Here is a 140,359-nt window from a genome sequence, read left to right as displayed (position 1 = left end):
TGTCCCCTACTTGAGTATATGCTGCGTGGACCACCAGAAGTGAGGTCGTTGAGGCCCTCAGAGGTCACAGGGTTGTTAGAATTGCCCATGTGGATGTTCAAGTCTCGAGAGATGGTGACGGTGTCAGGATGGAGAGAGACGCAGTGAGCCAAGCTCACGTGTGCCCAGCGGGGACACAGCAGCCCAGGAGGTTGGGAGAGGACCGCAGTGACAAGGCAGGAGGGCCGAGGCCAGATTCAAGGGGGCTGGGAGCAGACCTGTCCTGACTCCAGGCCTGAGGTGTGCAGTGAGAGAGCACGAGCAGCCCTGTCTCAGGAGGTGGAGGAAGAGAACCAGACTTCAGGTAAGAGCAGGCAAGAAGGGCTGGGGGCCTCTGGGCAGCCAAGAGGAGCGGGGAGGCTGCAGCGTGGTTGGGGCTGGGTCAGGTCTGGGTTCGCACAGCTCAGGTGGAGACAAGCGTCCTGGTGGTGGTGGGTGCCATGCGAGACTTGCATATAAAAGCTGCTTTACTCAACCTAAACTGTGCCTGACACCACTGGGCCAGCACTGATACCAGAACACCAGAAACAGAACTTTGGAGACAATCTACATCAAACCCTTCAATGACAAAAAAAAAGGAAACCTAGGCCTTAAGAGGACTGTGCAGATACAAAAGGACAGAACCAGAATTCAGATCTCTTGTCGTCCAAATTCCTGGTTCACTTGACAGACTTCTGGGGGCTCAAAACCCCACCCCCTCTCCCATGCCCATCCCACAAACACACCTGCTTCTGCATACTTGGGGCCTCTGGTCCAGCCTTGTGGAGCGCTCTGGGTCCTGCAGACATGAGCCAATCTCCTAAGTCAACTCGATCATTCATTCCGAGGTCTCAGCAGAGAACTTCTGTGCCCTTTCTCCTCCAAATCAACCAAAACAAGTGGAAGTGTCCGGCCAGCCTCTCTGGATGTAGTGATGTCTAAACTCCACTCAACTGGCCCACCTCTTGGGAGTTAAGGGTCTTTGAGGTTTCTTGGTCATACGTTTTGCAACAAGGCTCTGCTAAAAATTTTCAAACAAACTGACAGGGTTCAGATATTTTTTGTTTCTCTGGGCTCTTTAATCCCTTTGATCAGGACAAAACCTCCATGAAGCAAGTTTCCCAGCATAATCTCAGGGGGACCGGCATGGTTTTATAAAGAAGATGATGCTTCTGTGGTCAAAGATTTTACAGCCTAAAAGAGGAATTTTCGGAAAATAATGTTATTTTTCAGTCACAATCCTAAGAAAAGTTCTCCCCTTGGGTTACCAATATGTAAATGTAGTAAGTAGGAAATATGCTTGAAATGAATTCAATTACTTTAGAAAGAGATATTTATTCAACTAATGGCTTTGAAGAATTCACAGTCCAGTGAGAAACCCCACGCAAATAAACAATTAAAATGGCAAAATTAATATCATGGGATTATGCACAAAGTGCATGACTGGTGATTGCAAACAACCTCATGAGAGAAATCGTGAAGTGTTTAATAATTAGTGTTTGCTGCATGCCGGGGACTGTTCTAAGGACTTCACGTGTATTAACTCACCCATCCCTACGATTTATGGCAAGAAGTACTATTATTATTCTCACTTTACGGATCATGTAGCTGAAGTATGAAGATGTCAAGTAACTTGCGCAAGGTCATAGGGCTGGGAGAGGCAGATCTGGGAATTAAACCCAAGTTGCTGCATAGGGGATTCTCTAGTAAGCTTGACAATTTAAAATTTATGTATAATTCTGCTACGTGTGTGCTCAGGATCTTAAATGTACAAAGTGAGGAGTCTGTTAAATATCCAGTGCAAACTGTACTTCCCCCCATCGCTCCTCCTGCTTCTCTGGATAGCCACCTGCCTTCATTTAAGCTGGGTGATTATAATCTACAGTCCATAGCTCCTGTAGCTCCCTGAACATGCTGGGCTCCTCATCCTTTGATAAACTCCTAACCATCCTTCAAGTCTCAGTCCAAATGCCGTCTCCTCTTTGGAGCCTTCCCTGACTTACCCAGGTAGACTTGGGCTCTCTGGATATACAGTCCCGACCCACCTATTTTCCAGTGACCTCCTTGTCCCTTTTCCTTAGGGGACACAATTCACACATACTTCATCAAGGACATGGAACACAGGGGATGAGAACTCTGAATCTAAGTTGCCTGAGAGTTCTAACCCCTAATACAATAACCTTGGTAGAACAGGAGGCAGAGATTTTTCAGAAAGAAATGGGATATGGTGGCAAGAGACAGGACCTACTTTCATGCAGGCTTGGCACTCTTTTGAACCCTTCTTAGGTTCATTACTGCCTGTTACAATCATTGCCTTTCTAGGGTATCTACTCACAGAGAAACTATTCCTCACCTTACACTCTTATGTTTCCCACAGAAATGGAAATCCCACTTTCTGTTTACCTTCCTGAGTTTCATTCAGTAAATGTGTTTTAAGCACCTATGATGTGTCAGGAATTGTGACAGCCACTGGGATACAAAGATAAATAAGACCTGGTCCCTGCCTGAGATGCTGAGGGAGGCAAGGAGGCTTGGAACAGTGTGAAATACAGAGTGACACATGAAACTTGAGGCTGAGGCAGGGGTGTCAGGAAAAGGGCTGGAGGGAGAGGCAGGGGCCAGGTCAGAGCCAGGGGGCTGTGTGGGTTCAAGTTCTCTCAGGTACAAGTAACAGAAACTCAACTCACACTAGCTCAAGCAAAAGGAGGGATTTGGTGAAGGAAAATGGAAGAACTCATGAACTCCAAGGTCAGGGAGACAGCAGAGTCTCAGAAAGGAGGGGGAGAACAAGAGCAGGACTGGAAAATCAGGTGGCCCTTTCACTCTCCTCTCCTCTAGATGAGCTTCATCTGGAAATTGTTGAACAGCTCTGCAGAGTGGGAAGTGAGTGACGCTGTCCACACACTAAGGACTGACCTCTCGATGTGGCCTCCTTCAGTAGGGCCACACAGCACCCCAAGCTGACACAGCGGGCTGGGGAGGAGCATTCACATCGTTCTGTCCGATCACCTTACAGTTAATAAACTTTTGAGGTTCCTGGATTGTCTTGAATGCTGACAAATGGATGCCCACGAGTTCCTGAATTTGGAAAACCAAATGCAGGCTGAGTAATAGTCTTCCAGTTCTGCAATCTCCCTCTGTTTTGCTTAGAAATTTTATCCAAGAAAACCCACAACTGTCAAAGACTCCTTTTCACGTCTCTTGGCCTCAATAGCCACAAGATATTACTTGTTTATAGGCCATTAGCCATTGAAAACTGTTCAGATCATCAGGGAGGCCGAACTGCTGCCTCTGGGATCCACCTCTACTCTTAGTACGAAGATGTAATTGAGGAGAAAAGTACTCTTTAAATAACCATCTACATGGCAAACAAATAAGATTGAAAGATTGCAACTTCAATAAAGGCTTTGCTTTTTTTCTTTTCTTTTTTTTTTTATGTTCTGTAATTGAAAAATACTGAGCTTAACTTTATCCCTGCCATTCCTCTTATACTAACTGGGCCCACAGGCAATAAGCTGCCCAAGTAAGCAAATACTATACTCGGCTTGGCAGCTGACACTTTCATATAAAAAATACAATTCCAGCTGAATAGCTCCTTTCTGAGACTCCTCTAGTTTCACACTTGGTTGAGGTGAGCAGGGTGTATTCAGGTTAATGGCAAATCGGAATCTGGGTTCTCAACAAAAAGCCTTTACATGACTGCCCAGGGCACAGAAACTGCAAGGCTCTGGAAGCCATGGAAACTGTGCAAACATCGAAACAAGACCCGAAATCAATGTAATTGTTGTTGGTCTGACATCCCCAAGGCATCTGTAAACCTGTATCTGGATATTATGATATCGATTTTTTTTTTCAATTATCCTAATACTCTACAAGTTCTTGAAATCATAGTGAAAGGGAGTTTCTTTTCAATCTCAGTAGGGGGGTTGTGTGGCATTTTAAAGCTAAAGAGGGAACAGGGACAAGCTGAAGGTTACAAACCGCTGTGGAAATGACTGTCTAAGATACGCACCAAGCAAAATAAATGAGCAGACGCAGTTTTCTAAATGGCAAAGTGGCAGTGTAATTTGGTTTTCTCCTAAGAGAATACCCTCATTGAACAGGGGACAGGGCAGTGTGGAAACTCCAGGGGATCTTTCCAGCTCCTCTGACCTAAATGCAAGGCCTGGAACACCCACATGCCTGCTCTTACCTACAGAGAGAAGGCATTCTCCTAAAGTGGAAAACCAACCTTTTCATCCTGGAGTCACTCTAATCCTGGACAGTTAGCAGAGATCTCTGGAAACAAAATGCCAGTGGAGCCATGGCAGCCTCAGCGGAGAGCTGCCCACAGGGGAGCTGGCAAGATGCTGGCAAGGCCACAGGCTTGTTCGTGAGCAGATCTGGGGCATCCGACAGAGACCCTTCCCCCACCTCCGCCCAGATACTCGGTCCTGCAGTTTATCAGGAAGGACCAGCCAACACCCCTGGGGAATTATCCTGACAGGCCTTCATTTGCACTCAGGCTGAGGAGGCTTAGAGAAATTCGGTGACGAGGTTAAAATCAATCCTAGACATCAGTTATGCAGTCCCAATGTTCCATGAAAGGTGCTAGAAGTTCTGTGTGTCACTGAAAACATACAAAACTCTATTTTCTACTCTGCAGCCTCAAATCCAAGACCCTGGGAGACTGGACTGTTACTTGAAGTCCTAAGTTGCCTTTTGCCTTCGTGTCCCTTTTCGTATTTCTCTGATCATTATGTAGGCAATTACACACCAGCTCAGATGATGTTAGTCCATCTGCTCACAGGTTCTTAAACACAGATTAAGTGGCAGGTACCTATACATGCCCCAGGCAGCTGAGTGGGCAGTGTGGAGCCTCCCTCAAACTTTTCCTTTTAAAGAGAAGGTATTTGGTTAATGAACTGTTTTGATTTCAGGAGATTCTGGACATTTATTAAAACTAAGTATTTAAGAAACAAGTGGCTCTAAGAAATTTTCTCTAACCAAACTCTACATCTGGGGATGATCTCCTTAGGTAAAAGGCAGTAGGAGAAGGGCTGTGCCAGGCACCCTGGCGACCTTGCACACCTCCACACACGCACCGTGGGCCACGCTCAGGTCCGGCCACCCCACGTCTGGTTGTGATGCCCTCAGACCACCTCATGAATATAGCAAGGTGGGTAGTTTGTGAGGAGCTGTCACAGCCACTCTGTCCACCTCTCCATCATGTAGGAGGTGTTCACAAAACATTCTTTTCAGTCAAGGACTATCCACCTTAGGGTGCAGCTGCAGCCTGTAAAGTGAATTCACTGCCCCCTGGAATTGGTGGTGGTGGTTTAGTTGCTAAGTCGTGTCCAGCTGTTTGTGACCCCATTGACTGTAGCCTGCCAGGCTCCTCTGCCCACGAGATTTCCCAGGCAAGAATACTGGAGTGGGTTGCCATGCCCTTCTCTAGTGAATCTTCCCGATCCAGGAATCAAATCCACGTCTCCTGCACTGCAGGTGGTTTCTTTACCACTGAGCCACCAGGAGTTCCCCCGCAACGACTCATGTTGCCTGTCATCCGGGCCCTTTTGCTCTGATCCTGTCCTTGGGACAAGGGGGCTGACTGTGGAGTAAACCAACCTAATCCACTTGGGTCCTTTGTGTCCTTACCTGCCAAACCTATTGCCCCCTGGTCATGGCAGTGACCCCTGTTGCTTGGGGACCGCCTGGCCACTTTACAGCATCTGCTTTTCCCCGATGCCTTGGGAAGCCCTCCCTACCATAACTCTGACTCCCACGAGATTTCTGAATGCCCCTCATCTCACACATCCACAGCAATGCTGAGTCCTAACCCTGTCACCTGTCCCAGCTGCAATGACCTGCCAGGGACTGGGGAACTCTTCATTAAGGAGCAAAGAGCAGAACAAAGAATCTCCTCTTTGGACCTATGCCACACCTGCACTGGTGCCCTGGCAGCCTTTGGGCTGGGACAGTGCATAGGTGTTGCCTGGGCAGATCAGGTAGGAGTCACTACCTGAAGAAGCCTGTGCAGAAAAAGCCTGCGGTCAAGGACATTAGAGTAAGCAATACTAAAACTGATTCTTGCTGTGTGTCACGGGAGAGAAATGGGGCAGTATTGGCTACCACAGCTGGGGTAAACCCCTCTCTGTGGTTGAAGGAGCAAGCCTGCACATTGACAAAGCATGCTTGGGGAACTGAAAGGGAGCTTTCTTAACTTTTCCTCCTGAATATAGCTTTGCCTATAAATTCTCTTCAGTAAATCTATTTTCTGGAAAAAATTAGGAATGGAGAAAGTTAGTTTTACTTTAGTTTGACTCCTTTTCTAAGGAGGTTTCTAAATAAATCACCTGGAAACATTCAGATTATGAAGGTTTCTAAAAACAAGAGGTCTTTGTAATGTGTTGCTTTTGGTTACCAAGTCCAGAACTCTCCACAGTGAAGTTTTCCCCTGTGGGCCAGGCCCTATTTGCAGCTGCCTGAGGTTGGCAGGGTGGGAATGAGGAGGAAGGGAGTGGAGAAGCTGGCTTTCCTGAGGGTCTTTCATGTGCCTGGCACTATCTCTGAGGGACTTAATTGGAATAATAGATGTAAAGGCACCATTTTCAGAGGGAAAAATAGAGACTCAGAGATGCGACTTGTCCCAGAGTCACACATCTGGATAAATGGCAGGTTTAAATCCAAGTTTTCTCATTAAAAAAAAAATGATTTAAGTAAATAGAGTAGGATTTCAGTAAATGCAATAAAATTATGCAGCAATATTTTGGGGGAAACAACAAATCATTTAAGGTTTGCTCCTCATAGAAGAAAACAGAACTAAGCCAGGGAATAAATTTAAGTGAAGCTATGAACTAAAGAAGCAAGCAAAGTGCAAAAGAGAATAAACCGTGCTACCTCTCATGTAAGGAAAGAAGAGTGTGGAAAAAAAGAGAAAACTGTATGGAACAGAGTTCATGACTTACTCGTCTTTTTACATTCCGAGTACTTGCCAGTGACAATTTTGATCATCTGCTTGATGGCGCTGTTTTTAGAAGCTAAATGATTAAATATTGATTTGACTGAAAAACATTACCTCATTGGCTTGGGATATTCGTCATGACCTTAGATTCCTGAATTATACTGCCTTTATTGAACATCTGAAACTTATTTTATATAAATGTTCTTCATAAATTTTCTTCAAATGTCAGGATTAAGAGAATAGACATACTTGTTCCTGAATGTCTATCCTATTCACTGATGATCAGTTTAGATTCTCTGTTCAAGCAAGAATAAACACAGCAAATGGTCTATTTCTCCCCATCCCCCCAAAAAAGTGAACCTATGAAGAAGGTTCAAATTTATAAATTCTGAATAACGGGGGTTGAAAATGGAAGAAGGATATGTAAATTGTGAAGCTGCAAGTATAGAATTAGTTAAAGCAGTACTGTTTTAGAATTTTCAAATACAATATATATGTAAACTTTTCAAATGACTAGTTCAAAACAACTTTCCTGGGAAAACAAAGAAATCCTGTGCTTTTTCCTCACAGAAGAACACATTGGGTCTCACTTGATTTTGGAAACTGATTATTAGCACATAGGAGTACAGATATTTTCTCATTACTCAGAGATCTCTCTTCTCATTTTTCCTGGGTGTGAGGTGGTGTTGCAAGTCCCCTCCTTTACCCATTTGGGCAGGAGTTTGTCTGGAGAATCAGCCAGAAGAGCTTTCCTTTTATTCATCTTCTCAAGAAAATCAGCTGTTTCCACCATTGGCTTTCTCTTGTGTTTTTCTGCTTTATATTTTATTGATTTTTGCTCTTATTTTTATCATTCCCTTTGTTCTTCTTTGGGTTTACTTTACTTTCTTTGTGTTATTTCTTAAAGTGAAAGCTGAGCTCATCGAATTGAGAGCTTTCTTCTTTCCCCATACAGGAGTTCAGTGCTATAAAAACTTCCCTTTAAGCACTCTTTAGTTGCATCCTACAAATTTTGGTAGGTTTTCATTTTCATTCAGTTCAAAATATTTTTTCCCCAATATTTTAAAATAGACTTTATTTTTTAGAGAAGTTTCAGGTTCACAACAAAATTGAACAAAAAGTACAAAGATTTCCTATCTATCCCTAGTCTCCCCTCCACGAACACAGAGTCCCCCACCAACATCCCCCACCAGAGTGGTACATTTATTAAAATAGATACACCTATACTAACACATCCTTATTACGCAAAGCTCATAGTTTACATTAAGTTTCACTCTTGGTATTCTACATTCTGTGGGTTTTGACAAATGTACAGCAGGTATCTACCATTACAATATCATACAAATAGTTTCACTGTCATAAAAATCCTCTGTGCTGTGCTTATTCATCCCTCCCTTCACCCCAGTTCCTAGAAACCACTGATCATGTTATGGTCTCTAGAGTTTCTGAAAATATACAGTATACAGTCTTTGCAGATTGGCTTCTTTCACCTAGTAATATGAATTTAAGTTTCCACCAGGTCTTTTCATGACTTGACAACTCGTTTCTTTTTTTAGTGCTGAATAATATTCCATTGTCTGGATGTATCACAGTTTTTTTTAATCCATCTACCTACTGAAACACATAGGTTGGTTGCTTCCACGTTTTTGGCAATTGTGAATAAAGTTTCTACAAACATCCTTGTGTAGGTTTTTGTGTGATTATAAGCTTTCAACTCAGTTGGGTAAATACCAAGGAGCATGATTGCTGGATTACATGCTAAGAGTAAGTTTAGTTTTGTAAGAAACTGCCAAACTGTCTTCCAAAGTGGCTGCACCATTCACATTCTCCCCAGCAATAAATGAATGTTCTTGTTGTTCCACACCCTTGCCAGTCTAAATACTTTTCAATTTTCCTTTTACCCTTTGGTTATTTAGACGTGTTATTCAGTTTTCAAATACTTGGGAATTTTCCAGACATCTTTCTTTTATTGGCTGCTAATTTAATTTCACTGTAGTCTATGAACATACTTTGTGTGATTTGAATCCTTTAAAATTTATTGAGACATGTTTTATGGTCCAGAGTATGATCTATCTTGGTAAATATTCTTGGCCCTTGGGGAAAAAGTATATTCTGTTCTTGTTGGATGGAATGTTCTGTAAGTGTCAACTAGGTCAAGGTGGTTGGTAGTGTTACCGCTCCTCTATATCTTGATTAATTTTCTATCTCCTTGTTCTATCAATTACTGAGAGAGGAGTGTTGAAATCACCAACCAAACTTGTAGATTTGTCTATTCTTCCCTTCTTTCTATCAGATTTTTCTCCATTTATTTTGAAGCTTTTTTATTAGGGACATAAACTTTCAGGAATTGTGTTCTCTTGATAAATGACTTCTTAATCATTGTGAAATGAACTTTTTATCCCTGATAATATTATTTTCCTAGAAATCTATTTTGTCTGATTTAGTCACTGAAGATTTCTTTTGGCACTGAATATCTTCTTCTATCCTTTTAATACTACTTTTAACCTATTTGAGTCTTTTTATTTAAAGTGGATATCTTGTATGCAGCAGATGACAGATATCTATGACAGATATCTTGTATCTGTCAATCTTGTCTTTAATTATGGCATTTAGACCATTTACATTTAATAGTCTACATTTAAAGTGATTACTTCCACAGGTGGGATTAAATCTACCATCTGGTTACTTGTTTTCTATGTGTCATATCTGTCCTTTGTACCCTTTCCCCTTCTTCTGTCTTCTTTTGGATTAAGTGAATATTTATTGTCTATTGTTTCCTTTATCGGTTTATTAGCTATGTCTTTTTTAAGTGGTTGCTTCAGGTTCAACAGTATACATCTATAATTTATCACAGCGTATCTTCAAGTAATATTATGCTACTTCACATACAGTACCATAACTTTAAGGAAGTATATTTGTATTTACCCTCTTCCAGTCTGTGTGTTATTGTTCTCATAAATTTTACTTATATATTTATTTTACAACCCCCTGTATATTTTTTGTTTTAAACTGCAATTATCATTTAAGATGATTTAAAAAGAAGTAATTTTTTTCTATTATCATCTGGTATCAATTTCCTTCTGCCTGAGTACTTGCTTTAATATATCCAAATAGTCATGAATACTTCTGGCTCTTGTAAGTCTGCTTTTGAAACATAATTTTACTGGGTATAGAATTTCAAGTTGATAGGATCTTTTTCTTTTCAGTATGTTAAAGATGTTCCACTGTGTTCTGACATATCAGTATAGTCAGAACATTAAATTGTCCTTGTTTACTAATTCTATCTTTTGTGTGAATTCTGGGTCATTTCCAATATATTAAATTTTCTCTTCATTTTGGGTTGTGTTTTCCTATTACTTTGCATACCTGATCACTGGATCCCAAATATTACTTTGTTGAGTGTTAGATATTCTTATATATTTAAATATTAATAGGTATACAAATATATATATACACACGCATTTACTTACATACATGTATGAACTATGTTCTGAGCCACAGTTACTTGAAAATGATTTGATCCTTTCCTGTCTTACTTTTGAACTTTAAGGCAGAAACAAAACAACTTTTAGCCTAGGGCTGTTTTTCCACAGTAATGAAGCAACAATAACCTTCAGAGTCCTACTGCCTCAAATTTTATGATATATTTCCACTATACCAGGTGGAAACATGAGCTATTCCTGACCCTATCCCCAACATCAGATAATAATCTAATAAGAGGATTATTCTGTCTATATCTTTTGGGTGACTCCTCAGCCTCTGACCTGTTCCTCACATGCTTATACTTACCAACACTTGGCTGAAGACTTGGGGAGGACCAGGTGATATCTCCAGGGCTCTCCTGTAGTACTTCACCTTGCAAACTCTACCTGCCTTGGACTTGCAGAACTCTCAACTCTGTCTTTTCAACTCAGAGACGTCGAGGCTCTACCTGGACTGCCCAACTGCATCATGGACACCCTGTCTAGGTAGTAAGCTGGGGCAACAATCTGTTTTCCTCTCTCTCAAGGACTGCTGTCTTGTGCTATTGTTCAATACCTGAAGACTGTTAACGTTGTTTTCTCTATTTTTAAAAGTTGTGTAAATCTGGTCTCTGTTACTCTATCTTGGCCAGAAGCATGATTTGGTCTAATTTTAAAGAGCAAAGGAAGTCCACTTTTTATATCAGAAGGTTATAAAGTTTTAGGTACTTTTCAAATTGGTTGGCTCAAAGTATTTATGAGTAAAGATGTTTATTTTCCAAGGCATTTCTTAAGTTGTTTTTCTTTCTTTCTTTCTTTTTTTTTTTTTAGCATCTTCAGGAAAATAATCTCTTCTACAGGATAAAAGATAATCCTTTGGGGTAGAAAGAATGTAAGTCACACATCAAACTTAAACACAACCTTAGGGACAACCTCAAGGCTATATCTAAGCTGACAAATTTCTTCAAGATTTGTGTGAAAGGAAGTCTACTTACCAGGCTTTGATGCTTGATCACTCTTCATGGAGTGAGTGAATTCAAAGCAGGGAATGGACAGAGCAGGGAAGATTAGATTGACTGAGACATCCTAGCTCAGTTCAGTCGCTCAGTTGCATCCAACTCTTTGTGACCCCTTGGGCTGCAGCACGCCAGGCTTCCCTGTCCATCACCAACTCCCAGATGTTGCTCAAACTCATGTCCATCGAGTCAGTAGTGCCATCCAACCACCTCATCCTCTGTTGTCCCTTTCTCCTCCTGCCTTCAATCTTTCCCAGCACAAGGGTCTTTTCCAATGAGTCAGGTCTCCACATCAGGTGACCAAAGTATTGGAGTTTCAGCTTCAGCATCAGTCCTTCCAATGAATATTCAGGATTGATTTCCTTTAGGATTGACTGGGTTGAGCTCCTTGCTGTCCAAGGGACTCTCAAGAGTCTTCTCCAACACCACAGTTCAAAAGCATCAATTCTTTGGTTTTCAGCTTTCTTCATGGTCCAACTCTCACATCCAAACATGACTCCTGGAAAAACCACAGTTTTGACCAGATGGGCCTTTGTCGGCAAAGTAATGTCTCTGTTTTTTTTCTTTAATATGCTTTCTAGGTTGGTCATAACTTTTCTTCCAAGGAGCAAGCGTCTTTTAATTTCATGGCTGCAATCACCACCTGCAGTAATTTGTCCCCCCCACCCCACCAAAAGTCTCTGTTTCCATTGTTTCCCTACCTATTTGCTATGAAGTGATGGGACCAGATGCCATGATCTTAGTTTTCTGAGTGCTGAGTTTTAAGCTAGCTTTTTCACTATCCTCTTTCACTTTCATCAAGGGGCTCTTCAGTCCCTCTTCACTTTCTATCATGAGGGCGGTGTCATCTGCATATCTGAGGTTATTGGTATTTCTCCTGGCAATCTTGATTCCAGCTTGTGCTTCATACAGCCCAGCATTTCTCATGATGTACTCTGCATATAAATTAAATAAGCAGGGTGACAATATACAGCCTTGACGTACTCCTTTTCCTATTTGGAACCAGTCTGTTGTTCCATGTCCAGTTCTAACTGTTGCTTAATGATCTGCATACAGATTTCTCAGGAGGCAGGTCAGGTGGTCTGGTATTCCCATCTCTTGAAGAATTTTCCACAGTTTGTTGTGATCTACACAAAGGCTTTAATGTAGTCAATGAAGCGGATGTTTTTCTGGAATTCTCTTGCTTTTTTGATGATCTGACAGATGTTGGCAATTTGATCTCTGCTTCCTCTTTTTTAAATCCAGCTTGAACATCTGGAAGTTCATGGTTCACATATTGTTGAAGCCTGGCTTGAAGAATTTTGAGCATTACTTTGCTAGCATGTGAGATGAATGTAATTGTGTGGTAAGTTTGAACATTCTTTGGCATTGCCCTTCCTTGGGATTGGAATGAAAACTGACCTTTTCCAGTCCTGTGGCCACTGCTGAGTTTTCCAGATTTGCTGGAATATCGAGTGCAGCACTTTCACAGCATTATCTTTTAGGATTTGAAATAGCTTAACTGGAATTCTATCACCTCCACTAGCTTTGTTCGTAGTGATGCTCCCTAAGGCCCACTTGACTTCACATTCCAGGATGTCTGGCTCTAGGTGAGTGATCACACCATCATGGTTATCTGGGTCATTAAGCTTTTTTTCCCATAGTTCTTGTGTGTATTCTTGCCACCTCTTCTTAATTTCTTCTGCTTCTGTTAGGTCCATACCATTTCTGTCCTTTATTGTACCTATCTTTGCATGAAATGTTCCCTTGGTGTCTCTAATTTTCTTGAAGAGATCTCTAGTCCTTCCCATTCTATTGTCTTCCTCTATTTCTTTGCATTTATCACTGAGGAAGGCTTATTTCTCCTTGCTATTCTTTGGAACTCTGCATTCAAATGGGTATATCTTTCCTCTTCTCCTTTGCCTTTTGCTTCTCTTTTCTCAGCTATTTGTAAGGCCACATCGGACAACCATTTTGCCTTTTCACATTTATTTTTCTTGGGGGTGGTCTTGATCACTGCCTCCTATACAATGTCACAAACCTCTGTCCCTAATTCTTCAGGCACTCTGTGAGATCTAACCCCTTGAATCTGTTTGTCACTTCCACTGTATAATTATAAGGAATTTGATTTAGGTTATACCTGGATGGTCTAGTGGTTTTCCCTACTTTCTTCAATTTAAGTCTGAATTTGGCAATAAGTAGTTCATGATCTGAGCCACAGTCAGCTCCCGGTCTTGTTTTTGCTGACTGTATAGAGCTTCTCCATCTTTGGCTGCAAAAAATATAATCAATCTGATTTCAATATTGACCATCTGGTGATGTCCATGTGTAGAGTCTTGTCTTGTGTTGTTGACACAGGGTGTTTGCTATGACCAGTGCATTCTCTTGGCAAAACTCTATTAGCCTTTGCCCTGCTTTATTTTGTACTCCAAGGCCAAATTTGCCTTGGTAAAAGATACTCCAGGTATCTCTTGACATCCTATTTTCCCATCCCAGTCCCCTATGATGAAAAGGACATATTTTTTTGTGTGTTAGTTCTAGTAGTCTTATAGGTCTTCATAGAACCATCCAACCTCAGCTTCTTCAGCATCATTGGTTGGGGCATGGACTTGGATTACTGTGATATTGAATGGTTTGCCTTGGAAATGAACAGAGATCATTCTGTCATAGGATGTCATTCTGTGACATCCCCTGAAGGAAACAAATGTCCGATCTGGGAAGTGATTTGAGGCACTGTTTTCAAGAGTCAGGAAATGAGGACTCAGTGTCTACAAATTACATACATCACCTTTCATAATCAGGGTAAGAGAGGAAAGATAAAGGAAAATGCATAATAGAAATGAGTGACCAAGGAGATTTCCTTCTAAGATTATCTAAAGATAATCTTCCAGACAAAGGTTTGTTTTAATCCAACAGCTATTTGAAATTGACTTCTCAGTTGCCATCTCCTACCAGCAAAGCTGAAAATCAACATGCATTAAATGTAGGGAGACAATGTTGTGGCCAGTGGATACATGGGGGAAGTCTGCTAAAGAGACTGCCTCTAGGAAGATTTCCTTTACTATCATAAGCAAAGCCCCAATTAGTACTGCCTTTCCCCCTTTTAGCAAACTTCTTGTCTTGAACTTGGATAACATGACTGGTATTGTGAGAGCCTGAAGCCAAACAATAGATGAAATTACTTTAAGAATTGTAAGGATGTGAGAGCTGAACCATAAAGAAGGCTGAGTGCTGAAGAACTGATAATTTCGAACTGTGGTGCTTGAGAAGACTCTTGAGAGGCCCTTGGACTGCAAGATCAAACCAGTCAATCCTAAAAAAACAAAACAAAACAAAAAGTCAATCCTAAAGGAAATCAACCCTGAATATTCATTGGAAGGACTGACGCTGAAGCTGAAGCTCCAGTACTTTGGCCACCTGATGTGAAGAAGTGACTCACTGGAAAAGACCCTGATGCTGAGAAAGATTGAGGCAGGAGAAGAAGGGGGTGACAGAGGATGAGATGTTTGGATGGCATCATCGACTCAATGGACCTGAGTTTGAACAAACTCTGGCAATAGTGAAGAATAGGGAAGCATGGTGTGCTCCAGTCCATGGGGTTGCAAATAGTCAGACACAACTGAGCAACTGAACAACAACAACTACTCTAAGAATGACAGTAAAGACATAAAAGAGAGCCTGGGTCTTCCTCGACATTGTGAACAGGTATAACCAATGCCAATAACCTCCTTACTCTGCACTTATTATAGGGGAGGAATAACCTCTAATTTTTAGTCAATTATTTATTTGGTTTTCTTAAACACAAAGGCTGTCATCTACAAACTGGTACTTGCCAAGAGTATCTGCCAGTGACTGAACAGCAACAAGAAGGGCATCTGCCTCTGTGGAGGTTGGGCTTCCGAGGTGGCTCAGTGGCAAAGAACCTACCTACAATGCAGGAGACACAGGTTCAATCCCTGAGTCAGGAAGATCCTTTGGCGTAGGAATGGCAACCCACTCCAAAGATTGAATCCTACGCTGCTGCAGCTGTTGACCTTCAACACCCTCTGAGGGAGTTCAGGTGGGAAGGAGGCATTCTGTGCTTCAGGGAATCTGGTGGACCTGGTCTTTATTTTCAGGAACTGATTTCAATTTCCCAATCCTTGCATCTCTTCTGGAAAAAACACTGACTCCCTTCTTGTTGACATCAGCTCCTCATGACTAGCAAAAAACCTTTCGTAAACCTTGATTGCATGGAACTCCCTCTTCATCAAAGTCTTATATATTGATCTTCCCTGACTGCCTCTTTGGAGCAGTCTCTCAGAGCTATCTGAGGTTCTGTCTCCTGGGCTCAGTCCTCATTTTGCCCCAAATAAAACTCAACTTGCAACTATCAAGTTGTGCATCTGTTTTAGTTGACAAGGCTAATTCCAGTCTTTGCCAAAACTGAAAGTAAACAAACAAACGCACTTTTTCTGAATATTGAAAACAAATGGTTCAGTAATAATGACCACACACTCTTGGAATAAGACAGACAAGGTGGCTAGTGTCCATGATCCATTCCAGATTATTCTTTGCCATTTGTTTTAAATATTTGTACCTAAGAAGAGTTCTCAAATTCTTGGTAAGGTTTCTTCAGAACTTGTCCACTGACTATAGTATCAGAAACCAAAGTATCAATACTTTGCAAACTCTTCCATACAGTATGGAAATGAGAGGTTTGGGTAAGGCAATGAGAATCGAGAAAAGCAGGGGAAAAAGAATTGGTGTCCTTACTTTTCAAAGGTAAGGGAAATGGAGAAACAAAGTAACACGCCTCCTCAGTTACTGATTCAGGAGTCTTCAGACAAGAGTCAGAAAATTCTTGATCCACCTTAATTTTCTCTTCCTCGTCCTTCAACTTGCTATGGGGAATTCAGTATGAAAAATGAGTACTTCTTTTGTTTGACCTGTTCACCATTTATAATCATAGAACCCAACAGTGAGCAGGCTATCATCTTCGTTGTAACTTCTGCTTGATTTGAAACTCAGCCTTTCATGTTTCTATACACACACACACACACACACACACACACACACACACACACACACACACATATATATAGGGCAGCTTAACAATTTGTAATTCACAGGGCAACTGACATTGCCCAGTTATGCCCACGCATAACTAATCATCCTAATCCCCAAAGAGTTGGGAAAAAGCTAAGAGATGAACTGAGTCCTCTATACGTCTCCGAAGCACAAAGAGCTATGGGTAGACTTAGGCACAGAGAGACTTCCTTCCACAGCTTTCATAGGACACTGACAACCCATCTGCTTCCAAACCACCAGTCCTCAGACCAGAGATTGCCATGTATCCCACCAGTTCTGGAACACACAATTTTTAGCAGCTGGGTCCTAGGAACAAACAGTAATATACAAGAAGCCAGATTATCAAAGATGGTAAGAAAACCAACAGAATAATCAGAGAAAGTTTTCCATGAAATAGGACTGTGGACAACTTGAAAAAATAATGAGAGTAGATTGTAATGTAAGTAATGTAAAAATAATGTAAGTAGATTCAATGACAACAAACACACACAGGATAGTTCTTAAAACTTAAGAAACAAAAGGAAAGGAAAAAGGGCTTGTGTGAGATGTGCATTAGAGGCCTGAAAGTGGAAAAATCTCTCAAGTCATAGGTCAAAAATAATTCCTTAACCAGAACTTTTACAAAATTACTTCCAGACAAAAAGAGCAAGTGACATATGAAGCAAAAAGATTCTGGCTAGCATCAAACGTCTCAACTGCAACACTAAGAATACGATGTTTTTTTAGGCCACTGGACAAACAGAGCTACAATCCCAAGTACTACACCTAATCAAGACATCACTTACCTATTAGGATGAAAAAAGATCTGTGGCTTATCAGACGTTCAGAGATTAAATTAACCCACCTGAGGAAAACACTAAAAACTAAACAAGATATTCATTAGGACAGAGACTTCAATCTAAAGGGAAATAAAGGAAGCTGAAGGAAATGGGGGTGAACAATAAACCTTAATATGTATGTATACAGCCAAGGACAAAAGACATGAGACAGTCCTACACAATAAAAAAAGGCCTTGGGACCCAAAGATTCCTGTCAAGTTCCATCTGACCTTTAACAGGCAATTTTAGTGGCCTCTTATTTAAACAACTCTAAACTATAGAAAAAGGTGAAAACTCCCCAATTCCTTTTACAAAACAGTGTTATTCTAAAGTATATATAAAAAACACACACATACAAAGAAGTGTACATCTAAGTGTGTGAGATGAGTTTTCAGTCACTAAACAACCCACCATCAACAGGCATCCATAAGCAGAAACAAAACATCGCTGGCGCTCCACAAGTCCCCCCAGACTCCTTTCAGACAGTATCTCCTCTCCTACCTGCCTCCCACTGAGGATGACCACTCTCCTGACTTCTAACAGCATAGGTCAGTTTTGCCGGTTTTTGAACTTTATATGAAGGAAAGAGCATTCTTTTATATCTGGCTTTTTACACTGATCATGACGCTTCTGAGATTCATCCATATGTTGCACATAGTTACAAACTGTTCTCACTGTCTCATATACCATTGTATGAACACACAAAAATGCATTTACCCATTCTATAGGTGGATGATCTTTTACGTAGTTTCAGGTTTGAGGCTACTACTAATAGTGTTGCTATAAACATTCTAAAACATACCTTTGCATGTATGCATTTTATTGGGTGTATGCCTAGAAGGAGAATTACTAGATTCCATGGTAGGAATATTTCCACTTTAGTAGATTCTGCCAAATGGTTTTCTAATAAATTGGAAACTGTATTTGAATAAATTTGAATTCTTACCAGCAGTGGGTGAACCTTCTGATTACTCCCATATTTTGTCAATATACATAATTTTTTACATCTAATAAAATAATCCACTAAAGAAATCTATAGACAATCACACTTATGAATATTCATGCTAAAGTTCTAAAATAAAAGATTAGCAACTAGAATACTGATTTATAAGAAAAGAATACCACATTATGACCAAGCAGGCTTTATTACAAGGAGACAAGAGTGGTTTAATGTCAGCAACTCCACGCATAATCCATCTAGTCAACAGACTGAAAGAAAGTAACACATGATCACATCAAAAGATGCTAAAAAGGCATTAGATAAACTTAGCAGTCATACCTAAGAAAATCTCTTGATAAAACAGGAAAGAATATATTTAAATAAGATAAAAATTATTTCTTATAAGTAGCAACACAAATATTCTAAATAGTTAAATACTCAAACTATTTCAACTAAAGTCAATGACAGAGATATCTGCCTATCACCTGTACCACTCAACATTATGATGGAATTTCTAGACAATAAAGATTCTAGAAAATAATCTGTCAAACATCACAAAAAACAAGTTGTATTATTTTTGTGTCATCATTATATTTCTAAAAATCCAAGAGACTCTAGTGAAAATTGCTGACATTAATGAGAAAATTTCCTAAGTATATATAAGAAATTTGTATTTATATACCATATAAGTACACAGAAAAAAAAAAAAAAAGCTTCTTCTTTATTTATAATGATCCTTTAGAAAGGAAATGGAGAAAAAAATCCATTTACATGACCATTCACAGTAACGACCAAAAGGCTAAGAAACAAGAACATTTAATAAAAATGACACAAGATTTAAATGAAGAGATTTTCAAATCTTACTAAAGATATAGACAAGATCTGAGCAAACAGAAAATGATTAGTACTTAGAAGACAATATCAAATGTCAAATTTCCCAAAATTAATCTGAAAATTTAATGTCATTTCAACTCCTAATTGTTTAAAATGATCACAAACTTCAAGTGGCCAAGAAAAGTAGACAAAGAATAGCAGGCAGAGCATGGGGTGGGGGAATGCTCTGTGTGATCATTTTATAAAACCACTGTTCACCAACAGAATAGAAGCCACTGTAATTGAATCCATATGATATTGCTTTAGTAAAGAGAACTAGAAGTGAAACAGAATAGTATATTGAGAAATAAATCTCATCATATGTGAAAATTTAATATATGACAAAACTGGTGTTTCAATTCATTGGGAAAAGACAGTTTGTTTAAAAACAGGTGCTGGGACAACTGGCAACTCACTTGGAAGAAAGTTTTACCTATAGCTTGCATTCTATACAAAAACAAATTCCAAATGGAGCAAAGACAAACACAAAAAACATTAACAACTAAAACCAAAAAATAAAATGCAGAAGTCATTCCAGGAGACTACACAACCCACCCAGGAGTGAAGACCTTAAACAATACAGAATACTTCAAAATGTTTATAAATATATTCACAAATGCTTATATTTTGAAAACTAAAATAATGTTTTAGATATATACTAATATAAAATCTTGAATGGGAAAAATATTATAAATATGGTCAACAGAAAAATCATAGATCTGCAGAAAATGTGCAAACAAGAGAGTTTATATATAATAAAAGGCATTTACAATTTTTCTAAAAAAGACAATGAAAATATGGGCAAAATGCTAAAGATGAATAAAATGAGTTAAATTGTAAATGTGAATCTAAAAATACAAATACACAATTCACCTTGAGAGTAAAATCCAAATGGCTAAATTTTCTATGGAAAAAAGTACTTTTTAATGTGGTTAACAGACAGCTAATGAGAGTTAGGAAAAAATGTTTGCAACCAATAGGAAGGTTTAATATATGAAAATCTCCTACAAACTAGTTAAATAAAAATACAAACACAATAGAAACATAAGCAAAAATATGAATAAAAATTAAAATGAATATAAAGTTACAAATAAAATATACGTATACGACCTTATGGTAGGCAGAATTCTTAGCTGGTCCCCATGATCTCTGCCCCTGGTATTACTCCTATGATAATGCTACATTTACAGGGCAAAGAGACTTTGCAGATATAACTAAGGATACTAACAAGCTGACCTTACCATACAGAAAGGTCATTTTAACATAGATTTTAAATATATATTTTATATATATATTTTTAATATACATTTTCTGGGTGGACCTAACTTAGTCACATGAGTCCTTTAAAAGAAGAGTCTTCTATGACTGGTAGCAGAAAACAAAGAGAGTCAAAGCAGGAGAAGGATTTGATGAATGCTTGCTAGCTTTGAAGATGGAGGGGACCATGTGCAAGGGCTGGAGCAAAGCTACTAGGAGCTGATACTAACACTTGACCTCCATCCTACACCATACTACAACTCCAAAGAGTGGAATTCCACCAACATGAATGAGCTTGGAAATGAATTCTCCCCCAGAGCCTTTAGTTAAAAGCCCAGCCTGGCACAAGCCTTTATTTCAGCCTTATTGAGAACTAAGTAGTCCAGTCAAAGCCTGCTTTGAAAGAAGTTCGAACCCACAGAAATATGAGTTAATCAGTGGGTGCTGTTTTAAGCTGCTAGATATGTGGTAATTTGTTATGGAACAATAGAAAACTGATATAATAGGTCATTAATTATGAGTGAAATCCAAATGATCAAAGAACATATGGAAAATTGTCCAGATTTACAGTAGTATTGAAAAGGCAAATAAAATAACACTGAGAAATCACTATACCCACCACCAGGCTTTTATTTTTCCTTTCCTTTTTAAAAAATTGCTAATGGGTATAAAGGTTAAGAGTATTTTCATACATTTACTGATGGAAATATAAATTGTCCAGGCATTTTTGGAAACAACCTGTCAATATTTATTTAAACATTTTAAAACTACATATTCCCTTGGCCCAGCAATCCTACTCCAGAGAATCTACTCCATAGAAGTGAAATATCACAGTCATGAATATGCACGCAGGCACAATGACCATAACAGCTAAAATCTGCTCAAAAAGTAAATGCCCGTCAACGTGGAAGAGGTTTAATAATGTCTTCATCATCATACAGTAATACCCAGCATTAAAAAGAATAAGAGCTGCAAGACAGACCTGGAGGGATTTTCATCATCCATTATTGTATGAGAAAAGATGCTGAGGATATACATGATCCCATTTAAAGCAAACTGACACACTAAAAAATCTCATTTATATAAAACTGTGTTATGTATATTAAGGAATTTAAAAGAGATGCATGTATGTCCAGACTTGTAAGGGGCTCACAATACACATCACATTTTAGAAAGCTGCAGAGCAACTGCAAAAAAGACAAAACCCTGTACTATCTGTGTACACATATCTGTGTGAATAAAGAATAAAGACAGATATATCAGGCTGCTACAAGGGAGGAGGGAGTGAAATGATATGGTGGAATATGATTAGTTTCGTCATAATGCATCTTTATTAGTTCATCTATTGCTCATTTGTGATATTCTTTTAATGGTAATATTTTATAGTACTATTGCCTGGAGAATCTCATGGACAGAGGAACCTGGCGGGCTATACAGTTCACAGGGTCACACAATAGACACGACTGAAGTGACTTAACACACGCATAGTACTATTAATCTGCATCACTCTTTTAATTAGAAAAACATCAAATTATTACCCTTCCTCTGTTTTTCCTCAGTAGTTATCACTAATATTCTATGTATTTTACATATATCGTTTCCCCCAACTGTAATGTCAGCTTCATCAGGTAAAGGGTTTTGTCTGTTCAATGCTGAATGTCAGCCCCTAGAACTGTCTGGCACAAAGCAGGCACTCAATTATTGAGGAAAGTGATATTTTATGTCTAACTTCTTTAGGGCTCCTCTTGACGCTCCTTTTAACCTTATTTCTCCTAAAAACTTGGTATTTCAGAAGCTATCAGGAGTGTGACAGAATTATATGGTATCCTACCGGGCTCTTCTGTCCATGGAATTTTCCAGGCAAGAGTACTGGAGTGGGTTGCCATTTCCTTCTCCAGAGGATTTTCCCGATCCAGGGTATTGAACCCAGGTCTCCCACATTACAGTCAGACGATTAACCCTCTGAGCCACCAGGGAAGCCTGAATTACATGGTAAGAAGACTGAAATCAAGGAGTGAATAGCTGTTATTCCTTGGATGCTGATTACTGTCTGACATTTTATCAGGTGTTATCTAAGTAGGCAGATCTATGATACCCATTTCCTAGATGACAAACCAACTCAGATTAGCTTATCTAAAGTTTCACGGACAACAAATATCCTGTGTCCAGGCCAAAATCCTGTTCTTTCCTCTGTGCTATACTGATCGTAAAGGAATCATATTTTAATAACTAAAAAGGATATAATAGTTCTCACATAACATATAGGTTTAATATAATTTTGAAACTCATTTAGTTAAATAAATTCAGTCAAATAATTTACTACTCTTTGATAATTCTGTCAATGATTTGAAAGTCATCTGATTGTTAAATACAAATACTCTACCCTATGCCTAATTAGTTGACTCTTCTATTCCTAAAGCAATTAAGCTGTTCAGCTCAACACCTCAAGCCTCCTGGGCCCTGATGGAGTGGCAGCGACAAATCAAGACAACACAACTATCCCTAGAAGCGGGAATAAACATTTAGATGATTGAAATCAAATCTTCAAGATAAAAACAGCCCTAAGAGCATCCTGAGGGATTTTGTTCTACACTCCCCAGAGGAATGCCTTTCCTGACAACGTTCTGCTAGAGGAAGCTTCCTACCTCTTTGGAGAGAAAAAAAAGACAGGGAGAGTAGGACTATCTGAGGGTCGCGGGGGAAGAGTGGTGCATACAGTCTGGGCCCAAGCCGGTCAAGGCAGGGTCAGCTTCCAGGTTGGAGAGTCCCTTATCAAGGCATCAGAGGCCAGTGGGTTAGTGTTCACAAGGGTAGGGGGACAGAAGGGACACAACAGGGATTATAGAGACCACCTACTCCCCGACATGCTTTTCTCAGGTTCAAAGAAGGCAAAATTGGAACTGGACAGGAGAAGAGGGAGCTGCCTTGGGCATTCCGTTGCCACTTTCCAGGTGAGGTCCAAACTCCTCCCAGGGAGGGTGCAGGCCTAATCTCAGCATCAGCTCCACATACCTAAATACACCCGAGATCACCTAGGGATTGGCACGGACACTTTCCCCCACCCCACCTTTGTCTTTGATGTTCTGGATAGATTTAGAGTTTTAAGAAGTGTTCTCCAGTCACTCAACCAATAAATATTTATTGGTACTTTCTATACGGTGAGGCACCAGGAGAGGTGTTAAAGGGAATATAAGAAAAACAAACATGGTCCCTGCCTCAAGGAGTTTACAGAGACAGCAGCAAACAAAGAGTCATCACCTCCTATTTTTTAGGTGACAAATGAGTAATAACTAATAGGTAAAATCTGAGTTGAGAATGAGTTTAGAATCAAGGCATTCAGAATAAAACTCATCACTGCCTGTTCTCCACGCCTCAAAAAAATCCACAAGATTTTGAAAGAAAATACATTAAAATTAGACTTACTCTATCTTCCTTGCCAATCTTTGTACCCTGAAAACAATTTCTAAAATACACACAAAAATAAAACATGATTATCTGTAGAGGCAAGCTATATGTAACTTGCATACATTGAGGATATAAAACTGCCTAGATCTACAATCTTCAAGTTTGAAAGTAAAATTATTTCTGCCTCCAGAAAGCAATGGTGTTTCTAAAGAGAAAAAAAGGTCTGCTTGCAAGCTTTATTTTCTTAAATTGCAATCAATACATATATATTCCAAGGTATTTTACAACAATGAGAACTAAGTAACTTACTGTCCTGCTTGTTTAAAAGGCTGATCAAAGGAATAAAAGGAACTCTGAATGTTCTAGAGTTGAGAGAAAGCCTCATTTCTTCTGACTCTGAGACACACAAGGAAATTGAGCAGGTACTATTTCATTGAAAAACAAAGTGTCCAGTTAAATGAACTGATTTTGGCTAAACATGCGTATTTTCAAAATCTGTGAATGGCAGGATCTAATCCTGACCTTGTTCACTCTGAAGGGACACGATTAACATTATTTTTGTGCTACACATGCTCTATTTTAATGCTCCATGCATTTTAACACGCTTCAAATGCACAAGGCTCCATGGTTTACCTGCAAGCTATGTATAAAAATACTGCTTTTCCAGTCAGCAAAATGCTGAGATATTTACAACATATGGAAGAATTCCTACATGGCACTTGGGTATTGGTGGGAGTGGGGGTCAGGAGTGTTATCCATAAATGACTGTCAGAAAGACATATGAGACCACTCTATTCTTAACTCATCCTATTAAAATGATTCTACCTTTCCATGAGATTACTACTTGGTCAAATTAGGACATTTCTTAACGTGTCTGGTCTTCCTTCTGACTTATGCAGATGATACAGTGTATCTGGGCCTCTCTTAACATAGCTTCCTACAATATAATAAAAAGTTATGTCATCTGACAGTTTGTTTAACCAGGGAACTCCAGGATATTTTGATGTATTTCCTAAAAATCGTTAATTTATATAACAGGAATCAATGATAAACAAACCAGGACTGGAACCATTCACTTTGAGAGACCAAAATGACCTTAGAGGTCATCTTTCCAGGCCATTAAAAGAGAAAGAAATGGGTGATGGGTTCAGATCAGAGGTTCATCTTCCCCTATGCTCTCACCCAAGTTATCCAACACCCAGAACAAACTTTCTGATGAATTTCTTTTGCTCTAACGTAAGTTAACCTTATTTATTTATGAAAAGCTACTGCCTTCACTCCCTGAATATTCACTGGAAGGACTGAAGCTGAAGCTGAAGCTCCAATACTCTGGCCACCTATTAACGAAGAACTGACTCATTGGAAAAGACCCAATGAGCTTCCAATGCTTGGAAAGACTGAGGGCAAAAGAAGAAAAGGGTGACATAGGATGAGATGGTTGGATGGCATCACCGACTCAACAGACATGAGCCTGAGCAAATTCGAGGAGATGGTGAAGGACAGGGAAATCTGGCATGCTGCAGTCCACGCGGTAGCACAGAGTCGGACACGACTTAGCAACTGAACAACTGCCTTGATTCCCTTTTATAAGGAAAGAGTAGGTGGATGTCAGTATACACTGTTTCAACACTTTATATAAACCACAAGCTGCTTATTTTCTTAACACATGCTTATGCCTAACGTTGAATTTTGCTTTCCATGAATGCATTTTTTTAAAATCAAAGTCCTTCAGTTTGGGAATTCTCATTTGTGAATGATGGTCTTCCCTACCATTACCCTTAATTTGATGGTGCTATTATATGAGGTAATCAAAAAGTATCTTTGGTTTGAGATTATAGATTGGGAACCTGATACACACCCTGGATCTTATGAGGGCATGAAAAACTTTGGCACATGAATTAACAATACTAACTCTAGTACTCTAAGTGCTATTTAACAGATGTTTTGCTGAGAGTGTGTGTGTGTGTGTGTGTGTGTGTGAGAGAGAGAGAGAGACAGCTGCTCAGTCGTGTCTGACTCTTTGCGACCCCATGGACTATAGCCCACCAGATTCCTCTGTGGGCTATACCACAGAGGTAAGAATTCTGCAGGCAAGAATACTGGAGTGGGTTGCCATTCCATTCTCCAGGGTATCTTCCCTCCCTGGCGATCAAACCTAGATCGCCTGCACTGCAGACAGATTCTTCATCGTCTGAGCCACCAAGCTAGCCCACTGGATTAATTACCTCTTTTAAGAGGCACAAGGAAAAGTCAACATCAAGTAAGCATCTAGACCAGTCTTCCTGTAAAGTGACTGGCTAAAGAACCGGGGACAAGAGAATTTTCTATGAAATATACCCTTCTGATGGGAAAGATACTGCAGATTTTATTCCTCCAAGTCTGACCAAAACCACCATTACCTTTAATATAGTATCAGCTAAGGAATAAGAAAGGGCTTAGGGTTTTGTAAGATCTAAGTGAAACAGTAATTAATTTTCTGTTAGGCAGGTTTTGGATTCTGTTTTGTTCTGAAAAGTATACAAAATATACTGAAGTTTGTGTTTCAGAAAATACAGAATCTAATTTTAAGAGTTGCATGCCAGTGCTTCTCCATAGAACTCAAGCATCCCCATCATAAGCAGTAGTTATAACTGAGAAGTAACAAGTGAAATGATGCATTATGGTTACAGTGTTTGAGGTCAAGGTGCTACCAGACTTCCAGGTGTTCCTAGCGGAATACTTTGGTGCCAGGACAACCTAGGATCCCTTGAAATCTTAGTGGTGCCTTTGGGAAACCCAACGCAGGTTAAAATACCACTGCGAACCTGGGCTGACCCCAGTGGGTCCATTAATCCCAACTGAAAAACTTCTGCAGCCATCTTGACCTTCTGAGCTAGATTACTCTATAGTAACTCCGGCAAATCACGTCTCAGTTCTCACTACAAGGGACAAGAGAGACATTTCTGACAATACTGAAATGTGTGTACATACCAAGGAATAGAACACTACAGCAGCATACAAAACACCACAGAACAGTGGATAGTTTCAAGGACACCAGAAGAGGTACTTCTTGGATTCTGTGTAGTATTGTAACTCCAAATTGGAACAAAGAGATTGTCGAGCTCTGGGCAGGGGAAGCCCTTGAAAAATACTGTTGATTTGAAGGAGCCAGGGGCAGAAGGCTTATGCTTGTTTGTTAAGTAGCCAAACAAAAAAATAAGCAAAAGCACATTAAATTTATATGTGTATGTCTGTACAGGATTTTTAAAATTATGTAACTGAATACTTTAGAAAAAAAAAATACGTGTCCCTAAAAATATCATGATCCAATTGTGTGGGGTATTTTAATTTTACTGGTTTTCCAAAGGTCCAGTTTCTATAACAATAAATTTCTCCACCTTCCTTACAATCAATAATTAAGATTGGTTCATCTCTTTGGATTCACATCTACTTTACCTAATACACTTTTGTTTCTCTGCATCCCTTTACTAACCCCCCCCAAACAAAATCAAGTTGTATTAAAGTATTTTAACTGCAAATCCACTAGATTCCAAATCTGACAAATATTTCAATTCATGAGACACCTATAGCACATTATCTATATTTGTACACTTTATTTAAAAACAAATAATACACTCAGAGCCACCAAAAAAGGATGTCTTAATTAGCTTATCCATATCCTGAATTTACAAGAGAAACTTCTTGCACCACAAAAATTAGCATTTGGATTAATTTACATTAATTGATATTATACTTAAATTTTAAAATACCTGAAGATCAAACAATCTGGCTCAGGGCTCACCAGTTAGAGGGGAGAAGGGTATGGAGAAAAGGAGCTGTTTAGGAATCTGAACTGATGCCCTGAGGTCAGCTCTAGTAAACTGAACTTGAGAAACATAAAACAAGCAGTGGATTACAGGATTACAAAGAAGTGGTTCTTCCTAAAAACAAAAAACAGGTGTTAGATTATATAGTTGGGATAGGTATAAAGGATATCTTTTAATCTGGATTGGAAAAAAGTTATGAGGAGAAGGGGGTTGCATTTGTTTCTCACAGGAGGTAAATTTCAGCCAAACAATGAGAACAAAGTAGGGAAGGTGGAATGCGGTAGACTGAAGGCTTTCTGATTGCTGATAATACCAAATCTAGCAGCTCTCTACAAGCCAGCTAAAATATCATCCTCTGAGAAATTTTCAGAGAGGAGCTAACACACAACCAGGGAAAAATCATTCTACATTAACAAGGCACTCACTGGTTCACAGCCTGCTAAAAACCCAGGCAGACATTAGAGATAATCTGAAATAAAATGAACTTTCTAATTTGCATCAGAGGGATGACAGGCATGTGGTCCCAGTTAAATCAAATCTAAAGTTTGACTAGCAAAGATCCAGAAAATTCTGACCCTTAAGCACCACTTCAGGAATACTGCTAGAATAAGTAAGTGGGATCTAGAGATTTCTGTTTGGCTTTATATTTGCTTTTTTTTTTGGATTACAAAAAAAAAAAAAAAAATGCAGTCTGTTTGTGAACAGACTTTGTGAACCTGGTGTCCCTAGGAATGACACTGAGATCCAGCTGGCTGATGGATATACGGCCAATTAAAAAACTTTCAGGAGCAAAAGTCAAATGATTCAAATCATCTACAAAGGACCTGACCCTTGTTTTTAAACATAGATATGTTAGTTTTCTGGACCTTCCTCTAAAATGAATTTAAGGAATTGATACATTTCAGAAAAATATACATATAATTTCTGTCAGCTACTACTTTTGTACAACCTGAATCCCAGTGTTAAACAAAATACTGCAATTATATAAATAACTAAACAAGTAACAAAGTAAGAGAGACAACTTCTGTGTAAATAAAATGAATGATTATGTACTGAATAGCCTTGAAACAGCTTTCAAAGAACAAAGTAAGCTGAAGAAAATTAGAGCTCTTTTCTCATGTAAATCAGTAACAACTTGGCTCTTGGTTGAAAACATCACATAGACATATACTAACCAGAGATTATCTCCAGCTCACTATCAACACGGATGACAAATTTTAAGCAGTTCTTTCAAAAGAAAATCAAAATTAATTCGAAGCCTTTCAATCTGATTTGTGACATCTTTGTTCAATATAACTTAAATGACATAGCCTGAGAAAAGCACCAACACAGATTTTTTAAATTGCATCCAACCATTATTTTCGATGTCATAAAGATCTGCTTGAGTCAAAAATGGCAGCAATGACAAAGAGGTAGATATGAAAGATGCCATTTAAATACTATTCTTAGGTGGAATTTTAACTAGTTCAGGTGTTTAATTTAAAAACAATTTTTACTAGCTAAATCTTCATCATATAAGAATTTCATGACATGCTCTTGTGTAAAGGGGAAATACATGAAGTACTAAAAAAAAAAAATGAGCCTTTAAAAATTACATTTACTTAGCTAACATTAATGAGATCCTGTAATTTTGATGAATCAGTAATTTTTCCTTTTACCTGAACTTGATTTATAATGAAATAATAGTTATTTTATTCTCTACTGAAATTTCTAGGAATTCACATTCATAATTCTTGGAAAGTACTATGGTGCTCAGAAGAGCAAGAAGACAGCGCATGAAATGTCCCCTGAAGTCCTAGAAGTTTTACAGACACATTAAAAAGACACTGATGGTCACAAATCAGGACCTTCATAGATGGGCACTCTTAACAACTTCACACACACACACACACACACACTCACTCACACACTCACACCTCTTCCCCACAAAACAACTCAATCCTCATCCTCACTGTAAGGCTGAATTTGTATTTTTTTTTTTAAAGGCACCTCTCTTTCTCTAGCTATTGCCTTCTTGATGGTATTGGTTTTGTCAAAAATCCTGAATGCTCAATGGAAATAGTTCAGTACTGAGAATGGAACATTTCTCAATTCACATTTGAATAGCCAGGTTTTCTTACATTCAGATTTTAATAAACTAGAATGACAGTCTTTAAAACAAGCATGCTAGCCTATAATGAATATCATATATACAGTAATTTAAACATTTAGAACTATATATTATACTGCAAAAGCAAATAGCACAACACTCATCATACTTGCCATTACCTGCTGTGGACACTACCTCCAAAAATGAAAATACAAAACAGTAAAATGCACCTATGGTTTTATATATATAATATATATATATATATAATATATATAGTCTATATATATATTATATATATCCCTACAATATATATAATATATATTTATAAAATATACACACATTTTAGACATTTTCAAATAAATCATCATTATCTCCAAAAGTAACTTATAGCAAGAACACTGAAGGAATGAAACTCAGATAAACAAAAAATTTCTCACAAAGTTCATTATCAGTGATACAGCTCAATTTCCCCCCTTTTAGTCATAACTAAAATGATTATAAAAGCTAAATACTTTGCATAACTAATTATTCTGTTTAATGGCAAAAATTGCTAAACGTGTTCAATAGAAAAATACTGAAGGTCATTATATCACTTATGTTAAATATCTGTCTATGGTTTGAGTAGCAAATGAGCTCCATATGACAGCTGAGTTTCGAGAAGGGTGCTGCAAGCTCCCAGGGATGTACCCACAGCATATGAAAATAAGGCAGGGACCCACATCATCTGCTGATTTTCATACTCTTCCAATACATTTCATCCAAAATATTTACAAATAAAGCACTATGAAAGCATTTCAATCATTGTTCAAATCTGGGATTTGTTCATTTTGTCAATTTTCATTGAAGTTTTCATAGGCTGAGGGAAAAGTCAGACAAACACACACACATATATATGCTTCTATCTGGCTGGAAGACAGCTTTGGCTCATTTCTAGGCTGAGATCATAACAGTGCTAGTGGAGAAGAAACCCCTGTTTCTGGGTACAACCTCCAAGAGCACAGCATTGGCTTTCTAAGGAACTTGCAACAGTTCCATCACTTGCGCTACAGTCTACATATCTCATGGTTGTTTTCCACTTACTAATAGAAAAATTCCAACCATGAGACCTAAAATGCAGGTGAAGAGAGTGTCTTAGTTTTGAGAATTCCAGTTGACAGAAGTAAAGCAGGCACTGAACACCCTGGAAGGTAATTAAAGCAATAATTGGTAGAACAATAGCTTGTAATCATCCATCACAAACAAGCCAATTAAGAGCACCTGACTGAAATTTTCCAGTATCCTTCTACAAATGTTAGGTCAGTGATATCATTTATTTACTTTGTGAAGAAGCCAAAAAGGAATTCACTAAACACAACGTGGAATTCTATACCCGCACAGGAATATAAACATTTACCTGGTAGCTCATGTCCAGGTCAATTCATTTGAATATACAAAGCAGTCCCTTGAGCCCATTGTTAAGCACATATGAAATGACAAGGTAGCTGTGTCAAAATAAAGCGTATCTGTGTATCAACCAGGAAAATTTAACCAAGGTCCTTAAAGAAAACCTGCCTGTATACTGCAGAATTCTCGAGGCAGATAAGCAGAAATTTTAAAGAAAAATTGTCAATTAATATCCACACTATCATGTTAATACTTCTTCAGGGAGTAGATGTAGGTATAAGAAGTGCCATTGCTATGATAATGGAATATGTGGGCATAGGAATGTAGAAATTACATCTGAGAGCCTATTAAAAGTACATTTTGCTGAAAATTTGGGAATTAGTAACATTTCTCATTTCCAGATTGGTCTCTGCCATATTGGGCAAATAAGAAAGTGCATGAAGAAGACGGGAGACAGCTGCAGGGATAAGGTCTACATACCATGTCCAGACAGTGGGGTCATGTAAATCCCAAGAGCTGACCGTATGTGGGTCATTGGTAAGGTGAGCTCAGAGAACCCTGGGCCTTTAAGACATGGTTTTCCCCAGAAACAATACTGACTCACTGCCCATTAAAACATGCTATGTATTTCCAATGAAACACTGGAGGTGGGGTAGGGCAAGGCAAAGAAAGAGAGAACCCTCTAGCCAATATTATACACCAAACTATTCCATCCAGATTTCCAAGAGGTTTTACTTCTTGGAGATATTAATAACGGAACTTCTGGGGCACAAACATTTGCTTTATTTAGTAATTCTGCAAAGGCAGCTGCCTGAGGGTAACCATACCCTTTGGACTATTAAAACATAATAATTATGAACTATTTTTGGTTAGGTGTCAGATAATTTTAATATCAGAGACAAAGAAGAAAGAGATCATGTGAAGCACGGTTACGTGGGTTCTGGTGAGTAGTTGCAAGTAACTTCCAGCTTTTCAATCACTAAAAGGTATGATTTCATCAATATGAAATAATCACTCTGATACTATAAATATCACATGAATAAAGTGAAATTTAAAATTAACAGAAATCATTATAAAGATATGCCCTGCTTGCCATTAAAAATAAACAGAATCTTAAACCTGAATAAGTTAAATTCTTTAGTAAAAGCAGACTCATATCAACTATTCTTCATAATGGTGAGTATTTTTGACAGCTAAACTTTAGAATGGTACCAAATCTATTTTCAAAAATGTTAATACAATATAGAAATCTGCTTACAAACTAAATATTTGTTTAGCATTTCTGAATAGTAATATATTTAACATATTATTGCATTTTTTTTCCCCTCTAATAAGTAAAATGTTTTGCCAGGTGCTTTATGAGAACAGTTGAAAGGAGAGCTAAATTAAAAACTCATTTTAACACTGTCTGGTCATTATGCACATAGGGGTTAGTACAGTAGATGTGATAAAGATTACCGTTTTAACTATCTAACATGTTTAACAAGATTTCTCAGGGGAGAACTAGGTCTAAATTGCCATTCTTCCTCTACTCATTCCCAGTAATCAAGCTTTTCAATTATCCCTTATAATATGCCCTATTAACTCAACAGGGACAAGCTAAACCTATGTTTGTTCTTCGCTCAGGCCTGCCTAGCGAATTAGAACAACCTCAGAAATAAAAGCTCCTGTTTTGGGAAAAATTTTAAAGTTTTCAGGCTCACAGATTCAGCTGAGCTTGCAGCAACCTGAACAAACCTTAGTTTTAGAAAACAGTGTACGAATTGCAAAACTATACTTTAACAAATGTTCTCTGTGCTCCTTCAGCAGAACATAAGGGCTGGATGGGTTGACTCTTGCCCTGGTCTTCTGTATCTCTTTTGTGCAGTTGATTACTTATAAACAGCTAGAAGGTGAAGATGATGCATTGTGTCATACAAAGACTTTAGCCAGTGCATCCGCCCCAGCACTGGCTATATAGCATTTGGATGGGTGGAAAGCTACATCATGAATTGATTCTTCAAACTTTTTCCGATGAGCTGTGAACTCTTGGATACACGTCTTACTTTCTAGGTTCCATAAACGTATTGAACAGTCATGACCTATATTAAAAGAAAAGAAATTAAGAGAAAAATTACATTAAATGTGAAGACAGTAAGAATAAATAAATAAGTCAAAGCTGTACTTACTGCCAGACATTAAGTACAGGCCATTTGGATCAACTGCTAAACTTGTAACGGCTTCTAGGTGGGCTACCATCGAGTGGATCAGTTTGCCTTTGGAAAAAGAGATTGTTACTCTTTAATAATAGTTTTTTTCATCCTGAATACCAGTCAGCTACCACACTGTACTGGCTCCACCAACCACCCCTCTCTGCATCAAAGACTTTCCCAACTGCTAAAACAATGCATGTCTCCCTCCTTGCTCTAGCCATGGTGATGATGAGAAACAAAAGCTCAACTTTCATATTACATTTTTGTCTTTCACAATATGGAAGTCAGTAACTTGTACACAAATATTCCCTTAAGCCATGTTCATTAACTAAAACTCAGACATTATTAATCACTAACTTTGCATCCTTAAGCTACAAGCAAATTATGGGTTGTGGAAAGAGAAGAAGAGACTGCGACAAAGACAAAGGAACAGAAAATCTGGCCACAGTTTTGCTGGAAAGAGTATATGGAAAGATATTAAAAATACTAAATTATTCATCAATCGCAGCTAAACAAAGTTAACAAAAGTTGACAGCAGATTCTCAAGTAAATATGGCTACTTTTCTCCCAACCAGCTCTTCATGCATTTCCTTTAGACTAGTGAAAAATAACCTAAGAAAAACTGGGAAAGCTTCCATACCCCAATGCAAATCCATCAGGACCAAATAATCAGTATTATAAAATAAAAAAAATCAGTCCATAGAAAAACAAATCGAATGACTCAGGGGTTTTCCATCTGTAACACTAAGGATCTTAAAAAATTAAACAATTTTAAACAAAATATAATGATCATATGCCCATACTTCCAACATGTTTCTACTTTTCCACAATATATTAACATTTTATTGCTATCTGAATGAATTTTTCATTATGTTCTGAGTAATAACCTTGGTCTAGGGCCAAAATATAGCACCTATTTACTATTAAATAAACTAAGATGATCCCATATGCTATCATGAACACTGATTCTTTGCAGAGTTAGATGAAGTAAAAACAAATGATCTGGGAGAGAATCTGTGTTTCAGTGCCTATTCCCTGACCATAAAGCCACCAAAATTAGTTATGATTTTTTTTTCAATAATAATCAATTTAAATACATTCTTACCTGTATTGTTATCATAGAATTTGATGTGCCTGTCTTCATGAGCAGTGATGCTGATGGGAAGAGTGGGGTGACTGATGACTCTATTTATTTGGCAGGAAGAGCTGGCTGCTAAAAAGAAAAAATTAAAGAGCAACACAAATTTTTCAAAGCTATCATTTCTTCACACAAAAAAGAACTGAACATTCACATAAGCGCCTGGAAAAGTAGATGATGGACTTTTAATTTGTCTTTAGTTCATTTATTCTGCAACTGTGTTCATAACTTGTGATGTTGGGAAATGAGACTCGTCTGAGAAACACTCTACTGACAAATCTAGAAGTACTTGGAAATTAGAATTTCCTTTCCACCACCTGCTCTGTAGGGATGCCACTGAGAAATTAGCCCAGAGCCATGGGCATCTCTCACTTGACAGTGGTCTATGATACTTCTGCCACTTTCAGAAAATTCCATCATTATTTCATGTGGATAATTTCCAAATTTAAATCTCAGCTTTGTCTAGGAACAGAGCTCTTTATCACATGGTCATTATCGAAAGATAAACATGACAAAGGGAGATTCTTAACTCTTCAGTCTTCAAAATAGAAATGGTCATCAATTGGTAATCTACCATGTATGGAATCTGAAAACAGCATCCTAACAGTACTCTTTGTACACTATTTAATAATTTTCAAAGAGATCTTAATTATACATGCACACTGAGACAGGCGGGCCAATTGTCATTAGGTCCTTAACCTAGTGAATGAACTGAGGTGCAGAAAACAGCTGTTACAGCCCCCAAAATCATGGTAACAAAGCCAGTACCTATCTCAATGCCTACTCTACCCAAACTAGATGACTCATGCAAATCAGCCAACTGTTAAAAAAAGTACCTACACTATCACAAGTTCCTCCTGAAAGTCTTTAATCAAATGGAAATCAATTATGAAGAACTTATATTTAGTGATTTTTGTTACCATACTTTTGATAAGAAAAAATCTACAAAAAGATAACACTAATTTAAGATACATCAAAGTTAAAATAATTATTATATTAATATCAGGGTCTTGGAAGAAGAAGGAATGTCCTTACAGAGTATATATTGGGGCAACCAGCAAATTTGAGTGTAAATAATAACTCATACAATAGCGTTGTGTCATTGTAAATGCCTTGATTTTGATAATGTAATATGCTGCCAGAGAATGCCCTTGTTCTTAGGAATTACATGCTAAAGGACCTAGGGGTATAGGGATATACTGTCTCTTAAGTGGCTCAGAATTTTAAAGTACACACACATGCACAGAATGACAAAGTAAATGTGACTAACATGGCAAAAGGTTAAAAACTAGTGAATCTGGGTGAAGTGTAACCAGAAGTTCTTATACTATTTTTGAAACTTTTCTTTAAACTTAAAACTTCAAAAATAAAGTGTTCTTAAATTTTTTTAAATCTCAGAATAAGTATCATGAAGTTATACTCATAACAGAAAATACAACTACGTACAGTTAAAAATAGCTCCAATATTAGTCTACTCTACTGGATTTTCATATGGTACCTAGAAACATGACCTCTTAAAAGCTGAAAACAGTCTTTTTTCCAATGCTGACAGCAGGTGGCCACCCAGTCTGTTATCTATGTGCACAATAAAAGTCACCTGACCATGTGGAATGAACAATGGGTTGGCTACACTCATTTTAAATGGTCCTAGAAAAAGAATTTAGATTCAAAATTCATACTATGGATGCTTTTTCCACCAGAAATAACACACCGTTGTGCAATATCCTCTGGAAGGTCTATCAGGAGAATAACAACAACAACAACAACAAAAATACTTTAAGTAAAACAGCCCATATATTTTGAGAGAGAGGTTTCTGAGAAGAGCTTCAATTACTTTGAGATCTAGAAAATGAGTATGATAGAAATCAGGCAAAAGAGAGTTCTTATTTAATAATACTTTTTAAGGAAGTTTCTCCACTTGATGGTAAGTCAGATAAGTAAAAGTCAGCAAACGCAAAGAACACTAGAAATAAAGACCTACCAGCCATTATTCGAACAATGAACCTAAAACAATCCTCCAAATATTTATTTATATTCAGCTTGCGACTGAGAAGTGGACTCACAAATACTCAATTACCTCTTTCAACTACCTTCAACTTAATCAAGCCCAATCACCACTGGCAAGAAGGCAGGTAATTTATTCCGATTCTAAGAACAAACATCTTTCATCCTTCTAAATTATACAAAATTCACTTTTAGCTTAAAACATGTTTGGTGTGAACTTCAATTTAAAAAACACCTACTAAATTCCATAATACAATAACATAGTCAAACATAAACAGCTAAGGGACTACAGTAGTCACAGTAGAGGGCAATAAGTGTGTTTCACCTAACTCTAAAGTAATCAAATTGGTAATTTAGGAAATGTCAGGACGTATCATCATAATCTAAGAGTTATCACTTATTCCATGAATGCTGCCTTTTTTCAAAACGTTCTTGGGAGTCTTCTTCAGAAAATGCTTCTAGTTTCACTCCAATCCCAAAGAAAGGCAATGCCAAAGAATGTTCAAACTATCACACTATTGTACTCATCTCACACACTAGCAAAGTAATGCTCTAAATTCTCCAATCTAGGCTTCAAATGTACATGAACCAAGAACTTCTAGATGTTCAAGCTGGATTTAGAAAAGGCAGAGGAACCAGAGGTCAAACAATCAAATGCTGGATCATAGAAAAAGCAAGAGAATTCCAGAAAAACATCTACTTCTGCTTTATTAACCATGCTAAAGGCTTTGACTGTGTGGATCACAACAAACTGTAGAAAATTCTTAAAGAGATGGGAATACCAGACCACCTTACCTGCCGCCTGAGAAATCTGTATGCAGGTCAAGAAGCAACAGTTAGAACTGGACATGGAACAACGGACTGGTTGGAAATTGGGAAAGGAATATGTCAAGGCAATATGTTGTCACCCTGCTTATTTAACTTATATGCAGAGTACGTCATGCAAAATGCTGGGCTGGATGAAGCACAAGCTGGAATCAAGATTGCTGGGAGAAATAACAATAACCACAGAGATGCAGATGACACCACCCTCAGGGAAGAAAGCGAAGAGGAACTAAAGAGTTCCTTGATAAAAGTGAAAGAGGAGAGTGAAAAAGTTGGCTTAAAGCTCAACATTCAGAAAACTAAGATCATGGCATCCGGTCCCATCACTTCATGGCAAATAGATGGGGCAACAGTGGAAACAGTGGCTGACTTTATTTTTCTGGACTCCAAAATCACTGCAGATGGTGACTACAGCCATGAAATTAAAAGATGCTTGGTCCTTGGAAGAAAAGCTATGACCAACCTAGACAGCATATTAAAAAGCAGAGACATTACTTTGCCAACAAAGGTCCGTCTGGTCAAAGCTATGGTTTTTCCAGTAGTCATGTATGGATGTGAGAGTTGGACCATAAAGAAAGCCGAGTGCCGAAGAATTGATGCTTTTGAATTGTGGTGTTGGAGAAGACTCTTGTGAGTCCCTTGGACTGCAAGGATATCAAACCAGTCAATCCTAAAGGAAATCAGTCCTGTATCTTCACTGGAAGGAATGATACTGAAGCTGAAGCTCCAATACTTTGGCCACCTAATGGGAAGAACTGACTCACTGGAAAAGACCCTAATGCTGGAAAGACTGAAGGTAGTAAGAGAAGGGGACAACAGAGGATGAGATGGTTGGATGCTATCACTGACTTGATGGACATTAGTTTGAGCAAATGGTGATGGACAGGAAAGCCTGGCATGCTACAGTCCATGGGGTTGAAAAGAGTCAGATATGACTGAGTGACTGAACTGAACTGATCAGGCAAAAAAGTCAAATGACTTTACAGTTAAACATCTCGGGGGAAAATGGAATTTCCTACTCAGTGTATTCATCTAACTCACTGGACTTGAAAGTGAAAAAAAGTGAAAGTGAAAGTGTTAGGTCTTTCAGTCCTGTCCTACTCTTTTTGACGTTATGGACTACAGCCTGCCAGGCTCCTGTGTCCATTGAATTCTCCAGGTAAGAATAACAGAGTGGGTCGCCATTTCCTTCTCCAGGAGATCTTCCCAGCTCAGGGATCAAACCTGGTCTCCTGCACTGCAGGCAGATTCTTTATCTGAGCCACCAGGGAAACCCTAGACTTGAGATCTTATTAATTTGTATCAGTCATTAAAATCAACATTTATGCTGAGAACATTCAAAGAATTGATGATGATCTCTGAAGGAAATTTTTTAAATGTTTAAAACCTTCTTAATTTCATACTGGTTTTTCATCTTACTATAGTAGCTTTAAGTCATATATCTAAGCACTATTTTAAATTTACTTAACGTCTAAAATATATTTCTTGGCAAAAAGAAAAAATTTATTTTCCTATTCCATAATCTCAGTTTTTACTTTTTTGTCTCTTTTACATCCAAATAGTTCAAAGCTCCATTCAAACCTACCTCCCTAAATAATTCTTAAAGGATACCAGGAGAAAACAAAGAACAACAGATTGGAAAGAGAAAATGAAGAAAGCCAAAACGGAATGAAGGAATTTTTTGAGAGAAAAAGATAAAAGGGAGAGGAGACAGAGCCACATATATTCACGCACATGAGCACACTCATCATGGTAACCATTTTTAAAGCTAGTTCTCAGATTAAAACAACACTGTACGTGTACGCAGTTTTATCAACTGCAGCCTAAACTTACTGTTTGTTTGAAGCCTAAAGGCAGAAAGTAAAGGTTATAAAAGGCAAAACTCCAAAGGATTCTGCATTATCTTCTTCACAATCTGAGTAATTATTTCCTGGTTTCCTGTATACAGTAAGAAGATTCAGATTTGGGATTCTGAGAGGCACAACTTGATCTGTTTTCTAATCAGTACTGAACTGTGCCATTTATGAAAAGAAGCTGATTTTAAAGATAAAATTATGAGGAGGTAAGGGCAATATAGGAGTAGGGAAGTACAAGGTACAAACTATTAGGTATAAAATAAGCTACAAGGTTATACTGTACAGCACGAGGAATACAACCAATATTTTATAATAATTAAAAGTGGAGAATAACTTTTAAAAATTGTGAATCATGGATAAGGAAGCTGTGGTACATATACACCATGGAATATTACTCAGCCGTTAAAAAGAATTCATTTGAATCAGTCCTAATGAGATGGATGAAACTGGAGCCCATTATACAGAGTGAAGTAAGCCAGAAAGATAAAGAACATTACAGCATACTAACACATATATGTGGAATTTAGAAAGATGGTAACGATAACCCTATATGCAAAACAGAAAAAGAGACACAGAAATACAGAACAGACTTTTGAACTCTGTGGGAGAAGGTGAGGGTGGGATGTTTCAAAAGAACAGCATGATCACTATCTATGGTGAAACAGATCACCAGCCCAGGTGGGATGCATGAGACAAGTGCTCGGGCCTGGTGCACTGGGAAGACCCAGAGGAATCGGGTGGAGAGGGAGGTGGGAGGGGGGACCAGGATGGGGAATACGTGTAAATCTATGGCTGATTCATATCAATGTATGACAAAACCCACTGAAATGTTGTGAAGTAATTAGCCTCCAACTAATAAAAAAAAAAAAAAAAAAGAAGGTAAAGTTAAAAAAAAAAAAGAAAAAAAAAATTGTGAATCACTATACTGTATACCTGTAACATAATTTTGTATAGGAACTATAATTAAAAATATAACTATGAAAAATACATTTATTTTATACAGGCATTGCATATAATATTTTGTTGTGCTTTGCAAATATCATGTTTTTTAACAAATTGAAGGTCTGTGGCAACTCTGTATTTAGCAAGTCTATTGGTTCCATTTTTTCAATAGAAATTTGTTCACTTTGTGTCTATGTCACATTCTGGTAATTCTTACAGTATTTCAAACTTTTATATCTATTATTATTAACAATAATATTAATTGTTATTATTTGTTATGGTGATCTGTGGTTTCTAATCCTTGATATTACTAATAAATTAGACCAATCAATAACCCTACAATGACCAAGTGTTCAAATGAAGGAAGACTTATGCGCCCTTCTCACTTTAAATCAAAAGCCAGAAATGGTTAAGCTTAGTGAGGAAGACAGGTCACAAAGATAGGCTGAAAGCTAGGTCTTGAGCTCCAAACAGTTAGCCAAGTTGTGATTGCAAAGGAAAAAGTTCTTGAAGAAAATTAAAAATGCTACTCCAGTGAAAACATAGATGATAAGAATGCAAAACAATGTGGAGAAAGTTTTAGTGGTCTGGATAAAAGATCAAACCAGCCACATTTCCTTAAGCCAAAGCCTAATCTAGAGCAAGGTCCTAACTCTCTTTAATTCTACAAAGACTGAAAGAGGTGAGAAGCTGCAGAAGAAAAGTTTGAAGCTAGCAGAAGTGGGTTCATGAAGTTTAAGGAAAGAAGCTGTCTCGTAAAGAACAGACTTTTGGACTCTGTGGGAGAAGGCGAGGGTGGGATGATCTGAGAGAATAGCATTGAAACATGTATATTATCAAGTGTGAAACAGATCGCCAGCCCAGGTTGGATTCATGAGACACGTGCTCAGGGCTGGTGCACTGGGAAGACCCAGAGGGAAGGGATGGGGAGGGAGGTGGGAGAGGGGATCAGGATGGGGAACACATGTAAATCCATGGCTGATTCATGTAAATGTATGGCAAAAACCACTACAATATTGTAAAGTAATTAGCCTCCAACTAATAAAAATAAATGGAAAAAAAAAAAAAGAAGAAGCTGTCTCTATCACATAAAAGTGCAAAGTGAAGTAGCAAGTGCTGATATGGAAGCTGCAGCGATCTAGCTGAGATAATGAATAAAGGTGGCTACACTAAATAACAGATCAATGTAGACAAAACAGCCTTCAATTGGAAGAAACTGCCACCTAGGACTTTCATAGCTAGAGGGAAGTCAATACCTGGCTTCAAAGTCTCAACAGGCTGACTCTCTTGTTAGGGGTTAATGTAGCTGGTGACTTAACAGTGAAGCCAATGCTCATTTAACATTCTGAAAATTCTATGATCCTTAAGAATTATAATAATCTACTCTGCCTTTGCTTTATAAAGGGAACAACAAAGCCTGGATGATAGCATATATGCTTACAACATGGTTTACTGAATATTTTAAGCCTACTCTTGAGAACTACTGCTCAGAAAAGAAGATTCCTTTCAAAATATTATCATTCACTGACAATGTCATCCAAGAGCTCTGATAGAGACGTACAAGATTCATGCTTTTTCATGCCTCATAACAAAACGTTCATTCTACAGCCATGGATCAAGAAGTCTTGATACCTTCAAGTCTCATTACCTTGTCTTGATACCCTGATACCTTCAAGTCTCATTATTTAAGGAATACATTTCTTGAGGCTACAGCTGCCATAGATAGTGATTTCTCTGATGGATCTGAGCAAAGTCAACTGAAAACCTTCTGGAAAGGATTTACAATTCCAGATGCCATTAAAAGTATTTGTGATTCATGAGAAGCAGCCAAAATGTCAACACAAACAGGAGTTTGGAAAATGTTAGTTCCAACCCTCATGGATGACTATGAGGGGTTCAAGACTTCAGTGAAGGAAGTTTTGAATATGGTGGAAATAGCAAGAGAACTAGAATTACAAGTGAAGCCTGATCATGTGACTGAATTGCTGCAATCTCATGATAAAACCCATGATGGATTAGGAAATGCTTCTTATGGATGAGCAAACAAAGTGGTTTCTTGAGAAGGAATGTATTCTTGGGGAGGATGCTGTGAAGACTGTTGAAATGACAACAAAGGTCACATAATTATATATATCTTGTTGATCAAGCAGTGGCAGGGTTTGAAAAGACTGACTCCCATTCTGAAAGGAGTTCTATCAAACATCCATGCATGCTATAGAGAAGTTGTTCGTGAAAGGAAGTCAATTGATGCAGCAAACTTCACTGTTGTCTTATTTAAGAAACTGCCACGGTCACCCCAACCACTCTGATCAGTCAGCCATGAGCACTGTGGTGAGACTCTCCCCCAGGCAAAAAGACTGTGACTCACTGAAGGCTCAGATGATAGTTAGCACTTTTCAGCAACAAAATATTTTTAATTTAAGGTATACACTTTAATTTAATTAAGGTATACACTTAACAGTCTCTAGTATAGTGTAAACCTAACTTTAATATGCACTGGAAAAACAAAAGCTTTATGTGACTAACTCTATTGTGATATGTATGTGCTTTATTTCGCAGGTCTGAAACTGAACCTACAATAACTCCAAGATAAGCCTGTATTTAGAATAAATGTTATTTTCTTCAAATAGAACTGAAAACCAAACAATTGGTATAAAATTAAACTTGACTTCTCTTTAGAATAGATCAAATGCTACTTCAACCAGTAAACTTATAAATGTGAATAAACTTAACCTAAAGACTTAAAATCAACTATAAATCATTATATCCTTCACATATAACTGTGTTATATGATCTTGAGGCAGAACACTTTATAATGACAAGTATTTTTCATTGTTGACTCTAGTAATTCTAATTTTGATAACACTAAAAAATTGATCCAAATACATACTACTTTAAATTGGTATACATACTTGAATCTAGGTTGGATTCTAAAGTGAGAATGCGTTGTTGTGTTTCCATGTTAAAGATGCTTGTGTATCCTTTGCTGAATGATGCTACCATATGGCTTGGGTCACTGCTCACCAGATCCACAGAGGCAGGGACTCCCAATTCTATAAGTCAAAACATATTAGAAGAGAATGTCAGTTAGGGTATACTTTACAATATGTTTCAAATACAGCAGAACAAGCAGCCATGTAAGAAGACAACAAAGCTCATTAGCTCTTTTAGTCCTAGTTTGTTTTACTATCCTTACTTGTTTACCACATCTTCTACCAGTCACTCAGTTACTGTATTTATTGAATCCAAGCCTTTATTTAGGAATAAATGGAAAACATATGGACTACAAATTTTTCTACTTCCATCTCAAATCAACCTGAGGTTTAGAGCGGCATCACGAGAATTCTTCATTTTAAAAGCCCATCTAAATTTAGTGAGTTACGAGGAATTCTACTTCACTAAAAATATGGAATTCAAGAAGCAAAATTTCAAATTGCTATTTATTGGTAGAGTCATACAAACATCAAATGCAGGCAACTCATCAAAACCTAGGCACAAGTTATGGCAGCTCACGAATAAAGAAGACAATTTTATTTATCATTTAGAATAAGGGTAAAACTTGGTTAAAATCTGGAACTAATTTGTAAATATTAAAAATGAAATTCTATGTATAATATGATCATAATCTGATTTTTAAAATCTGGTTCAAAATCTAAGTTAAGTAAACTAACAATTCAAAAATGTGTATCTTCCAGAAGAAGATAACATTAATGGACAATGAGCAGACAAAAAAAGTCCTCAAAATAGCCACCAAAGGAATACAACTTAAAAAGACAATGAAATACAGCTGCACACACCCATCAAAATGGCTAAAATTAACTACACTGTCAACAACAAATGTTTGTAATTAAGGATGTGGGGCGCCTGGAATTTTCACACATTGCAATCAGTGGTAAAACATGGCACAACCACTTTCAAAGAAAGTTTGGTGATGCCACATAAAGTTAAATAGTTAAATACATAAATCTACTTCTAGAGCCCCAAAATTCTATTTACAGGTCTTTACCTGCCTGTGATTAAAAAAGAAAATACAAATGTTCATAGGAGTTTTGTTCATAATAGGAAAAATCTAGAAACAAGCCAAATGTTCATCAAGAGGTAAATTATAAACAAAGTGGTTTAAAGAAATACTACAAATAATAAAATTAAATTATTAACATTTATTACCACATGGATAAACAACAAGAACATTACAGTATGAGTAAAATGTCAGATGTAAAAAGAGTATACATTGTACAACTTCATTTACATGAAGTTTCAGAATAGACAAAACTCATTTATAACAAAAGAAACCATAACAGTGGGTACCTCTGGTTGGGAATGAGGGGAGGAGATGACTGTGAATAACACAGAGAAACTTTCGGGCACTGAAGGAAACGTTCTCTATCTTGATAGGAGCAAAACTTTCATGCATTTGTCAAACTCAGGAAAATGTATCCTTAATATTTGTTTTTGACTGTATATAAATTATTTCAATTTTTAAAAATTCAAAACAAATGCCTGCTACTTCACCAAATAGTATGCTTTTTAAAATTATACATACTAAATCGGAAATTCAAGCAAATATATTTTCACTGCTTAAAAAGAAAACCCTTCAAATTAAATTTAGAACAGTAAGTGTCTATAGAATCATCTACTTGTTTCTTTTAGAATAAGACATTTTATAAAAGACTCTGTAAGAAAAAGGAGAAAAAGGCATGTACCTTGATTATCACTAAACACACTCAAGGCCGGAGCAACCTCAGTGGCATTCCACAAACGGAGAGTGCCATCTGCTGAGCAGGACAACAGACGCTGGTGCGCTGCACTGTAGGCCAAGCCCCAGACCGCATCCGTGTGGCCCAAGAGAGGGCCTCTTAAGACAGAAGGATCTGCAAGAACAGCAAGAATGCAGGGCAAAAGCACAAATCATAAAGGTACTGAGAGAGTCCAGTGGAGAGTAAAAGACACAAACGGAAAGTATAAAATATACTTCCTAGTTTCTGTTATTCTTTTGAAATGTAGCAAGAACAGGCCTGGAAACAATGCAAATATAGGGTTTAAAATGTCTAAATTAAAATTTTAAAGTACATATTTTTCTCCTTAAAAAGATCAGCCATTTCTTTCTTCCTCCCTTTTTTTCTTCCCATTTGTCTGATTTTTTTTTTTTTTTTTTTTTTTTAAAGCATGTTAACACAAGCCATTAGGATTTAATCTACTCTCAGAGAAACCACAACTCACATTCCCTGAGGAAGTGAGCAGAGACCCTTTCCCTCCTCTGAGGTCCTTAGCACCTGGCGCACACCCTTAGGGTCACTTGTGCTATGATGGTATGACTACCATCTTACCTCTTGGGAGCAACAGGCTTCTAACATTCTTAATGGACATGAACTGAGACCTACAGAAATCCCCAAATTCTCAAACAAGACGTACAAATGATATGCATGTGGGGGGGGGTGGGGGGGTGGGGAGCCAGGAAAGAGCATTTCATGATAAAAGCCAAATTGGAAATTTTACTTATTAACCCTCACAATGACTCTAGAAGTTGTACTTTCAAGACAGTTCAGAGATGTTAAGTTTAGAATGTCACTGGTGTTATTTGTTCTATATCCTCTTTAGTTATACCATAAAATATTTATTGGAGGTACACTGTGTATTTGGCACTATGCTAGATGCAGGGGTCATGCAGATGATTAGACACAATACCAGCTCTGTCTTCAAAAAGTAATGTGGTTTAAGTACAATAACAGTGGCCGGTACCAGTTACTAAAGAGAGTGACTGGACACTTGGAAAGAATAACACCTAGAGTGTATAGATGTTGGCCTGTCAAAGGGCAGAGGGAAGGCATTCCTGGCAAAGGAGGCAGCTCCTACAAACTCAAAAAAGGAAAAAGAGAATGCTATGTCAGGACATTTATAAGAAATTCAGTATCACTGCACTGTGAAATTTGAGGCAAGAAGTGGGTGAGACGAGAGTGGCCAGTTTATGGTGGGATGCCTATGACATACTTAGTAAATTACCCTAAAAGCAACAGAGAAACACTGAAAGGATTCCCAGAAGCAGCAGTGTGAAGCAGTATTTAATATGGTAACTCTGATTACAATGTAGAAGAGATTGGAAAGAAACAAGATGAAGGCAAGTGGACTGTTTCAGAAGACTGGGAGAGTGAAGATGAAAATCAAAGCGAGGACAGTGATAAAAGGGGCAGAAAAGGAGTAAATTCAAGAAATATTTAGGGGGTATTAACAAAAAGGTATAGTAATTAATAAGTGATAGATAGTAAAATAGTACAAAGAATCAAGGATAACTCTTGGGTTTCTAGTTTGGATAAGTTTGGTAGTGCCACCACCTGATAAAGAATATATAAAGAATATTTGAAAACAGACTTCCCTAATAGTCTAGTGGTTAGGACTTGATGCTCTCACTGCCAGGGCCATGGGTTCGATCCCTGGTTGGGGAGCTAAGATTCCCCCAAGCTGCATGCTATGACCAAAAAAAATTAAGAATATGTGGAAGAAGAAACAGTGCTTGTAGGGATTTATGGACAATGAGACAGCCATTTTGAAATGCTCTGTAGGAAGTCTCAGGCTTAAAAAAGAGATTGATGAGTCAACAGTATATAAAACCACAAAGTGGATTCAGTCTACCAAAGAATATGTATACAACGCAAAAAACGAGTTAGGGTCTAGCCTCAATAAATGTCAATATTTTTAAGGTGAGAAAAATAAAAGGAGTTTATGACGGATAGGGGATAGAAACTGTCATACAGTTGTGTCAAAAAAGCCTATAGTGAAAAGATTTCAAAAAGAATGGAGTGGTCCACAGTTTCAGATAGCCAGTACATCAAGTAAAGTAAGAATTGTAAAATATCCCTTGGATCAGCCAGTTAGATAGTTATTGATACTTCTTTGAATTTAAGTGGCATAGCCACAAACAGAATGAAGAGGGATGATGTACAGTGAAAGAACACAGAATCAGTAACTAATAATTGTGTTTTCTAGACCAAAGAGACACGAGAAGAAAGAGAGGCTAGAAAGATGGTAACGATGATCCCATATGCGAGACAGCAAAAGAGACACAGATGCACAGAACAGTGTTTTGGACTCTGTGGGAGAAAGCAAGGGTGGGATGATTTGAGAGAATAGCACTGAAACATGTATATTATCATATGTGGAACAGATCGCCAGTTCAGGTTTGACGCATGAGGCAGGGTGCTCGGGGCTGGTGCACTGGGATGACCCTGAGGGATGGGATGGGGAGGAAGGTGGGAGGAAGGTTCAGGATGGGGGACACGTGTACACCCCTGGCTGACTCATGTCAGTGTATGGCAAAAACCACCACAATATTGTAAAGTAATTAGCCTCCAATTGAAATAAATAAATTAAGGGAAAAAAAAAAAGAACCAGACAGGGAAATGGAGTCACAAAAGGCTTCTTCTTGCCCAGGATGGGAGAAACTTGAATTTACTACATGCTCAGGGGATGGAAAGAGAGCAAAAAGGGTAAGTCTTCAGATGAGCACAAAAAAGAGAGGCAGCAAAAAAGAAAAGAGAGTGCAGTCTCAAAGGAAACAAGAGAAGGAGGTCAACAGCGAAAGGGAAAGGGTTGGCTTGGGATAGAATGAGGTCAACTGATCTCTGAAAGAGGGATAAGGGAAGTGATAAAAAGTATGAAACAGATAAATCCAGAAGAGAACTGCAGCAGGAGAGAGGGTGTTATCTTTCACAAAATAAATGTTAAATGCTTACTAAATAAATGTTGGGAGAATATTTTGGTTACTGAATTCCTTATCTTTACTTAGGTTTAGTGGTAAAATTAATCTAAAATGATAATAAAAATAAACTATGGTTTTATGACAAATATGACACTCCATATCATTCTAGAATTTATGGAGAATTTAAAGAGAAAATCAAAATAGTTGAAAGAGAATTTATGATAATATCTAGTGATGGATTATACAACTTTTTGATTCATGGTGCTGTTTCCAAATCTAAAGGGTACTTCTTAATTTTTAAAAGTCTTTTAAATATTTTTGTGTTATACACTTTGAAAATCATTAGCCTCTATACTCTGTAAATAATTGATCAAGAAGATGATGCCAACATTCATTTTCCTTCAAAAATATTTGTCAAGAATAGTGACAAAATACAATCATTGATTAATAATAATGTATCAAGTATTGTACACATGCCTACAAATGAAGAAAACAACTGTCAATCAAGCCAGCATTTTCAATCAGTAAGACTTGGGGGTGGGAACTCTTTTCTCAGGAAAAATACATTATTCTCCCTCTTTTTTTTTTAGCATTATATATATATCAAATTGATTCCCAAATACAGAAACCCTTTTTAACAAAATAAATTTATTTTCAAAAACACCTCACTTTATCCATATATGCAACATAAAGTGCACAAAAGGAGGACATTCTACTTTGGGGGAGTCACACACCGTAGGAGTCGTAGGGGTCGACGTTGGGGTTGGCGGTGCTCCAGCTCTGGATCAGGCCGTCAGCGCCCCCACTGTAGCACTGCTCACCACTGCTGCTCATCACCACACAGAGCACTGGGCCTCTGGGAGAAAAAACCAATTTCCATCCTCAAAAATCTATTTGATATTGGAATTAGTTAGAAATAAGAACGCTTAGTTTTTCAAACGGCTTTCTCTTTTTCGATTTTGTACAACAAATAAAATTATCAAAGCACTATTCATTTTTCTTCCTCTGCTAAACCAGTGGTTAGTGATCTATGGCCTATGGATCAAATCCAACCAGTGAACTGTTTTTGTACAATCCTAAAGCACTTACAGTTTCTACCTTTTTAAAATGTTGTAATACAAAACTAAACTAAAACCAAGAATATACATTAAATACGCAGCCTAAAAAGCATTTACTATCTCACCCTTTTTATATATAAAACGTATGCCAACCTCTGTGCTAAAACGAGTGAACAGGTACATTTCTTAAACTTAAATGGAAACAGGAAAAGCATGAAATGTGACCACAATTTTTTAAATGTCTCAGGTATTTTTACCTAGGTTATCTTTAAGGAAAAAAAGATCAGGATTTCTAATAATTAAACTTAACTGCCTCAACTTCATTTTAAGAGAGAGATATATACATCATCTAAACATCATGCAAATAATACCTAATTTCAGCAAGGATCCCTATTTGATAGTGATATACTTGTCGTTAATGTTACATTATCTGCCACTTTCTTTTACATTTACAAAAAAAAAATGCTACCAAATACAAAAAAAACACATACCACATGAAAGAAAATAAAATATACTAATCAGACTGATTTACAATGATGTTGATTTAACACAAAGAAAAAGCACACACTTACTTATGAGCTCTGAATGTATAGATAGGCTCCACATCAAGAGACGTGCTCCTAAATCAGAGAGAAAGGAGGATTTTTTTATCATTCTAAAAGTCAGTAGTAAACAGTATGACTGAATGTATGTCATAAAAATGCCCCTAGAAATATCAGCACTATGGTAATACACCATTCTCAACCCCAGGACACAATAAAGCTTACTTAACACCAATCACATATTTTTGTGACTTCAAGAAACAAATTCTTCTTTAGTAACAATACCCTGTTATAGCACTTTTAGCACTGTCCTAATCTATTTGATTAAAGGGTGAGAGAGCCTCACTCAGGGAGAAAACACATGGGTTTTGAAGAGGTAAATTTCTGGATTTAATTTCCAGTTCTGTATCTAATTGGCTAACTTTAGGCAAATTATTTAGTCTTTTGAAACGTTAGATTCCTCTATGTTTAATATAAAATAGAAAAATAGGCATAACAGCAAATATTTACAAGATTAAATGAGATTCTTCAAGGTAAAACAGCCTAGGACAGAACCATACAGAACAGAATTTCAAAGTTACTTTAATTTCCTTGCCATTTCCATAAAGATTAACATGTCTGTCCTTAATACCTGCAGAAACTGTCCACATTAGATTTGGACATCAGAATAGATTATTCACTACTCAGAACACTGAGTGTATGAGTACTCTACATGGCTAATACTGGCCATAACTGAGAACAGAAACTGGATTTAAAACTGGATTGTACTACAGATTTTTTTTAATAGGTATATGATAGCTCTCCTTGTTTCCAAAGTTTTAAGTTCAAAGGTAAACAAAGGCTATTGTTACTTGCTTGTGAAGGTGTTATTACTAAGTTACGCCAGCAAGAAATTTCAATATGTTTCAAAGTTATAGTCAAGAATATATGATGAGATACTCACATTCTCTCATCTAATATGATGCCCTCTGTGAACCAAAGAACTTGAAGAACAAAAGTCACAGTTTGGAACCACGAAATACCTTTTCTCTGTTAAAGACACCTGATCTACATGAAGATTCACTTGGTTTTAGCAAGATTCAGTTGAGCTGTCTGATGAACGTCTACGTATGACAGCTAGAATGTCACTGATTGCTTTCAAATTGGGCAGGAGATATTCTCTGTCAGTAGTAAAACTTCCATCCTCTCCTCCATTTGATGTTCATTTCTACTCTTTAATAAAAAGAGGTATCTATCACTGTAGAAGGGCCCTTGCTGGTAGATGCTGGGTTCTGGACCATGTAATCCAAGGAAGAAAGAGAAAGCACCAAGTGGGGTCAGGACTAGCTTGGTGACTGATAAAAGGGGTTTATACCAATTCATGTCTGTCCATGCTTACAGAGGAACCAAGGGGGCAAGGCAAGTATTAGCAGGTAAGTGAGAGCAGCAACAGTGCCCTTCAGTCTAGACATTTTGGTCAAGATCAAAAGAAAAGATCAAAGAGAGGTCTCTTGCCCCCACCCGCTCCAGTATCCCCTATCACTTCTCTCCCTTCTGCTCTGTGAGTCCAAACCTAGTAAACAATGGGGAAGGATTGGGGTTGGGATTTGACGATTTTAAACATGACTATGCCTGCTTACAACAGAAACCTCCAGTACAGACAAAGGGTTCCTGAAATGTAACAGTTATTTAAAACACCAAATAAAGATTATAACCAGCATTCACAAACCATTTCTCCCTAAGGGTCAGTTTTTCAACCTAAATTAGCTTATGAGTATGAAGGCGAAAACACCCTAAATTACATGACATGGTAAAGGAAAACAAATGGAAGAGATATTTGGGGAATTTAACAGCAAATAATAAAGTAAGGCTTTCTCTGCTGAAAAAATGTTAATTAAATTATTCAAATACAGTTAAAGTAGAATATTCTCACTTTTTGGCTGGGGCTGTTTTCTGCAAATTCCACATTTTTAACGTGTGATCCTCTGATGCTGTTATCAAAACAGGCTCAGTGGGGTGGAAAGCGAGGGCTCTAATGCCATCAAAGTGACTTCTTAATGTAAACTTGGGGTTCCATGTCTTCCTCAATGCATCTTTATTGTTTGCTATCTATTAAAGAAACAAAAGATACCAATATACTTAGTACAGAATGGGGGAAAAAAACTGTATTTCAGCATTAATTCTTACTGTTTCAGGATTAAACTATCATTATTTTGCAACTTTCAAAGTAATATAATTTTTAAACAGATAATCAAATCAATAGGCAAAATTAGCAATATGTCAACAATGGTTTTCTTTGAAGAAATATGAATGCTATAATAAGAAAACACATAATTCAGTATAGAAGGAGGATCAAATAACTTAGTAACAAAAAAATGATTTCAACCTGAATTATAGAATAGAAAGCAATTTTGGGTAAGAGTTGAAAAACTAAATTATCTTTAAACATGTTATCATTACAGAATATGATACTTTCAAAATTTTCAACGGTTTCAGACAAGAGCTAAATTTTCTTCAAATTGGTAATGAAATTTATACACTGGCAACAAAAGGTTAAAATTGGAAGAGACAATCAGATATTAAAAACATAATAATATATTTATTATGTTCCTTTTCTCCACAGAGGGCTTCCCTGGTAGCTCAGATGATAAAGAATCTGCCTGCAACACGGGAGACCTAGGTTCAATTCCTGGGTTGGGAAGATTCCCTGGAGAAGGGAACAGCAACCTACTCCAGTATGCTTGCCTAGAAAATCCCCACAGACAGAGGAGCCTGGTAGACTATGGTCCACTGGGTCACAAAGAGTCGGACACGACTGAGTGACTTTCACTTTCTCCACAGAATCTCAATCTCAACAACTGAAAAAATAATGCAGTTTTTTTATTCCAACTAATAGAAAAGCTAGAAGATAGTGTTTGACTTTACACAAGCACCGTGAATGAACTTCACACTCCAAGGCTAACAATCATGGTAGATTTAAGCAAGTATTGGAAATATACTGGAGAAATGTTACCATACTCACAGTTACAAAAATTATCAATGATACAACAACTGATATTCTAAGCAGCATTCATTATTTTCTACATTATTCAAAAGACTTAAAAAGCATTAACTCACTTAATCCTCACAACTCTATGATGTAGGAATTAACACTATCCCCACTTTATAGACTAGGCATTTTAGGGAAAGAGAAGTTAAGTGACTTGCCATCTAGTAAATGGCGGAGTCAGGATTCAAAATCAAGCAGTCTGGTTTCAGAGGCTATACTATTAAACTGTAATTTAGAACCCAGAAATTTAAAAATCTGCAGAGAAATCTGGACAGGACATGTCACAACTGGGGCAATGCATGTGTGCTAAGTTGCTCCAGTCGCGTCTGATTATTTGCGACCCTATGAACCATAGCCCATTAGGTTCTCTGTCCATGGGGTTCTCCAGGCAAGAATACTTGAGTGGGTTGCCATGCCCTCCTCCAGGGGATCTTCCGGACCCAGGGATTAAACCCGCGTTTCTTTTGTCTCCTGCACTGGCAGACGGGTTCTTTACCACTAGCGCCACCTGGGAAGCAGTAAGTGAAGACAAAACACATGATGCAAGGAGCTCCTCTAAGAGTGGGGCTGATTATTTTGGGGGCAGGCAGGGCTGGCAGGAAGGTTACAGCGACAAGAGCAACTGAGCTGACCTCTGCTATTCTTATTAAAGAGCTAAAAGGTTTTCATGTGGAAGAGTACTTAAATTCCTTTGATTATCTTGATGTGGTAGGCAGCCACTACGTGCCCAATCGGCCCCACCTATTTTTACCTTTGGGTAGTCCCCTTCTCTGGTAACTCCGACGGTAAAGAACCTCCCTGGAATGTGGGAGACGCAGGTTCATCCCCTGGAAGGAAATGGCTACCCACTCCAGTATACTTGCCCGGAGCATCCCATGGACAGAGAAGCCTGGCAGGCTATACAGTCCATGGGGTCATAAAGAGTTGGACACAACTGAGCAACTAACACTTTCACACTTCCATGTTACAGGGCTGCTCTCTGACCAACAGCATACAGCAGAAGTTGGAACAAATTACTTCCAAAATTAGGTTATAAAACCTTTCAGCTTAAGTGTTTCTTCTATCTTTTCAGGTGCACTCACACTGGGAAAAGCCAGCTGCTCTGTTGAGAAGCCCACAGAGAGGTCCATGTGGTGAGGAACTGGTCCCCAGCCAACAGTCAGCCAGAAACCAAGGCCTTCAAACAACTGCATGAGTGAGCTTGGAAGCAGATTTTCCCCAAGTCAAGTCTAGGCAAAACTGCAGCCCTTGTCAATGTCTTGATTACAACTAAACAAACAGCCAGAGTCACATAATTAAGCTGTCCCCAGACTGCTGACCCATGGAAGATGTGTGAGAGAAATGTTTGTTCTTTTAAGCTGTTAAATGTGGTACAAGTTGTTATGCAGCAATAGATTGCTAATATGCTTAATAAAACTAGGAACTACTTTTAGAAACTGAGACAGACTATGTTTTCTAACAAGTAAGAGTTATGAAAAAAAGGATGAGCTTTCTCCAGAGAGGACTGAATTCCTTTATGTATTAAACAAACTCTTTGCAGGAACAAAAGCACCTAATGGGAATTTCTGCTTCTGGTCATGATGGACTAGATCATTAGGACCAACTGTATACTGAGGACAAGTAGAATAGCAAAGCTAAGAATAAAAAATCTAGAACTAACAAAATGGTGGGAAAAAACCTAGGATCCAGGTGAAGACAGAGGCCTACGGAAGTGAGCCTCATATCTGGAACTGTTATCCCCAGCAAGTGTTTACTGACTGCAGAAGAGATGGCTGCTCTGTGCTTCTGATGACTTTGCAAGGCAGAGAGATATAGATTGATGTCCAGGGCCTGCCAAGAAAGTAGGGTTTAGTAGACCACCTGGCTTTAGGGTTTGATTTCAGAAGGCTGTATCCTACACATAAGAGTGAACTAGAAGAACAAAAGCCCTTAAAAGATTGTAGGTCAGCTTCAGATCACCTCAAAAACTGAAAATGAAGCAGGTGATCCAGATTTCTAGTGGCTGCAGACATCTGAGAGAAGAAAATGAAAATATACTCTTTGTGGAAAGATATAAACTTACGCCTGAAATTATTTCTAGAGACAATTTTTCAAATATAGTTATTTGGACACAGTACAAAATAACCATACCCATATGAGATACAACAGAATAAACGAAAACAAACAGAAACAACACATAATTAGTAACAGAACTACTACTGAGTCTCTGATTCAAAGTTTAAAGTAATCATGCTTATTATGTTCAAGAAGATAAAAGACTGAAAATTCTGGAAGAAATCTGTAAATAATTTTTAAATAGTAACCCTAGAAGCAAAGATATAAGATCTCATTAGATGAGTTTAATTACAGATTACATATAACTGAAGAGAGAATTAGCTAACTGGAAGATGAGTCATTAAAAAAATCTAGACTGAAATACAGAAAAACAAAAGATGAAAAACATAGAAGAAAGGGGATCAGAAACAGAGAATATAGAAAGAAGATCTAACAATATAACAACAGTTCTAGAAGAAGAAAAGAGGGAGGGAGAGAGATGTAAAAGCAGTACCTAAAGAGAATGACTGAGAACATTATAGAACTCAAGGAAACATATTAAGCCAAAAAGGTCTAAGAATTTCATGAAGGCTAAATTAAAGAAAAACGATCAACTAAATCTTTTATGACAATCAAGGCATAGAGAAATAACAGTCACAGGAAAAACTGTCTACTACTTAATAACCAAAAACAGAAATGACAGTTGATTTTAAGAGAGAACAACAAAAAAGAAATATATTTAAAGCACTAAAAAAAAGTATGACAGAAACCAATAAAATTTTTGTAAATATCCTTCAATTAAAAATAAATAAAGGGGGAAAAAAGCACTAAAAATTTTTTGCAAAGTGAAATTCGAAATCAGAAATAATAGCCTACTCAGGCAAAAAAAAGACAAGTAAAGACAATTCAAGAAAATCAGAAACTAAGAGAGTTGGCACCAATAGATCTTCATTAAACAGGTATATTGTATTCTTAGAGTAAAGGAAAAATGAACCCAGATGGGCAGTCAGATATGCAGGGGAGAATGGAAAAGGACAAGACAGTTAATGTGAAACAGCTAATTCTGACTACTGAGTGTACAAAACAGAAGCTGGTAGAAGATTAATGTACAAAGAAGTAAAATATATAACAAGAATGACATATACATTGGGTGGGAGTTTTCTAAATAGAGTGTTCTAAAGATCCTTGCATATAAAATTTTGATAAGAATGTGTGTAGTAATCTGTAATTTAAAAAGTAATGAAAGAGTGCATAAACTTCAAATAATGGAGAGGGGTGAATGATAAAAAAATAATCAATCCCAATTTAGGCAAAAATAGAAAAACACAGAATAGGCAGCACAAAAGATGGCAGGATTAAGTACAAATATTATTAATTATTTTAAAAAGAAATTGACTAAACGCTTTCTAATTTTAAAAGGCTGTCAAAGGTTAAAAAATAAAAGCCAGCAAAATGGTGTTTTTAAAAGACATAAATATAAGGATATAAAAACACTGAAAACATAATTTTTTTTTCCAAATCTCTATCACATATGTGGAGAATGGAGTATAAGGAGCCTGTTTAGATTAGGTTATTGTAGTAGATCCAGGTGAAGAAAAATGGACTAGGAGGGGAAGAAGAAAGATGTATTATATGTATTCAGTTGTTGGAGATAGAACCCAAAAGACTTACTAAAGGACTTAGCATAGAGGGAGAGAGTTTTTGACCTTCGGGAAGAGGAGTGAGTGGTGAGGTTCCTCTTTGGAATACTTCCAAGGCTCACTTAGGGATTCATGCTATATCCTCTATGTGACTGCGGCTACACAGTATTCCCCAATGAAGACGATGAAGTATAAAACTGAAAGGATTTTAATGAAGAGATAAGATAGGCTGTAAATACTTTATGAAATAAAAAACTGTTTTTCTAATACTTGATGACGATGAACAATTATAAAAGAACTGTGTTTGAGATTAACTAAATGGATGTGTGCATAAAGGTATAAAGATTACAATTTTGGTCCAAATCACTGATAGGTCAACCTTAGCATCTGGAAAATATCTTGCATACACCTTGTCTAACAACAGCTAAAACTAGTTCTCAGCTGTTGTATTACTGACAACGTATTAAATAAGCAAGACAAATACTGCCATTAGGCAGGCATGAATTTCAACTAATCACTAGTATCTTAAAACATAAGACAAATCCAATCTTGGTGATAGAAAAAGGAATTCTTTCCCTTATCTAAAACCAATGAATAAGCTCTACTGACTTAACAGATTTAGGTAAAACCTATAATTGTAATCTGTATGATGTGAAAAGTGTTGTTTATTTTTATAATATGCTCTTATTTCCAAAGTTTGTGATTAAAACTGAAACAAATTTCACACTTGTGAAGAAGTCTTAACTATTGTCATCTTTTTCTATAAAATGAACTTTCTATTTTTTAAAAAATAAATTAAAACAACATAAATAAAACTACTACTCACATCATAAGTTAATGAATCTGCTTCATTGGCCACTGTAAGGCCTGCCAATTCTCCAAGTCCCAGTTCACTTTCAAGTGCTTCATCTGCTCCCATGATGAATGACTTCCCAGAAGAAGGAGGAAACGTCAGTGCTTCCACTGAAGGGAGAAGACAAAAGAAACATTAAAAAAAAAACTTCTAAATAGTCAACAATTAATTTCATAAGGGCATATCTACATTTGATTATTTATAAATGCTTTCAAACACAGTAAAATTCAGTATGCGGAAAATCCTGAAGAAGTGCTTGCTTTCTTCCATATTTTAACCATTAAAGGTATCATCTAATTAGAAAAGTACAACATGAAACAAACCCTTTCTTTTTCACTGTAGAAAAAAAATTTATAAATGTATGAAAGAAAGTAGATTTTCCTCATTTGATATTTCATGCTAATTACCCAAGTGATTTCTATCAGTTATTAAAATATGTATAGTAAGTGAGTTAATCTTTTTTAATTAATATATTTTAATTGGAGGATAATTACTTTACAATATTGTGATGATTTTTGCCATACATCGACATAAATTAGCCATGGGTACACATGTGTCCCTCCATTCCAAACCCCCCTCCCAAATCCCTCCCCACCCCATCCCTCTGGGTTGTCCCAGAGCATTGGCTTTGGGTGCCCTGCCTCATGCGTTGAACTTGAACTGGTCATCTATTTTACATATGGTAATGTACATTAAAACACATATAGTGATTCTGAACATTGCTGGCTTCATTCAAAATAAAATTGGTTAGTTTTATAACCTAAATAATATAGAGAAATCTCAAATGAAAATGGTTCATAATTAGATTAGTAAAAAGTGCCTATGTAAGGCAAAGCGACTATGTGTTGTCAGAACTCAAGACTACTTCTGGAGAAGAGGGAAGGGGCAGTGTTTGAAGGCAGCACCATCAGGACTTCTAGGTCCTGGTGACGTTCTGCTTCCTGACCTAGGCAATGGTGAAATGAATGGTTTTGCTTTGAGATAACTCACTGAGCTCATCCCTGTGACTTTAGCCGTTTACTGTAAGTATATTATATTTCATTTAAAAATATTTATTTCAAAGAAGTTTTTTATTAAAGTGTCCACTGGAACACTTTTTATAAATGCAAATCATTCTGACAAGCCATCAGAGATCATTCTTTAAGTAGTTGTCTCAAGGTAGTGACTTTATTGATGACAAACATTTATGAGTTGATTAGATGAATTTAGTAGTTTAACTTTGGCTGCTAAAGAAGTTAGTTAACTTTTTTTTTAAGAAACAAGTCAACTGTACTAATCAATGTATGCAGAGAATAGATTTATGAGATGTTTTTCAGTTTTACATTCAATCATATGATTTTAGATTCAATCATAAATATTGAAGAAATGAAAAGAACAGCTATGAACTTTTAAAAATACTAGTGGCAGGAACTCTACTCAAAATCGTTACAAGAACAAAACAGAGTATAAATTGATAAGACATTTTCAAACCACCATACAATAAAGCTGCAATAGTAAAAATGGGTTTTACCCAAACATACCACGTTATCTTATGAGGAGTTTGAACAACTCTAAACATTTACTAATAAAAAGCAGGAATTGTTTCATTTAGAACAGCAATTTTCATGCCAAAATTTCAACCAAATGATTCACATGAGACTAGGAGGTTAGATCTTCAGCCAGGTGTTCTTTTGTTTGTTTTGTTTTCATGTCTAATATTGCCAGAAAGCTCGGTTCAGATATGAAGTAAAAATGGCTCTCCCCCACCCCCCAAAAAAACTAAGATTTGTGATTTGGTCACTCACATTTCGTGGGCTAATTTAACTAACTGTTCTAGGAATGGCCAAGTCAAATCTGAAAACAAAGGAAGGCAACCAACCACTGCTTCCACAGACACCAGTGGCTAAGCCAGCAGACCTAAGGGCCAAAGAGAGAGAGCTCCGAGGGGCAAACCATTGACTGACTGCTCTCTAAGAGTCCTGAGAGCTTTCGATTAGAGGTCACATTTCTATCAGCAACTAAATACTAAAGGCTCTAATCAGCTTTTACAAAAATAATTTAAATATGCCTCAAGTGCAGCACTGCCTTCTGAATAATTATAATAAAAATATATAATAAAATTACATAGCACACACAAGCTATGGAAACTTCTTCTGATACTGGACTGGAGACTGAAAAGCATCAGTCACAGGCAATTAAATCTACAACGTATTTGTTAAGTGCCTTTTCCACTTGTGAAAATTCTGTACTGTGGGAGCAGATGTAGGACCAATACTACAGATCATAAATTAGACATTCAACACTTTCGTTCTAAAGGTTCTTAAATTTTTTTTTTTAATTAGGGGCATTTTCTGTGGTTTATACATCCTTTTCTGCATATTTGTCATTTAGAACATATTCTGCCTCTATTATTGTAATTGGGTTACATGGCAGAAACCAACATAACACTGCAAACCAATTATCTTTCAATTAAGAAAAATGAATTCTGTAAGATGAAATTTCTGATAAAACTCTTTTGAGATTATTAGAATAAGACAAAAACTAACTTTCCTTCTTATCAGACCTGATCTTAGAATAAAGGAAGTTGATTAAAATTCTGACATCTATAGTATCAGCTGAATGAATCTCCTAGTCAGTAACAAACATACCTGTTGAGGCCCCAAGATTCACAGCTTAATTTAAAAGATACGTATCTACATCAAATAAATTGTTCATCTAGAATGGAAACGTATCATATTTGGCTCTTCATTATTTAATGTATGGAAAATGAATTCCCAGTATACTATAATTAATGCTAATAAATTAGCCATGCAATGATCAAACAATTTATTGAAAAAGTATTCCAAACACAAAAATCTATCGATCGAGGTCCTGTCAATTTACATTTCTCTAAAACACAACCAAATTTAGAACCAAGAAAGAATAATAATACATGTTTCTCTGTGACTTTGGTGGTTTTATTCAATAAATAGTAATTTGAAGAGACATATCCACTGCAAGTAATTATAATATTTAAATTCAAGGCAATTTTTAAAAATAAATTTCAAAATATATTCATTAATCATGAAGATTAATTTTATGTCATTCATGACTTTCAGCTAATGTAAGTACATATTTTAAAATCAATTTCCACATATAAGCATTTTATACATTTATAAATAGGAATATCAGAACTTCTATCTAAGAGATGGAAAACTACATTTATATAACACAAGATTATACTATAAAAAACTGGGAATAATCTAAATATCCAAAAGGGGAAAGGTTAAGTATCAAGTCTAAAATAGAATATTTAATTTAAAATTTTTAATCTTAAAATTATAATTATGAATTTATTGTTTTATATATATAAATACAACTGAATTCTTCTACATGGTGACTATAACTCTGTAAAAAGTATATGCACATAGACAAGGACTGAAAGAGAACAAGGAAATGTGACTAGACTTCCAGGTGCCTTTTTTCTCTTTTTGTCAATGATAAATGCTTAAACATATGAAAACATTTATGTGAGTCTCAAAGTAAACATTTACTAACTATGTATATACTCAGGTTTCTCATTGTTGGAATGGCATTAGAACTACGTGTACTTACATCAACTACATGGCTTCTGTGAAGCTGCAGGGGGATGTTCCAAACTACAATTTAGACTTGGTTTTAAGTTTACGCATCTTTCTTCAAGTCTTAAAGACTATAGTTATAATCAAACCCCCTTGAATATAAGAAGGTCTACAATGTGGAGTACTACATACATAGTTCAAACATTTGTAGAATAAAATTCTTCTCGTAGAGAGCCCTCTCTAATACCTGAATTTAGATAAGTACATCCAAGTGCTTTTTGTGCTCTAGTGTGTCCCAAGTACTTGCCTTCATCTGCCCTATTTATTTCATGTTCAGGAAGCCTGGAGCTGCTGGGTCTGGAAGGTGAACCCACAGATGGCTGCAAGGAGGGAAGTTCATCAACATCTCTCAAATTAGCAAGCATATCTTGTAGTTTTGACCTATTGGGCCCTAGCCCCGAAAAGGGAGGGAGAGAACAAAAAAGAGAAAACAGAATTATTCAACTGCATCAAAATGGTGCCATAAACCTTATTCACATCTGCCAATATTCACCTTTAAAACTACCACACTATATTATATTAAAGAGTAATTTATTTTCTAAGTTTTCAAGATTTTTAAAAAGGTATATTACTCTTGAAAAATTATGTTTTACATATATTTTTAAAATTAAGCTAATGGAATAATGTCATTATTTGCATGAAAAAATGTTCCTGTGCAATTTGGATCATTAAAAATAATATTATTCTATTATTCTAGAATCCCTGTATACAACTCTAAACACAGATACCACAGACTGTGAAGCTGCTGTGTACTAAATTAAACAATCACATTCTTTTATGTTTGTTTAAATTAAGCTGCATTCACTGCTTTCCATCCTGAAAATAAGGTACCCAAGGTGAAGTCTCACACCCTACCAATTACTTACCTGTACTTCGATGCTTCATTCTCCCACATCCCTGTTTTGACTGTTTTATATAGGATAGAGGCTGAAACAGATCTTCGGTTGTTTTTCCTGTTATAAGTTTAATTAAGAATGGGAAAATCTTACCCATAGTCCATTATGGTTTTTTCCTATTTTTAAGCAATTTTAACTACTGCCTAGAAATACATTCTAAAATAGTGTGATCAGAGAACACAATTTGACTGAAAATATTTCTACTAGCCCATGTTATAAAGACATAGCCTCTTCCAATGAGAAACAGCTCAATTTAAAAAGATACCTATGATGCTTTATAAATTAGTGCTTCCTATGTCAATTCAAAGCTTTCCTTCAGTTCTATTTTCATTTTACGTCTTTCAGTTCTGTTTTTATCATGTCTTCTCTCATTCCCAAGCTATCATTTTATCAAGATAACCTAAACTGATGATGATAAAATGTGCTGAACTTCAGTCTTCGGTCTTTCTCTCTTCAGTGAAAAACATTAGCCTTTCTCCTAAAGAATCATTTTTTTCTCACCATACTAAAAAGCTATGTACCATATGCCTGAAACAGTGATCACAATCTTCAGGCTCAGGAAATCCACTAGCTTCTTTTAGCAGGAATACTACTTCAGTCAAACGGTGCAGCTTGAGACCTTAAATGCTTAACTCCAACTACAGCGAAGCCTTGATATTTGATAAGAACCAAATAATAAATAATAGATGAATTCTACATAAGTCCTTGATACCTTTCCAATTAACAGGTCTTTTACATTTTAAGACATTTATTACTGTAGCATGACAAATATATTAACTTTAAGTCAATTTGACAAATAAAATATTCTCCTTGTTTCTTGCATATGAAAAATATTCCTTAAAATTTCAGCTTAAATGGTTGTATCATGGTTATGAAGTCATAACAAACCATGTCTCACTATTGCTTGTTAAAATTAAATTGTATCGGTATTTTTAATAAAAAGTAGAAAATGTACCTATGTTTTAATATTAACCTTTCTCATTGTGATTAACTAATATTGAGAAGGCATTAAATGACATTTTCTCTCAGTTACATAATAGTTGGTACAATACTAATATCAATAAAGGCCACTGACTTTCTATCCATTAAAGTGAAATATTTGTAAATTCTGAGATATTTTAAATAAAGATTTAAATATTTATCAGTAACTACTAGGTTATCAAAGAATGACTGATTTTTTATAATCCTTAGCATCACTACAAAAAGAGAAAAAGAAAAAGCATACCCCTCCAGTCTTTTGCAATTTTAAATACTTTCCTCACTCAAGTTGGATTTTAATCCCACTATATGCTAATATTCCAAAAGATGAAATTCCTATTGCCATAAAAGGGAGACCCATGTCCATATTGTCAATGAGAGTGGTTGCACAAGGAGGTAATTTAACCTTGCTCTCCTAAAAAGGTGGTTAAGATGGTTTTCAGGGATGTGTGAAAGCTTTTGTAATTATATTCTATATACCTAACTAGATCTATTGTTAAACCTTACTAATAACTTGAATAAGATAATGATATGATGCACAGGGCTAGAAATTTCATTTTAGTTTCCATTTTTGATGTGGAACACATTTTGTTGGGAAAAGAAAAACCTAATTGGTAATATTATAAATGACACTGGCCAAAATTTTAAATTAGAAAAATAAGTACTTTAAAAAAGTTGTGTCTGACTCTGTGACCTGTATAACATATAGTGATGAGAGCAAATGAACTGTGTGTTATGAACACATAGGATATTCAGGGGTAGAAATTAACCTTCTTTCTGTGACCAAGACCTAAAATTGTAAACAATTACTTTGGTGGCTTGCCAGAGGGTCACACTAGATGAGATTTCAATTATCAACAGTAAAAAATCATTACTGTAATTAAGCACATATAATTTGAAAAATCAAACTAATACTATGTTTGAAAACACAGTCCCATACACTCATGATGCTCTGGATTTATTATTGGGATACATTATGGTCCCATAATTATATTCACAGCTTTTTTCTTTTTCAAAGTTCATGATCAAATATCTAACCATTTAATTTCCACCCCTGAAGAGCAAGTGAAAAGGAAAGAGGTCAGGAGAAGAAAAAAAAAGAGTAAGTAAGTTTTAGGAAAACATTGGAAAAAAAAATTGGGGGATATGAAAGAGGTAAAAATTTATGATTTACAGATACAATGTTTTCCACTTACTCTTCACCCCCTTTTTCCCCTTTCTCTCCTTTTTGTATTGTTCCTTGAGTTTGGTAATTACTCCCTGGTCCACATTCCAAGCTTCAGGCATGAGACACTGGTCTTCCTTTTCTAAACAGAGTGAAACAAATGAAACAGCCTTTTTCAATACGATATTGAACATTCAAAGTCAATTCACTGTTATGTCAATGAATGACATAACAACCATCTTCCTCATAGTATTACCAATTTTAAAGTTATTATTTATTCATCAGATACATGTCACAAGAAATATAATATCCAAGAAACAGTAGCCAATTCTATTTCCTTGGTAATAATATTAAATTTCCCTTGAAACAGATATAGAAAAAAAAAAACACTGCAACATTTGACCGACTTTTAGTAAATTAAGGCTCAAAAGTCTACAATCAAGAAACCTTCATTTTCAGACTGTGATTAGGATTGACTCACAAAAAAAATTTCTTACTAATATATGTAATGAAAGAAGATTATTAAGCTTTGGTACAAAATAGTCTTCAATGATCTTTTCATTTCAAAAACTGTATTTCTGGCATGTGTTTATCAGCAAATGATCATTTTTATTTTACAGGCTTTATAAATAGCACTTTGCAAACCTGTTAATCAACCTGGCATTCAACAGTTAAAATGATTTAAGTGACCCGTTAATTTATAAATATTTAAAGCTGGAAACTGAGCTTCTAAGAAAAAAGAAATTCCACCATTAATTTCCACCATTTCAGGAGTAGAAAATTTAAAAAGCAAATATTTTATGTATTTTATACTTACTATAAAATAAATTACTATATACATATAACATTATATAAGTGTTAGCTCAGGACTCTCACCTGAAATCAAGACATATATCCACTTGCTTACTCTGTATTTCCATTAGGAACTCTAATCACAAACCAAACACACAAAACCAAACTCCCAATCTTTCCCATCCCATCTCTTCCATCTACAGGGTTTCCCATCTTATTTGAAGGCCCTATCAATAACCTGTGATATGCAGATGACACCACCCTTATGGCAGAAAGTGAAGAACTAAAGACCCTCTTGATGAAAGTGAAAGAGGCGAGTGAAAAATTTGGCTTAAAGCTCAACATTCAGAAAACTAAGATCATGGCATCTGGTCCCATCACTTCATGGCAAATAGATGGGACAACAGTGGAAACAGTGGCTGACCACTTTTTTGGGCTCCAAAATCACTGCAGATGGTGACTGCAGCCATGAAATTAAAAGACGCTTACTCCTTGGAAGGAAAGGTAGGACCAACTTAGACAGCATATTAAAAAGCAGAGACATTACTTTGTCAACAAAGGTCCATCTAGTCAAGGCTATGGTTTTTCCAGTAGTCATGTATGGATGTGAGAGTTGGACTAGAAAGCTGAGCACCGAAGAATTGATGCTTTTGAATTGTGGTGTTGGAGAAGACTCTTGAGAGTCCCTTGGACTACAAGGAGATCCAACCAGTCCATCCTAAAGGAAATCAGTCCTGGGTGTTCTTTGGAAGGACTGATGCTGAAGCTGAAACTCCAATATTTTGGCCACCTGATGCGAAGAGCTTACTCATTTGAAAAGACCCTGATGTTGGGAAAGATTGAAGGCAGGAGTAGAAGGGGACGACAGAGGATGAGATGGTTAGATGGCATCACCAACTCAATGGACATGAGTTTGGGTAAACTCCGGCAGTTGGTGACGTCGTGCTGCGGTTCATAGGGTCGCAAAGAGTCGGACACGACTGAGCGACTGAACTGAACTGAACTACACTTTCATTTGATCAGACCAAAAACCTCCCTTTTTTCCAAATCCCAGAACTATTTCAGGAAATATTGTTTCTCTACCTTTAAAACACATCTAGAATCTGACCACTCCTCAGCATATTCACTACTTCTCTGACCTCTGCTTCTTCCTAGAATTACAGCACATGTTTTCCCCTCTCCTCTTCAAGTCTACTGCCAACACTAATTGCCCTGGGTGGTCTAGTCTCAACACAGCAGCCAAAGTGATGCTTTCAAACAAAAGCTGGATGATGTCACCCTTCTGGCTCAACCGTCCCATGGTCTCCATCTCACCAGTGGTCTACACAGCTCCACTTGATTCGGTCACTTCCCACTACCTTTCCCTCGTTATCATTCTGCTCCAGCCACCCTAGTTTCCTTGAATTCCTCAAACATACCTGGATTACAGCTATCTTAGGGCATATGTTCTAGTTTTCTTCTTCTTGAACACTCTTCCCCTGGATACCATGTGGCTAACTCTCTCATCCATGCTGTCTCTCATTCAAATGTTACCCTCTCAATGCACCTTCCATGATCAATCTATATTATACTGTAACCTATCCACTCCACTCCACCCTGTCCCCAGCTCTCTCCATCTACTTACTCTGTTCTGCTTTTTCTATTTCCCATTGCATTTATCACATTCTGACTTACTGTATCATTTATCATGTTTATCCCTTACTGCCTACATCCTCTTAGTAGAATGTAGACCCACAGGGGTAGGGATCTTCATCTAGAAGACTTGGCACAAAGAAGGCATGTAATCAGTATTTGTTGAATGATTGAAATAAGCCAAAATGAACCAGAATAATCAGAAATCTATTTTAACAAGTTTCAGTCCACAGTTTAAAAAACAGATCACTCAGTCTCTGAACATAAAAACTCAACACTTTTATTCTACTATCAATAGTAGAAAGTCTACTTTTTTCAGAAAAATCTAACAATCAAAAATGTAGATTTTCATCAATTACATCTTAATAATAAATTAAACTAAGTTAGATTTTAGATCCTAGAATGCCTTCAGCTTTTTAAAGTAAAAATTTAGCTATGTCATACTCTTAACACCATACTGATAACAACAGTAACAGAAGATCATAGGAGAACTGTGACAAACCAGAAGATGCCAGAGATGAGATTTCTAAGTTCTTTACAAGGACTTCCCTGGCAGTCCAGTGTTAAGACTTTGTACTTCTACTGCAAGGAACACAGGTTTGATACCTGGTCAGGGAACTAAGATCCCACATGCCATGAGGCATGGCCAAAAAAAAACAAGAAAGAAAAGAAAAAATAATGAGATCTACTACTATGTTCTCATACTCAATTTCCACAAAATCTAGACTTGCAAGTTCTACTGTTGAGGCAGAAACATTCTATAAATTCAAATTATTTTCATACTATACCACTTATGTTAAAAAAAAATGAGGAAGGTAAACAGCTGCACAGCTTTCTTTAAACACGCAGACACACATCCTGGAAAAAAGGTCATGATGGTAAAACGTCCCCAGAATGTCCAACATTTTAATACTGTAAGAGACTTAAAGTGTGCTTCAAGATGCTGCATTCCTAGTAAAATATTAGTTTCGTTCATTTACATAACATCTCTGGTTGGATCCAGGATTCCTCCTTACCCCAGTCTGTCCCATCGCCTGCGCTTCTGGAGTCACTGTCTCCTTCTTCTGATGTAACCAAGAAGTCAAACTCCTTTAGAGCTTCTTTTGTATCCCGATCTTCACTGCTATCGGGCAATACTTTCTTCCTAACAATCTAATGATAAAAGCATGCTCAATTAAAATACTGGAATATATTATGGAATTAACTTAAACAAAGAAGACAATATCCCCTTATCCCTGAATGAGAAAACCCAATTATTATTTTCTTCAGAAAATAGATCTTTGTTGTGTCAAGTAACTGTGATACCTATCCAATTCAGTAGAAAAAACAGATATCATTTTAAGATTTTACATATTATTAAACATTTTAAAGCAGTAATTTAAACTTTGTTCAATGATGGCTTCTTTTAAATAAACAAAAGTAATCACATATTGAAAACATTGACATACAACACATGCATTTATATTACAGAGAGATGAAAAACGTCCCTGACATACTGTATTACGAGAACCACAATCAAATCTTACATTTCTGGGATGCAGTCTGTACAGTGTGCAGATATTCTAATCTAACCAAAGAAAGAAACACTCCATAAAACATTGCAAGAATTTTTCAGAATATAACCATGCTAAATTTTAAGTCTAGTACATCATTCTCTCATAAAACCTAAAATCACAAAAACCACAAACTCAGAAATGCATGCCACAATATTGAGAAGGTATTCCGTTGGAGGGAGTGGGGGAGGGAGAACTCTTCCCATTATTATTTCCACCATCCCAAGCTTTTATCAATTTCCTCTAATAACTGTCTACATATTCAACTTTTTCTTAAAATACAGATCTTTCAGAGATATACATAACTTAGATTTAATAACAAATCTAGCAAGGACCATTAGGTCTCATTTTTATATATTTAGAAATATCTCTGGAATCGTAAGGTGAAAAAGTTAATCATGAGAAAAGAGAAGGAGATAGAAAGGAGGAAAATTAACCAGACTGTAATGCAAAGAACAATCAAACTTCAATACAGGACAAAGAGCCAGAGAGGACAATGAACATATGTGTCTTTTCTAAGAAAATGCACTATTAATAGCCTGAACAAAACCATCAGCTACTAAGAGCTTTGTGCTTCTGTTATTTTATTTTCTTGAATCTATGTAACTCTTTTTAATTAAGGAAATAAAGTGATATTCAAAAAACCTGTTTGTTCTACTAAACATTTTAATAGGGTAATTTTCAGCCATTCTCTCTCTCTCTATAGCACTGCAGTGAATCTTCTAAGTCCTGCTCACACACTGCTACATAGAGTTAGATTTTGTAAGTCTTTTGGAATGGAGTTGTTACACTGCAGCTGTGAAAATTAATGCATCATAAAAATTAGCAAAACTAATACAAAACTATTACAAAGAATCCAATTATTTATTTAGAAATATTTTTCTAAAAGAAAACTAGAAGAATCTTTGGGTCCAACATTTAAACAGAATTAAATATGTTTACATTAGCTGTGCCTTCATGGCTTGGTCACAGAATTACCATGATCAGCACTAACTGGAAGTCAGGATATTTATGAAACTGATTATTTAAAAAGAAATCAGTTTACAGTTAGGAATTTCTATTAAAACCATACTTGACAGGAATAATAAACAGTTTATAGATTTTTTAATATTTAACTAACATAATGACTAACAACAAAACTTAAAGCATCATAGTTATTATTTAACCACTGAGCTACAAGTGCTTTGACAGAAAAATAATATCTCAGTGCAATCATCCCATAGAAATCACAACTCAGCCTAAATTTTCCAAATGTTAAAAAAAAAAATTTTTAAATGTTAGGACAGAGAAAAGTTATCATACAAGTTTCGGCATTTTATTTTACCACAGTCAGTTTAAACACATGTGATTACTACTTGTTTGAATAATAAAAAAAGGGAGTAACTTCTTCAATTTCAAATAACATCCATGGCAGGGCTGTATTAAAGCAAGCACAACACTACCAAATAGTGGCCCGGGGAAACATTAATCTGGAAATAGTAAGTTGAGAGTCTCTGATGGAAGCAGAGGACTTAAATAGAAAAGAGAAGTTACACTTAGAAAGAAAGCACTTTATAGTTAAACATATCATTTTCAAACGTAGTGTCTCATTTATTCCTCACAAAATTCTCTGGGGATAAGATGGGTACTTGTTATAAGCCCGATTTTATAAACTAAAAAACTAAGCCTGAAGGGTTAAAAAGCACTGATAATTAGTGACAGAACTGAGACTTTAGCCCCAGGCCTAGACTCTAGGTCCAGTCTGCTTTATTTATCCTTCCTTCCTTTCCTCCCTCCTCTTCTTAAATAAACGTGAAGGAGGAAATGTGAACACTCTCCTAAAAGCAAAGCATGCCCTCGTCTCTCACTTTAAATAAAGCAGAAGGAGGAGGAGGAAGAAGAAAGAGAAGGAGAAGAGGGAAAGAGAGAGAAGAGAGGAGAGAGGTTAAAAAGGGGGGGAGAGACTGACACGAAAACAGAAATATAGACCAATGGAAGAAGATAGAAAGCCCAGAAATAAACCCATGCACCTATGGGTACCTTATCTTTGACAAAGGAGGCAAGAATATACAATGGGGCAAAGACAGCCTCTTCAATAAATGGTGCTAGGAAAACTGGACGGTTACAAGTAAAAGAAATTAGAACACTCCTAACACTATACACAAAGATAGACTCAAAATGGATTAAAGACCTAGATGTAAGACCAGAAACTATAAAACTCTTAGAGGAAAACATAGGCAGAACACTCAATGACATAAATCAAAGCAAGATCCTTGTATGACCCACCTCCTAGAGTAACAGAAATAAAAACAAAAGTAAACAAGTAGGACCTGATTAAACTTAAAAGCTTTTGCACAGCAAAGGAAGCTATAAGCAAGGTGAAAAGACAACCCTCAGAATGGAAGAAAATAATAGCAAATGAAACAACTGACAAAGGATTAATTTCCAAAATATTCAGGCAGCTCATACAACTCAATATCAGAAAAACAAACAACCCAATCAAAAAGTGGGAAAAAGACCTAAACAGACATTTCTCCAAAGACATACAGATGGCTAACAAACACATGAAAAGATGCTCAACATCACTCATTATTAGAGAAATGCAAATCAAAACTACAATGAGATATCACCTCACACTGGTCATAATGGCCATCATCAAAAAGTCTACAAACAATAAATGCTAGATTGGGTATGGAGAAAAGGGAACACTCTTGCACTGTTGGTGGGAATGTAAATTGATACAGCCACTATGGAAGACAGTGTGGAGATTCCTTAAAAAACTAGGAATAAAACCACCATATGACCCAGCAATCCCACACCTAGGCATCTTCCCGAGGAAACCAAAATTGAAAGAGACACAAGTATCCCATAGCTCACTGCAGCACTACTACAATAGCTAGGACGTGGGAGCAACCGAGATGTCCATCAGCAGGGGCCGGGGTGGGGAGGGCGACGGGAGGGAGGCTCACAAGGGAGGGGGACATGTGCACCTACGGCTGATCCATGCTGAGGTCTGACAGAAAACAGCAAAGTTCTGTAAAGCGATTATCCTTCAAAAAAAATAAATAAATTTTTTAAAAAGGGGGGAGGAGAGAGGTTAAAAAGAAGGGGCAAAATAAAGAAGGGAAGAGAAGGGAGAAGCAACAATCTAGATGTACATCTCATTCCACGACTCTACCAGGGGAAAATCGATCAACTTACAAAAATCAGAACAAAACCACAGAAGAACCCTAAACATGTTTGGAGAAATCTTAATGGGAAAGTTCTGAAAATGTGGAGTCCTTGCCTACCAAAAGCAACCCTGAGATGACAAACAAAAACCGCACCGTTTAGAGCTGATGCCAGTCACCATCAGGCACCATAATGGGCTGTCAGTTCTATTGTCTTATAGCACCAAGAACAATGCATTGTTATAACACACATTTACCATACTCACTAACCCTATAAAAATGTTGAAATCTTTAATGAATTAACAAAAAGCTAAAGAATGAGGGCCTTGAGGAGAAAACTGCTATACTAAAAATATTCTTGAAGTCAAAACAAAAACTTTCAGATGAAATTTCCCCAAATTTATGGAAAAATAAAAGTTAAGGGTTTAAGTTGAAGGATATGGATTTTTAATGTGTAATAGCCCCAAAAATATTTATATCTGAGTTGTTCAACTCACCGTTGAAGTATCAATGATGCTTTTCTCTCTTCCATCAATGTCATCATCTTCATCTTCATCACTGAAATCTGCAGCTGCACTTTCAAGGAATTTAAAATTATCCAGCACGGAGGCAGAATCTGTTAACTCAGATTTTCTGGTTTAAAACATACACATTTTGCTCAGTTAATTTTTTAAACTCAGCGTAAGAATTAATCCATGATATACTGCACTGACTTCTGTTTATATTGAATTATAAGCCTCCCCCCCCCCCCAAATCACACTAGGATCTGCACTGATTCTTATCTATTACATTTCCACGGATTTTAACTGGAAAAGCAATACAGGAAGAAACTGATTACTCTTTTAAAAAAGTACTTTTCAATCGTAACTACTACTTAGATTAATGGCAATTTAATACAAAGAACTCTTCCTTCTGATTTAGTATTATTTTGATTATTAAGCCAAACAATGCATTTCTTTTTGAAATATTTTTATTATCTCTGCCTCTGTTTTTCTCTATCCTTTTTTCTTTCTTCAACTCTTCCTCTTCCATAACTAAGAAAATAACTAGCAAATAGAGAATTTTCTCTGATGCAATCTCGTATTTCTAAACAGCTAAAGAGTTGAAAAAAGCAAATGTGTATATGAAGCTTACTAAAAACAGTATTTTAGTTAAACTAATATACTACTACAAAATGATCCTACTGATGAATAAATCCTTAATCTGGAAATGATTAACTTTTCAAATATGTGAGATTTTAATTTAGCTCTCTCTAAAGAAATTCATCAATTTCCTAACGACCAGAATAGAATCACTGCTCTCCAGTTCATTAGGAAATGTTTTAGATAACAAGACATTTTCCTGAAAAGCGTTTAGCCGTAACTATGAACAAAATTCTCAAAACAGATAAATCTTAAATTTCAAATCTGCTGGGAGCTATGTTTTTGTTCTTTTCTAACCTACTCTCCATCCTTACAGAAGAAAGATTCAGGATAATAACTTTATTAGTTTCAAAAGATAGGTCAAGGCCAAAACATAAGACTAGAGTGGCCTTTCTTAAGCATCTTTATAATAATTTAAACTAATTCATTAGGTGAAATATAATCAGGATTAATGCCCACACTGTCTATGTCTACACAGAGAAACAATCTACATCTTACATTTATGAAAATAAGTTATGTAATCTTAACTATTAATGAGCACATTTAAGAATGCTCCAATGACATTTGTTTACAAGACATGTGTTTAAACTTTTACCTAAACCCCATAATTTTAGTTTATGTCCCAAATAACAGAAACTATGTTCTTACTAGAAAATGTACAGAGCTCAACTAAAACCATTCTTCCAGCCTAAACATGAGTTAAAGTAACATCATATTTAAATTTCAAAGAATCTTTGACTTTTTATAATTTAAGAATTATGCCAATTTTTTTTTCAATAAAGAAGAATCTCCTTATTAAACTCTTCACACTTTCATTTAAAGGAGAATTCAATATAACTGTATGGTATATGGGCTTCCCTGATGGCTCAGACAATAAATAATCTGCTTGCAATGCAGAAGACCTGGGTTTAATCCCTGGGTTGAGAAGATCCTGATCCAAAAAGCAAAATGAAATGTTTCTGCTACTGAATTTTTCACTTATTATATCAACTAGAAAAAAAAAAAAATATATATATATATACACATACACATATATACTTGAAATAGATATTTTTCAAAATGAAGAGGAGTTATAGCATTACTAGATAAATGAAAATGGCTAAGAAAAGGTTTACATCAAAAGAATTAAGTATTTATATGATTTCTGGGTCACCAAGAATGAAATTTCATTCTTACAGACTTGAAATGAATTTCCAAATAAGATCTTTTATGAAGTTATAATAGTAAGAGGTGACTGAGCTTCAATGAATTAAAATTTATATTAAATCCATAAATTTCAAGCAAATAAAAATACCTTAAATAAAAATATTCTTAAAATAGTCATAAATGATAACTCTAATCCCTGTGTATATCTTCTATCAAATAAAATTTTAAACTTTTTATTAGACTTTATCATTAAATTACTTCTGTAGCAGTACCTGGAAGTGCAAGTATCCACACATGTGTCACCCATAAGCCAAAAATATTAATAAGAACTAAAACTACAGCCAAGCCACTTTCCAGATAAAATACTTACCCAATCATTGCTGTCTCTTTAACTTCAGCTTCTGTGCCATTTATAACTGAGTCCTGATTTTTGTCATCTTCCCTGTCAGTGACATCACTTGAAATGCCCAACAAAGCTCGCACTCGTTTGGATTTCACATCTAAAATAGTATCTGTGTAACCCACCTCCTGTAGATACCTGCGTGTGAAGAGGATCTTTACAATTCAGACATATTGGAATCAGTACTCTACTACTGGATATCTAAATAAAAACATTTCTTTAAACTCACTGTCTGCACAAGACTGGATAGCACAGTACTATGCTAGTAAGACTCACTAATAAATAATCTTCCAGCTGCAGATGGAGCTGTCTCCTGCAGTACCAGCCTCTATGGTCACTGAGAAAAACCAGAGAACTATACAATACACCATTCATTTATAGTAAGAAGAAGCTATTCCTTAATGTATCTAATAGCACACTCTTTCTTCTAGGCAGGGCTGGAGTAAGCTCACTCTCAGATGCTACTAAATTACTATTTTATAATAGTAATGAGAATAACCAGTAGTCTTTTTACACTTTTGATGTTACAGTATCACTGGACCAACTGAGATCTATAGAGAATGTTTCTAGCATATATAGCTTCCTGCATGACATACAAAACCGCGGGATATTCCAAACAAGTCACTTCTACAGAAGGGAAGCTCTTATCCCGAGACAACTCTGCAATAAAAATAAACCACAGTTCAACTGTAGGATGTGGGATGAGTGGGTGAACAGGGGTGTGTGTGCTGCAGACAGGAGAAGCACAGAAAAGAAAGAATAGGTTTTGTATGGAGAGTTAAACATGGGTTCAAAGCCCATTTCTTCCACTTTTTTCCTGTGTAGCATTAATTCTTCTGAACTTTAGCTTTCTTTCTCTTAAAGAAACATATCTAGTGTAGTGCCTGGCATACAAAAGGTGCTCAGTATCTATTAACAACAAAAGATGACCAAAAACAACCAAAAGTGGTAGTGGTAGGAACATGAAAAAGGCAAATGTTAATAATAAAGTCATTAATAAATGTAACAGACAATATCAGACATTAAATTATATGTAAGTATCAAGTCTATGAAATGAAAGATAAAACAAAGATCAAAAAGATAAGCAGTCTAAGATCAGTTTGAGATCTGGTATTAAGAGTTATTATTGCCCAAAGAGATATCTCACAAAAAGACATGTGACCAAACATGTCCAGTATCTATAGAAAGGTTTTAATTAAAATTACAATCAGTTGATTCTTACAAATACAAAAGAATTATGTTTTCTATTTTTAACAAGTAATATTTGATACATAACTCACTTTAGGAACAAAATCACATTACAAATACCGTTTCAAAAACTGCTCATTCCATAAATAAACTGGCTTTACTAAATAGCTACTTCCTCATTCATTAATATTTAGGTTGGTGCAAAAGTAATCGCGGTTTTGCATTGTTGAACTTTGCCATTTGATACTGGAATACAGTCTTAAATAAATGTGGCTATGTTATACATTGTTTTAATGTGCATTTCTCACTTTATGTTTTTTTGCTTTAATGACTTAGTACTTGCTGCTTATTTTATATGTATTTTAGACTATGGAAATGATGTTAGACAAAAAGCAAATTCAAGCAATTTTTTTAAGTTCAAAATGGGTTGTAAAGCAGCACAGATAACTCACAACCTCAACAATGCATTTGGCCCAGCAAACTGCTAACAAATGTACAGTGCAATGGTGGTTCAAGAAGTTGTGCAAAGGAGAGGAGATGATGGAGATGAGGAGCATAGTGGCCGGCCATCAGAAGTTAACAACAACCAACTGAGAGCAACCATCAAAGCTGATCCTCGTGCTGGCCTTGGCAGCACATATACTAAAATTGGAATGATACAGAGAAGATTAGCATGGCCCCTGCGCAAGGATGACACACAAATTGGTGAAGCGTTTCATATTTAAAAAAAACAAAAAAAAGCTGATCCTCTTACAACTACAGGAGAAGTTGCCAAAGAACTCAACATTGACCATTCTATGGTCATTTGGCATTTGAAGCAAATTGGAAAGGTGAAAAAGCTTGATAAATGGGTGCCTCAGAACAGAAAAAGAAAAAAACTGTCATTTTGAAGTGTCGTCATCTCTTATTCTATGAAACAACAACAAACCATTGCTTGATCGGATTGTGATGTGTGATGAAAAGTGGATTTTACAGGACAACTGGCCATATTCATCTGACCTCTCGCCAACCAACTACCACTTCTTCAAGCAACTCAGCAACTTTTTGCAGGGGAAATGCTTCCTCAACCAGCAGGAGACAGAAAATGCTTTCCAAGAGTTCATCAAATCTTGAGGCATGGATTTTAATGCTACAGGAATAAATGATCTTATTTTTCATTGGTAAAAATGTGTTAATTTTAATGGTTCCTATTTTTATTAATAAAGATATGTTTGAGTCTAGTTATAATGATTTAAAATTCATGATCTAAGACCACAATTAGGTCTGCATGAAGCTAATAAAATGTCACCTCTGAGAGGCAGGTGAGTCTTTTAAAAATACTTCCTGGATTGCTATCATAACCACTTGTCATTAAAAAAAAAAACAACAACAACAAAATCAGGACTTTAAGAACACTTACTTATTTATAAAAGGAAAAACGCATAAACCACTTTTAAGACTACAGTGAAAGCCCACGTATTAAATACTAATGAAGTCTCATTTTCTTCTAACTTTGAGGAGATAAAAAAATAGATGTAAGGAGAAACTTTAACATCCTCTCCCCATTATCAAAAGAAATGACTGGCATGCAATCCACTTTGGAAACAACAGGTTTAGATTATTCACAAGCCCAAAAGAATAAATCAGGTAGCAAATCTCATTTTATTGACATACAAATCTACCAATTTCAAATGTAACATGCAAGGGTTAGGCATTGAGTTGATGAGCGGGTCTAGCCCCTCTGCTTGACACCTGAATCTCAACCCAGCTTTGGTCCCTCTTTATACTCTCAAATTCAACATTTTATAGGAGAGACTATATGTTAGTATAATATATACAAATTTGGGAAATCCAATAAGTTCTCCTATCTATTTAAAATAGTTTAAAAACATAACAAAGATATCATGAATAGACTAATATTAAAGCATATGTATATTCATGTATAAAAAGTGGAAAGAAAAAAGTAACTTTAAGGGTACAGAATTCTTCAGACCATACATTTAAACATATAATAAATTAGAAGCTCTAAACTGTACTTTTTGATAAAGCTAATCTATGGATAGATAAAGCTAATCTATGGATTATTTGCTATGGAAAGCAGATCTATTCTTGATAATCCTAGTTAATAGTTATTGAAAAATAAATTCCTCCATAGGGGAAAACGTGTTTAATATGAAAAAGGAATAGTAATTCAATGAAGTTTTTTCATAGCAGATACTTTCACGAGATACTTACTGTCTGAGTAGTTGCCGACCTTGCTTCCACATTAACTGGCTGTTTTGTTGTGGCTGCACCTCCGTTTCATTACCTTCATCTGGAAAACATTAAAACATAAAAAAAACTGATGTAATATACATTAGAAGACATCTCAATTCATTAGAAATATCCAATAAAAATTTATAAGACTAAGAACACTGCACTGTAAAGTATGTTTTGCGTGCACGCTGTGCTGTCATTCCAACTCTTTCCAATCCCATGAACTGTAGCCTGCCAGACCCCTCTGTCCATGCAATTTTCCAGGTCCGTTTCAGGACAATTTAAGTTTTAAGTTTAATTTCCATGTGCATGTATGCTAAGCTGCTTCAGTCATGTCTGACTCTCTGCGACCCTATGAACCGCAGACTGCCAGGCTCCTCTGTCCATGAGATTCTCCAGGCAAGAATACTAGAGTGAATTGCCATGCCCTCCTCCAGGGATCTTCCCAACCCAGGGATCGAACCTGTGTCTCTTATGTCTACTGCACTGGTAGGTGGGTTTTTTGGGGGTTTTTCTGTTTGTTTGTTTTTTTAACCACTGGTGCTACCTGGGAAACCCCTTAATTTCTTACGGAAACTCTAAAATAAATTCATTATTGCTACTAGATTTCCCTGAGAGTTTCAGAACTAAAAATAAAGGCCTTTTCCCCAATTTTCAGGTAACCTGAGAATTTTCCTCTAGGACAAATGAAGAATTAAATAAAAGTATTATGAAGCACCACATCAGAATGAGAACTAAATGCCCAGGAATGACTGTTTAGAAGGAAGGGGGGAAAAAAAGCTTGTCTGGTAAAGGATAGATAGATAAAAAATAATCCCAAACCAAACCTATTTCCTTCACTAGTTATTAAATGAAAACCTCAAAAAATGAAAATGTCTTAAGACATTCTTTAGATGGAAACTTCCAGGTCCCATAGAGCTTAAAATTCATCATATGGTAGAAGCCAAATCTTTCAAGAAGATGATAAAATAAAAAGAGCCTTCTCCTTGATGAGTCTGGACTAAAGAATTTCCAAACTACAGGATAGCTCAACTTTAAAAACATAAAAAAAGTTCACACCCTCCATTAGCCCTTGATCAAACTATAAGAAACTGTGGTCTTCATAGGATTTTTATTCAAGTGGAGCTATAAGACAGATCGGGAAATTTTCTTTTATGATATTTGATATAAAACATTTAATGTGTTCCAGATGCTGTGCTAAAAACATATACACTATTCTTTTAATCTTTACAACCTCCAAAGACAGGTATTATTACTATCCCCATTTTAAAGATGAGAGAGATGTTTTGCAGATTAATTCTAAGGTTTCTAAGTTAGAAATACAGCTGCGAGTACTGAAATCATGACTGCGTGACTCCAGAGCTCACATGTTTTTCTCTACATCCTATCATTACAACGGTAAGAAATCAGAGAAACATGTAAATAAAAATAAGAATTAGATCTTGCATTTTCATTATTCTCTTAAAGTAACTAGACCAAGTTCTGTGACATACCAAAGAGAGAGTAGGAAAGTGTGTGTGTGGGGGGGGGGGGGTGTTGGGTGGAGATTAACTCACAAAGGAAGATTACTTTGGGATAACTTCAAAGAGTACTTGAAAAAGAAAAAAGGAAAGAAAAACAATGTCTAAATAGTAAGGAAAAATAATACACTGTTTCCACTGACCCACACATTCAGGAACTGTGCATATAACATAATATGTTCTAATATATCCACTTCTTAGGTCAAGTGAGTAACCTGTACTTGCCAAGTAAGAATATCTACACTGGCATTTCAAAAGACCAAAAATTTCAGATGCAAAAGAACTTTTGAGATCATCTAATTTCCCATCAAAATATGCCTAAATCCTTTCTATACCATCCTCAGATACACTCAACTGCCTTTGTCTACTTTGGTAGCTAGAAAGGTGAATTTTACTGTAAATAAATTATACCTTAATAAAAAATAAAGCCAAATCAAATAATGCATCCTTACCCTCTCTTAAAAACTGTATTCTTATATTGCAATAAAATCTGATCCCTGAGTGGTCATTTTATAATATATTAAAATATCAAACCACTATGTTGTATACCTGAGACTAATATAATTATACTTTAAAGAAAAAAAGGACGGACTGTCTTGTCTCAGTTAACCTAGCTCTATGACAAAAACAGCAAGGTTATGAACTGCTGCTTATTATATCATTACACACTGGATCATGACTAGGCTCCAGATGACTGCAAGGGAACAAATGAAACCTTATATATATAATCACCAGTATATAATATAACCAGTCACAACACTCAGGAGGAATGAAGAGTGTCAAAGACGTACAGAGCCTGAGGAGTCCTTATCTCCTTCGCAATGGATTTGAGGAAACTGCTTACCTTGGTTTTTTTATTAGATTAATGTATGAATTAATGATCTAAGGCCATGTCTGTGATCAAGACCTTAACCAAACAAACATAACACAGGCACTTTACTCAACATTACCAAATCTATTTTCCACTGACGCAGAGAAATAATCAATGGTATAGCTGTCTATAGAGCAACGAGTTTCAATACCTGCAAATAATTATAAAGACAGAAATACTGATTTTGAATACATTTCTCAGAAGTGAATTTTCCTTTCTCTGTTTAAAAAAAAAAACAAAAATACCCCTGACTCTCTGGGTCACATGTGGACTTGATTTTCCCGACACTTCCTTATCCAGGCTGAACATTTAGTTCTCTCAATGATTAGTAAGTACTCATCAACTATCAGATTCACTCTTACCTTATCAAGTTCAAAAAGTGACATTATATAAAAGTGAGGATTTTAAAGTGGGTAGGAATTCAATTTCTGGGTAATATTAAAAGTATTTGACTGGCATTTCCAGTCAAGTTGGAGTAACAGGGACTCAAGTTACCCTTCTGCCTGAAGCAACTATAAAACAAAACAGAGCATACGATGGTTAAGACACTGAACATCAGACAATGAAGATAGCAATTCTGAGAAAAAGGAAGCAAACAGGTGAGCCTTATGATTGTTCCAGTTTATTGCCCTGACAGAGTTTCCTGATCGTAGCATAGGGAGGAGAAACCAAAAGAAAAATGGAAGATATAATGGCTGAGAAGTTCCAAATTTCATGAAAACTATAAACCCATAGATCCAAGAAACCCAACAAGTCCCAAGCACAAGAAACACTGGGGAGAGGAGAGGAGGTAACTATACCAAGGCACATCATGATAAAATCGCTTAAACCCAATGAGAAAGAGATAAATCTTAAAAGCAGTCAGAGAAAAAGGTCACATATACAGAGGAGAAGGGGCAACGAAGGATGAGACGGTTGGATGGCATCACCGACTCAATGGACATGAGTTTGAGCAAATTCTGGGTGACGAGGAAGGACAGGGAAGCCTAGTGTGCTGCAGTTCATGGGGTCGCAAAGAGTCAGACATGACTGAGGGACTGAACAACAACAAATATACAGAGAAATGTATGGATGACAGAAGATACCACATCAGAAACGATAAAAGCAACAACATAGAGACTTTCAGACACACAAAAGCTGAAAGAAGGCATTATCAGTAGCACATGTGTTAAAGTCCTCAAGAGAGAAGGAAAATGATACCAGAAGATATGAATGCACACAAAGGAAAGATGAGCACTGGATATCTTTATATATATTTAAATCTCTTTGAAAGAGAATTGCTGAAACAAAAATCATAATGTAGGGTCAACCTGGGTCAACCCAGGGATTGAACCCATATCTCCTGCATTGGCAAGTGGATTCTTTACACTGAGTCACCTGGGAAGCCAGTGAAAGGTCTAAACATCTCATTAGAAGGCAGAATTTGTTACTTTGGATAAAGGCATTCTATTTTTAATAAGTATTTGGCTTTTAATATTAAGCAGAAGAAACTGACGTGTGAAAGATAAATAGATTTTAACATAAGTTATGAAGTAGAAACGTTAAGGGTTTGCAAGTGGAATAAAATAGAAAAAAAAAAAGAGGAAACTAATATTTGTGGAGAATATTTCAGGAAACATCTGGATTGTCAATTTTAGGGAAATACAGTAAATGGATAAAATAATGAAGAAGGAAAAAATCCCTGCTTCTTTTCTTTAATTTGGATACACCACCTTCTATACTTTCTTCTAGTCACTGTCCTTATCACTTAATTTACAAACCTCTTGGTAATGCTCTAAGTCAGGCTCACATGCTTCCTCTGCAACCAAACTTTTACATCATCTTGAGTGAAGTTAATATTCAAGTGGGTGGTTCACTTCAGCTTCTGCACAACCACCAGCCTCTCTTAGCTGTCATGCCTTAGACCTTGTCACTATGAAGAACTGTCACTGATGCAAACTCACTTTCTGAGCATATCCTTCAGGCTCAATACTTCCAATTCACTAGGCACTTTGACTTTAGGTGGGACCTTAGATCAGGGGTCAGCAAACATTAGCCTGCAGATCAAACCCAGCCTGTTTGGGCTTCGCCGGTGGCTCAGACGGTAAAGCATCTGTGTGCAGTGTGGGAGACCAGGGTTTGATCCCTGGGTTGGGAAGATCCCCTGGAGAAGGCAATGGCAGCCCACTCCAGTACTCTTGCCTGGAAAATCCCATGGACGAAGGAGCCTGGTAGGCTACAGTCCATGGGGTCGCAAAGAGTTAGACATGACTGAGCTACTTCACTTGCACTTTTCAAGCCCAGCCTGCCACACTTAATCATTTATGTGTTGTGGCTGCTTTCAAGTTACAACAGCCAAGTTGAGTAGTTGCAATAGGGAACAAATGGCCTACATACTACTATCTGGTCCTTTACGAAAGAGTTTGCTGACCTGCCCTAGATTGTAGCCTATCCACTTGCTTTGATCCATTAGCTTCCTTCTGTCTTCACTTTCTTTCCTCGCCAGTCTTAGTTCAGGGTCTATCAATCCAATCATTCTTTTGGTAATGTCTCCAATTTTCCTGTCCCTTTATCTCTCCCTGAATCCAAATGTTCACTATTTTCATTCTATTATCTTTTACCTAGGCTGCCAATTGTGCAGAGCAGCACTTCTATATAAACTCTGATTATACAACTCAATTGAACCCTTAGCTGTTCTCAATCCTACTATTCCTTAGTAAGTCTGTCCTCCTGTTCGATATTATTTTAAACCTTCTTCACTTTTCTTAAACCTCTGATGCATTTTTAGCAGGTAATCCTGTCTCATACATAAAGCTATCATGTTAAATAGCCACCACTAGACCAAAACCCAAACCTATACACCCATCACCTAACTTCCGACATTCTCTCTTGGTAACAACAGAAGACATGCATGCTTCTCCTGCTATTCTCCAGCTAAGATCAGAATCCAATCCCTATTATTTCTTCAGATACTTTCATATTTTATGTATCGCTATTCTCTCTCCCTTTTATTAGTTCCTCCTCTAAGAAACATATCACTCACTCACTCACTCACTCACTCACACAGATACAAACACACACACACTCTGTCTCTTCATTGACTCCATTGGTCCCTTCAGCCATTTTCCCTTGATACCTTGCCTTCACGTCCACAACCTCAGCTTCCTAAAAGTTTACCACACTTAGTCTTCACTTTCCACACACAGTCTCCATTTCTGCCCTCAACTCTCTCCTAAGGCTGCTCACAATAAAGTTTCCAGCGACCTGTGTGTCACTAAATCCCAGAGATACTCTTCAGACCCCAAGGCATTAATCTGTAATATTGAAGGACCCTGGAAATCTGGAAATCCTCTCTTCTCTTTATTTCCACTCTCCTGATTTTCCACATCCTAGTAAAATAATCCTCATCAGTTTCCTTTTCAAGTTTCTACTGTTCTACAAGTTTTCTAAATGCCACAAGGCTCCATTTAGGTCCTCCTCTTGCTCTGTGTAAGATCCCTGGCTGAGTTCTTCCATCCCATTGGTGTTGAGTGTCATCAGTACAGCTTTATGCTCTGAAATCTACATATTAAACCCCTATATTTGGCTTGAGCTCCAGACTCACCTGCCCAACTATATACCAGCTATTTTCATTTGATGGCCTAACAAATAAACATGCACCCAGCATCTTCCAAACGCAGTTTTGGTCTAGTTTTTTATACTAGAAGTGTGGGGGTCATCTTTGCATCTCCCTTTTTAAAAAACCCCTCCATCTAAACAAGAACTAATATTCTGCATATTTTACTTCATAAGTATTTCCTGAACACACCCACTTCTCTTCAACTCCATTGTTGGTACATTTGTTAAAGTAACCTTCCTCATTTACTCAGTAGGTTGTAAAATCCCCTAACCAGTCTCCCCATCTCCATTTTTCTCCTCTCTAACCCATCTTCCCAGTAGTCATGTATGGATGTGAGAGTTGAACCATAAAGAAGGCTGAGCACTGAAGAATTGATGCTTTTGAACTGTGGTGTTGGAGAAGACTCTTGAGAGTCCCTCGGACAGCAAAGAGATCCAACCAGTCCATCCTAAAGGAAATCAGTCCTGAATATTCACTGAAAGGACTGATGCTGAAGCTGAAACTCCAATAGTTTGGCCACCTGATGTGAAGAACTGACTCACTGGAAAAGACCGAGGCTAGGAAAGATTGAAGGCAGGAGGAGAAGGGGACGACAGAGGATGAGATGGTTGGATGGCATCACTGACTCAGTGGGACATGAGTTTGAGTAAACTCCAGGAGTTGGTGATGGACAAGAAAGCCTGGCATGCTGCAGTGCATGGGGTTGCAAAGAGTCGGACACGACTGAGCGACTGAACTCAACTGAACCCATCTTTTCATACTGCTGACAGCAAGATTTGAAAGAAAATCTGATTATCAAAAAATAACAAAAAAACATCAGTGATCAATTGGTATCACTCTAAATCTCAAGGATTCAATATTCAGCTGTGGAAACATGTTAATAACGTTACTACATTAAAGTGAACTACAAAACTGGCAGTGCATTAGGAATTATTCTGTTCCTTCTTACACTGTCAAACATAGAAATAGTGTGGTCAAATGCAGAGAATTTGAATTTTGGAGTCAGAAGACCATAATCCCATTCAGATCCATAATTCCATTAATAGCTGTGTAACCCCTGGGGAAATTTCTCCACTTCTCTGAGTTTAAACTTCATACAAGTAAAATTAAAATAATATTACTTTTATTGAATAATTACATTAAGAATTAAAGTTAATGTATATAAAGCCCAGCATGTGATAGTTATATCAGACGTTTGATCCAGTAATTTAACCTGACATCACGTCAAAAACACACTCATCTGAAACGTGGTGATGGCTTTTCAACAATTTTTCTTACTTTTCCCTAACACCTACTTATATATTAGTCAATTATATTACTTAATATCTTTACAAGTACTACTGTTACATTGTTTGATGTGGTGATGAGGAAGACAGGAGAAAGAAAAAGGAAGAAATAACACAAAAAGATAATAAATACTTCAGCTGTTAAAAACACTGTCCTGGTTACAGAACGTCCTGTGGGTAAAAAAGTCCAAAACAATTTTGCACCTGAAATTGAGGGATTAGACTTAAAGGATGAGTAATTCTCTTGTACTGAAAGAAGAAATCTCTTACCTCCACGGCTCATACTCTTTCTCTCAGGATTTTAGGGCATGATGTACTTTGTATTACACATCTCAAAGTTCCCATTAAAATTGTGGGGACCCAGCAAGACACAGTTATGCTGGTGCATGTTACCCCATGAATTCTGATCCTTCCAGCAAGTGCAGAACACAAGCAGAAAATGGGGAACTGCAAGAAAGGGGACGAGGGGAAAGGAAGGAAGGTGGTGGAAAATGATCTAAATGACACTAAGAGATTAGTGCCCAAAGATAAGCAGGTCAGAAAAAATAACTAATATGCAAATAATTAGAAATTAACTTGCAGTTATAAATACTGTTGCTACAAAATACTGGATATTAACTTCTTTTTAATTACTTAAACTTCCTTTAAAATTAGCTTACCAGAATCATAGCTTGGAGGCTTCATATCTCCCTGATTCAATTCTGTCCCATATTTCAACTTGTGGTATTTGGCTCTAACAAAGAAATAAGAAAATACAAACCATCTTAAAACACAGTTAAATGAACCTTAAGATATGTAATAGGAGTAGTCATCAGTATGCAGTAGTCCTAACTAACTTTTAACTGTTCAAAGCCTTCCACAGTATCAAAGTCTTAATATAAAAGTGTTTCCCATTATCATTTTGCTTTTATACCATCAAGTTCTGTTACAACAAAAAAAGTAATAACACTGAGAATGATAAATCTTGTTTCTATAATTATGAATGAACCATGTAACATTCTAGTTTCTGCAGTATTCAAATTTTCTTAAGGACTGCCAGAGTATAATTCTATCAAAAGCAATAGATAAGTTTGGATTGTGAAATAAACTTGAAAAAGACTAATCTTTCTCAAAGTTGAATTTTTTTTTTCCTTAAGAAAAAAAGGTCACCCATAATACTCTGCATTGTCAGGCAATTATGCTTTGCCAAGTACACATTAGAGTGAACAATCCAAAAGAGGGAGGAGGAGTCAGCTCGAATTATCAGTGTTGAATAAGACATTCTAGAAGAAATAAACACATTTTTTAACAGTCAAGGTATCTTTTGCCTTTTTAGGAAGAAGTCAGGAAGAACTGTGAACAGGAGTATTTTCTTTTAAAAGTTAACTAGATGTTATCATCTCTGATTCATCTGATTTAACCATCTCAGATTAAACCACCTGAGAAAAATAATCCAAATAAAGTACAAAATTAAAAGGTAAACTAAAAATGAACCATACTTAAGGTTGTATATTTTTACTTGCTTGCTTCCCCCAAATATTGAAGCTATTATAATATTCAATATAGTAAGACTGGAATAAAAGCAACAATAATAATTTGAAAAACCAAATAATAAAGAAGGAATAAGGGCTTCCCATGTGTTGCTAATAGTAAAGAACACGCCTGCCAATGCAGGAGACATAACAGACTTGGGTTTGATCCCTGGGTCAAGCAGATCCCCTGAAGGAAGGCATGACAACCCATTTCTAGTATCCTTGCCTGGAGAATCCTATGGACAGAGCAGACTGGCGGGCTACAGTCCATAAAGTCACAGAGAGTTGGAAGAGACTCAGCACACACAGAACAGAGTTAGCACGCACTCATGCACGTAAGGGCAACCGAACAGCCAAATTGGTAAGTTAGTTTTCTCTTTATAAAAGACTAACTGAGCACTTACTTTAAAATTTTTATATTTCAAGAAAAGGATAAATAAAATGAAAATCACTTGCTCAAATGTGTAAAATATTGGAATTCTTCATCCTATTTTGAATTAATTATTTTCCAGTCATAGCAGAAAAAAAATTAAAATTTTACATAAAGGGGAATGTTAAAAATCTCTGAAAATTACAGATAACTAATGTTCTATTTCTTAAGGTAAGTGGTGGGTAATTCGTATTTTTTATATTAATATTTATATGTTTTGCATATATATGAAAAGTTTTGTGATAATATATACACACTAAAAAGAAAAAAGAACATCTTTGTGTGCAAATGTGGGATTGAGCTTTAGACTAAAGTAAAAAAAAAACACACAATATTGGCACAAAATATTGTGTGTGTGTATGTGTGTGCGTATATTTCTGTGTGTTTTATGTGTGTGTGTTATGGTTTTCAAATGTAATGGTCAATCTTCAGATTTTTCAGAAATGTACTTCACCTACCATAAGCTAAAGTAACAATACCTTCTATAAGTCAAAATAGCAATTGAAAGTAATTGGCCTGAAGACAGAATAAAGGCAGTAAGGAAGTTTTATGGAGTTAACTTACATATTTTTGTGTTTTATATATATATATTTATATACACACAGATACATACATAAACACATAGATATACGAAAAAAAATTTCAAACCTAAAACGCTGCACCATAGTGCATCCTAGTGGTCTTGGGAAAAACTACAACAGAGCTTACAGAAAAGGGAACAGAAAATATTCTACACAATGTATGTAACAGAAAATATTCTACACAAGCACTATGAATAACATTTCAAAAAACTAGATAAAGACAAAATAAAGAACTGCTGTGTTTGCTACAAGCCATGTTCCCATAAATCAGGGTCTCCTTACTGAATTGCTAAATTCACTGAAAAACAATTTACTCACAGAACTCAACTTAGTAACATTTCTTTTTTTTTTCTTTCATTTATTTTTATTAGTTGGAGGCTAATTACTTTACAATATTGTAGTGGTTTTTGTCATACATTGACATGAATCAGCCATGGATTTACATGTATTCCCCATCCCGATCCCCCCTCCCACCTCCCTCTCCACCCAATAACATTTCTTTTGAAGTCAATATGCTAAAATACCTTCCCACTTATATTACTTCCCCTTGTTTTAATCCTGCATCTCACTGTTAACAATTTTCTTGTTCCCTAATCTTTTTCTGTCTACATCTGACTCCACGTTTAACAGTACATCTCATGCCTAAGAACTCTACATTTGATACACAGCTACGCCTCCCAACTGCCCTTTACTGGATAAAACTGCATGAAAATCATATAATATATTGAAGATATTAATGACATCCCATTACGGTTTTGTTTCAAAGTCAATTATTACATATGATATGCCTGGAATATAACACAGCATTCCAACCACACTTTAAATGTTGACACTTAAAAATAATTTGATTAAATCCAACAAAGGGTCATTAAATTCTTATGACAGATACTGCACTTACTGGCTGCTGGGAATAATGTTCATCTTATAGTTGCTTAAGGGTAGAGGTAAGGAGATGAAGAAGAGACAGAAATGTAAATAAATAACACTGTGGATAAGAACTATGAGTTATATCAAATGTTATACAAATCCAGATAAGGGTCCTGACAGCAGTCAAGGACAGCTACCGAAAAGAAGGTAACACATGCGATTTTAGCTAAACCTCAAAACCTGCAATCAGTTTTACCATCAGACAAATGGATTGATGAAGAAGGTACTTTGGTCAGAAGGAACGTCTTAAGAGTGGGGGAGGGGGGTGGAAAACCACAGTGTGTGTGTGTGTTTGTGTGTGTGTGTGTACAGGCCCAGAAGCAGGACTGGATGTAAAAGGTTTTACTAAGAATTCTGAAATTAGCTAGATATCTTTAAGCAAGGATATAACATTTGTGATTTAGAAAATGAATCCCACGGATGTAGAAAATAAAGATTAGAATGAGAAAATTTATCAGAGGTAAGGATGATAGGTGGGCTTTTACATTAGAGCAGATACAAAATAGATGTGGAGCAAATGGAAGAAATGTTTCAGAATTATATTTTAATAGTGCTTGAGATTCTTCAGTATAGAACCTCCTGAAAAAACCTGAGGTTATACCCCGTGTGTTCTTGGAAAATTATATGTAATTTTCTCATTTTGTAAATTTTATCACCCTTTAAGGAATGCTTTGTTAAACCCACACTAGGTGAGTAATCCTTCTGTAATGTTAAAGATTCAGTTTTACTTAACTGTGGACCTTTTTAAGTGGGACTAGTTAGAAAATCTATAACTAGCAACTCAAAACCATGATCCTCAGTTGGGTTTTTACAGGTTAAATGACAAGATGCCTAGAATTTGCTCTAAAATAGATTGAGATGAGGCAAGACTGACAAAAATGTTAACTGTTGAGGATTGGAGGGGTATATAAAAGATATTACTCTCTGTATGTCTGTGTTTCAAATTTTCCTCTGTTAAAAAAGAAAAAGACAAAAAAATTGGCTTAAGGCATTAGAAAAAATAATTTCAAATGAAAAGAACTGAAATGCTTTATAGCTCTAATTTTTTTAAAAAATTCCTAAGCATTATAAAAATAATTTCACAGTGAAGAGAACTTAAATGTTTAAGAGCTCTAATTCACAAAGAATTTTTTTAATTCCTTAATTTATTACACACTTCAGTGGTGCCATACATCAGGAGATTATTCCCGATGTAATGGCATGAAGTTCATGAAGTTCCATGAACTTCAAAAGATATGAAGTCAGGGATATTTTCCCAGGAGAATCCCTTTAAATTAAAAAACAAAGAATAATCTTCCCTAGACTCAGCCACTAGCTGTTTATCTTTTCTGTTCTCCAAAGTCAAACAACTTGAAAAAATAAACAACTCTATCTGTCTCCATTCTATCCATCCTTCTCACCTCTCAATCCCCTGTGATCTGGTTTATGTTCCTGCTACCTCACTAAAGCTGTCTGGCAAGGATACCAACAAGCACCTAAATGGCAAGTCCGGAACTATTTTCAGCATACAACGTACTTGTGATTTGTTTGGCATCTGCAATTGTCAAACTCCCACATTCTCTAGCTTGCTTCCCATTCACTGCTTTCTTCTTCCTTCCCCACCACTCTCTGGTTAGCGCTTCTTTGTCTTTTCCTCAAACCACTCCTGCAACTGGCTCCTGCTACTTCTTGTTCCACACTAGTTCTGTCTGTTTCAAAGTTCTTACAATTTTACCCACAATATTGATGATTCCCAAGTACACATCTCCATTCATGAATCCTCTTCTATATCTGCTTTACTACCCTCTTTATTTCTAACTCATTTTATAATTTTCAAACTTTTCTCTCAAGCCAGAAACCTGGGAATCATTCTTGAATTATCTTTCTTATTCATCCCCAATACCAAGTCACCTCCAAATTTTATGGATTCTTTCTAGCTAAAATGTTTCATAGGGAATTCCTTGGTGATTTAGTGGTTAGGATTTGGGCTTTTACTGCCAGGGGCCCAGGTTCAACCCCTGATCAGGGAACTAAGATTCTGCAAACCACATAGTGCAGGTAAAAAATATAATATTAGAAGTAAAAAATAAAATGTTTCATAGTTGATGACTCCTCTATTCCAGCAGTTAAAATGGTATCATTTCTTATCCTAAACTATTACAATTTTCCGGCCTCCATTAACAGATCTTTTCAGTTCATCCCCCAAACTAAGTTCAGAGTGATTCTCTAAAATCTATTTAACACTATTCTGTGCTCAAACCTTTCAACTGTACAACAAATAAATGCAATATATATTCCTAGACTAGACCTGGACCAGGAAATAAAAATACTATAGAAATTATTACCGGCACATTTGGTAGGAAAAAAAATGCTATAAAGATCATTACTGGATCGCTTCTGGGCCTTCTGACTAAGATCAAGTGTATTAAGATCATCATTGGAACATATGAATATGGGCTATATTACATAACAGAACTATGTTAACATTAAATTTCCTTAATAATGAACTGTAGTTATTTAAGGGAAAGTCCTTGTTCTTAGAAGATACTCTCTTAAGTATTTAGGGGCAAAGGGATACAAGTCTGCAAACAAGTAGCAAATGACTCCGGGGGAGGGGCAGGGGAGCGGGAAGACATGCGTGTACAGAGAGAACACGACACAAGTAAATACAGCAAAATGCTGTCAACTGGTGAAATCTGGGTAGAGTATATAGTTTGTTCAAGCTCCATTAGTTTGAGATTATTTTAGAAGAAAATGTTTTTAAAAAACTTCCAATGTAAGACAGAAGTTTGAACTCCTTAGTTAGGCTCTTCATGATCGGGCTTTTGCCCACCTCTACCATTACAGCTTATAAATTACAACTGACACCCTGCCTTCCATACACAGTGATCACAGATTTCTGAACACACCACACTGCTCTGTCCCATGTCAACACACCATCTCCACATCCTGAACCTGGGCAAACAGCTTATTTTTATGATGCTGTTCATGTTTCACCTCCTCTAATTACACCCTCCTTTCTACTTCCACAGACTGCAGATCCAAATAACCACTCCCTTCTTTGTACCCTGGGTACCACTGTACCCTTGCTGACCTCTCCCATAGCATCTCAGTCACTACACTGCACTTTTGTGATTTACGAGTCTGCTTCCTGCTACTCTAAGCTGTGAAGGACAAGAACTGTGACTTGCTTGTTCCCAATTCCAGCACAGGACTTAAACTGGATGGATAGATTAATGAATATGTTATTGAGAAGGGAAACACACACACACGCACACATACACACCATATCCATGTCCTTGGTTAGTTTAGTATTGGTATATTTTAATTTTTCTGACTTATAAGATAGTATAATGTACTGGTAGAGTACAAGCTTCAGAAGCAGACAAACCAGAGGGATCCGAATCACAGCTCCACTGTAACTCTGCAACTCTACCTAAGTTATTTAGTTTTTAAGTCTCAAGGTCTAATACAGGGTAGTTAATAAACAGTTATTATTACTGTTATTATGCTCTCTCTTTGATTATGCCTATCACTGCTTAAAAATCTCAGATATTCCCAAATTACACACTTTTAAAAGTATTCTCCCCCCACCTCCCCAAAACAGCTTTCAATCAACCCCTCAAGGAATGAAAAGAACCACCAATTTTTCACCAAGAAGTCAATCTGTTTTCAGTCTCTTGTGCCATTTAAAATTCCACATGAAGGTAAACACAACTAATAAAGTTTTATATCTCTTGATATTCATAAATATCATCTGCTAAATGTTATTTTATGGTAGTTTTTCAAACAAACCATTCATCAATTTCAAAAAAATGAAAAGGCCATGTGACCAAAAACAAAGCAAAACAGAGAATTTCAATATCACCTATCAAGTACTCAATAACCTAAAACAAAGAATTGTCTCATACTGCTGACAAAAAATTCTAAAGACCATCTGCTAAAACAAATACTTAATTCATATGAAAACTTCCAAAATTCTCATCCATGACCTATTGTCCTTTACTTGCAAGCCAAGTTTAGTTCTTGAATATTTTCAACACTTAGCAGAATAGAAAGGTAAGATTCACTTTTGGAGAGATATGAATAGGTGATGGCAAAGGCTCAAAATATCAAAAAGAAAGATTCTCAACAGAGTCTGCCAGAGCAGGTTTTTTCCATGGAAAACACATCAAACTGAATAATACTAGATGATAGGAAAAGGGAGTAAGTATTATAGAAATTTCCTTTACAACTCAAAAACTACTTCAATTCTATAAAGAAATGGATATTGACAATTCAGGAAGTATACACATTTCTTCAGAAAGGACAGAGTAGGGAAAAAAGTTGCTAAAATTTTAAAAACCATATACATCAGCTTTTGGTCATTATTACTAAACATTCATTAACAAATTAACATATAGCAATCATTTCTAAATGTTTATTACAAATACTAGTTCCTGATTTCAAACAGAACACATTCAAATTTGAACCTGTTTTAGAAGTAACAGAAAAATTATTCCAGTATTTTAAGAGAACACTACTTTCTATTTTACTGAATTACCTTTCCTGTTTAAGAGCATATTCTAGCATTTTGATTCTTCTCACAAGATCCTTCTTCAAGTTTTCTTGACCTTTCCTTTCCCCCTGAAGAAAGGCAATCTGAGCCTGAGTAAGGAAAAGAAAAACAAAATGCAGTTTAGATGAAATAAACTTTTTAAAACTCAGTTGAAGAACCTTTGGAAGATAAAACAAATATAAAAACATTTCTTTTTACATATCTGTCACAAAGTAAACAGAAAGGCACTGACTGCAAGGGGTGGAAAGCTGAACTTTTTTCCTTTAAAGGACATCTATATGTATTTTACTTTAGACCACAGATGTTAAGACAACCAACATGAGTGCAGACATATGCAAAATACAGTTTGGTTTGCTCAAGAGTTTGTCTTTTAAGGCACTAAGGGGTGTTCTCCTTTATAAAAATGAAGACAGAGAACAACTACAAGTTGTACTATTCCGCTTTTAGGTATCTATCTGAAGAAAATAAAAACTACTAATTCAAAACACTAATAAGCATCCTCATGTTCACTGCAGCATTATTTATAATAAATAGCCAAGATTTGGTAACTAAGTATCCATTGACAGATGGCTACTGAAGATATGTATACATACGTATATATATGTATGTACATGTATAACACACACAACTGAATATTACTCAGCCATAAAAAAATAAAATCCTGTCATTTGCAATAATATAGATGAACCGCAAGGATTTTATGCTAAGCAAAGTCAGTCAGGTAGAGAAAGACAGAAACTGTATGATTTCACTCGCATGTGGAATCTTACAAAAAATAAAGATGAACAAACAAAACAAAAACAAATACATAAATGCAAAGAAGAGATCTGTGGTTACCAGAGGTGAACAGGGTTGGGGGACAGCAACATGAGTATAACGGGTCAGCTGCACGGTGATGGTAACTGGACGTGTGGCGGTGGTCATTCTGCAGCATCTACAGATACTGAACCATAATGCTGCACATCTGAAACTTACACAGTTCATTTCCAGAGTGAAGACGAGGAGAATGGGCAAAGCAAAACCATGAGTTCTTATAACAAGCTTTGTAAAATAAGAGTTCTCAGAGCTTCACCATCCACTTAAATTTTATGATGGATTCCTTGTCTCCAGAGACTTTATCCTGGACATCTACAAATAAAGAATAACTGCCTTTTCTCAATCCCCACCTTTAACCCCACCCGCATTTAGATTCTATATGCAGGGGTAAAGAAAGTGAAAGGTGGGAAAAGAAAAATCAGAGCCAGTGGCCCTCCATAGTTTCCTGTCCCTTCCCAAGTATTACTAAAGAAAGAAAGGAAAAAAAAAAAAAAATCCTACATTTTAACACGAATAAATTGTAATACTCTCATCTTCAGTCAGACAAAAGGGGATAGGAAAGAACAGTCCTTCAGAATAACTAAAAAATACATTTAGAACTGAAATAATACCTTCTTAAGGAATTAAAACTTAAGGAATTAAAAACTATGTTACAATCATACTAACCTGTTAAAGTAACTCATACCACCACTAGGAGTGTGGCAGAGGATCTATCTACTTAAAGGCCATCAAAGACAGCTATCAGTTTCACTATTCTCACATTCCTTCCCCTCTCGGTTCTATTATGTTAACTCAGATATTGTTATTTATATATCCACAGTGCTTTCCATTTAAGTAAGCAAGAAATTACATTTAATGATGGACCTTACAATATCCCTAAGAGATTGTGGATGATTCAACTGAAGGTTTAGTGAATGACCATTAAACTTCTTAGTATAATGACACCCATTTCTCTTTTTTCAGTACCATAATAAACATAAAATCCACTCACTGAGCGAATGTAGGTTCTGTCATGTTTTTGTTGTCATTTCAACAAACTCTTAACATTTACATTGCAGTGACTAGAAGGATTATTTAGCAAAAGATGATTCAATTGTACACAAAGAGGAAAATGTATCAAATATCTGTAATATCTATACTAAACAATCATAAAACTTTTTGAAATTATTTGTTCTACAATGAGATTATTTTATATAAGCAGAGTAATAATACATGCATTAAAAAGTGACAAAAATGAATGTCCTTCAAAAGGATATGACAGTCCAACTTATTTGGTCAAACAGTGCTTTGGCCTAGAAGACAGTCTCCAAAGTGGCTTTAATAAAAAAAATAATAATTTAACCAGTATAATCAAATAACCAAAATAATTTTTAAAAATTACCAATTTCTTCCTTTCTAACCCATTTGACTAGTACTGTATTTCTGCCACCATTCTGTATTTCTCTCCTGGGTGATTCTGACACTGAAGCCTCTAATACTCAAAAATCTTTACTGTGACTCATTCCCCAACCCACCAACTACTTCTTATATTTCCAGGACACTTGCTTCCCCATCCTCCTATCAATTCAGATACGGGACTACTTAAATATTTCATATTAAAAGACCCAGAATTGTTGAAAAGAAAGATTACAAGCAAGACGGAGGTGCCTGGAAAAGGCAAAACAAACAAGAAAAATAGGAATATCTGTGATAGTTCCTAGTGATCAAAGAATATCTCTGTGACATTTCTGCCACAGATGCAAAACCTAAAATCAATCATATGGAAACATCAAGCAAACTCAAGTTGAGGGGCATTTTATGTTAACATTCTTATAATCTTCAAAAGTGTCAGGTTATAAAAGTCAAAGAAAAACTGTTTCAGATTGAAGGAGATTAAAAAGACCTGAAAACCAAATGTAATCCATGATTCTGTTCTAGATTTGGCTATAAAAGGACATTATTGGGAAAACTGGCAAAATATGAATGGGATCTGAGGATCAAACAGTAGTAATACATCAAGTGTTAATTTCTATATTTTGATGGTTATGTGTGGTTACACAGGATAGTACCTGTCTACAGGAAACAAACACTGAAGTGTTTGGTAGGTGGCAATAGGTCATCAAGTTGCCTGGTACCTTGCCCTCAAATGGTTCAGAAAAAAAACTTATTTGTACTGCCCTTACAACTTTTCTATCAACAGGAGATTTTTGTTTTTGAAACAAACACTGTGCCAACTTCTTAATATGATGATACAAACAATTAAATTCAAAAGACAGTACCAGGTGTAATAGAGAAACCTAAGAAGTAGTGACCATCAGGAACAAAACAAGGACGTCTATTTCTTACCACAAATATTTAACATTGCTCTGATGGTGGCCACTGTCATTAGTCCAGAAAGAAGTTTGGAAAAAATGAAAATTAATTTAAAAAGATGCATGCACCCCAACGTTCATAACAACACTGCTCACAACAGTCAAGACATGGAAAGAACTCAGTTCCCATCAACAAATAAATGGATAAAGAAGATATGGTATATATATATATATATATATATATATGTACACATATATCTAGAGAGAGAGCAGTATTCCATATATATACATACGTATGATACACTGGAATACCACTTTGCCGTAAGAATGACATTCTGCCATTTGCAGTAATATGGATGAACCTGGAAAACATTATGCTTAGGAAAATAAGTCAGAATGACAAGTACTGTATGATATCACTTATACGTGAAATATAAAAAATAATACAAATGAATGTGTATGCAAAACAGAAAGTGACTCACAGATATAGAAAACAAACCTGTGGCTACCGAAGGGGAGAGAGAGGTGAGTGGGGAGCGACAAATTAGGAGAATGGGATTAACAGATACAAACTATGTATAAAATAGATAAACAAGACTATATTGTATACTACAGGAATTACAGTCATTATCTTGTAATAACATAAATGGAGTAAAATCTATAAAAATACTGAACCACTATGTTGTGCATCTAAAAATAATATAATACTGTAAATCAACTATACTTCAATTAATAAAAAATAAGTTTATAAATTAAAAAAGGAAATAAAATCATATTATTTGCAAATGATTTGACTGGCTATCTGGAAAATCCAAGAAAAAATAGACTATAAACTATTATAAAAATATGGGAATTTCAATAAAGTAACTACATATAAAAATAATAAATTGAAACCCATGGGCTTCTATAAAAACAACCAGTTAGATTATATAATGAATGAAAACAATTCCATTTGTAATAACAAAGTGATAAGATTAGAATAAACCTTACAAGAAAAAAATAAGAGGTATACAAAGATTACTTTAAATGCTACTGAAGAGGATAAAAAAAATGACTTGAACAAATGAGAAGCAAAATCATGTTCTTAAACAAGAAGACTCTGTATTACAATTTTATTTTTCCCTAAATTAATCTTATAAAACTATGCAAACCCAATTAAAATACAAATACAATGTTTTTAAAAACATCACACATGATGAGCCTAAAGTACATATGGAAAAATAAATAAGAATAAAAAAAATTCCAAAGCTCTGAAATATTTTAAAACGTATCATCATTTACAGTCACTTAAAAAGTGGTAATGATGCACAAAAAGATGTATCTATGGTGCAGATAATCCAAAAACAAACCCAAATATATACAGGAATTTAGTATAAATTAAAGGTGACACTACACATCGTTAGGGAAAATGTAAATTATTCCATAAATGTTGCTGGCAGCCATCTGGAAATTATTTCTCACATCAAAACAAATTGCCAAAAGGATCAAAAACTTAAAGGAACCCAAAAGTATTAAAAGAAAAGGTAGAGTTTGTTTTATTCTAATAATCTCATGGAATGTCTTTTTGAAAATAAGACAAAACCCAAAGTCATAAGAAACTAATAAATTTCACCTCAAAAACAAAATTTATATACGGTAATTTAAAAGTTGCTGAAAAACTGTAACAAATAAGACCATTTCTTTTTGACAAAATGTCAAAACAAAATCAGAGAAGTAGTAATGCCATAAACCACAAGAGTTCGTTTTTTCTTATATATAAAGAGCACCTACAATTTAATATGAAAAAGATCAAGAACTCAACAGGAAAAAACACAAAGAACATGTTGATAGAAAGGAAATACAAAAGCTCAAACATATTAAAAAGATGTTCACTCTCACAAGAGAAATGCCAATTAAAATTATAATCACATTTCTCCTTTTCATCAGCTTAATAAAGTTCAATAATTAGACAATATGTTGGGAAAAATGCAACTGTATGTTGACTGTGATAGTGTTAAATCAGTTTCACCACTACTGTGGACAATGTGAAAAAGTAGATAAGGTATGAATATAAGCTTTTAAGTGTTACAAATTAAATATTTGTAGTACAAGTAAAACTAATAGTAATGGCACACATTTTTCAAAAGAAAATTTTGGAATTATCTTCAAAGAAAATAAATATTAAAAAATTCCATAAGTTTTTTATACTCTATACCTAAAAACAGGCCTCTAATTTCCTAACCATTAGAAACAAAAAAAAACAAACAGTAACTAGATATTTTACAAATTAAAAGTCTATATGATAAACAGGAAATTTGTTTTTATTATTTTAAATTCTAATTTGTCAAAAGGATACATATAAGGAATATAAATCTGCTATATCTATCTGCTATATCCCTGCATACATGGGAGTATCTAATAACTAAATTATTTTAAATAGTTTTTGAGACCATTTAAACTATCTTGTACTCTAAAATTCTACAGGATTAAAATTTAAAACTGAAATCACTGAAAAGTATATTCAAAAAGAAATGTACACAAAATATTAGTCTGGGTTGGCTATTTTTCAATTGTTTTTCTGTCATATGCTATGGGAGAGAAAGAACATTCACTTTTACAAAAATCTAAAATAAAGTGCCAAAAGACAACTAGTACAAGTTTCTGTCAAGAGAGCACAAACTCACAAATAACAAGAAAAGTAAGAGTCAATAAAATAGTTTACTTAAGCTAAAGAAGAGCACACAGTGAAGTTTCAAAAATCTACTCTATATTGACATCTTAATGTCTTCTATAAATTATACCTATTTCCTCTGAGACGCTCTGGACTACATTATTCTCGTGCATCTAGGCTGCTAGTTGTTTTTCTCTAGGCATACAATCATTATCTCTAGCTGGCCCTCTCTCCTAAAGACCATGTCGTCACTTGGCAGCATCAAACTTTAGCATCAGAATCACCTAGAGGACGTGCTGAAACACACATTGCTTGGGCTGGCCCTTCCTTATTTCTGATTCAACAGGTCTGGAGTGGGGCCTGAGAACATGCATTGTTATTAAGTATCACACATTACCAGGTGATGCTGATGCTGCTATTCTGGGACAATACTGGGAGAACCACTGACCTACACCATCTGTGACATAGTTAGAAGGCCAAAAATAAAGCAAATAGGCTGCTAAAGAGCAAGTAACTGAGCTGTCCCAGAACCCCAGCTCTTTACAGAGAGATGAAATCTTATAAATATCCTCAGGCTGACAAACAGGTACACACTAGCTTTTTGATTCTCTTCCAAATTCCTTGTGTATGACTGTATTTCTAGCAGTCTCCTCATAAGAAAATAAAATCAACCATTTTCATTCAGTTTAATAACATTTTGGGGGAATACCTACTACCCATCACAGTCCAAACTGCCATAAAGGAGAACATAGGAAAGACAAATAAACCAAGTTGCTACTCACAGTGCACTTCCAATTTAGTTTGGGTACGATACCAGAACACACATATATAAACAAACAAATGTATATATAATACACACATACATATATCCATATATATTCAGAAGATGAAACACTGGAGGCTACTAACAATTGAGCATTTGACTCAAATATTCACGTTTATTCATTTAACAATATTACCTGAGCACTTACTTTATTGTTGTTGTTGTTCAGTTGCTAAGTCATCTCTGGCTGTTTGTTACCCCATAAACTGCAGCACACCAGGCTTCCCCATCCTTCACTATCTCCCGGAGTTTGCTCAAACTGATGTTCATTGAGTCAGTGATGCTATCTACCCATTTTTATTTGTACCGGGACAGTTACTAGCACGGAGGCTAAGGCAGTAACAAAGCAAGCAGAACAGAGCTCACAGTTCAGCAGCTGAAACATGTACGCCGAATAGCATATGTTGTATGCAACTAGAATCAGCAACTCGTACAAGTAAAAGCAGTAAATATAAAAAATGAACACAAATGAAATACAGTGAGATGCCTATTAATTCTGGAGTCAAGTACAGAACTGATGTATAACTCAAAAACTGTATTTTCACCTGGTATTAACTCTACAGCTAGCTTTATCTTTTAACAAACTGTGAGTTCTTTGAAATTTTCCTCATAAACAAAGTTTCTGTGCCATTATTTTTATATACCTAAAATTTCAAGAAAGATGGAGTGGCTTTTTTGTTTTTCACCACTCTGCTAAACACAGTATGTAACTAATCTCATTTAACTGAGACTATCACACAATTAAAATATTTTCTTTTATCATTAAATTTTTTTGTTTTGTTTTGTTTGTTTTCATTTATTTTTATTAGTTGGAGGCTAATTACTTTACAAACTTGTAGTGATTTTTGTCATACATTGACATGAATCAGCCATGGACTTACTTGTGTTCCCCATCCCGATCCCCCCTCCCACCTTATCATTAAATTTTTTAAGTGTTTATCTTTTATCTTATTTCCAACCAAATTATAATCCCCTTGAAGACAGAATCCCCCATTCATGCATTCAACAATTATTCACTGCATGCGCTCTATGTGCCTCCCACTTGACTTGTATTAGGATGTAAAGACAGGATTCCTGCATTCTACTAAACTGTAACTCTACTGAGTACAGTACCTGCTAAACAAATAGACAAAACTGTTCTGTCCCAAAGTACCTTAGTTATTCAATGTTATCTGACTAAAAAGATAAAATTTTAGTCATAGTAAATGACAAAGATAATAATAAACTAGAAGTATAAAAAATTACTATAAGCCACAAATTGTTTTCCACATAGCTTTGAAAAAATGTTCAATTCTTAGTTCTTTCATCTACCACACTGTCACTATGAAATGTGAACTGCAACTTCTATTATTAAAACAAAATGTTTTGATATTAATATATGAAAATTATAAATATTAAATATTCAGACAAAAGCAAAATGACCAAGGCAGACAGAAAATATAATAGAATCAATTTCTTAAAAAAAAAAGAAAAAAGAAAAAAAAACTTAGGATGCCTAATCCCTTGATTGAACACGTTTAAGCCTTTCTCTTATGTTTCACATGTAGGCAAAATCTTCCTGTTTATTTACATTACTATTTTACCTCTGAAAAGAATATAAGCAACCAATTGGCCAAGACAGTCTTCCATCTTTTACTGTCTTCTGATAGTAAAAATATGCTATCATTATTCTAGTAATAACAGAACCCAAGTTTATGGATTGGATTGTTTTTACCCCAATACCATAATAAATTATATATAATCTTTTTTTATAATGACAAATAGCACATAATTGCAAGAAAATTATGTGAGAATAAAGGAGAAATTCATGATCATGAAACACATATTTGGTGAAACATTACTAGTGACTAAGTGAATGAACTAGCAATTTGGCCTAACTATTAATAGACACATCCTATAAATAATTGATATCACATACACAGATAAAATGTTTACACATATTGAACAGGATTTAGAAAACTATGCATTTGTGAGTGATTAACAAACAATTTTCCAATATGCTGATGAAACCAGCATAACTATAAAAACAGATAGCTATAAAAAATATATTTGAGAAAGTCTGGTGTCCTCTATTACCAGTGTTTATGGACTCACTGCTACCTTTACTCGTTTTCATATAACCTTCCTTTATCTATTGCTTATCAAGTTTATTAACCTCCATGTCTGCTGATTCAAATTTAACTTCAGAAGATAATGCTGAATATCTATTAAATTTAATCTATTTTGTTCTTGCAGGAAACATTTAAACTAAAACAATGCTTCATTTTTCTAAAATAAAAAAACAGCAAAATTTTTTATTTTCTAAGTATACCAGAGCTGTTGCTGCCTTTTTTAAAATAATGTAAGTATCACACAGGAGCACATTCCTTTTCTGTACCACTTAGGGACCTCCTGGTGCTTTTGTAGACCAAATACCTCATGCATCATACCCCATACTTTATCCCTGATAAGCTAAGGAGAGGCAATGATAATATTCAGCTTTTCCACTACGGCTTACAAAGCACTTTCACATATCTATCTTAGTATTATGTGTCTTATTATAGTTCTTCACAAGTTTAATATGACACAGGAATAAAAGATTCCAAAAAAAGCATTCAATATCTAGTGTTTCTAAAGTTCATTTGCCACTTAATAATGGCAAATCATTTGACCTAACTTTTCATTTCCTCATTAGTAAAAATGGGGATAATATCCCCAAACTCAGAATGTTACTGTAAAGTTTAAACTACATAATGTTTATGAAAGGATCTGGCACATTTTGGTACCTTTCAAAGGACCTATTTATTTCCACCAAAAACCAAGTCAAAAAGAAAGAGAACTACCTGTAAAAAAGAAGCAAAGACGATCCAAGATGGCCCCACCACCAATGCCATTAATATAGTAATAAAAAAAAATTGCTTGGACAAATGTGTATTTGAACTATTCAAGAAGAAAAAAAGACATAATTAAAGAAAAGGAAAAAGTGCTTTTTTTTTTTCAAAAGGAATGATGTGTACCTAGAACACCCAAGGAAACTAGAAAAATTAAAAGATCACAAATGAATTTAGCAAAGTGGCAGTACATAAAATAAATCCATAAAACCAGCAGCATTCCATTATTTCCTTTTATAAATAGAGGGCGACAAATAGTTACCCTCCAAAAGTAACAACAATAAAATCAAAAAGATAGTTCACCAGGCTTTTCCATTTGAAGTTTTCTAGATGGACTCAAGCTTTTGCTTCCTTTGCTCCAATTTAAGCTCACCAGAAACAATTTTTTGAATACTAATTTGATTCCCCAGGTTCTCTACAGCAGTGCCTGGATAGAGGTTATGTCTTTCGGTCACCAGAAGGGCAATAACCACTGAATTTTAAAACAGAATTTCATCTCTTGTGTACTTGGTTACTAGGTCTCAATTTCCCGAGAATCTGAAGTACTTACAATGAAATAATAAAGGGTTTGAACCTTATAAAGCAGAAGACCAAACGTTATGATAATGGCTACCCTTCTCCCATTGCACCCTGTCCATGTTGCTCTATGGTATCTCTCTTTCATGTAACACTATGTATTAACAGTACACACTTAAATGATAGTATTAGTAACAACAAATGAATAATAATATGATGTATTCATTTAAATAAGGATAAATATATACTTAAAGAAAAAAATATATACTTAGAGAAAACTGTAAAGCACTCAAGGACAGAGCTGCCCACCTGAACTTTCTGAAGAGATAGAAATTTCTATCCCTGTGCTGTCTGATAAAATGAGGGTCTAGAAAGATTAATAAATAAAAGCACTACTCATGTTCCTGATTGGAGAAATAATTTAACTAAGATAGCACTAATATCTAAGTAAATGTATAGATTTAAAGACACAGTAAAGTATTAAAAATCCCCTTGGGGTAATTCACAGAACTTGATAGACATATGGCAAAATTCTCAGGAATGTGAAATTAGGAATAATAAAGGAAATTAAAAATAGAAGGAAAAAACCTCCATATATTTCAACATAGGCATAAGGGCAAACACACACTAAATTTTAAAACATAAGACAGAAAGAATAGCTCCTTTCCAAGGAGAATTAAATAATTTTTTTAAAGATATAAACCCACAAGCTCAAAGAGAATATAAAGAGGCCACAGGCATCAAGGGATGATAGAAAACAGATGAAGAAAGTGTACTTACTTAGCAGCTCAGAAACCTAAGTACCTACAGAGGAAATTCAATGAGAAGCTAGTAGATTTCTCCCAAAATACCTTGAATAGTTCAGAAATTAAGAGGTATGAGATAAAACAGATGAGCAGGTGTGTTACAGGGCTTAAGTTAAAAGTATATGAAATGCAGTCAAACCTATATGAGTCCATCCCTACTCCATGCAATAAAACAACTATTTCTAGCCCACCACCCCAAGATACTAGACATTTAGTCTCTGAAGAAATGTAAACACAGAGGTCCTGACTCAGAATATCAGGTACAGAAGAGGGCAAGAATGGGGCAGTGACCAAAAAAAAAAAACCAAGATGACTAAGTGAAAGCTTTAAAGGTAAAACCTATAATCTACTTCCAATCCAGGTTCCATCTACCTCTGCAGTTAGGCTCTCTATCCAAAGCAGGGGATTAGAATACCATTTGCTAAAAAACAGAATACAACTCAGAAGAAAAAAAAAATTACTGTCATTTAAGTATGGCATTCAGGGGTCTTTCAACAACAGAAAAGCCATTTCACCTGAATCAGATTATCCTTCAGTGAAGGCCTAATCATACTGTACTGAAGGCTCCATGTTAGACACCTAGTCTAGAAACAGAGGACTTCCCACCAGTTTATGAGGGCTACGTTCTTAAAAATGGTCCATCCTGACATTTGAAAAAAGTCTCTGTTCAATAAAATATAGAGACAAAAACATGAGGAGTAAAAGGAACACAAAGAAAACAAGACAATATAGACACAAAACAAGTTTTCAAAAGATCTCTAGTGGTCTCAGAGAAGTAACAGCTAACACTGACTGGGTACTTCCTATGTGCGAGATCTTTCTGAGCAGTTTATAGGTAATTATCGCACTTAATTTTCATAGACTCCCATGAAGTGCTATTATTATCCCTGTTTAACCGGATAGAGAACAATATGACACAAAGAGGTTAGTTTGTCCAGGGTTAATAAGTATAAACAGGATTCTGACCTGGTTCCAGAGCTAAACTTCTTAACAAATATACAATGTTTTGCTGAAACAAGAGATGATATTCCCTCCACAAAATAACAGGATGCTATGAAAATGTTTAGAGACCAGAACTCTTTTTTTTTTTTTTGCAGTTAGACTATTTTAGTTTATTTGTGTAGTAAATTATATTTGGCCTCTAGTTAGATTTTTTGATAAATATTTTGGGGTTAGATGGACGAAAATTAGTAATCCTCAGTAATGCTGTCTCATTGTATGGGCCCCAATCTTATCTAATAGATTACTTGAACAGTTTGGTTTTTTCTTCTTCCAGTTTTATTCAGATAATATTGACACTGAGTGCTGTATAAGTTTAAGGTGTGTAGCATAATGATTTGACTTACATATGTCACAAAATGACTTCACAATAAGTCTAGTGAATATCTATCATCTCATATAGATATACGGGAGAAGGAAATGGCAACCCACTCCAGTGCTCTTGCCTGGAGAATCCCAGGGACAGAGGAGCCTGGTGGACTGCCGTCTATGGAGTTGCACAGAGTCGGACACAACTGAAGCGACTTAGCAGCAGCAGCATATAGATATAACATTAAAGAAGGAAAAATTTTTTTCTTATAATGAGAACTCTTAAGATTTACTCTCTTTTATGTAACGTATAGCCATGTAAAGTATATTTAACATGTTGTACATTACATCCCTAGTGCTCATTTATCTTGTAACTGGAAGTACCTTTTTGAAAACAAAACTATATGAAACAAAAGATGAAAGTCAAAATAGGAAAATAAAATATCAAGAGATACAGTGAAGGATTCTCTCACAAAACAAAAAAGGCAAAGAAATGGAAAACAGACAAAGAAAGTAAAAAGATCAATCAAAAGGCCTAACAATCTAATAAACAGGAGTTCCTATAAGAGAGACTAGAGAAAACTCAGAAAAGGATAACAAGCAAATCATTCAAAAAAATTTTTGTCTAGAACTGAAGGGCAGAAACAAACCTACCACTAACATAATGAATGCAAATTCACCAGTTACACCAAAACCTATCACAAAACTTCAGACAACCAGGAATAATCTTCCAAGACAAAAAAATAGGACAAATATAAACAGACAAGTATTAGAGTAATATTGAAGCTACAATGAAATGAAACAATATATTCAGATTCTTTTATACCATCAATCAATCATTTTCAGACATATAAATTTTCTAAACAGTTTCTTCCCATACATCCTTCCTCAAGAGACTAATGATACTATTAAAATGAAAGGATAAACTAAAAAGAAGACAAAGACTTCAGAAAACAGAGGAGTTCTAACAATGGAGGGAAGCAATGAGTTCCAGGATAAGAGTTGATTCACAGGCCTAAAGAGCAAGTAGCCCACATTAGAGCAAGACAGGAAACTCTAGGAATAAGGTCAAGAGTTTTTTTAAAAAATGGGGGGGGGGGGGGGGGGGTGCTCCCCTGGTGGCTCAGTGATAAAGAATCCATCTGTCAATGCAGGAGACCAGGTTCGATCCTTGGTCTGGGAAGATCCCACATGCTGCAGGACAACTAAGCCCGTGTCCACAACACAACTACTGAGCCTGTGCTCTAGAGCCTGAGAGCCACAACTACTGAGCCCACAAATCACATCTACTGAAGCCTGAACACTCTAGAGCCTGTGCTCTGCAACAAGAGGTGTGACTATGAGAAGCCCATGCACCGCAACTAGAGAGTAGCTCCTGCTCCCCATAGCTAGAGAAAAGCCTGTGCGGCAACGAAGACTCAGCACAACCAAATAAAACAATATTAGCAACAGGGGAAGTGGGCCAGAGAAATCATCTGGTAAGTGTGATCACATGCAAATTTGTATCCAAAAGGTACTGAAGTATGTGAATAGAGCAACACTCAAAGAAAATTAAACCATGGGGGAAAATGAGTTAATCATTAACTCCAAGAAAACCAAAAACCTACACAGGAGGAGAAACAATCACAGTACACAATCTGGCTGGTTCAGAAGTGGATATTATGTGTACATTCACATAATAATATAAACATTGACTATAAATACTGTGACATACTGAAGAAAGCAGAGTGAAAGTGGAGTGGATGAGTGAAAGGGGATGATATAGCTAAGCTTTAATTTACCATACGTGAAGTCTATAGATATTATTTAAAACAGACAAAGAGGGAGCAGTTTAAGAACACTGTTTTAAAACATGAATCAATAACAAAAAGGACAATTAGAGAGTTTTTTAAAATGGTTGATTCTGCAGAGTTATACTTGGAGGGAGACAATGGCCATATCAGGGAACAACTGATTTTCCCATTAGTACTACAGACAGTCCCTGACTTGTGAGTGTTCAGCTTTACAATGGTGGGAAAGCAATATGCATTTAAGTAGAAACCGTACTTCACATTTTGAATTCTGATCTTTTCCCAGGCTAGCAATATTCTTTCATGATACTGGACAGCAATGGCGGTCAAAGCTCTCAGTAAGCCATGCGATCACAAGGAGAAACAACGAATACACTAACAACCATTCGAAACTCAAGACAATCACGGTTTTTTCCTTTCAGTACTCAATAAATTACATGAAGTACTCAACACATTATGATAAAATAGGCTTTGTGTTGGATGATCTTGCCCAACTTGCAGGATGATATAAGTGTTCTGAACACATTTAAGGTAGGCCAGGCTAAAGGTATCATGTTCAGTACATTAGATGTATTAAATGTATTTTCAACATGGTACTTTCTTTTTTAATTTATTTATTTTAGTTGGAGCATAATTACTTTACAACATTGTGATGGTTTTTGCCATACATCAACATGAATCAGCCACAAGTATATATGTGCGCCCCCTCACCCTGAAACCTCCCACTAACTCCCTCCCTCTGCATTACCCCAGAGCACTGGCTTTGGGTGCCCTCCTTCATCATGCATCAAACTTGCACTGGTCATCTATTTACAAATGGTACATTCCCAACCCACTTTTACCAACTCTGAAACGTCCCACTACAGAGTCTGGAAAGCCAAATGCTTTCCTGGTTAGATTCTCTTACACGTAACCGAGTAACCAATAAGATGTCTGCTGAGGATGGAGAGAAGATACTTCTGGAGAAAGTTTATCATCCACTGGTAAAGGAGATTCACTTCAAATCAAACAGAAAACCTTAAACAAAGTTTTTCGCTGCTTTTTACTGCGGTCCTGATGTCTCTGACCACAATAATCTTGGAATCATAATGTAACAGGAGGAAAGACAATAAGCCAGCACACTGTAGGTGAAAGACGGGAGAGAATAGAAAGTTTCTTTACGTCCTCACTGAGCAACTGTACCAGCTATGTCAGATAAAAAGACTACCCACCACCAGACTTACGAGAAATATGACGTTTATATGCTATGTCTCTGTTAATAGGGTTTACCTGCAGCCAAAAGCATTCCTAAACAACACTAGTTTCACTATAGTTTAACATTTATATTGTAATTTTTCACTAGTACAAAATAAACTGCCAATGATGATCTTCATGCATACACACTTTTAGCAATTTTGTTTATTTCTCTGGGATAGATTATGACAAGTAGAATTACTAGGTCAAAGTGTAACAGTTTCCTTATAGGGCCCGACCAACTGACAATACAAACAGCAATGTATGAGAGTAACGTTTAATCACCTTCCCCAGCATTAAGTGTTCTCATTGATTTTAAAAATTCATAGACAGAAAAGGGCACCTCATTGTGTTAATGTGCATTTGTTTGATGATAATTACTAATATGAACTATTTTGCCATATGTTGACCATTGTCTTATAACAAAGCCAAATGCTCATAAAGAGATCAGTTCAATAAGCTATATCTTGGCTGGTTTTTAAAAATATTCTTCTTCCTCACTAGAAATGCTGTAAAATGGGAAAAAATCCAAACTTTATATAGATATAAAGGAAGAACCAACAGATCCGCTCCTTTACCCCCATTCCATTACTGAGAGGTTACCAATGTGAACAATTTGCTGAAGTCCCTTCTGAACTTTCCTATATGTAGAAACAGACAGGAAAAAAAGCAAAACTAACATCTGCTTTGGTTACATAATTACTAAAAATAAGTACAAGGACTTATATGTATAAGTCCTGGCTTTCCAGGTGGCACAGTGGTAAAGAATCTGCCTGCCAATGCCAGAGACATGAAATGCAAGTTTGATCCCTGGGTCTGGAAGATCCTCTGGAGTAGGAAATGGCAACAGTATTGGTGCCTGGAAAATTATATGGACAGAGGAGCCTGGCGGGCTACAGTCCATGGAACCACAAAGAGTCAGACATGACTGAGCACACGTGCACAATGAAAATACACAAAATTAATAAAGTTAACTTTTATTAAGCTCGTCCTAGGTTACACTGCTCTGAATAAGTGTTTTATTAACTCATATCATTGTCACACAAACAAAAAGAAAAATAAAATAGTTAAAATAACTATGTACAAACATCATATTTAAGTCATAAATGTGTACACTAACAGAGATCTGAAGAAAACGAAGATGTTACCGTCAGACTCTTATTAAGATAAGCTGCCTTAAAAGTAATATACAAAGGCAATAAGGACACAATGAAAAGAGCTTGTAAGGAGGGAGGGTGAGACTGAAATAAGTTTATATGTAACTGATTTCACTATAAAGGTGGGCATTCCATCTACAAGGCAGGTAACACAAGGCTAGAGTTTTCAGACTAGAAATACATTTGGTAATCTTTGTTTTCATATACACACAAACCTCTAACATTTCTAAAACAATTAAAGTAGCTGCAAGTGTGTGTGTGTATGGACATGTATTTCTATATATTTTTCCTTTTATTAATTAAAAAAAATAAGATCCAGAAAATATGCCTTTTTAAAATTAAATCCATTACATAAAATGATATCCATTATTTTAAGTGATGTTCCTAATATAAATACAAATCCAATGACTTCATCTTAACCTACTTGACAAGTATTAGATTTTTTTAGCTTTAATAAATAAAACTATCTTACTGTTTCCTATTAAAATGGCAACACTAACCTGAAAAATTACCAAAAATAAATTATAGGGAAAAAACTAATCCTACTTGTGAATATAGATAGAAGATGCTCTCAATAAATGCAGAGACCAACATTCCATGCTCTTACAAAGGATATAAACAAGCACATCAGAGTTGAGGAAACCCAAAAGGCTAACAAATTTAGGAAGAGATGCTTCATCTCAGTGATAACCAGAAAAATTCAAAGTAATTTAAATAGGAGATACAACTTCACATTTATCAGACCAGCAAAAATCAGAACTCTAGAATGCCAAGTGTAAACCGCCATGTGCAATCATGCACTGCTAGGAGAAATGAAGACAAGGGCAGTCACTCTAGAAACCAATCAGCAAATTACTTAAGTTCACATATATCCTACAAACCAGCAATTTCTCTACCCATTAATATGTGAAAGAAATTCACAAATAGCTAAAAGTAATGGTCTTAATATTCAGAAAATATCACAGATGAACCTTGTTAAAAAGAGAAAATTATACAATTTGGTTTTTGTAAATTAAAAAACACATGCATAGGAAAAAAATATTTTACAAAGATACATAAAAATCTGGAAGGAGAATATGAGAGGAATCGAGACAAAAATGGATAAGTAAATTAAAGAAGACAGGGGCTATGTGCAGACCAATGATGAAAATGTGCCACAGACTGAAAAACAGGCCATTTCAACCCTCTCACCTGACTTCAAAACAAGATTAACAAAAATAATGACCTTAAGAATACTGAAGCAAAAATCCTAAATCATAAATAAAATGTAATCCAATCAAATACATCAGTGTATCAAAAGAAAATTGCTCCACAACCACATTTATGCCATTAGTAAGATAAATGAGGGGAAAATATAATGTATTATCTTAGGAGATCAAAAAAAATTAACAAAATTCATTATCTATTTCTGTTAACAACTCCTGGAAAACTAAGAAGAAACTTCCTTAACATGCTAGATAGTAGTTTTTAGAAACCACTAACAAATATCACACTTAACAGTTACACAAGTTCCATATAACTTTCTTTTTTAAAGAACAAAAGGAGGCCCTCCAGTAAGTACGACTATCATTAATACTAAGTTCTGGGATTGACAGCCAATTCTAAACAAAGAAGGAATAAACACTGGAAATATTTACACTTGGCTTTTCTACCTAAAGTAACTAAACATTAGAAAGAATAAAGTATTTCTGCAAGATAACTAGATGACTTTGCACACTCAAGCACAGCTTTCCCACATATTGGAAATAACCAGTTGGAAAATAATGTGGAAAAACCCCACTCACAAAAGTAATAAAACCTATAAATTCTTAAATTTATTCCTAAGTATTTAGGTATAAGATGTCTCTACTTAAGGAAAGAGAGAAATCTTAACTGGAAAAACTTAAAATGTAAAGATGCAATTATTGTCAAGGCAAATACAAGTTTAATTAAAAAAAAAACTATGTATGTTTATATGTGTATACACTAAAATTTGGGGAGGATACACACTAAATTGATACCAGAATTTATGTCTAAGCAGACTGTGACAAGAACTGGGGAGAGCGAGTTATACAAAAAATACAAATCTATTTTTGTATACATCTTGTGGTTTATATATACAATTATTCTTATTCTATATAAATCATTTCTTCTGACAAAGATTCTCTTCTTGACAAAACTTTAGTCAGCCTTCTCTGAGCTCTCTCTTCTTTAAGACCCAATCTTTGGATTTCCATGACCATCTTTACATCATTCAATTTAAGCAAGAATTTTACTAAGGCAGTTTAGCAAGAAATCTTCTACCTTCAATATCTGAAATGTGCATGCTTTGTCACTCACTCATGTCCAACTCTTCGAGATCTCATGGACTGTAGCTCGCTGAGCTCCTCTGTCCATGGGACTTTCCAGGCAAGAATATTGGAGCAGGTTGCCATTTCCTTCCCCAGCCACCTTCAATATCTGATCATTCTCAATATCGATCAAATTCCTCATCTGCACTATCCCTCGGGTGATATCTGATCACCCTCGCCTGCTCTCAGCAAGAATCCTGTCAGGTCAGTTTAGTAAGAATCCCCCCTTATCCTTGATGTTTGGGTCAAGACGCAACAGTTAGAACCTTACACGGAACAACTGACTGGTTCAAAATTGGGAAAGGAGTACAACAAGGCTGTACACTGTCACCCTGTTTACTTAACATACGTAGATACATCATGTGAAACGCTGGGCTGGATGAATCAAGCTGGAATTAAGATTGCCAGGAGAAATATCAACAACCTCAAATATGCAGATGATATCACCCTAATGGCAGAAAGTGAAGAGCAACTAAAAAGGAGAGTGAAAAAACTGGCTTAAAATTCAACATTCAAAAAACTAAGATTATGGCATCTGGTCCCATCACTTCATGGAAAATGGAAAGGGAAAAAAATGGAAGCAGTGACAGATTTTATTTTTCTGGGCTACAAAATCACTGAGGACAATGACTGTAGCAATGAAATTAAAAGACACTTGCGCCTTGGAAGAAAAGCTATAACAAACGTAGACAGCATATTAAAAAGCAGAGACATTACTTTGCCAACAAGAGTCCATCTAGTCAAAGCTATGGTTTTTCCAGTAGTCATGTATGGATGTGAGAGTTGGACCATAAAGAAGGCTAAGCACCAAAGAATTGATGCTTTCAAATTGTGGTGCCGGAGAAGACTCTTGAGAATCCCTTGGACTGCAAGGAGATCCAACCAGTCAATCCTAAAGGAAATCAACCTTGAATATTCATTGGAAGGACGGATGCTGAAAATCCAATACTGTGGCCACCTGATGTGAAGAGCCGACTCATCGGAAAAGACTCTGATGCTGGGAAAGATGGAAGGCAGGAGGAGAAGGGGGCGACATAGGATGAGATGGTTGGATGGCATCATCGTCTCAACGGACATGAGTTTGAGGAAACTCTGGGAGATAGTGAAGGACAGGGAAGCCTGGAGTGCTGCAGTCCATGGGGTCGTGTAGTCAGACACAAATTAGCAACTGAACAACCACCACCCCCTTATCTTTGATGTTTTGCCTCCATCACCCCCCTCCACCCACCACACACACACATACCCTCCTCATTGGCTTTCTATTCCCACCTCACCTTGTTGTATTTGGGATTGAGCCCAGTTTCACATTAAGCTCTCTTTCCTTCTACTGTAATGGTTCCTGATTAAAATCTGCTTTTACCATTTTAACCACTGTCCAGCTCTAGTTTTCTTTAAAACTGATAAATGTAAAATTAAATGTAAAATTAACTCTGAATTCTAAACAAGGACTAAAACTGTTTCTTTTTGTAGAAAAATTAGTGGCTTCTAGTAATTTTATGCTCTAAATCTCTAATTCATGTTATAGCAAATTCACAAAAACATTGTTAAAAAAGTCAATATTAATAGATTCCTTAATTAGGAAAGTCAAGTTTTATTTTAAAAGCTTTTATCAGTAACTACCTTACTTTCAATCATCATAACACATTCACTTCCTGATTTAAAAACAAAAACTAATATAAAAAATTAGGTCAAAATGTCAAAAATAACAATTTTTACTCAGTCTAAAAAGAAAACAAAGGGAACACAGAGTAGGAAAAACAGTAAAGACTCATAAAACATACATAAAAAATAATTGATATAAATGTAATCATTTAAGCCCTGAAGTATATTGAATCAAAAAAATCCATGAATTCTTGCTTTCACTTTTGAAAAAAGTTAGTGAACATCACTAATTCTTCCTGATAACTCAGGGCCATAACTATATACATCAATTACTGAGCTGTATTATACAAAAATTCAGTGTTCTTTGATGTCATTTGGGAAATTCCTACTCCTAGTTCTCTCACTAACCTGTGTGATCTTACTAAAGTTATTGAACTCTGAGCCTCAGTACCCTCAACTATAAAATGAAAGAGTTTAACATCCTGTGATTCTACAGAAGCAAAGATGATGTGTGTGAAAAACACAACTGAAAAAGTACTGATCCCAAGACTAATATTTTTAAAAAAGATTTATTTTTGCTCACATTCTACTTATTTTCATCTTTTTCATGGGAGACTGACGGTATACAGTTAATATCATCCTAAGCAGTATTACTCTGGCTAATTTTTTTCATTTATTACTGAATCCATGACAATAGCCACCTTCCAATAGACATCCTCATCCCACAGATCAATCATCCTCTTCTCTGAAGTTACCAGTGTATCTTGGTCAGCAGTAAGGTAGACAGAAAGGAAAGAGGGACCTGCATTATTAGGCCAGGGGCTCCTTCTTGCAAATTTGAACTCAATTTTAACATCATCATTATTAACATGTACTGTGAACAGGTACTAGGGGAAAAAAATTTTTTTTAATAGGGTACAGAGGCAGTTGCTGAAGCTCCAAGATGGAAAGGACTGGCTCCGCTCTTGGTTTCTATATCCCCAACGTCCAGAATGGTCACTTGCACGTAGCAGATATCCAATAAATACCTATTCAATTAAGTAAACAGGTTCATAAAAAGTAGAGTACAAGGTAACACAGTCAAAGTGCCAAATGACAAAGCAACTACAGCCGACCCTGAAACAACAGGAGGTTAGGGGCATCTACCCTTTGTGCAGTCAAAAATCCTTGTATAGCTGGCCCTCCACACTGGTAGTTCCTGCATATCCATGGTTCCACAGCAGCGGATTCAGCGAACCTTGGATGGTGAAGTACTGTAGTATCGACTACCGAAAAAATTCTGCATTTAAGTAGACCTGCACAGTTCAAACTCGTGTTGTTCAAGGATTAGCTGTACTAAAAATATTCTCTAAACACTCTTCATATTGGAAATGGGACTCCAGCTAAATCTGAATAAAGAACACATAAATCTGAAAGAGTAACAGAAATCATGAGGTGGTGGAAAGACATTCCAGAATGCAAACTTTTTTGAGTAATGATTTCTAAAAGAGAGAGAGAGAAAGAAAAAAAGAGATAGGGCTTATGTGCAAAGCAAGAGGGCACTATTTTGGTTGAAAAAGATCAAATAGATAGGAAATATAAATAGCCTAATGGAGAGACCATGGAGAGATCTGAAATCTACTACATGCAAAAATGAAAAATAAAAGAGAATGTCTTGAACAAATCAATATTTTTAGAAGCTAGAAGCAATACTATGTAGAATGCCTTGGCCAAAGGAGAGACCACAGGTATAATATTAGGAAGGTCCCTTACTGCAGTCACCCAGACATGAGGTGGTGAGGTGATGGAGGTCTGAACCAGGGAAACAACAGTACAGTATTAGGAATTAAATGATTTTACATGGATTTAAAACATTACACAGGATTTATGAAATCAGATGTGTGCTAGCTAAGTGAAGACAAGAATGAAACATTCAGTGAAAGGTTGAATCTAGATTTTTAGATAAGGTAAAAGAGACTTTGGATACGGGAAAGAAGGTTGACTCAGTCTGGGAGAAGAAGGATGACTGAGTTTCAAGTGATAGGTCACCCAGGTAAAGAGATAAACAAGAAATTAGACATGAAGAATTTTAACTGTGAAACGTACCAGGACTAACTAGAGATATAATTAAATAAAAGGAATCAACTGGAGTGAGAGGACTTAAAGTGTAACTACGGAAAAAAAAAAAGTATAATCTGGGCAACAACTATCTGAACAGGGAATAGAAGCAAGATCACAAGAGACTGAGAAAGGAATAACCCAAAAAGAGAAAGAGAACAAAGAGAGAGAGAGAGAGAGTGGAGATTAGTATAAAACTGAAGAGAGTAAATGTGGCCTGTACAGAAACAGGAAAGTGAATAAGGTATAGGATGACCGTATTAATGGATAAGAGCTGAAAAGGGGGTTTCTTTTGTTACTACTGGTTGGTTGGTTTTTAAATGGGAAAAACTGAAATGGCACTAACAAAGTGAATATTACCATATGCATAATGGACTTAGGTCTACCTGAAATTAAGAATCATTGTTGATAAGCTCCATGAGAGCTGCAATCAGTCCTGAATATTCATTGGAAGGACTGATGCTGAAGCTGAAACTCCAGTACTTTGGTCACCTGATGCAAAGAACTGACTCATTTGAAAAGACCCTGATGCTGGGAAAGATGGAGGGCAGGAGGAGGAGGAGACGACAGAGGATGAGATGGCTGAATGGCATCACTGACTCAATGGACATGAGTTTGAGTAAACTTCGGGAGTTGATGATGGACAGGGAGGCCTGGCGTGCTGCGGTCCATGGGGTCACAAAGAGTCAGATACGACTGGGCTGAACCCATATCTGCCTGTTCTCCACAGTGCCTAGGAGGAATGCCAGGTATTCAATAAGTACCTAAGGTTTCAACCAAAAGTCTTGAAAGCAAAAGCACATTTTTTTTTTCAATTCACAACAACAAATTTTCTATGAGATATTGGCAACCTTGGTAATTTCATATTTCAGTCTTTTTGTGCTCATTCTCACTTCGCTGGCTAGCTATAAGAATCTAAGAAGTTTAATTTTTGAAGGAAAGAAACATGTTTAGTGATAAGGAAATCAGAACTTTTTTTGCTACATTCTAGACAACTGAAGCATTTCTATTTTATTAAAGAAACAGAGTTTATTTTATTAAAGACTTTATGTTATTAAAGAAGCAGAGTTCAAAAACATTTGCAATCATAACATATTGCTAATGCAACTATAAATAAAAAGTAGAATGCAAAGTAATGATGACTAGATATTTTACCTAAAATAAGAGTTACCTTCACAGAAGAAATATTCAATTTGCTATCTACTTAGAAGGAATAAGAAGTATACATAAAATGTTAAGGTATGGGCTTTAAAAAAAAAATTGTTCCTTTACCCTGATGATTGTAAAGCCTTCTTACGACATGATGCCAAAGACACTTGGTATATGCCAGTCAGTGTTTAACACACAGAGAAGAAAACAAACCTATAAACAAAACAACCAAAACTCTAGCACCATTTGCTGCAGCTAATATCAGGCTGCTATTATGAGGCCAGTAACATCCCTGAAATAAGCTCTGTCAGAATTACGTGGCAGGGCTCAGGCAATGCTCTGAATACAGACCTAACTTGCTCTGAAAGGCTCTTTCCAGTGGAAGTCATAGCAAGAAGCAAGAGACAGATACACTGTTCCTCTATATACCAACATAAAGATGCAGAACCAGTGGATACAGAGGGCTGACTATACTATACCATACTATATAAGCATCTTCAGATTTTCGTATCCATGGAGGGGGGAGCAGGCAGGGAGAATGGCCCTGGAACCAATGCTTTGCAGTAAAGGATAAACGTAGTACATTACAATAACAAACACCGTGCATATCAAAGAAACTTGGGACACAAGACTTGCCCTTAAGGATACCATTTAGTTGGGAGACAAGATATACATATATAGATACATTTACTTAATACATATTCAAGTAACAATGTAACCTAATACATGAGTCGTTCACTTAAGAACCATATATTAAGCAACTGCTATGTGCAAGTCATTCTGCTGAACTTAGAGAAATAAGAACACCCTTAAGGTGACTCACAATCTAGTTAGGAAGCAAATATGCAAAGTATGAGATATGTGGTATAATCAAGATAGAGCAGAAGTTCTCACCACTAATCCTCTCTCAGCCAACCCTACGGATTAAGCAGTATTCTCCAGTAACTTTGTGAAACACTGCCCAAAGCCTGAGGTATACTAAACGTTCAAAGCTAAAGTATGGTATTGTCTGTAGTTTACTCATACATGTTGGTCAACCAAGAGTCAACTGGACTTCCTCCCAAACCCGCTGATGTCAGTTCCACTTGGTACCTTGGTTAGGTAATTCAATTAAATATCATATAAACCAACAAAATATAGGCATGAAGAGAAAGACTACATTGAATGCTTCAGGAAGACAAGACAAAGGAAACCTACTAAAAAACACTAGGTTCTGTCAAATTAGATTTGGATGAACTGTCAAAGACTGGGAGAAAAATCATTTAAAATCTATGGTTCTGCACTCAGTGTGCCTTACTGAAAAAAACCAGGGATTTCCCTGGCAGTCCAGTGATTAAGACTCTGCAGTCTCCCTGCCGGGGGCACAGGTTCAATCTCTGGTCAGGGAACCAAGATCCCACATGCCAAATGGCCAAAAAAACCCTAAAATCAGAAATCATTAATACATTGTAATTGTAGCTTATTCAAGACAACACAGCACTCCAATCAGCATTTTAAAACACAATAGTGAAGGGTCAGTGCGCTTGGTCTTACACTGACAAATGACCATATGTTTGTATTTCTTTCTACTTACCGTGCCCAGGCTCATCACTCAAACTTTCCTTATGGCAAAGTTATTCCTTATTTAACCTCTCTTCTCATCTATGAACCATTGTTGTTTAGTCACTAGGTCATGCCTGACTCTCTCGCAATCCTACGGAATGTAGCCAGCCAGGCTCCCTCTGTCCACTGGATTTCCCAGGCAAGAATACTGGAGTGGGTTACCATTTCCTTCTCCAAGGCATCTTCCCAACCAAAGGATCCAACCCGTGTTTCCTGGGTCTCCTGCACTGGCAGGCGGATTCTGTACCACTGAGCCACCAAGGTTATTAATTCACTATCTATGAATTATGGAATGATTATGAATATCTACACAGGTAGTTTTGCAAAGATTAATAAAGATTATACATGTAAAGTGTTTAGCGCTGTACCTGGCACATGGCAAGGGCTCAATAAATAAAACTATTATTTTTGGAGAGTAAAGAAGAAAAGAAAGAGAGGAAAAGCAGATACACTGTTGGGTTCTATTCCTGGGACCAGGACACCATCCTCCCTGACTGATTAACTCTTTCAAGTTCAGTAAGTGAGCTGACCCAGATCCCCAGGCTCCTTCAGGTCCCTCCTTTTAGCATATGAATCCCCATTCCTCAGGAGCAAGTTTTAGTTGTGCCTATAATTCAGGCTCACTGCTTAACTTTCTCATTTAGAAAGTATAAACAAAAAAATTGAGAACAAGTCCCTCCCAGACTGGGCTGTAATTTTCCATCAGGTGAAACTGGTATCATCCTTTAGGAATTTGACATCATGTTTGTCTCCTAACTAGATATGCTGGTATTGGATCCAACTTCTGTCACATGTAAATGAGTGCTAATAAAACCTGTATGTCAGGTAATGAAACACCCCCTGGAGCTTTCTTTGGATCCCTATAGTGGAGATATGCCAAGAATCTATTCACCACACCCACAATACCTATTCCACCCAACCTTATTCAGTATTTCCCAAAGCTGACCTGAATTCTAGGGCTTCTACTCCCTTATTTTTCTCCCTATGTTATCTCCAAAACAAAACACCTATTCATTTCTCCTTTTGCCATACTGCTGCTAACCAACACTATGACAAATTTTCCCTGGTACGTATCAGTATTTTCTAGTATCCCATCATCTTGTTCAGATAGGGTGTTTTTATAATAGAGGTTAAGCAGCATTAAAGTTTGCCATAGAAAGTGATTTTTATTTCCTCAAATATTTTACTGCATAAGAGCAAATACATGATTGACGTATTATTGTGATCAAATATAGCATATGTAAAGTAGGTGAGCTAAGAATAACCTAATAACTAAACCACTACACAAAAAATGATATATGATCAATAAACACAAACTATATTAATATATACACACAGAACTTAATTAGGCTATTCTCAGAGCAAGTTGCAAATTATCCAAATTTGCATTTTTTAAAGAGAAATAAACACTGTATTTCAATATTCACTACACAAAAATAAATAAAAGTATTAAAAGAAAATACAGTGATACATTATTATACACATTTGAGGAACACAAAAAGACATTTCCTGAGCCCCTCACAACGTAATTGTTTCGTTACATTATACTACCTGAAGAAAAGATTGAAATAAATGATAATTTTCTTTAAATTATGACAGCTATTCAAAGCATACTTAATCAGGTAAATATTATAATTCATATGTCTACTTCAGATCAGAAGCAGTTATTCAGGGAGAGGGATCAATACAAGGAGACAATGAGGTATGGAGAACAATGGCTCAGCTTGAGTACTGGGACTCCTGAGTTCTAAAGTAAATATACACAAACTCACAGAGTGATCTAAGTTTACTTCCTCCCTCTGGCTCTATAGGGCTTCCCTTCTGGCTCAGCTAGTAAAGAATCCGCCTGCAATGTGAGAGACCTGGGTTCAGTCCCTGGGTTGGGAAGATCCCCTGGAGAAGGGAAAGGCTACCCACTCCAGTACTCTGGCCTGGAGAATTCCATGGACTGTATAGTCCACGGGGTCGCAAAGAGTCGGACATGACTGAGTGACTTTCAGTTTCACAGGCTCTAAAAGATGGAACAAAGTATGAGCCTATATACGTTCTAAGGTCCCATGGAGGTTAAATTATTATTAGTCGTCTATCCTTGTCAGCCTTAAAATTCTACTATAGTTAAGTGCTAAAATGAAGACTACAGAAAATACATCCATTAGGAATCAAAAACAGGAGAATGTGTGTGGTGAAGCCTGTGACTCCCATCTGCCTATACCCACCTCAACCCCTCTGAGCCTTTATCTGTTCTTTTCTACCAGCTTCCCAACTTCTCTTTCTTGCCTCAGGTTTCTCTCCCAAACTACAATTTTCTCTGTTGTATCTCTAGTCTGCAGTGCCTATAAGTTATTACCACCCACTACTGTCATCTCTGGCCGCACCGTATTTCATCTACCATCAATTTATTGTCCCTAAATCACTACTAACAAGGCAAAGAGAATGTAAGCAGTTACTATGCCAAATGGATCACTTAAACTAGTCTTGGCTTCTAAAATATGATTTAAACAATACAAATAAGTGCATTCTATCCACAGAAATTTCAACCAAGAAGAGCAAACCACTTATTGGACACCTATTGGTCATATACTTTGCATATTTTATCTTTTTAAAACCACACAACTACTCTGCTTGGCGGGTATATTATCTATAATTTATAAATAAAAATGAGGTCCAAAGAATTCCCTGGTGATCCAGCAGTTAAGACTCTGCACTTTCATTGCTGAGGGCCAGGGTTCAATCCCTGGTTGGGTAATTAAGATCCCAAAAGCCATGTGGCCAAAAAATAAATAAATAAAAATTTAAAAAATGAAATTAAAAGAATAAAAACAAGGTCTGGAAAAATTTAAATCAGAAGTTATGGAGCTGTCTGATTAGAAGGCACACATTTCCCACTGCCAAATTATGATGGTCAGTGGACTACTTTATCAAAATGTTGACCAAATCAAGAAACTCCGTCACAAGTGTAAAAAAAAAAAAAGTGTAGCTGACATCAAGTACACAGTAGGCTGACAGAGGGAAACCAGTTCCAATTACGTGGGCTTTCAAACATCTTTCAAAGACTGATTAGCAAAAGGGTTTGTTTTAAATTCTGCTTAAACGACCAAAGTTTGTGGAAGTTAGGTATCCTCCCCCCCAATACAAAGAAAAGTAGATTTAGTTAATAAGTAATATTTAGGGCTAAATGGGCACATCTCCTGATAAAGAAGTACTATCAGTGATATTTCTCTACAAATAGTTATTAAGGCCATTTTTTATCTGGCAGTTTTAGAAAGTAATGTATGAGAATTTAGTGCTAGTAATGATGTTATGGAACAGCTCTCTTACTGAAAAGAGCCAAAACACCTAGATAAAATATTTTCAAAATCATCATAAGCAAAGCCGGTAAGAAAGGAAGGAATTATTTGACCAAAACTGAAGGGAAAGTGGGAACCCAGTGAGGTAAGGGAACAAAAGCCATTTTGCCCTCTGGGTAATGAGAACCAATCAGAGTAAATTTGAGCTATAGCTTGGACAGCTCTGCAGAATCCAAAGGACAAAACGTAAAGACCAGAACCATCTAGAGTATAGAGTCTTAATTGTAACAGAAGGGAAAGGGGCAGGGCACAACTTTTGAAAGAAGGACACAACCCAGGGACACAACATAAACCGATTAGAATCAGATGGGTCCAAGACAGGCAAACAAGTCAACTCTGATTAGACCTTGATCCTCAATCAGCAAGCTAAATGACACATCCAAAGGTGCCATGACAGTTCCAAAGCACTATCAACAGACCAAGGAGGGGGTGGTGGTCCAGTTCCTGGAGCTCTCCACCCCCTCCCAAAAGTACTTGAAATAATCCCCCCACTCATTAGCATATGAAATTCAGTTCAGTTCAGTCGCTCAGTCCTGTCCAACTCTTTGCGACCCCATGAATCACAACATGCCAGGCCTCCCTGTCCATCACCAACTCCTGGAGTTTACTCAAACTCATGGCCATTGAGTCAGTGATGCCATCCAGCCATCTCATCCTCTGTCGTCCCCTTCTCCTCCTGCCCCCAACCCCTCCCAGCATCAGGATCTTTTCCAATGAGTCAACTCTTTGCATGAGGTGGCCAAAGTACTGGAGTTTCAGCTTCAGCATCAGTCCTTCCAATGAACACCCAGGGCTGATCTCCTTTAGGATGGACTAGTTGGATCTCCTTGCAGTCCAAGGGACTCTCAAGTGTCTTCTCCAACGCCACAGTTCAAAAGCATCAATTCCTCGGCGCTCAGCTTTCTTTATAGTCCAACTCTCACATCCATACACGACCACTGGAAAAACCATAGCCTCTACTAGACGGACCTTTGTTGGCAAAGTAATGTCTCTGCTTTTTAATTATGCTATCTAGGCTGGTCCTAACTTTCCTTCCAAGGAGTAAGCGTCTTTTAATTTTATGGCTGCAATCACCATCTGCAGTGATTTTGGAGCCCCCCAAAATAAAGTCTGACACTGTTTCCACTGTTTCCCATGAAGTGATGGGACCAGATGCCATGATCTTAGTTTTCTGAATGTTGAGCTTTAAGCCAACTTTTTCACTCTCATCTTTCACTTCCATCAAGAGACTTTTTAGTTCCTCTTCACTTTCTGCCTTAAGGTTGGTGTCATGTGCATTTCTGAGGTTATTGATATTTCTCCCAGCAACCTTGATTCCAGTTTGTGCTTCATCCAGCCCAGCGTTTCTCATAATGTACTCTGCATATAAGTTAAATACGGAGGGTGACAATATACAGCCTTGACGTACTCCTTTTCCTATTTGGAACCAGTCTGTTGTTCCATGTCCAGTTCTAACAGTTGCTTCCTGACCTGCATATAGGATTCTCAAGAGGCAGGTCAGGTGGTCCGGTATTCCCATCTTTTAGAATTTTCCACAGTTTATTGTGATCGACACGGTCAAAGGCTTTGGCATAGTCAATAAAGCAGAAATAGATGTTTTTCTGGAACTCTCTTGCTTTTTTGATGATCCAGCAGATGTTGGCAATTTGATCTCTGGTTCCTCTGCCTTTTCCAAAACCAGCTTGAACATCTGGAAGTTCATGGTTCACGTATTGCTGAAGCCTGGCTTGGAGAATTTTGAGCATTACTTTACTAGCATGCGAGATGAGTGCAATTGTGCGGTAGTTTGAGCATTCTTTGGCATTGCCTTTCTTTGGGACGGGAATGAAATAGCCCTTTAGTCTATGAAAACTAACAATGCCACCTCTCACAGCCCCACTCGCCCTCTGCAAGGGCCCACACTCTGACTGTGGAGTATGCTTCTCTCTGAATCTGAATAAATCCACTTCTTACCTATCACTTTGTCTCTCACTGAATTCTTTCTGTGATGAGACATCAAAAACCTGAGCTTCATTAGGTCCTGAAACCAGGCACTGTGGTTTTGGCTGGGTTCAAGTCCCAATCTGAGGTAAGCAGTTTCATAACAGGCACACACATTTACATAAGACCCTAAAGGGTTTATACTCTCAAGGCAAAGGTGACACAGAAGTATGTGATGCGACAGTCGCTCAGTTGTGTCCGACTCTTTGCAACCCCATGGACCACAGCCTGCCAGACTCCTCTGTCCACGGAATTCTCCAGGCAAGAATACTCGAGTGGGTTACCATCCCCTTCTCCAGGGGATATTCCCAATGCAGGGATCAAAGCTGGATCTACTGCACTGCAGGCTGATTCTTTACCCTCTGAGCCACCAGAGAAGCCCGAAGCAGAAGTATATTGACACTCAAAACTTCACAACCAAAATATGTGTCAACTACTTGGGAGGTCTAAAACTCCAAGCAAGGAATTTATTTCAAAGTGGTTCAGTCTATATAATGCCTGCAGAAACTACCGGAAACAAAGGCAAAAACTTTCTGTAGGAGCTACCTTTATCTGAGACCTGATTAGTCTTATACTTTCTCAAGGACAGTGAGCAGCACACAGATTATCTAAGCATACAAAGAATCAAGTCATCATGAGCAGGAACTGGCAAAAGCAACTGACCATAGAAAGGGCCCTACCAGATCTCACATATACGAAGCAGAGGGACATCAACTTTGAAATAACTGTACTTATTCGGTTTAAAGAATAAAAGGCAACCTCAAAAATATCTGCAGAGAACAGGAAACTACTAAGAGATGCAGCAGATTTATGTGTTAGTCACTCAGTAGTGTCCGACTCTTTGCAACTTCAAGGACTATAGCCTACCATAGACTCCTCTGTCCATGGAATTCTCCAGCAAGAATACTGGAGTGGGTAGCCATTCCGTTCTCCAGGGGATCTTCTTGACCCAGGGATCAAACCTGGGTCTCCTGAAATGCAGGCAGATTCTTGCAGAAGACTTATAAATGGAACCAAAACTAAATTTCAACAATAACCAAAATTACAAATTCACTGGATAACCTTAAAAGAGTAGCTTCAACTTTAGAGGGAGCCTGATCTACAGTACATAGGGTCACAAAGAGTCAGACATGACTGAAGTGACTTAGCATGTATGCACAATGGACTGGATGATAAATCAGAATAAATTATCCAGAATAATGCATGTAGTGATAAAAATATGGAAAATCTAAAGCAGATAAAGAAGGCTGAGAGACATGTAATCAGAGATCCAAATGGAAAAGAGGATAAGATAGAGGAGAAATCTAAAAAGACAATGACTGAGAATTTTGCAGAACTAGTAAGATGTCAAATTAGAGCTTAACAAAGTCCCAAATAAAATAAAATAAAAAGAAATCTACTCTGATACAACATTATGAAACTTCAGAACACCAAAGTCAACAGGAAATCTTAAATGCAGCTAATAAAATAAGCTTGAAAACAGTATATAGAACACAGTAAAATCTCCATGTCCATTCAGCTCAGTTCAGTTCAGTCGCTCAGTTGTGTCCAACTCTTTGCGACCCCATGGACTGCAACACACCAGGCCTCCCTGTCCGTCACCAACTCCCGGAGTTTACTCAAACTCATGGCCGTTGAGTCAGTGATGCCATCCAACCATCTCATCCTCTGTTGTCCCCTTCTCCTTCTGCCCTCAATCTTTCCCAGCATCAGGGTCTTTTCAAATGAGTCATCTCTTCACATCAGGTGGCCAAACCTATTGGGAGTTTCAGCTTCAACATCAGTCCTTCCAATGAACACTCAGGACTGATCTCCTTCAGGATGGACTGGCTGGATCTCCATGCAGTCCAAGGGACTCTCAAGAGTCTTCTCCAACACCACAGTTCAAAAGCATCAACTCTTCTGCACTCAGCTTTCTTTATAGTCCAACTCTCACGTCCATACATGACCACTGGAAAAACCATAGCCTTGACTAGACGGACCTTTGTTGGCAAAGTAATGTCTCTCCTTTTTAATATGCTGCCTAGGTTGGTCATAACTTTCCTTCCAAGAAGTAAGAGTCTTTTAATTTTATGGCTGCAATCACCATCTGCAGTAATTTTGAAGCCCAAAAAAATAAAGTCTGCCACTGTTTCCACTGTTTCCCCATCTATTTGCCATGTCTATTGCTTCAAAATAAAAAGGAAATTGGTAAGTCTCATTAGTGTGACTCTACCTTTGAAGACTGTAAGGACCAAGGAAGATGTTTCTGAAAAGTTAAAAAAAATAATAATAATAACCATAAAGGTACCTGGAGATTTAAGTGACAGAGCTTGTTTGAAATCTATTTCATTCCTGGTCATGTAACCCCTCTCTGAGTCTCACTTTACCTGTAAAAGATAGTTGTAGGTGATAGCTTCCAAAGTTCATGCCAGCTCAAAGATTACTATATCACTGTGACCTGCCAGACTCCGCTGTTCATGGGATTCTCCAGGCAAGAATACTGGAGTGGAAGGCCATTCTTTTCTCCAGGGGATCTTCCCAACCCAGGAATTGAACCCAGGTCTCCTGCACTGCAGTCAGATTTATTTTACCAACTGAGCTATGAAGGAAGTCCCATGCCAGCGACTATATCAGTTATTCAGAGGGAGGTGATTCAAACTATAATATTCTACTGCCTAAAAATAAAATTTTACATGTCATCAAAAAGAATAATAGAAACATAACAGAAATTACACCCTAAATTCTATAAAAAGCCATCTGTATCTGGAACATCAACACAAGTGTTGAAATCACCAAACTACATACATAAACATGAACTTGGGCAAACTCCAGGAGACAGTAAGGGACAGGGAGGCCTGGCATGCTGCAGTCCATGGAGTCTGAACAACTTAGTGACTGAACAAAAACAACATACATAAAAACAGAAAAGGACAACTAAAGCAGTGGTTCTCAATCCTTGCTGCATATTAGAACCACTAGGAAACTCAAAAGAGTACTAATGCCATGGACCCTGATTCTTAACATTCCAATTTAAATGGTCAGGAAATGAGTTATTTTTTAAAGTTTCTAAGATTTCACCTAAAGTTGAAACACTGAACTAAAGTGACAAATAGTAAGATATGTTTTAAAGGAGTAAAACCTCTGTAATCTTTCCGAAATATAAAGATTATAAAGTTATCAATAATATAAATAGAATGAAAAATGAACCTGTTTACAAAATTATACCATACCACAATGGGGTTCACCTGGTCCAAGTTTAAAGGAAGTGGTTCAAGGGGACAAATGGTATCAAAGATTATTTTTATAGAGTGGTTGGTAAATGTAAACTTCTTGCTATCCAAGAAGTCATGTAAGGTTAAGACAAACATATTCAGAAAAATTTAGGTAAGTTCCAAAACAACAGACACACAGTGGATTACTAAGAAAAGCAAGTACATTTCAAGTATACAATCAGTATTTTGAGGCTGATGCTGAAGGCAATAATTCACTCTTTCTTAAACGTCCAAGCGCCATCATCAGACCCAAAGTACTAGACTGCATGGTCCCAGGATGGCACTTACTTGCTCTAGCCTTAGAAGAGTTATAACTGAAGATTCTGCTGTTCTCTGGGGACAAGGAGATACGTAAGAGTGCAAACAACATCACACACTTGCTACCGTTCATTTATTCAGCACTTTATGTCAACATCAGACTTCTGCTAGATATTTTTAAATACCTCATTTAATTCTCATCAGGCAGTTTATCAGCCTCACCTTAACACATGAGGACACTCAGCTTCTGAGAGGTCAGAATTATGGCAAACATATCTTTAGCATGAAAGAAAACAGAAAGCTTAAAGATTTAAATCCAGGTCTGTGCCATGTTGTCTTTCACTGTAATTGTAAATAACAGTTATAATAACAAAAAATAAAATGTCGTTTTAAGAGGTTTTTTTTGTTTGAGAGTTTATTTTGTCCATTTAAATGCTCAGTAAACCTTCACAATAGTCTATGAACTGAGTCATACTTTAATCCCCCTTTCCTCAAATCTCACTTCCTATCCTTCAACACATCTTGCTCACCCTACCTTCAAAAATGTATTCTGAATCTATTATATTTAAAGTATGTAACACATGTGAATATGTTATCTGGTCACTATCACTCTAGTTCATCTCTGGCTTAGATGATGAAAATAGCCTCTAACTAGACTTTCTGATCTGTCTCCCCTCCCAGTCTATTCTGGATCCTTGCAAAGGGTTCCATTGAAAGATGGTGTCACTCTTCGGTTCAGAACATTTCAACAGTTGCCCATCTTGCTGACATAAAAATAAAGTCCTTACAATGAGAAAGGCCCAATACATCTGACATCATTTCTTCCATTCTCCTCCTCTACTCCAGCCACACTTGCCTAATTACTCCTTGAACGTTCCGAGCATATTTACCCTTCTCCCTACTGTTCCCCTGATTAGAATATTCTTTCCTCAGATTTCACCCTTTCAGGTCTTTGCTTAAATAGCACCTTATCAGTAAAGTCTTTCTTCCTCACTCTACCCTCTCAGGCACTCCATATTCTCCTTACCCTACTTTATCATGGCACTTATTACCATCAAACATTTTATAAATGTATTCATTTATTTATTTGGCCACCTGATGGAAAGAACTGACTCATTGGAAAGGACCCTGATGCTGGGAAAGATTGAAGGCAGGAGAATGGGACGACAGAGGACAAAATGGTTGGATGGCATCACGGACTCAATGGACATGAGTTTGAGCAAGCTCCGGGAGTTGGTGATGGACAGGGAAGCCTGGCGTGCTGCAGTGCATGGGGTCGCAAAGAATCAGACGTGACTGAGTGACTGACGACACACACAGAGCCTCCACACCACATGCCCTAATACTCAATCATATCACCTTTTTCATGCAATTCAGCATTTCCAGGTAGATAGCAGAACCTCCCCTACCACACATGACATCAAAATCTAGAGACAATAATTACTATTTTTTTACTTACATGCTTCTTTCCCAGAAATCAGTAATTTTCAAATACTGAGTCTTAGATTCTCGTTACCTCTTTAGTTCTTTCTTCCTGCTCTTCTCCTCATTCACTGCTAGCTCTCCTCTCTTATGCTATTGTAAGAAAAGTTAAACCCCCAAAATGACAAATTCTGGTTCTACTGCATTTTGTTCATTCTATCACTCCAACTAGACTGCATGTGTCTTTGAGATCATCTAACACAATGTGTCATACACAGAAAATTCTCTCAAATATTAGATTCATATTCTATCTCCAATTTCTTTCACAAATCTAAAGCTCAGTAGTAATCTTGACCATTCTTTTCTCATGAATTACATACTCTCATATGAATGGTGGTGGTGGTGAGGCAAGAGGGGGATTCCCACAAGTAAAAAGAGAATTTTATATTAATCAACACGGGCAAAGGGGCAAAAAATGACCAGTCCATTTTTGGCACAAGGTAGTCAGTTCCTTACTCCCCAGATCTGAAGGAGGGAGGAAGTGATGCAGGCAAGCCATGAAGAAGAGAACTTGGATTGCCTTTTACAACTCGGCCCTGGCAACTTGGAAGAGCAGGACTGACAGGTTCTTCAAGGGACAATTAGACCTAATCTTAAAGGGATTTTTGTTGAGTCTGGTATTAGTCTGGCTTAGGCAAAGATATAAAAATAAAAGGAGGATACTAACTAATCCAAATTTCATTACCATCATTCATTCAAGTCTTATTTCCTACTGTTCTTCTAGAAAAATTCCAAAGGCAAAAGAAAAATGAATGAATATAATCAAATTTAATGATTCTGATGTAAAGAAAGGATTTTTTAAAATATATTTTCAATTACGCTAATAAGAGAATCAAAAAACACAGATTCCTACAAACTCTCTACTTGTTCTCTACTCTCTATTTGTTCTGTTTAAAAGTCATGGCACATTTTTGAAGTGTCTCCATGGATGCTTAATTTAACTGCAGCTCAAGCCAAAAGATTCAGTAATCATGTAGTATTCTTAATATGATGAGCACCAATAGGAAACCTACCTGAAGTTTATTTAACATTTGCCATAAATAACCCAGTAAGTAGTGTGTGTATGTGTGTATATTTTCTGGGGGGCAGGGGTAGAGAGGGCATAACTAAAGAGTAACTACGGCTACAGGGAAATTAAAAGTTAAATATGGGGGTGGAGGGAGAGAAGTTAAGAAAGGTTGGAAATTTTCAGACTTCCCAGGTAGAAAGGTAAGAACCATTTTGTTTGTTTTTGAACAAATTAGTGTGACTTATCTTACATTTCCTAAACGAGATAAGAAGTTAAAATTTAAGCAGCTACATACAAAAATCATTATCCACAATTGTACAATGATTAAGGTTAAAGCCTGCCTTTAATACTTCCTTGAAGTCTGAAATCCACAAACTCATTTATGGAATGCATTGCTAGTTCATTATGAGAAAAATTACAAATATCAACAGATTAGATACCTAACTAACAAAACGGAACCACTGAAAAAGTTGCCAAAGAATATAAACATGTAACTGTATAAATAAGCAGAATCTCAGAAACTATAGATCACACCCTCACTTCATTCAACTTCTCACCAAGGCCTTCCCTGACCACTCCATCTAAAACAGCTGCCCCATCATACTCTAAGGGGCTTTCCCAGGTGGCTAAGTGGTAAAGCACCTCCCTGCCAATTGCAGGAGACCCAGGAGACTGGGGTTTGATCCCTGGGTGGGGAAGATCCCCGAGAGGAGGAAATGGCAATCCACTTCAGTATTCCTGCCTGGAAAATCCCATGGACAGAGAGGAGTCTGGTGGGCTACAGTCCATGGGGTCGCAAAGACTCAGACACGACTGAGTACGATCACACTCTATTCCTGTATCCTGGTGTATTTTTCCCATGGCAGTTGCCACTATGGATCAGCATACTATATAGCTGCATTTGCTGCCTCCCAACTAAAACATAAGCTCTATGAGGACAGAGGTTTTGTCAGTTAACCCCCAAGCCGACAGGCACAGTGTTAGCACTTAATAAAGACGCTGAGTATAGGATGAAACCGAAGTTCAGAGAGTTTGTTAAAGGATCTCCTCAAGGTCAGAGAGCTGGCAGCAAACACAGCCTGTATTATAACCCTTTCGGCTTGCTCTTTCCACAACCACTTCCACTCCACCAAAGTAGCCTGTTCCAGCACATGATTCCATTTAACACGATTCTATTTCTTTTCTTTTTTTTTAAGTGCCAAAGAAAATACAAGCTACCAAAAACAGTGGCACAGTGGGTAGTATTTTAACTTCAAGTATTTCACCAACCAAAACTATACTCAGATTTCACAAGCATACAGGATTAGCCAGTAAACAGAAAGACATAGGCACTCAGAGTTTTCTAAGTTCTTTGTGAAATTGGTGAATGCCTTGAAGTTTTAAGAACAGCCACTGAAACCTACTTGCCAATTCAGAACTGCCTGCAAAGTACGTCTCACTCTCAGCCTTCTAAGAGCCCACAGCCGTTCCTCCCTGGATACACTTTATCTTGCAAATTATGCAAGGAAATGTAACCAACTTTAAAGCTCCTTTTAGTTTCCTGTTAAAGTACCAGTCCATCTCACAAAACCCTGAACAGAAAATTAACCCGTGGGAAGTTTTAGATTCTGAGAAGGGGAAATCATCTCTGAACCATCATCTGGCAGTGCTCATCTAGGTCCTTCATTCAAAATCCAGGAATCTGAAATATCTAAGAGAAACGCCGGAGGGGACGAGGGAGAAGGAAGAGAAGAAACATTTACATTTCTAAAAAGGGAGCTGATACTCCTAGTAACACTCTGGCCCAACAGCAGCTTCTTGCTTAAAGTCAAGGCCTCACGGACACAATTTCTGGTTGTCTTCTTTGATCACCTTCCTTACAGAGAGGGGCCAACTATCAACACCTTTTACGGGGACCATCTCTAGACCCAGGATGGGACTCACCAGGACGGGATGATTGCTTATCTCGCAAAACTACTGTAAGCCCAATCACTAAACTGAAGGGAACACCTAAGATGTGGAATGGCAAGAGAGTTGAAATGAACCTGAGAGTTAAGAGTGGAAAGGAGCAGATGAAAAGGTGCGAGGAAGGTAAACAACGTATCAGGGGCGAGAGAGGGAACCCGGGTCGAGGAAGTGGGGTCAGCGACAGGCACAGGCGAAGGGAGGAGGGGGACGAGGTTCGGGGTGGGATGGGCGGGAGCAAAGGGGGAGGGGACGAGCGACAGCTAAGCAGGGGAGGGGGAAGGGTCTGGGGCGGGGCGGAAGGGAGCGAAGAGGCGGGATGAAGAGGGCCAGGCCGGGAGGGTCTTTACCTGCAGCTCCGCCCGCTCCACTTCCCACTGGGCTCTCTCGACCTCGAAGCGGGCCCACTCATGCTGCAGGAAGTGCAGGATCCCCGGGAGGCTGTATTGGGCTCGGGCCGCCCCCGCTGCAGCCGCCCCGTCGCCGGCCGCGGCAGCCTCCGCCAGAGGCCCGAGACCCTTGGCACCACCGGCGGCCGGGTGGTTGTTGCTGAAGAAGACGCCGGGACCCGCTTGCTCGTCCATGGCGGCCGCAGGAACCGGGGAGGCTGCCCAGGCGCCCAGGAGCGGAGGCAACGGCGGCAGCCAGCAGCGCCTCCTCCTCCCTCCGCCGCTCCCCGCCCACACCCCAGTCAGCAGGGAGCAGCCCCGCCTGGGCGCGGGGGCCGGCCGAGCCCGGGACGGGCCGGGAAATGGGTCAACTGCGGCGCGCGGGCGGCCCGGGGCTTGCTGGGAAATGTAGTCGCGGGGCGGGGCGCCGACGAGCGCGGCGCGGGCGGCCTGTGGGGCTGCGTTCTGACGGGGCGCGAGCGCGGCCCCGCCCACAGCCCCGCCCCTTCCCGCGGCGGTGGGGGCCGCCCCCTGGCGGAGTGCGCGGGTTTCCTCACTGAAGGGGCTGGGCACCCGCGGGCGGTGCTCTGGTCTCCCTCGCACGCGGAAGTTCTTGGGTGGCGCTCGCTGTTGTAGACACACACGCACACACACGGAAGTTAGCGCGTTGAACTGTTAGCCCGAGCTGCACATCTTTTAGAGCTTCCTGGTAGTTCTGATAAGAAACAAGCTCAAAGCAAGCTTCGCCAGTGCAACCCCGGGACCGGGGTTCTCCAGCACCACTCTCAGACCCCTTCTGCTCTGACTTCGGTGATTCTCTGAGCCTAGACACGCCTCAGTTCTATTTCCGTATGGCTGTCGTTCCTGCCTTTCTTTGTCGCTTAGGGTTCAATCAAACCTGTTGCCTGATCAGTTCTCACGGAGAAGGAACTCTGATCATCTCTCTACAGAACTCTACACGGCAACTTCCTGCTTCTTCCAAATTCTGGTTTGTTGACATCTCATTTGAAGCACTACTCCGCTGAAGTTCTTTTCCCTTTGTAGTTAGTCTTGCAGTAAGTCCTGTAAAAAGTTTTGGATATCCAAGGCTCTGTCATTTCAATCTCATTTTTCCTCATTCCCGAGCAGTTTATACTCATTTCAATGTTTGACTCTTAAGTGCCGTCACTGGGAATATAAAGATAAATGACACAATTCCCGTCATCAAAGAGAGTGGCAGATGTACACTCAATTCTCACAGTGCCTGAAACTACCTGAAAGAACAAAGTCCCTTTCTGCGCTCTAGAACTATCTTAGGTATTCGGACACTTCTCGCTTTTCACTTACTCATCCGGTTCGCGGTTTCTTCCATGGTTCACATGCAAACTGGCATTATTGTTACCCTACGAAAGACACACCACAGCCGTTTCGAGTGTGTCTAAGTGTTACCCATCTCTCAAGTCCTTGAAATTATGTCACTATAAATTCACACTACAATGATAATGAAAGGAAGGCACCTGAAAAAAAGATTAACAAATGAAGATTAAATTAAGCACTTTTGTCCCCTTAGCAAGTCATTTGTAGTTCTTTTGTGGGATGGAGTTCTGGGATAACAGACCTTTTGGCCATGAGAAAATGTAAAGATACAGGGCGGTGAGTGACAAGTCTGGGAAGGACATCCTGTTCCTATGGGCCCCCTCCCCCTCTTCCCACTGCTGCTTGTGGAAAGGACAGGAAACACATTGTATCTGCGCTGGTAGCAGATAGATGGCTAGCTCTCTTCTTCCAGTTACAGAATGTTTCTGCTTTATCAATTCGTCCTTTATTGGAATAAAAGTTTGATCCAAGCCTGGCCAAACTCCCTGGGTCGTAAGTTGTTTTAGCTGTAAGTGTCTTTTGAGATACTGCCCAACCCTTTCATTTTACAGTTTAGGAAACTGAAGTCCAAAGAAGTTGAACTTGTTCACAGTGAAGCTTTGAGTGAGTGGCACAGTCCGAACTAGAAACCAGAATTCTTGACTGCTAGTTCATTAATCTTTCCATTAACAGGTCGCCTCCTCTCTTACTTACCAGATCTATCAGAGTATCAAGGAGACAGTAACACAACAACGGCATGGTTTTTCATCTGCAGGGTTTAAGTAATCTTACAGGTTTTGAATGTTAAAAGCTTTTCCCAGCTCTAATAAAAGACATGTCTGACAATTCCTTTAAATAAATTTATAACATACTATAAAACATGATTACATTTAATGCTAGCTGTTTAAGAATCTTTAGCTAGATTCACCAAGAAGAGAGAAGACTCAATAAAATCAGAAGTGAAACAATTATGTGTCAACAAGTTGTACAACCTAGAAGAAATAGACACTTTCCTAAAACATATAAGGTATTAAGACTGAATCAGGATGAAACAGAAAATCTGAAACAAGCAGTTACTTAAAATAGTAAGGAAAGTGAATCAGTAATCAAAAAACCTACTAATAAAAGTCCAGGACCAGAGAGCTTCCCTGAAATTTTTTGTTTGTTTTCTGGTTTTTTTCTTTTGCCAGGCTACACAGCATGTGGGATCAAAGTTCTCCAGCAAGGGATAGAACCTGTAGCCCCTGCACTGGAAGTCCCACATCACTGGTGAATTCTACCAAATACTCAAAAAAGAAACCAATCCTTCTCAAACTCTTCCAAAAAACTGAAGAGGCAGGAACTCTTCCAAACTCATTTTATGAGGCTAGCATTATTCTGATGCCAAACCCAGACAAGAATGCCACACAAAAAAGAAAATTATGGGCCAATATCCCTGATGAACATAGGTCCAAATACTCCTCAACAAATATTAGCAATTCAAGGTCAATAATACATTAAAAAGAATCATTTACAGTGATCAAGTGGATCCATCACATTAACAAAATGAAGGATAAAAACTGTATGATCATCTCAATAGATGCAGAAAAAGCATTTAATAAAATATATGATCCATTTATGATAAAAGCTCTCAACAAAGCAGGTATTGAGGGAATGTACCTCAACATAATAAAAGCCACTTATGGCAAACCCACAGCTAACATCATACTAATGGTTAAAAGTTAAAAGCTTTTCCTCTAAGATCAGGAATGAGACAAAGATGATCACTGTTGCTACTTTTATTTTACATAGTGTTGGCGGTGCTAGCCAGAGCAGTGTGGTGAGAAAAATAAATTTCATCCATGTTGTAAAAGAAGGAAAACTGTTACTATTTGCAGATGCAAGCTTGTGTGCTTATTCGCTCACCATAATACTATATATAGAAAACCCTAAAGACGCTGTCAAAAAAGTTAGTACAGTAACAATAAACAAATTCATTATTGTTGCAGGTTAAAAAAAATAAATATACAAAAATCAGTTGTATTTCTATATGCCAACAATGAACTATCAAAAAGAGAAATTAAGAAAGGAACCCCATTCACACTTGCATCAAAAAGAATAAAATACCTAGGAATAAATTTAACCAAGGAAGTGCAAGACCTGTACATTGAAAACTATAAGACATTAAGGAAAGACATTGAAGATCACACGAATAAATGGAAAGATAGGCTATGCTCGTGAACTGGAAGAACTAATATTGTTAAAAACTACCCAAAGCAATCTACAGATTTAATGCAATTTCACAAAAATAGAACAAATTTTCCGAAAATTTGTATGACTCCACAAAGGACCTTGAATAGCCAAAGAAATCCCAAGAAGAACAAAGCTAGAAGCATTATGCTCCCTGATTTCAGACTCTGTTACAAAAGTATAGTAATTATACTAGTATGGTATTGGCATAAATTCACACATCAATCAATAAAACAGAGTAGAGAGCCTAGAAATAAACCCATATATACCTAGTCAACTAACTTATGACAAAGGAGTCAAGAATATATAGTGGGGGAAGTTTGTCTCTTTGATAAACTGTGGTGGGGAAACTGTACAGCCACATGCAGAAGAATGAAACTGGGCCACTAATTTATATCATACATTACAAAAATTAGCTCAAGGTTGATTAAAGACTTGAACAGAAGACCTGAAACCATAAAGCTAGAAGAAAACACAGGTGATGAGTTCCTTGATATAGTTCTTGGTGATGATTTTTTAAATCTGCCAGCAAAAGTAAAAGTAAGTAAAGCAAAATCAACAAGTGGGACTATATCAAAGGAAAAAGCTCTGCACAGCAAAGGAAATTATCAACAAAATTAAAAGGTTGGCACTAAATGGAAGGAAATATTTGCAAATTGAATATCTGATAAGGGCTTAGTAGCCAAAATATACAAAGAACTTATACAGCTCAACAGTAAAAAACAATCAGATGTGAAAATGGGCAGAAAATGTGAATAGACATTTTCCCAAAGAAGACATATATATGACCAACAGACACATGAAAAGATGCTCAATATCCTTATTCACCAGGGAAATGCAAATAAAAACCATAATGAGTTATCACCTCACACCTATGGCTATGACCGTGAGGACAAGAAATAAGTACTGGGAAGGATGTGAAGAAAAAACAACTATTGATGGGAATATAAATTGCTGCAGCCACTATGGAAAACAATATGGAGCTTCCTCAAAACATTAAAACTACTATATAATACAGCAATTCCACTTCTAGGTATTTATTTGAAGGAAATGAAATCACATTCTCAAAGAGATATCTGCATTCCCATGTTGATTACATCATTACTTACAATACCAACAACAACATGGAAAGAACCTAAACTGTCCATCAATGGGTGAATAGAAAATAAATAATATGTAGTACAATGGAGTATGATTCAGCCATAAAAAAAAGAATGAAATCTTGCCATTTGCAACAACATGAATAGACCTCAAGGACTTAATATTAACTGAAGTAAGTCAGACAGAGAGATGATGTGATCTCTTATGTGTATATATATATATATATATACATATATATATATATGTGTGTGTACATATATATATATATATATATAGTGGTTTAGTCACTCAGTCATGTCCAACTGTTGCAACCTCATGGACTGTAGCCCACCAGGCTCCTCTGTCCATGAAATTTCCCAGGCAAGAATACTGGAGTGGGTTGCCATTTCCTTCTCCAGGGAATCTATTTAAAACACACACACACACACACACACATACACACCCCAACCCTCCCCCCCACCCCCAAAAAAAAAGACAATCTCATAGATACAAAGAACAGGTTCATGGTTGCTAGAAGTGAGTGGTAGGAGAAATGGATGAGCAGGGTCAAAAGGTGAAAAAGAATTTATAGATAACTTGAACTATCACATGTATACAACAGCACTAATTTAATTCTTAGTTTAATCTTAGTGAAGTGAAATTCCCTCAGTTGTGTCCAACTCTTTGCAACCCCATAGACTATACAGTCCATGGAATTCTCCAGGCCAGAATACTGGAGTGGGTAGCCTTTTACTTCTCCGGGAGATCTTCCCAACCCAGGGATCGAACCCAGGTCTCCCACATTGCAGGCAGATTCTTTACCAGCTGAGCCACAAAGGAAGTCCAGTTTAAACTTATTATAATGCTTTTAAAATACTTTATTTACACACAAAATAGTATTTATGATCTATAATGTTATAGAACATTATGATCTAAAATGTTACATCAAAATATTATGAGTGGTTATATTAAGGTGGAATTCCAAAGAAACTTACTTTTCTCTTTCCCCAAAAATATCTGGTAATGTTGCAGGAAGGGGGACCCCTTCCAGGGCCTGAAACTGGGCTCCTGTCTAACACTTGGAAATGAATTGTCGGAGGAGACACCTGCTGACAAAGCAAGAGATTTTATTGGGAAAGGACACCCAGGTTGAAAGCAGTAGGTAAGGGAACCTAGGAGAACTGCTCTCCCACGTGGCTTGCAGTCTTGGGTTTTATGGTGACGGGGTTAGTTTCCGGGTGGTCTTTGGCCAATCATTCTAATTCAGAGTCTTTCCTGGTGGTGCACGCATTGCTCAGCCAAGATGGATGCTAGCAAGAGGGATTCTGGGAAGAGGATGGACACGCGGTGTCTCCTTTCAACCTTTCCCAAACTCTTCCCATTGGTGGTGGCTTATTAGTTCCGTATTCCTTACCTGTCATAAAACAACTCATGCAAATGGTTACTATGGTGCCTGGCCAGGGTGGGTGGTTTCAGTCAGTGTGCTTCCCCTAACAGTAATATTTCTTTTCTAATTTAACAACAACAAAAACAAACAAACAAAAAAACATTAATTAAAAAGAACTTCCTTTAGAGATTTTTGTACTAAGTTGCTTCAAGAAAATAAGGACCATGAATCTCATCACTTCTCATCCTGTACTGAATCAGCTTCTGAAATTGTTAATTTTTGACTGTGAGCTTACCAGTGATTTGTTCTCCCCTGTGTCTTTCACATTTTCTGTTCTCCATGAATTTTTTTAAGTACATGTATTATCACATAAAACATAAGTACAGAAAATCTCAAAAGTGCTAAGTGAATACCTAAAGGAAATTTCACAAAGTGAACAATTACATGTTTAGTAACTACCATGAACATCATGAAGCTGAAAATGGCAGGCATGCCAGAGTCCTCTCTTGATGTGCATTTCATACACAACAGCAAAAATGTTTTTGAGTTTCAAAAAAATATCCTGAAAACATTAATAACAAAAGGACAAGGTATTTGTAATGAATTAAATCTAAATTTTACTCACTTTACAATTTTGTAAATCTGAAAATCTTAGACAAATGGTTTAACTTTTTTTAGCAGTTCTCTCATTTTTAATATGAGGATAGTATTTACCTTATAAGGCAATTGTAAAGATTAATCGAGAGAAAAAATGTAATTCCCTTAGCACAGTGCCTGACATAATATATACTGAATAATGATACTTTTTACTGTATTAGAGTTCACAAGCCTAACTGAAATAATACATGTAAAAATCATGACTATAGGGACTCAATAATCACTCTTTTCTCATCCCTATTCAGAACTTTAATTCAGCAGAGTTAAAATAATCTTTTTTAAAAAGTAATGTCTGTGTTAAACCATGAAGTCTTCAGATCTCAAGTTGTTGCTGATGGTTTTCTGATCATTTCATTTTGTGATTAATAAAGCCTATGACACACAAAAAATAGGGTTTTCCTTCCAAGCACAGGGAGCACCTGCTGAGATGTTGATGCATATATTAGTATAATCAGTTTAAAGAGAGAAATTATGAAATACTAAAAGATTATTTAGATAACTAGTGTATTTGTTATTTTCTTGGTTTATGTGCTCACATGCTAAGTCGCTTCAGCTGTGTCCAACTTTTTGTGACCCTATGGACTGTAGCCCTCCAGGCGCCTCTGTCCATGGGATTCTTCAGACAAGAATGCTGGAGTGGGTTACCATGCTCTCCTTCAGGGGCTCTTCCTGACTCAGGGATCGAACCCGTGTCTCTTACGTCTCCTGTGTTGGCAGGCAGGTTCTTTACCATTAGCACCACCTGGGTTTATTGTGTGTGCTTTACGGTGGGTAAGGATTATTAGAAAACTAACCAATCTAATCACAGGCCCACAGCCTTGTCTAACTCAATGAAACTAAGCCATGCCGTTTGGGGCCACCCAAGACAGATGGGTCATGGTGGAGAAGTCTGACAGAATGTGGTCCACTGGAGAAGGGAATGGCAAACCACTTCAGTATTCTTGCCTTGAGAACCCCATGAACAGTATGAAAAGGCAAAAAGATAGGATACTGAAAGATGAACTCCCCAGGTCGGTAGGTACCCAACATGCTACTGGAGATCAGTGGAGAAATAACTCCAGAAAGAATGAACAGAGAGAGCCAAAGCAAAAACGACACCCAGTTGTGGATGTGACTGATGATACAAGCAAGGTCCAATACTGAAAAGAGCAATATTGCATAGGAACCTGGAATGTTAGGTCCATGAATCAAGGGAAATTGGAAGTGGTCAAACAGGAGATGGCAAGAGTGAATGTTGACATTCTAGGAATCAGCAAACTAAAATGGACTGGAATGGGTGAATTTAACTCAGATGACCATTATATCTACTACTTTGGGCAAGAATTCCTTAGAAGAAATGGAGTAGCCATCATAGTCAACAAGAGAGTCTGAAATGCAGTACTTGGATGCAATCTCAAAAACGACAGAATGATCTCTGTTCGTTTCCAAGGCAAACCATTCAATATCAGAGTAACCCAAGTCTATGCCCTGACCAGTAATGCTGAAGATGCTGAAGTTGAACAGTTCTATGAAGACCTACAAGATCTTTTAGAACTAACACCCAAAAAAGATGTCCTTCTCATTAAAGGGGACTGGAATGCAAAAGTAGGAAGTCAAGAAACACCTGGAGTAACAGGCAAATTTGGCCTTGAAGTATGGAATGAAGCATGGCAAAGGCTAATAGAGTTTTGCCAAGAGAACGCACTGGTCATAGCAAACACCCTCTCCCAGCAACACAAGAGAAGACTCTACACATGGACATCACCAGATAGCTAACACCGAAATCAGACTGATTATATTCTTTGCAGCCAAAGATGGAGAAGCTCTATACAGTCAGCAAAAACAAGACCGGGAGCTGACTGTGGCTCAGATCATGAACTCCTTAGTGCCAAATTCAGACTTAAACTGAAGAAAGTAGGGAAAACCACTAGACCATTCATGTATGACCTAAATCAAATCTCTTATGACTATACAGTGGAAGTGAGAAATAGATTTAAGGGACTAGACCTGATAGACAGAGTGCCTTATGAACTATGGATGGAGGTCCGTGACACTGTACAGGAGACAGGGATCAAGGCCATCCCCATGGAAAAGAAATGCAAAAGAGCAAAATAGCTGTCTGAGGAGGGCTTACAAATAGCTGTGAAAAGAAGAGAAGCAAAAAGCAAAGGAGAAAAGGAAAGATATATGTATTTGCATGCAGAGTTCCAGAGAATAGCAAGGAGAGATAAGAAACCATTCCTCGGTGATCAATGCAAAGAAATAGAGAAAAACAATAGAATGGGGAAGACTAGAGATCTCTTCAGGAAAATCAGAGATACCAACAGACCAGTTCATGCAAAGATGGGCTCAATAAAGGACAGAAATGGTATGGACCTAATAGAAGCAGAAGATATTAAGAAGAGGTGGCAAGAATACACAGAAGAACTGTACAAAAAAGATCTTCATGACCCAAATAATCACAATGGTATAATCACACCTAGAGCCAGACATCCTGGAATGTGAAGTCAAGTGGGCCTTAGGAAGCATCACTACAAACAAAGCTAGTGGAGGTGATGGAATTCCAGTTGAGCTATTTCAAATCCTAAAAGATCATGCTGTGAAAGTGCTGCAGTCAATATTCCAGCAAATTTGGGAAACTCAGAAGTGGCCACAGGACTGGAAAAGATCAGTTTTCATTCCAGTCCCAAAGAAAGGCAATGCCAAAGAATGCTCAAACTACTGCACAATTGCACTCATCTCACACACTAGTAATGTTCAAAGTTCTCCAAGCCAGGCTTCAGCAATACATGAACTGTGAACTTCCAGATGTTCAAGCTGGTTTTAGAAAAGGCAGAGGAACCAGAGATCAAATTGCCAACATCTGCTGGATTATCGAAAGAGCAAGAGAGTTCCAGAAAAACATCTATTTCTGCTTTATTGACTATGCCAAAGCCTTTGAATGTGTGGATCACAATAAACTGTGAAAAATTTTTCAAGAGATGGGAATA

At 36.9% G+C, this 140,359-nt stretch overlaps 1 protein-coding gene and 1 non-coding gene across 2 annotated transcripts; one reads left to right on the top strand and one right to left on the bottom strand.

Moving 5' to 3' along the window:
- Nucleotides 1–28,254: 28,254 nt before the first annotated feature.
- On the bottom strand, nt 28,255–131,003 carry STRN (striatin). Its single transcript, XM_061155606.1, has 18 exons — nt 130,664–131,003; nt 91,985–92,088; nt 84,673–84,746; nt 76,718–76,796; nt 73,286–73,453; nt 71,125–71,260; nt 66,942–67,077; nt 63,533–63,643; nt 60,710–60,853; nt 56,837–56,973; nt 51,221–51,396; nt 49,339–49,386; nt 48,443–48,564; nt 44,719–44,886; nt 42,928–43,068; nt 34,356–34,463; nt 33,227–33,313; nt 28,255–33,139 (listed from the first exon to the last, which is right to left on the bottom strand). Exons 1-18 carry the CDS (start codon nt 130,895–130,897, stop codon nt 32,970–32,972), a joined length of 2,343 nt encoding a protein of 780 aa, XP_061011589.1. The 5' UTR covers nt 130,898–131,003; the 3' UTR covers nt 28,255–32,969.
- LOC133065662 (U6 spliceosomal RNA) lies at nt 75,122–75,228 on the top strand. Its single transcript, XR_009694933.1, has one exon. It is a non-coding gene; the product is annotated as a U6 spliceosomal RNA (small nuclear RNA).
- Nucleotides 131,004–140,359: the final 9,356 nt, after the last annotated feature.

The sequence above is a fragment of the Dama dama genome, chromosome 11 (genome assembly GCF_033118175.1).
Source record: "Dama dama isolate Ldn47 chromosome 11, ASM3311817v1, whole genome shotgun sequence".
Taxonomy (NCBI): Eukaryota; Metazoa; Chordata; class Mammalia; order Artiodactyla; family Cervidae; genus Dama; species Dama dama.
Note: the sequence above shows the minus strand (reverse complement) of the source record. Positions and strands in the feature narration are given on the sequence as shown.

Bases quoted from the DNA above. Each gene is read 5' to 3' on its own strand.
- STRN (XM_061155606.1), bottom strand. From the start codon at position 130,897: ATGGACGAGCAAGCGGGTCCCGGCGTCTTCTTCAGCAACAACCACCCG. The intron at 49,387-51,220 runs GTGAGAATATTC...TCTCTGATTTAG, and splicing joins AAAACAGCCCCAGCCAAAAA to GAGCACGTCTCTTGATGTGG. The intron at 48,565-49,338 runs GTAAGTGTGTGC...TTTTTCTCCCAG, and splicing joins TATACATTCAGAGCTCATAA to AGGCCCAGTGCTCTGTGTGG.